Source organism: Oncorhynchus mykiss, chromosome 23 (assembly GCF_013265735.2).
Source record: "Oncorhynchus mykiss isolate Arlee chromosome 23, USDA_OmykA_1.1, whole genome shotgun sequence".
Classification (NCBI taxonomy): Eukaryota; Metazoa; Chordata; class Actinopteri; order Salmoniformes; family Salmonidae; genus Oncorhynchus; species Oncorhynchus mykiss.
Window position 1 is genome coordinate 52,743,300 of NC_048587.1, and position 144,179 is coordinate 52,887,478.

At 42.3% G+C, this 144,179-nt stretch overlaps 3 protein-coding genes and 1 non-coding gene across 4 annotated transcripts; 1 reads left to right on the forward strand and 3 right to left on the reverse strand.

Annotated features, from left to right (window-relative positions):
- Nucleotides 1–23,549: 23,549 nt before the first annotated feature.
- Nucleotides 23,550–23,620, reverse strand: trnag-ccc. The gene has a single exon. It is a non-coding gene; the product is annotated as a tRNA-Gly (tRNA).
- Nucleotides 23,621–23,790: 170 nt separating this feature from the next.
- On the forward strand, nt 23,791–30,193 carry LOC110502959 (histone-lysine N-methyltransferase PRDM9). The gene is made up of 7 exons (XM_021581306.2): nt 23,791–23,980; nt 24,330–24,434; nt 24,558–24,656; nt 24,900–25,171; nt 27,426–27,493; nt 27,590–27,780; nt 27,935–30,193. The coding sequence occupies exons 2-7, from the start codon at nt 24,341–24,343 to the stop codon at nt 29,545–29,547; spliced, it is 2,337 nt and encodes a 778-aa protein (XP_021436981.2). The 5' UTR covers nt 23,791–23,980; nt 24,330–24,340; the 3' UTR covers nt 29,548–30,193.
- Nucleotides 30,194–31,851: 1,658 nt separating this feature from the next.
- Nucleotides 31,852–72,707, reverse strand: LOC110503032 (neurabin-2). The gene is made up of 10 exons (XM_036960786.1): nt 70,531–72,707; nt 40,764–40,896; nt 39,175–39,295; nt 38,155–38,259; nt 36,494–36,626; nt 34,680–34,832; nt 33,958–34,011; nt 33,590–33,819; nt 33,265–33,358; nt 31,852–32,937 (listed from the first exon to the last, which is right to left on the reverse strand). The coding sequence occupies exons 1-10, from the start codon at nt 71,974–71,976 to the stop codon at nt 32,887–32,889; spliced, it is 2,520 nt and encodes an 839-aa protein (XP_036816681.1). The 5' UTR covers nt 71,977–72,707; the 3' UTR covers nt 31,852–32,886.
- Nucleotides 72,708–82,193: 9,486 nt separating this feature from the next.
- Nucleotides 82,194–117,355, reverse strand: LOC110503033 (collagen alpha-1(I) chain). Its single transcript, XM_036960785.1, has 49 exons — nt 117,121–117,355; nt 115,337–115,540; nt 114,676–114,707; nt 113,592–113,627; nt 110,846–110,941; nt 108,812–108,883; nt 108,126–108,170; nt 107,650–107,703; nt 107,283–107,336; nt 105,421–105,474; nt 104,303–104,356; nt 103,985–104,038; nt 103,854–103,898; nt 103,343–103,396; nt 102,921–102,965; nt 102,747–102,800; nt 102,022–102,120; nt 101,607–101,651; nt 98,459–98,557; nt 97,905–97,958; nt 97,472–97,579; nt 97,059–97,112; nt 96,339–96,437; nt 95,849–95,902; nt 95,522–95,620; nt 95,258–95,311; nt 94,977–95,030; nt 94,756–94,809; nt 94,580–94,633; nt 94,248–94,292; nt 93,701–93,799; nt 92,978–93,193; nt 92,425–92,478; nt 91,527–91,580; nt 91,291–91,398; nt 90,871–90,924; nt 90,683–90,736; nt 90,358–90,519; nt 89,362–89,469; nt 88,544–88,705; nt 88,001–88,108; nt 87,113–87,166; nt 86,896–87,003; nt 86,551–86,604; nt 85,566–85,673; nt 85,147–85,438; nt 84,642–84,832; nt 84,208–84,450; nt 82,194–83,462 (listed from the first exon to the last, which is right to left on the reverse strand). The coding sequence occupies exons 1-49, from the start codon at nt 117,200–117,202 to the stop codon at nt 83,316–83,318; spliced, it is 4,383 nt and encodes a 1,460-aa protein (XP_036816680.1). The 5' UTR covers nt 117,203–117,355; the 3' UTR covers nt 82,194–83,315.
- Nucleotides 117,356–144,179: the final 26,824 nt, after the last annotated feature.

Below are 144,179 nucleotides of genomic sequence, written 5' to 3' on the forward strand. Positions count from 1 at the left end.
GAGAGCCACATCAATTTACAGAAATACGCCTCATAAATGTTGATGAAAATTCAAGTGTTATACATGGACCTTTAGATACACTTCTCCTCAATGCAACCGCTGTGTCAGATTTCAAAAAAGCTTTGCGGAAAAAGCAAACCATGCAATAATCTGAGACGGTGCTCAGAGCCCAAACAAGCTAAAAAGATATCCGCCATATTGTGCAGTTAACATAAGTCAGAAATAACATTATAAATATTCACTTACCTTTGATGATCTTCATCAGAATGCACTCCCACTCATCCCAGTTCCACAATAATTGTTTTGTTCGATAATGTCCATCATTTATGTCCAAATAGCTCCTTTTGTTAGCACGTTTGGTAAACAAATCCAAACTCAAGGAATGCGTTCACTAGGAGCAGACGAAATGTCAAAAGGTTCCGTTACAGTCCGTAGAAACATGTCAAACGAAGTATAGAATCAATCTTTAGGATGTTTTTAACATTAATCTTCAATAATGTTCCAACCGGAGAATTCCTTTGACTGTAGAATTGCAATGGAACAGAGCTCACCCTCACGTGAACGAGCGTCACGAGCTCAAGGCATTCTGCCAGACCTCTGACTCATTCCCCTCTCATTCGCCCCCACTTCACAGTAGAAGCATCAAATAAGGTTCTAAAGACCGTTGACATCTAGTGGAAGCCTTAGGAAGCGCTACATGACCAATATCCCACTGTATCTTCAATAGGGAATGAGTTGAAAAAACCAACCTCAGATTTCAATTTTTTCTCGGGTTTTTGCCTGCCATATGAGTTCTGTTATACTCACAGGCATCATTCAAACAGTTTTAGAGTGTTTTCTATCCAAATATACTGATAATATGCATATATTATCAACTGGGACTGAGTAGCAGGCAGTTTACTCTGGGCACCTCTGGGCATCTTATTCATCCAAGCTACTCAATACTGCCCCCAGCCATAAGAAGTTAAATGGCATCAAAAATATGCATATCCTTGCTTCAGGTCTTGAGCTACAGGCAGTAAATTTGTGTATGTCATTTTAGGCGAACATTTAAAAAAAAAAAGGGGTTGGATCCTTAGTTAGAAAATTGTTATCGAAATCAAAATACTACTCATTTTACAGTACACACTGTAAAGCTTCACATGACACCAACTTTACTTTATAGAACCTACAGATGAAACATTATGGACTATTAAAGGAAAAGGTCACAAATATTCAAAAGGAAATTATTGATGTCTCATTTATGCTTTAACATAAGAATGTCAAGTATACGTCAACAATAGTTCCTCCAAAGGACCCTTCTATAGATTTAATTTAACTAAAATCCCCCAAATCCTGGTCTTGTTTTGCTCTATTTTTATAAGGAATAACCCAGTATTCTAATGATGCTCTGTCAGACGGTGTGGAATCACCCAGTAACCTAATGATGCTCTGTCTGATGATGAGGAATCACCCAGTAACCTAATGATGCTCTGTCTGATGATGAGGAATCACCCAGTAACCTAAGGATGCTCTGTCAAATGATGAGGAATCACCCAGTAACCTAATGATGCTCTGTCAAATGGTGAGGAATCACCCAATAGCCTAACTATGCTCTATCAGATGATGAGGAATCACCCAGTAACCTAATGATGCTCTGTCTGATGATGAGGAATCACCCAGTAACCTAAGGATGCTCTGTCAAATGATGAGGAATCACCCAGTAACCTAATGATGCTCTGTCAAATGGTGAGGAATCACCCAATAGCCTAACTATGCTCTATCAGATGGTGAGGAATCACCCAATAGCCTAACTATGCTCTGTCAGATGGAGTAAAGAAACATTATAAATCAGTCAAAAAAACGTTACTGTCAGTAAAATGTTTTGTCACGAACATTCAAAACTACAATTCCATGATTGGCATTTTTTCACTATTCAACAGTTGAATGGTTAAAATATATATATATTTTAAAAGAGATATAAGTGAAGTCATCCCCCAAAATCACTAACAAGACAAACAAAAACCCCTCATCATCTCTGTCATTTGGTGGCTAAATTACCCTTGTGTGAGGTTACAGCCAATAAGACTGACAAGTCCTGCTGTGACTGTCCTAATATGGACACCATAACTGTGTTCTCCTTGTCCCCTGTCTTAATACCGGTAACTGTTACCTCAGCCATCCTCACTATAGTCAAATAAATGCATCTCAGCATGGGCTCTTTCCACAATGATGTTAAGAAGTAAGCATTTCACGGTTGTATTCGGTGTATGTGACAAATACAATTTGATTTGAATAAATAGTAGAGTATTAAGAAACAGAGAGAGAAGGCCCACAAGCGTGGAGGAGCCATATTTATCCAGCCCTAGGCTTTCTGTCAAATCTGTAGAGAAAGTTGCAGGTCAGTCACAGTGAAAAGACAACCCATGCCCTGTCCCTAAGTCTCCTTCACTGTGGTGGTATCCATTTCATATCACTGAGGAGAAATTGGAAACACCTGATAATTAGTCAAACTATTCCAAAAAGTTAGTCTAGAGGTGGTAAAACTTTAAGAATGTCAGTAAAATACTTGCCGTTTACCGCAATCGTTGATTGATTCATTTTTTTGTCATCCAGCTTGGCACATTAAAATAACAGGCTACACACACTGAAACAATTACAGACATCATTTCTGCTCTGTAAACAGCTGAAGATGGGGGTGGAGGGATGGAGTGGTTGGAAGAATCAGGAAATGACGAGAGAAACTAGACCAGCCGTGTGTGACTACCTCAGCGGTGTAATACCACTCACTGATGAGAGTGATCGAGGACCATTTCTCAGAATCTAAAATGGATCAGGGGCTCTAAGAGCGGCTTATTGTGTCATTGTTGGCTTTGGGTTCTGTTTTAATCTATGCAGCTGTTTTATCCCCTGTGACTGACAGTGCTGTAGGCTTTCAACAGTCAGGAAACATGGCCATGTACACTGTATGTGGATTTTTAAGAAAAAACAGTCAAACGTTTAATCGGTCAACCATCCAATTGCAGGAGCTCTACCAATGGGGGAACATGAATTGACTGAGTCTGACGGTCACCTCAAACATCTGCTTCTGAAATGGGTCATCATTCTTTCCCGTCAATACTCCCTAGGACAACTACATGAGAAACACTACAGGTCTTATACATATGCTTTGGTTTTTTTTATACGGCACTTGTGTCAACATGATGTAAATCACAGACAGAGAGCTGTGAAATATCTGAGCCTGGTGACCCGTTGGGCCTCCAGAAACAGGATCTGAGCCTGCCTACCCGTTGGGCCTCCAGAAACCGGATCTGAGCTTGCCTACCCGTTGAGCCTCCAGAAACACGATCTGAGCCTGGCTACCTGTTGGGCCTCCAAAAACAGGATCTGAGCCTGGCTACCCGTTGGGCCTCCAGAAACACGATCTGAGCCTGCCTACCTTTTGGGCCTCCAGAAACAGGATCTGAGCCTGCCTACCTGTTGGGCCTCCAGAAACACGATCTGAGCCTGCCTACCTGTTGGGCCTCCAGAAACAGGATCTGAGCCTGCCTACCTGTTGGGCCTCCAGAAACAGGATCTGAGCCTGCCTACCTGTTGGGCCTCCAGAAACAGGATCTGAGCCTGCCTACCTTTTGGGCCCCCAGAAACAGGATCTGAGCCTGCCTACCTTTTGGGCCTCCAGAAACAGGATCTGAGCCTGCCTACCTTTTGGGCCTCCAGAAACAGGATCTGCATCTCAAATGGCACCCTGCTGCTGGTTACGTCTTAAAACGTCCAATCCACCTAACCTTGTGCCAAACAACAAACCAGGTTGTAGCTGTAGTTTTATTTCTAAATTATCACTAACCTCGAGCCTCAGACATGCCCACACACTCAGTCCCTTATACCAACAGGATCTCAGCCCCTGATACCACCAGGATCTCTGTCTGCAGCCCCTGATACCACCAGGATCTCAGCCCCTGATACCACCAGGATATCAGCCCCTGATACCACCAGGATCTATGTCTGTGGGGTCTAGGGTCTCTCTCTGTGGCAGGCCAGGTTATCTGTCTGTGGGGGGCTGGGGTCTCTGTCTGTGGAGGGCTGATACCACCAGGATATCAGCCCCTGATACCACCAGGATCTCAGCCCCTGATACCACCAGGATCTCAGCCCTGATACCACCAGGATCTCAGCCCTGATACCACCAGGATCTCTGTCTGCAGCCCCTGATACCACCAGGATCTCAACCCTGATACCACCAGGATCTCAGCCCCTCATACCACCAGGATCTATGTCTGTGGGGTCTAGTGTCTCTGTCTGTGGCAGGCCAGGTTATCTGTCTGTGGGGGGCTGGGGTCTCTGTCTGTGGTGGGCCGGGGTCACTGTCTGCGGAGTGTCAGGTTCTCTGTCTGTGGTGGGCCAGGGGCCGGGGTCTCTGTCTATGGTGGTTAGGGGCTTGGGCCGGGGTCTCTGTCTGTGGTGGGCTGGGGCCAGGGCTGGAGAGGAGAGGCAGAGCCTGATAAGACAGAAGACAGTACAGCCTGGCCTTGTGTCCTACACACTTACACGTTACACACTTATTTCTGAAGTTGCTCCCTAAATTGCACCCTATCCCTATATAGTGTGCTAATTTTAAGGGGATCATTAAAAAACGTACACTATATAGGGAATAGAGTGTCATTTGGGATGTAGGATATGTTTCTAGAGTGGGCATTCCACAGCAGACTCCTTTAAAAACTATGCACCATTTCTGCATTCCGTGTCTAAACATATGGAGTAAACAGTATTGCTTCACTCTTGTCTTTAGGGTAAGTGGATGAATCCTTGAGCTTGGGTTGCGCAGGGCAGCAGATAGCCTAATGATGGGAACCTAGTGAGTGAACTTCCATCGACCTGAAGTAGGAGCGTAGTAGTAACTGATTGTAGAAGACTTGGCAAAGACTCAACAGAGATCCAACCCCTAACTTTAAACTGAATTATGATATGTGTGATTGATGTGGCCCCTCCACTTGGCCCCCAAGAGGTCATCTGCTTCCCACTGTCTCGCATGTGAAGGAGTTTTACATCAATTGTCTCTAACCAAAGCATCTAGCCTTGTTTTGTTAATCTGACAAAAGCTGTTTGACTTCCAGCAGCATTTTAAAGTGTGAAAAGGTGCATAGCATTTGTTGCTTAATGTATAACAGGGCCTTTGAATATCTTTACACACCAGTACACAGAATATACAGTGCTAAGTAAGTAGATTAATTCAGTTAATGCTGCTTTCGCCTCCATAAAGGTTCTATTTTTTTCTGGCTATTACTCACCTTCTCTGATTCCTATTCAGAGTTAGCTACCATCATACAATCTTGTTCAACATTGAAAACATCAAACCTCTAATCCTTTGTCAGTTCCCCAGGCTGCAGCTCTGGGCCACTTGGTTAGTTTTGTTCTGCTCCTCTGGTGCTTGAAGAGCCTCTGTAGTGTTGTGTTACAATACATGTTTTGTTTCTGTTAGGGGCCAGGAAACCGAGTCAGAGGCTGCTTTCCCAAAACCTTTCCTGTGTGAATTGGCCACTTGTTTCAGGTTTCTGGTTGCACCCCCCCCAGCCGCCAAACCAACCGGTCCCAAATAGCGACATTTTATGCAGGTGACCTTTAACCTTCACCACCGTGTCCAAAATGGCACCCCTATTCCCCATATAGCGCACAATAATAACTATGTAGTGTAGTGTCAATGGAAATACGGTGCATTTTGGGACGCACCTCGTGTGGAATTATGACACTTAACACTGTCTGTCACCTGCAGATGTCTAGGGTGGCTTGGCTGTGACTGGGAGCTATTGAGACCACAGCTCAATCGCTGGGCTGGCAGGCCCTTTCTCAGTAGTGGCAGACATTAAAACACATTCACATTTCATGAAAATGTAACAGAAAATAACTATTTTAAATAGCTTGTAAAACATATGTTTTCTCAACTGTCAGCAGCATCTTGAAAGCATGAATAATGAATAAAAGCATGATTAATGAATCATGAATAATGATATTGTAATTCCCTTGCCGTTGCATTTGCGACTTTTTGTTTTGGTTACACTGGGATTGGAAATAATGTGTTTGTTTTTACGGTGTATCCACAGCCCTCAAAAGATTACAACTGGAGCATAGTATATAACAGAGTATATAACTTGGCACCAGATCTGTTTGTGCTGTTTGAAATGACAATGACCATAAGAGTTGGGTATGTAGCACAAACAGATCTGGGACCAGGATAAGCACGGTACAGAGTGGATGAAGAGTCATGCTGTCCTGTTCCTCTGTTTCAATACAAAACTCAAAGATAGACAGCAAACTCTGCTGAGTGGAGGTACTGTGTTTAAAGTAGACAGTAAGTTGACAGTGAAAACACGTGAAACTAATGACATGGTGCAGTGTTGTTCTGCTCCTGGTAAATCATTTATATCTGGTATGTATATTAAAGCTGCTTTGATATCAATTCTCCACACAGCCGTGAAGGCCATATGTGAAGCAAGGGCGCCATCTAGAGGTAAAACAGATGTGGTCTTGGAAAGTAGAAATATGCCATAAAGAGAGATATATATATATATATGAGAGAGAGAGAGAGAGAGAGTTTTGAGTTTTTATAAAACCTTTATTTTTTACTCAAGTGTTAACATAAATAATGACACACTGCCTTTTCAGAAATGAAATAAATGTAATTCCTAAACAAAAATAAATACATAACATATACATTCAACTTATTTCAGCAGCAAAAAATAATTTCCCCTCCTCTACAAAACAAAGCGCTCCTTCGTAGGCCCACTTCTCCTCAAATAATAGGAGATCTTTTACAGCTGAAAAGAACTCAAAATCTACTTTTATTCTTGCTTTCACTAAACCTTTAAAAACACATCTTACATCCTGCCCATATCCCGTTTCTATCTTATGTTTCCTACTCAGAAAAATTGACATCTTAGCTTGTCCCAAAATAAAATTTAACATTTGACATTTTCTTTTCTGTTGTTTACTATATTGAAACCCCAAAATAAAAACAGTGTTATTGAAAAACTCCCCTACAGCTTTAAACAAAGATTACAACATTTCCAATAGCGGTTTTATCCTCTCACACTCCATAAAACAGTGAAAAATGGTTTCTCTTATATTACAAAAAGGACATCCATCTCTAACATCTGAGTTAATAACAGATACAAAAGCATTAACTGCAATGATGCCATGTAAAACCCTCCATTGCATATCACCAGTACCCTTTTGTAACGGTGGTTTGTACAGTGCTCTCCATGCTGGCTTTACCTTGTCATCAATGCCCAATTCTACCCTCCATGGAGTATCTTTTCTATTTTTCAATTTATCTTTATTCAACACCTTGACACACCCCCTATACAATTCCTTCCCATTCACCTCATCCAAACCCACCTCCTCCAACCCTCTCAAATCCAGCAATAACACCTTTCTTTCTGACTCTGGGATATTTGGTGTAATCCCTAGTTTTGGAAATGAGACGTCTTCATCTTGCACCTTCTTCTTGTGGCTACTAAGCATATCCCATTCTTCCGCTGACAGAGCCTTCCTACAGCTCCCCAGCATTTGTCCGACAATCCTTTCCGACCTCATCCCCAAATGTTCTGCCACCCTTCTTCCATCCATTAAGGTGGGCCCAGCCATGGCCATTAACTGTCTTAAGGTGATGATTTTCCCCTTCACCAGAATCTTGGAGAAATGTGGAACAGCTGCAGTTGTACAGTCCAGTCTTGCCCCATACACCAGAGGTTCCTCCAACAGCCAATGCACTGACTCCGCTGAAGTTCTTCTGGACACCTTCATTATGCTCCACACTCTGAGAAGGCCTCTATAAAACGGAGGTACTCCCTCCCTAGAAATCTGGCTACTATCAACCAGAAATAAGGCCTTCTTTAAACCTAATCCTCCAACCCTCTGTAATATAAGACCTGCCACCCCTCTCCACACCACATTTTCCGGTCCATAAAGCAGCCTTTGAATAAACTGAAACCGGAAAGCAGCAGCCCTACTAGCAAGATGTACAAGACCTTGTCCCCCCTCCTCTTTTGACAAATACAAAACACTTTGTGGACCCCAGTGATATTTATCCCAAAAGAAATCCACAATAATTGCCTGTATCTTAGCCAGAAGGCCAGATGGTGGTTCTAAAACTGACAACCGATGCCACAGTGCAGAGGCAATCACATTGTTAACTATAATAGTGCGCCCTCTATATGACATACGAGATAGTAACCAACGCCATCTCCTCATCCTCCCTTCCACCATTTCAACCACCCCACTCCAATTTTTTTCCATAGTCCCTTCATCTCCTAGATACACTCCAAGATACTTAAAACCTCCCTTACACCATTCTAGCCCCCCTGGCAAAGCCATGATCCCTCCAGACCATTCTCCAATCTGTAAAGCACAACTCTTTTCCCAATTTACCTTTGCAGAGGATATTCCCCTAAAACGATCAACCATTAGAATCAAGCTATCCACCTCCGCTTGATTTTTCACTAGCACAACTACATCATCAGCATAGGCTGAAAGACGAATAGGAGGAATATCCTCTGAAAGGCACACCCCTGCAATGCGACTTCTAATGCTATTTAGTAGTGGCTCTATAGCAATAGCATATAACATCCCAGACATAGAACATCCCTGCCTAATACCTCTACACACTTTAAAAGGAGCACTCAAACCACCGTTAACTTTCAATACACTTTCAATGTCACCATATATCACCTTTATCATGGCAATAAAACCAGAGCTGAACCCAAACGCCTCAAACGTGTGCCATAAATATTGATGTTCAACTCGGTCAAATGCCTTTTCCTGATCAATTGAAATTAGACCAGCATCCAACCCAATAGCCCTAGAGACGTCCAAAAAATCACGAATCAGAGAAATGTTATCCCCTATCTGCCTGCCAGGAACACAGTAGGACTGATCCGTATGTATGATTTGCCCCATCACCTCCCTCAGCCTGTTGGACAAAGCCTTTGACAATATCTTATAATCAGTACACAATAAAGCCACCGGCCTCCAGTTCTTCACCTCCCTCGGGTCACCCTTTTTGGGCAGTAGGGTGAGGACAGCCCTTCTGCAGCTTATTGGTAGTAACCCTCCGGTTAAACTATCATTAGCTACTTCTAACCAATCCTCTCCCAACATAGCCCAAAAAGACTTAAAAAAGTCAACGGGAAGCCCATCAATGCCTGGTGCCCTTCCATTTTCCATGCCTTTTAATGCAGTGTATAAATCCTGCAAAGACAATGGTTGCTCAAGCTCAACCTGAGCTTCTGCAGGCACCTTTGGGAGCCCATCAAAGAACTGCTGTGTCACTGTTTTGTCCTCACACTTGTAGAGCTCAGCATATAACTCTACTGCCCTCTTTCTAATTTCACTAGGGCTAGTGAGCTCTTGTCCAACAGCTGATTTGAGACAATGAATAATTTTTCTTTGTCCATTCTTTTTCTCTAAACCAAAGAAAAATTTGGATGAGGCATCCATTTCAGATATGCCCTGAAATTTACTTCTCACCAGTGCCCCCTGTGCTCTGATACCCAGCAGATCTGCCAATGCAGCTTTTCTCCTCTTGAGGGCCTGAGTATGGCCTCGATCTCCTGTGGTCTCAACCAACGTCATGAGTTCCACTATTTCAATCTCTAGGGCTTTCATTGATCTGGTGATATCCTTGGTGACATTCCTCGTGTATTGATTACAAAATTGTTGAATCTGGATTTTCCCTATATCCCACCATTGTTGAAGGGATACAAAACTGGCCTTTTGAGACCTCCACCTCTCCCAAAAAATACTGAAACATTTCCTGAAGTGAGCATCACTCAATAAAGTTATATTAAAATGCCAATATGCGCTTTTAGGTTTTACATCGTTAATGAACACCACCTCTGTTATTAAACAATGATCAGAAAATCCCACTGGAGTTATCACACTTGATTTACAGACCTGAGATTGATGCTCAAAAACATAAAACCTATCTAACCTGGCCATAGAGATGATGTTCTCTCTCACATGCGCCCAGGTGTACTGCCTTGTTCCTTCATGTTGACTCCGCCAAATATCACACAGTTCATTTGTTACAATAAGGCGTTTTAAAAATGTCCTTGAGGCTATATGAGGTTCTTGGTGATTTCTATCTAAATCGCTAACTGTGCAGTTAAAATCCCCAGCAATAAACAAATAATCTTCTTTGTTACATTTCTCAATGGTATTTGATAATGTCTCTAAAAAACATACCCTCTCAACTGTCACCACTGGGGCATATACATTTATCAGACACATATTGATATTTTCATACCTTGCTCTAACTTTTAATAACCTCCCCTCAACTACCTCTTCAACCTCGTATGACAAAGGCAAAAACCCTTTTGAGAACAAGATAACCACACCCCCACTTTTTGAGTTTTTATGACTACACACCACTGTCCCCCCCCACTCCTGTTGCCACATAACTTCATTTTCCAAATTACTATGCGTTTCTTGCAGAAAAATTATGTCACTTCCCTTTCCCCTCATTAACTCATACACCATGGCTCTTTTTTTAACATCTCTTGCCCCATTTACGTTTAAAGAAGAGATCTTAAAACTGCTCATGGATAAGAAAAAAAAACAGAGGAAGATACAGCCACCACATCTCTTTACAGAGTTAAAACTGCAACTGAACTCTTTCATTTTCTTTAGAATTTACATCACTTATTACTCTCGTGACCACTTTCTTGAGTCTAGCAATTTCAGGGCTTTTCAAACCTCCCCCTGTAATTTTTGACATCAGAAACTTTGCTGATTCAATAAACAATTCACGTTCAGGGAAAAAAATCAGTTACATTGTAATCTTGCATATATTTCTTCCCTTTTGTCAACTTCAGAAATTGACGTATCTTCTCGATCCCATACCTCCCTTCCACCCCATCTATCTCACTATATTGTTGTGACGCGTCAGATGACTCACTCTCGCTATCCTCCCCAGAAGAAAACCCCATCTCTACAACCTGTTCATCTTCACCTGATTTATCCATCTCTACCTTTCTCTTAGAATTAGACCCTTCACCACCCCTTAAATTCTTCCTTTTACTCCTCGGTATTTTGAAAACATCCGCTTCCTTTTCCGTTATTTCAATCTCCTCTTGACCTTCAATTTCATTTTCCAGCACCACCTCAGCGACGGCAGTCGCAATCTCACCTACTGTTTCCCCTCCCTCTTTGTTCTGATCTACCATAATTGCCCCCGTATCCACAATGCCTTCCTCTCCTACTTTTCCAACCACATCTGCCCACCTTCTCTCTTCCCCTACACCTGTAGTATTTTCATCCCTTCGCTGTGGTACGTCAGTTGCACCCGCACTAAAGCTACTACCAGGCTCAGCGCGTTCATTCTCGGGACAATTACGCACCAAATGCCCCTCTCTTCCACATCCAAAACATTTCATTGATTCAGTAGATGCATAGAAGACATAATCAAATCCATCAATCTTAAAACTAAACGCTAAATTCAGTTCATCTCCTTCCTTTTTTAAAATCATATGCACTTGTCTCCTATGAGACACGACATGTTTCAACAACGGAGATTTGCATCCAAAAAGAACCTTCTTTATTGTAGATACGATTTGACCATGGCGAGATAACTCTCGCTCTAACACTTCATCTCTAACAAATGGTGGCACGTTAGAAAGCATAACTTTCTTCGCAGGATTCATAAGCGGAAATACCGGCGTCTGTGTCTCCCGCAACACAACACCCCTCTCAACTATCTTATTCACCTTTTCAATTGAATCTAAGAATATCACTACAGCGCTATTCATCCTTGAGGCTGATTTGATGCTATCATACCCAATGATAGCACCCACAGCCAAGCTACATTCTTCCACTGAACACCCAGCCGCAGCAGGAATTTTTACTCCATGCCTCCGACTAAGTTTTTCAAACTCTACATTTCCGCGAGTGGCCATTGCAACCAGCCCCACCCGCTGGTTGTGCCCTCGCGAAAAACCAACCTCAAAGATCCCACCACCCCTATACGTGCTTAGTGATAGTTAAACAATATACCCTTAAAACAACTAAACTAATCAATATATATATATATGTACATACCAAAACCCAATAGAGTGAAAAGAAATTCCATTCGCTCTCGCAAACACTCTGCTTGACGACTCACTCCCAGCATGCACTCTGACGAGAGAGAGAGAGAGAGAGAGAGAGCGAGAATATCAACAATTAAAGACTACCAAAACACATTGGATTCTCCAATTACATTGAATGAACTACAGGACAAAATACAAACCCTCCAACCCAAAAATTCCAATTGGGTATACTTAAACTCTTTAACATCATCCTCAGCTCTGGTATCTTCTCCAATATTTGGAAGGAAGGACTGATCACCCCAATTTGGAGACAAATTTGACCCTAATAACTATTGCGTCAACAGCAACTTTGGGAAAATCTTCTGCATTATCATTAACAGCAGACTCATACATTTACTCAGCGAAAACAATGTACTGAGCAAATGTCAAATTGGCTTTTTACCAAATTACCGTACGACAGACCACGTATTCACCCTGCAGACCCTAAATGACAAACAAACAAAACAAAGGCAAAGTATTCTCATGCTTTGTTGATTTAAAAAAATATTTTAACTCAATTTGGCATGAGGGTCTGCTATACAAATGGATGGAAAGTGGTGTTGGGGGAAAAATATAAAACATAATAAAATTCACGTACACAAACAACAAGCGTGTGGTTAAAATTGGCAAAGAAAACACACATTTCCTTCCACAGGGCCGGGAGGTGAGAAAGGGATGCAACCTAAGTCCCATCCTCTTCAACACATATATCAACCAATGGGCGAGAGCATTAGAACAGGCACCCAGCCTCACCCTACAAGAATCTTAAGTCAAATGTCTACTATTTGCTGATGATCTGGTGCTTCTGTCCAGTCATAGACTGTTCTCTCTACTGCCGCATGGCAAGCGGTACCAGAGTGCCAAGTCTAGGACAAAAAGGCTTCTCAAAAGTTTTTACCCCGAAACCATAAGACTCCTGAACAGGTAACCAAATGGTTACCCGGACTATTTGCATTGTGTGCCTCCCCCAACCCCTCTTTTACGCTGCTGCTACTCTCTGTTTTTCTTACATGCATAGTCACTTTAACAATTCATTACTGTACATACTACCTCAATTGGCCCGACCAACCAGTGCTCCCGCACATTGGCTAACCGGGCTATCTGCATTGTGTTCCACCACCCGCCAACCCCTCTTTTTACGCTCCTGCTACTCTCTGTTCATCATATATGCATAGTCACTTTAACGATACCTACATGTACATACTACCTCAATAAGCCTGACTAACAGGTGTCTGTGTATAGCCATGCTACTCTTTTTTCAAATGTTTTTTTCACACCATTGGTTAGAGCCTGTAAGTAAGCATTTCACTGTAAGGTCTACATCTTTTGTATTCGGCGCACGTGACAAATACACTTTGATTTGATTTGATTTGAAAGGAGGGCCTACAGCAGCACCTAGATCTTCTACACAGATTCTGTTAGACCTGGACCCTAACATTAAATCTCAGTAAGACAAAAATAATGGTGATCCAAAAAAGGCCCAGTTGCCAGGACCACTAATACAAATTCCATCTAGACACCATTGCACTAGAGCACACAAAAAAGATACAGTGGGGAGAACTATTTGAAGTATTTGATACACTGCCAATTTTGCAGGTTTCCTACTTACAAAGCATGTAGAGGTCTGTAATTTTTATCACATTGTATGATTTTTAAGTAATTCATTTGCATTTTATTGCATGACATAAGTATTGATCACCTACCAACCAGTAAGAATTCCAGCTCTCACAGACCTGTTAGTTTTTCTTTAAGAAGCCCTCCTGTTCTCCACTCATTACCTGTATTAACTGCACCTGTTTGAACTCGTTACCTGTATAAAAGACACCTATCCACACACTCAATCAAACAGACTCCAACCTCTCCACAATGGCCAAGACCAGAGAGTTGTAAGGACACCAGGGATAAAATTGTAGACCTGCACAAGGCTGGGATGGGCTACAGGACAATAGGCGAGCAACTTGGTGAGAAGGCAACAACTGTTGGCGCAATTATTAGAAAATGTGAAGAAGTTCAAGATGACGGTCAATCACCCTTGGTCTGGGGCTCCATGCAAGATCTCACCTCGTGGGGCATCAATGATCATGAGGAAGGTGAGGGATCAGCCCAGAACTTCATGGCAGGACCTGGTCAATGACCTGAAGAGAGCTGGGACCACAGTCTCAAAGAAAACCATTAGTAACACACTACGCCGTTTTTTTATTTTTATTTTTTTTTTATTTTACCTTTATTTAACTAGGCAAGTCAGTTAAGAACAAATTCTTATTTTCAATGACGGCCTAGGAACAGTGGGTTAACTGCCTGGTTCAGGGGCAGAACGACAGAACGACCTTGTCAGCTCGGGGGTTTGAACTTGCAACCTTCCAGTTACTAGTCCAACGCTCTAACCACTAGGCTACCCTGCCGCCCCGCCGTCATGGATTAAAATCCTGCAGCGCACGCAAGGTCCCCCTGCTCAATCCAGCACATGTCCAGGCCCATCTGAAGTTTGCCAATGACCATCTGCATGATCCAGCGGAGGAATGGGAGAAGGTCATGTGGTCTGATCACACAAAAATAGAGCTTTTTGGTCTAAACTCCACTCGCCGTGTTTGGAGGAAGAAGAACGATGAGTACAACCTCAAGAACACCATCCCAACCGTGAAGCATGGAGGTGGAAACATCATTCTTTGGGGATGCTTTTCTGCAAAGGGGACAGGACGACTGCACCGTATTGAGGGGAGGATGGATGGGGCCATGTATCGCGAGATCTTGGCCAACAACCTCCTTCCCTCAGTAAGAGCATTGAAGATGGGTCGTGGCTGGGTCTTCCAGCATGACAACGACCCGAAACACACAGCCAGGGCAACTAAGGAGTGGCTCCGTAAGAAGCATCTCAAGGTCCTGGAGTGGCTTAGCCAGTCTCCAGACCTGAACCCAATCGAAAATCTTTGGAGGGAGCTGAAAGTCCGTATTGCCCAGCTACAGCCCCGAAACCTGAAGGATCTGGAGAAGGTCTGTATGGAGAAGTGGGCCAAAATCCCTGCTGCAGTGTGTGCAAACCTGGTCAAGAACTACAGGAAACGTATGATCTCTGTAATTGCAAACAAATGTTTCTGTACCAAATATTAAGTCCTGCTTTTCTGATGTATCAAATACTTATGTCATGCAATAAAATGCAAATTAATTACTTGAAAATCATACAATGTGATTTTCTGGATTTTTGTTTTAGATTCCGCCTCTCACAGTTGAAGTGTACCTACGAAAAATTACAGATCTCTACATGCTTTGTAAGTAGGAAAACCTGCAAAATCGGCAGTGTATCAAATACTTGTTCTCCCCACTGTAAATACCTCTGGGATTAACATCAAAGCCACAGGTAACTTCCACAAAGCTGTTAAGTATCTGTGAGAAAAAGCAAGAAAGGCCTTCTATGCCATCAAAAGAAACTTCAAATGTGACATACCAATTAGGATCTTGCAAGAAATATTTGAATCAGTTAAAGAAACCATTGCTCTTTATGGTTGTGAGCTCTGGGGTCCGTTAACCAACCAAGAATTCACAAAATGGGACAAACAACCAAAACTATGAAGTAAAACATCAAATAATGCGTGCTGGACAGAATTAGGATGATAAATTCTACAACCACCTAAAAGGAAGCGATTCCCAAACATTCATAACAAAGCCTTCGCCTACAGAGAAATGAACATGGAGAAGAGCCCCCTAAGCAAGCTGGTCCTGGTGCTCTGTTCACAAACACCAACAGACCCCAAAGAGCCCCAGGAGAGCAACAAAATTAAACCCAACCAATTCATGAGAAAACAACATAATTACTTGACACATTGGAAAGAATTTATAAAAGAAGAGAGCAAACTACATGCTACAGTTGAAGTCGGAAGTTTACATACACTCAGGTTGGAGACATTAAAACTTGTTTTTCAACCACTCCACAAATGTTTTGTTAACTATAGTTTTGGCAAGTCCGTTAGGACATCTACTTTCTGCATGACACAAGTAATTTGTCCAACAATTGTTTACAGGCAAAATACTTCACTTATGTGATCATAATTCCAGTGGGTCAGAAGTTTACATACATTAAGTTGACTGTGCCTTTAAACAGCTTGGAAAATTCCAGAAAATTATGGCATGGCTTTAGAAGCTTCTGATAGGCTAATTGACATCATTTGAGTCAATTGGAGGTTTACCTGTGGATGAATTTCAAGACCAATTTCAAACTCAGTGCCTTTTTGCTTGACATCATGGGAAAAGCAAAAGATATCAGCCAAGACCTCAGATAAAATACGCATTCTGTCTCCTAGAGATTAATGTGCTTTGGTGCAAAAAGCGCAAATCAATCCCAGAACAACAGCAAAGGACCTTGTGAATATGCTGGAGGAAACTGGTACAAAAGTATTTATATCTGTAGCGCGGTGTGTAATTGGTGGCAGAGAAGTCAGGTGCAGGAGAGCAGAACTGGGTAATAACCAGAGATTTATTAAGCAAAACCAACTGCATACAGAACAACAAGATAAATGGGCACAAAAATAACCCGTTGTGCGCTCACAGGGAACGTGCACAAGCACTACAATAAACAATCCCACACAAAGACATGGGGGGAACAGAGGGTTAAATACACAACAAGTGAATGAGGGAATGGAAACCAGGTGTGTAGAAAAACAGGACAAAACAAATGGAAAATTAAAGTGGATCAACGATGGCTGTGTCACATCCTGACCATAGAGAGTCCTTATTTTCTATGGTGGAGTACGTCAGGGCGTGACTGTCCACCTGGCCGTGCTGCTGCTCCAGTTTCAACTGTTCTGCCTTATTATTATTCGACCATGCTGGTCATTTATGAACATTTGAACATCTTGGCCATGTTCTGTTATAATCTCCACCCGGCACAGCCAGAAGAGGACTGGCCACCCCACATATGCTCTCTCTAATTCTCTCTTTCTTTCTCTCTCTCGGAGGACCTGAGTCCTAGGACCATGCCCCGGGACTACCTGACATGATGACTCCTTGCTGTCCCCAGTCCACCTGACCGTGCTGCTGCTCCAGTTTCAACTGTTCTGCCTTATTATTATTCGACCATGCTGGTCATTTATGAACATTTGAACATCTTGGCCATGTTCTGTTATAATCTCCACCCGGCACAGCCAGAAGAGGACTGGCCACCCCACATAGCCTGGTTCCTCTCTAGGTTTCTTCCTAGGTTTTGGCCTTTCTAGGGAGTTTTTCCTAGCCACCGTGCTTCTACACCTGCATTGCTTGCAGTTTGGGGTTTTAGGCTGGGTTTCTGTACAGCACTTTGAGATATCAGCTGATGTACGAAGGGCTATATAAATACATTTGATTTGATTTGATTTGATTTGACTGAGGGGTTAGTCTAGTTTATTATTTCTATGTGGGTGTTCTAGTTTTCATGTTTCTATGTTGGTGATTTGTATGATTCCCAATTAGAGGCAGCTGGTAGTCTCTGTCTCTAATTGGGGATCATATTTAAGTAGTGTTTGTTCCCACCTGTGTTTGTGGGATATTGTATTTTTGAGTAGTTGTATGTCAGCACTCAATTGTCGTCACGTTTCGTTATTAGTTTATTGTTTTTGCTAAGTTTCACTATTAATAATTAAGTGGAACTCAACATTCGCTGCGCCTTGGTCCGTTTCTACAAACGATCTTGACAGCTAGAAGATCGGCGACACCAACCGCCGAGTGCCGCCCGAACAAGGAGAGGACCTGACTTCGGTGGAAGTCGTGACAAATTCCAGAGTAAAACGAGTCCTATATTGACATAAGCTGAAAGGCCACTCAGCAAGGAAGAAGTCATTGCTCCAAAACCGCCATAAAAAAAACAGACTACGGTTTGCAACTGCACATGGGGACAAAGATCATACTTTTTGGAGAAATGCCCTCTGGTCTGATGAGACAAAAATAGAACTGTTTGGACATAATGACCATCGTTATGTTTGGAGGAAAAGGGGGAGGCTTGCAAGCTGAAAAACACCATTCCAACCGTGATGCACGGGGGTGGCAACATCATGTTGTGGGGGTGCTTTGCTGCAGGAGGGACTGGTGCACTTCACAAAATAGATGGCATCATGACGAAGTAAAATTATGTGGCTATATTATGTGGCAACATCTTAATAAGACATCAGTTAGGAAGTTAAACCTTGGTTGCAAATGGGTCTTCCAAATGGACAATGACCCTAAGCATACTTCCAAATTTGTAGTAAAATGCCTTAAGGACAACAAAGTCCAGGTATTGGAGTGGCCACCACAAAGCCCTGCCCTCAATCCCATAAAAAATTGTGGGCAGAACTTAAAAAGCGTGTGCGAGCAAGGAGGCCTACAAACCTGACTCAGTTACACCAGCGCTGTCAGGAGGAATGGGCCAGAATTCACCCAACTTATTGTGGGAAGCTTGTGGAAGGCTACCTGAAACGTTTGACCCAAGTTAAACAATTTAAAGGCAATGCTACCAAATACTAATTGAGTATATGTAAACTTCTGACCCACTTCGAATGTGATGAAAGAAATAAAAGCTGAAATAACTGATTCTCTCTACCACTATTCTGACATTTCACATTCTTAAAATGAAGTGATGATCCTAACTGACCTAAGACAGGGATTAAAAGGATTAAATGTCAGGAATTGTGAAAAACTGAGTTTAAACGTATTTGGCTAAGGTGTATGTAAACTTCTGACATCGATTGTATTTGGCCCGAAACAGCTGAGTATACATTGGCAGAATACCTGACCACTGTGACTGACCCAAACTTAAGGACATCTTTGACTATGTACAGACTCAGTGAGCATAGCCTTGCTATTGAGAGGTGCCGGCGAAGGCAGACCTGGCTCTCAAGAGAAGACAGGCTATGTGCACACAGCCCACAAAATGAGGTGGAAACTGAGCTGCAATTCCTAACCTCCTGCCAAATATATGATCATGTTAGAGACACATATTTCCCTCAGATTACACAGCCCCAGAAAGAATTCTAAAAACAAAAAACTCCCATATCTATTGGGTGAAATCAAATCAAATCAAAGTGTATCTGTCACGTATGCCGAATACAACAGGTGTAGTAGACCTTATGCTTACATACAGTCTTTAACCAACAGTGAAATGTTTAAGTAAAAAAAAGTATTAGGTGAACAATAGTTAAGTAAATAAATAAAAACAAGAGCAAAACAGACAGTGAAAAGTAACAATAGCGAAGCTATATACAGTAGCGAGGCTATAATAGTTGCGAGGCTATGTACAAGCACCAGTTAGTCAGCCTGATTGAGGTAGTATTTACATGTAGGTATGGTTAAAGTGACTATGCCTATATGATAAACAGAGAATAGCAGTAGCGTAAAAGAGGGGTTGGCGGGTGGTGGTGGCAGGGCACAATGCAGATAGTCCGGGTAGCCAATGTGCGAGGGCACCGGTTAGTCGGGCTAATTGGGGTAGTATGTACATGAATGAATAGTGAATATGCATATATGATAAACAGAGAGTAGCAGCAACATAAAAATAGGGGTTGGGGGGGCACACAATGCAAATAGTCCAGGTAGCCATTTGATTACCTGTTCAGGAGCCTTATGGCTTCGGGGTAAAAACATTTTTAGATGCCTCCTGGTCCAAGACTTGGCGCTCCGGTACCGCTTGCCATGCGGTAGTAGGGAGAACAGCCTATGACTGGGGTGGCTGGGGTCTTTGACAATTTTTAGGGTCTTCCTCTGACACTGCCTGGTGTAGAGGTCCTGGATGGCAGGTAGCTTAGCCCCAGTGATGTACTGGGCCGTATGCACTACCCTGTGTAGTGCCTTGTTGTCGGAGGCCGAGCAGTTGCCGTACCAGGCAGTGATGCAACCAGTCGTGATGCTCTCGATTTTGCAGCTGTAGAACCTTTTGAGGATCTAAAGATTTGCCATGGGTCCCCAGATCCTCAAAAATGATTCTACCCCCAAGCCATAAGACTCCTGAACAATTAATAAAATGGCCATCTGAACTATTTGCATTGACACCCCCCACACCCCTTTGTTTTTACACAGCTGCTACTCACTGTTCATTATCTATGCATAGTCACTTTATCCCTCCCTACATGTACAAATTACCTCGACTAACCTGTACCCCCGCACATTGACTCGGTACCCGAAACCCCTGTACATAGCCTAATTATTGTTATTTTATTGTCTGTGTGTTTTTTTAAGGGCTTGTAAATAAGCATTTCACGGTTAAGTTTACACCTGTTGTATTCGTTGCATGTGACAAATCAAATTTGATGTTATTTGATACCCCGCAAGACATGCCACCAGAACAGACTATGGGAGGCGCACAGTACTACATAGAGCCATGACTACTTGGAACTCTATTTGACATCAGGTAACTGATGCAAGCAGTAGAATCAGATTTAAAAAACAGATGAAAATACACCTCATGGAACAGTGGGGACTGTGAAGCAACACAAACATTCACACTATACACACGCGTACACATAGATTTTTGTGTTGCAGGTCCGGGAAGGACTGCATGTTGCAGTTAAACAGCAAGGGATTATTGTAGACCTGCCCTGCTTTTCAGAATCGGAGAGTGAGAGAGTTTAGACACCTACCAATTTGCAGTAAATCATTCTAGATAAGAGTGTCTGCTGGAATGCATTACGCTGTTGCTATTGGTCAATCATTAAAGGTATAATCACAAACTTCAGGTTCTGCTGTTTTTAAAGAGGTGACTTAATCTCCGCCTTACCATAGTGTTTCAGGAAGGGTTCAAATTCATTCTGGACTGTCTTTCTCTGCAACTGGAACACAAACCGCTGCCACATGGGCATAATACTGTGTACAAGTAGATAGGAACACAAGCACCAAAGGATATCACTATTTGATAGGTTACATTTACATGAGGTTACAAATAACATGGAACTTGGGCAGTGAACTGATTTGCACTTGAACACCGTGTCCACGCCACTACTCAGCCTCATGGCATACAACAATACACTTGACATAGCTGCTGAAATGATATTTACAGTCATTTCACATACTGTTATCAGACATCAAAATAGCATATATATACTGGCAGCACAATATTCCTCCTCTTACTATAAAACTATTTAATCACTGGCAAGTTCTCTAAAGTATGTATTGTAAAACTAAAATTAAAATTTTCTATAAGATAAGTGATCAATGTGCATAAAAAACAGCTTGCTGTCAAATTGACAGAAAGCATTGCGAGCGATCAAGATGATTGTGCTGGGGTTGCAGGGTAGCCTAATGGTTAGAGCATTGGACTAGTAAGAGAGAGATGGCAGGAAGCTGTTTGTTTTGGGCCTTTTTCTAGTGTGTATTATGTACATATTTATTTAGTCACCATGAACATATGAACAACCTGCTTGGACTGGCTCACCATGGGAGTCACAACTGAGCTGGCCCTGGACCTAAGGTAAGGTGTCTCCTGGGTACATGCTCATTCAACACCACATACGCATCCTTCTCACATTAATGCACACATTAAACCAGGTGGTCAAGATAATATGTAGGGAATAGGGTGCCATTTGGGATGCACATCCAGACTTTACACTATAGGCCTTGTTACTGTATTAATTGCTAGCAGCGGGTGCTCCAACGTTACAAAACACTGTGGTTGCTGTTACTGACCTATCCAGCAGCAGCAAAACGTTGTACATTCCACAGTAGACATTCCGCTCTTCCATCTGCATGGTTGCAAACCCAGGGCTGGGATCCACCGCTACCCATGGAGCTGCATGGAGTTGGCAGCTATTGGCTGAAAAAAGGAGCGGACTGGAAATGGTGAACTTTGAAAAGTGCACAAAGATAAGACCAACCGAAATGTCATTTTAGGCGAACATTGAAAAAAATTGTCCGATCCTTAATCAAACGTGACATTCTTATCTTAACCATTCAGTAACACAGGTAACCACTGACCACTGCTTTTACAGGTTTACCTATGCCTATACTGATATTAATTCCTGATGGCAAAAAAAAACACACATAAGCATTTCCAACAGCAACACTCACAGAGCTTTGGATCATGGCATGTCTCCTGGCCTCCATCTATGGAGTCGATGTCAGCAAGGGCGTAAAGTACTGGGGTATCTGTACTTTACTATTTATATTTTTGACCATTTTTAGTTCACTACATTCCTAAAGAAAATAATGTACTTTTTACTCCATACATTTTCCCTGACACCCAAATGTACTCGTTTCCTTTTGAATGCTTAGTAGGACAGGAAAATGGTCTAATTCACACACTTATCAAGAGAACATCCCTGGTCATCTCTACTGCCTCTGATCTGGTGGACTCACTAAACACAAACGCTTAATTTGTAAATGATGTGCTCCTGGCTATCCATAGATAAAAAAATATATATATATTGTGTCGTTTGGTTTGCTTAACATAAGCTATTTGAAATTATTTATACTTTTTTTTTTATACTTAAGTATATTTTTGCAGTTACATTTACATTTATGTCTATATTTAAAACCAAATACTTCAAGACTTTTACTCAAGTAGTATTTTACTGCTTATATTAACTTTTATTCAAGTATGATATTTAGGTACTTTTTTCACCACTAGATGTCAGTCTCATTGTGCATGTTGACTGCCTCAAAGAAGCAGCTGGCCTGGATGAGAAGGTCCAGGTCCGGATGATCCTCCTGAGAGTTGAAAGAGTAGGTTGATTCTGGAATAGAGGTGTCAACCTCAGGATCCTCATTCTCCAGCACTGAAGATAAACCATAATAAACTCTAAAACAACATCAGTTTTTCAAATAATAATTCCATAACCTTTTATAGTTTTGCATGGAATATAATTTTACGGTGTGGGGGGTGGGGGTGCTCTAGATGGCACGGTAGAATGAACTTGAAAATGGAGACTGAAGTACTATCACTATTAGCATGGTAAAATCTAACACAGTGGATTCATGCACACATCAAACTGCAAAACTGCTCATTTACATTTCCCCTTGGCCTTCAAGCTCTATATATTACGGGGACACTTGTCTTTTCAAGTTACCAAGGATGAGAAGAGGCTCTGCATTGCATAGACAAAGAATTCCTAAAAGATAGTTGGATTTGTGGCCAGTGGTGGCTGCGACTGAACAGTCCCAAGTGTCAACCATCTCCATCGCAAGTTTGGTGTCAAGTGGTCATATCTTCTGGAACACTTGGCTTCTGTCATGACCTGGTATAGGTGACATCTTTCCAAATGTCTCTTGCAGTACTTTTTGGATAGTTTCGAGAATCTCGACACTATGGAACCGCACAGAATGTTGTTTCCAAATGGCTCCACTGCAAACTGTCTGGAACTTCAGTGTGTCTCTGTTGCTTGGTTGTTACCATGAGACACAAGCGACAGCTTCAGAGGTAAAATGTTGCCTACTTGGCTGCTGAAAAGGAAACGCGAAAACAGAGATTATTAATTTGTTAATCATGCTACAGCAGTTTAGTTTCAAGATAGCAAAAACTTGTGCGCCGCCCGGGAATCGAACCCGGGTCGAAAGAATGGGAATCTTCCATGATACCATTACACCAGCGGCGCAGTTAGGTATGAAGAATATTTTAGCTAATATAAAGAAGGTGTAAATCAGTTTAGACATTGTATGCATGTTTTAGAACGTATGAATAATACTCTGGTCATTAAAGCATCATCGATATTTAAACACATTTATAATAATTGTAAAAAGTCCACATTTAGAATCGATCGTTTGCAAGGTTTTCACTTCCGGTTCATGAAAAGGGCAACAGCCATAATCCGAACATTGTTACAAGCTACCCATGAACTTTTACCACAAAAGTCAAATCAGTTTTCCAAAAGTAACAAACACACTAGTACCTTAACGATAACTAAGATTATTACCAAGTAATTAGATACAGGTTTCAGGTGGATTCATTTGTACAGGTTTGTCCTAACATCATTGTAAACACAATATTATGATAAAAATGCTAGCTAGCAATGTGGAATTAGCATTAACTGGCTAGCTAGAAAATGCGAATTGCACATTGCTAGCTAGCATGTTTTTCTGTAGCTAGCTAGCTAACAACATTGTGTATTATGACATTCAGATATCGTTTGTTTTCGTTAGTAGCTAATGTTCATTGCACAGTTAAATTCATTCGTCAAATTGGTATAGAATCAGGACAAAATGGCTGTTGCCATAGTTTAACACACAGGGTGACGGTTTTGTCCGAATACATGGCTGTTGTGCTTGCTGACACTGCCATTTTGCTACCCTACTAACCGACTACAGGTCCTGCAGTCATGTCTGAAGAAGTGATCATCGTGGAGTGGGCAGAGACTGGTGCATCAGAAGAGGGATGTCAAGCCCAACTCATTACAGACAACGCCTCTGCAGGTGCGGTACTCTGGCTACAGTAGCCTAATTCAATCAGAGTTTCATATTCTGTTTGACATGTATTCCTATGTCAGGAATGTTTGTCATGTACTCCTGTTTCTCACTGGATCTGTGTTGTCACAGTGTTGCCCGACAGCCTGGTCCAGAATATATTGGTGAACACTGTGGTACAAGGCCAAGAGGAGGATCATGAACTACTAGATGACAACAGCAATGACCTCTGTGAGTGACAACAGATTCTGTGTACTCTGACTATCTTGAATTCAGAGGCTGTCAATGGTTTTTCCATGCATCTTTCAAATCATAGTTGCTTAGATCTACGGCTAGTAAATGTAAGGCCTTGTTATGTCCAGTTTAGTTTACCACATGATTGTGTCATCTTACTGGAGTGGGAGAGTCCAGCATGAAGGACAGACTTCTTTGGTTATCACACTGGTCTATCACTTTGTATTTTTATTTTTACAGATTGTGAGGAGTGTCATTCCTCCTACAAAGACCAGTGTGATATCCAAGGTAGTCTGTCCTTCATGCTGGACTCTCCCAGTCCAGTGGGCTTACCCCAGAGGGCCCTCCTCACCCTACCCCACGGGCTGGTGGTGGGCAGGTCCAGTATCCCTGGGGCAGGCCTGGGGGTTCTAAATCAAGGAGCAATTGTGGCCCCAGGAATGCACTTTGGCCCCTGTGAGGGGGAGGTGACCACCAGGGACAAAGCAGTAACAAGTGACTACTCCTGGGAGGTGAGTACTGATGGATGCTTTTTTCAAATTGTATTTATTTAAGCTTTATTTAACCAGGCAAGTCAGTTAAGAACAAATTCTTCTTTACAATGGTTGCCCACCAAAAGGCAAAAGGCCTCCTGCGGGGACAAGGGCTGGAATTAAAAACAAAATACAAATATAGGACAAAACACACATCCAGGACAAGAGAGACACCACAACACTACATGAAGGGTTGAGTCGTGCTTAAGAGGAACCCTTAGCCGTGTATATAGGCCAAATACCACACCCCCTCTTGCCTTATGGCTTAAGTATATTGAGTGAGTTAACTTCAACTGTGCCTCCAAATCTTTTGGAAAATCGGAGCGTATGTGCCTGCAATTCTACATCACAAACATTGTAATTGCGGCAGCTTCACCCGGGACATCCATCATCTCTCTGCCACAGCACTGTGAACCACAGCAGATTGAAGCTTGTGATTGGTTTAGTAAGGGACCAGGACCAAGGCGATTGGATGCGTTTGTAAAGAAATGCCCCTGTTATGATTATAGAGGACTGCAGACTGGACAGCCACGTTTATTCTACTCGCTGATCAAAGTCTATGAACTCAATTGTCAAATGAGCATTACGTCAACTTGAGTGGTGTTTTGTAAACATAAATGTCAAGAAATACATTTGGTTCACACCTGTCCCAGAATGCTCCCTTATAACAGCATGTGATAATAGGCTATAGCATACTAGTACTGATTTTAATATAGGGTTGGGTGGTATCCAAGGGATCCTGAGTGGCGCAGTAGTCTAAAGCACTGCAACGCAGTGCTAGAGGCGTCACTACAGACCCGGGTTCAATATTTGTTCTTAACTGACTTGCCTAGTTAAATAAAGGTAAAAAAAATTAAATAAATCCAGATTTTCATATCATCATACCGTCCTTGTCTCATGTAGGGATTTATGGTATGAGACAAAAAAAAGGGATATTGGGCATCTATTACCAGAATGCTACAAAATTAAATAGTAAAAGCACATTTCCATGGAGGCTGCTAGCTAAATATGCTAAAGAACGAAAACGAAAATAAACTAATTGCAAAGACAGGCAATACAGCTACTGAATGTTTGGTGAGTCTGGACATTTTGCAAGCAAAATGTGAACAAGAGACACTATGCAAATGAACAAAGTTTTGATGCATGCTGGTCTGAAGGAAGAACAGTACTGGCTCTGGAGCAGCATATGTACAAGCTGTGTCTGTGTTTAGTCTAGAGTTGCTAGGGCAACTGGCCTGCCTGCTCTGCTCGGAGAAGATGGTGGAGGAGCAAACCAGCCAAGAGCTGAGAGGAGAAGATGGGGGAGGAGCAAACAGGGCGAGAACTTAAGAGGAGAAAATAAATGCTAGGAAATCAAAAGATAACTCATCCAAAGGGCTTTGACTTCTCAAACATGGCAGATAGATAACACAATATGATGCCCCATCACCTTATTAATTCAGCCACTTACTTAGATAACTAGCCAGTTAAACTTAGGGGTTGCGTTAATGCACAATTATACATTTTTTTTTACAGAGGACAAAGATTCAATGCATAACAAATATCTTGCTGTGTTTTGTAAACGCAGATGTAAAATACTTCTATTGTAATTTCTCCTCAGCATCAGACTCATTTTGTGCTTAAGTTGCACTTCTCCACTCAGATGAGAGTTCATGACCATGCTCTGACTGATGTATATCTACTTTTTTCCCGTGCTTTTCGCAGTCTAGACAGCTTACATTTCTCTGATAAAATGCAAGATGAACTTTTAAGAAAAACATTAGAAAATGTAGCTTACAAAAATTTTTTCTATGATAAACATTAGAAATTTGATGGCCATGCATCGTTTTTGTCCCAAAAAAGACCTTGCTTTTTAATTGTATGCTCACTTAGTGTGTATGTAGGTGAATGCGGTGCCATTTGGGACACAACACTGTAGTTTGTGTAAAACCTAACCCATGTCATTCTGGAGCATTGTCTCTATGCTCTATCTGAGCATGGTCAGCTGACATTATGGGCGGCAGGGTAGCCTAGTGGTTAGAGCGTTGGACAAGGAACTGAAAGGTTCCAAGTTCAAATCCCCATGCGGACAAGTTGCAAATTTGTCATTTGCCCCTGAACAGTCAGCACTGTTCCTAGGCCGTCATTGAAAATAAGAATTTGTTCTTAACTGACTTGCCTACTGTAGTTAAAGGTAAAAACATAAAATAAAAAATGTGTCTGTATTCTTTATAAAGCGCTTGTCTATTTTCAGGTCTGGAACAGTAAGGGTGAATCTGAGTACATTGATTCTGCAAGAGACACTCATTCCAACTGGATGAGGTAACTTGTGTTGTAGAACGTACCTTATTTTACACTGCATCTGTCTGTCTGTTATGGAGTGCTTAGTCCCAGCGCACTCTCTCATCTCTCTCTCAGGTATGTTAACTGTGCTCGTAATGAAGAGGAGGGTAATCTCATAGCACTCCAGTACAGGGGGATTGTTTTCTTCCACTGCTGCCGCTCCATCCTCCCAGGAGATGAGCTCCTGTTTTGGCCTGGGGGGCGATTCATCGACAGGTTTAGGGACCCCTCTGACCAAATCTGGCTCCGAAAGAGCACCCCTTCAGGTACTTATCATCCCCAGTCTCTTTTCACAACCTTGCTCTGGCATTAGGCATCTAGAAGGTTCTGTGAGGGTGTATAAGAGATAATAATAATACATTTCTCCAATGCATTAGTTTAATAAGACCTAACCTTTTCTTCTTCTTTTCTCCGTTTTAGAGGTTAATACAAATGTATCGTCTCAGGTTTTCCTCTGCTGTCAGTGCCAGCTTTCTTTCACCACTGAGACCTACATCCAAAGACATCAAGAGCAATTACACCCTCTGGACCTATCACCTGCATCTGCACTGAGTGAGCTTGAAAATCACCTTTCTAAAAGTAACATGAACCCAGACCCTATGTCGTCCTCTGTCCGTAAGTTGAGCTACCGGTGCCCTCAGCGTCCTAAGAACTTTAAGAAGAAGGGCCACGTCCAGAGAACCATGCGAGCTGTCCACTCCAACGTCAGACCCTACTGCTGCCCCCTGTGCAGGAAGTGTTTCGCTCAGGGGTACGACCTGGAAAGTCACCAGCTACGAGATCATGGAAGGAAGAAGAAGCCTGGAGTGGTAGAGGTCAGAGGTAAGGAGGTCAGAGGTGAGAGTTCGCTCCTGCCTTCTGACAGCGCCTGGGAACCCGAGCCTCCGTCCAATGATCAACCTTCAGAGACCCAGACAGGGAGAGCTTCCTCACAGAGACTGAGGAACCTCAGGGTAAAGTCCACCAGGAACTCTAAAGCCAAAACTAAGGCAAACACACCAAAACAAAGAGAAACCAGTACCAAGAAGAGGTTCCATTCAGATGCCAATCCAGATGCTCTGGACATGGAGGGGGAGAGGAGAGAGGCTGTAGGAGAGGCACAGTACAGCTGCAGTGATTGTCAGAGAACCTTCGGCAACCCAGAGTCCCTTAAAGCCCATCAGTGTATCCGGGTCATGGTGGGGCCCCCGCTGTACTCTTGCTCTACATGCAGGGTTACCTTCAAACAGTACACCACCCTGAAGAAGCACAAGGTCAACAAGCACCCGAAGGAAAATATGCTTTATTGCTGCACCCACTGTGGGAGGTTCTTCAGTCAGGCTGCCGGTCTACAGCACCACCTGGATGCAGAAGTATGTAAGGACATCCAGCTGAGTTCTAAAGCTGTTCCTTGCTCCTACTGCCAGTTCTCCTTCACCGAGGAGAGGTACCTCCGGAAGCACGTTAAGAGACACCACCCTGATGAGCATGTCTCTCAGGCCACAGGCCTGGGCTCAGGGCTAATTCAGTCGGAGGAGAAGGCAGGAGAAGTCCACCTGTGCTTGCAGTGTGGACAGAGCTACGAGCACGTTCAAAGCTTCAAAGCTCACCGGTGTTTCCAGTCAGACGCAGCCAAACTGCACTTGTGCAATGACTGTGGGAAAGGTTTCTCTTGTTTCTACAGCCTTAAGCAGCATCAGCGGATTCACACGGGAGAGAAGCCATACCGCTGCTCTTACTGCGAGAAGTGTTTTAGCCACTCTGGACATCTGAATGTGCACGTGAGGATACACACAGGGGAGAAATCTTTCCTGTGTACTGAGTGTGGAGAGAGTTTCCGTCAGTCTGGGGATCTGAAGCGCCATGAGAGAAAACACACTGGGGTGAAACCATGTACCTGCCCTGAATGTGGGAAAAGCTTCAGTCGACCTCAGAGTCTGAAAGCTCACCTGATGCTGCACAACGGAGAGAGACAGTACAAGTGTGATCAGTGTGGGAAAAGCTTTTCACGAAATTATCACCTGACGAGACACCATGAAAAGACACACTCATAATTTGGTTGCACCACACATACATTATTGACTATTGTGTTTCTTTGAAAGCAATTGGTTAAGTTGATACATACCCATTGCAAAATTCACGGCTGAGAATACCAGGACATTTTACAACACTTCATGTAAAATAATGTGATTTTTGTTCATACTTTGGTTTTCTAAGAAAATAATGTGTTAAAGGCACTACAAGTCCCTACACCATGGCAACCCTGCCTCCCTACAAGCTAGGGGTATTGATCATGTTCTGGCCTCAATTAGCTATGTTTAGACTGTTGCGGTCCATTTTTGCTGTGTTCTAGTGTACTATAAAACAGATGGCTCTCCCATTCTTAATACCTAGCCCAGTCATATTCAAGGTTAGAACTACCTTTCTAGGGGTTCTGATAATTCTAGCCTAGATGCATTTTTGATAGCAGATCTACAGTATTTCACTTTTTAATGTGTATAGTATTGTTTACTAGGGATGTCCAATGAATTCTGTTACCACTCCCTCTTCTAATTAGGGTTGATTGGAAAAAGCTGTTCAAAATAGGACATTGTATTATTTCTTTGTCCTCCCTGACGAAGGCCATGCAGCCGAAAGGCGTCAGTTTTTAAACTGTTTCCATTGAACATGTCATACAAATAAAGGCTTTTTAATGAATTATATGAGGAGTGCCTTGGTCTTCCTTTCTTTTTGATGACCAATGTGTTTATTATTCATAATATGCCATTTCCAATTTAGAGTAAAATATATCTCTATTGTCCCTGGAGTATAATTCAGCTTGTGATCTGAAGATGAGGGAAATGTCAAATGGAAGAAGTAATAAAAAAATAACTGACTTCAGTATCACAGTTCACCATTTATTGCACAAAACAATGCAAAGCATGTGCCCTGTCCAAGCCTAAAATCTGATGAAAACACTCATGAGATACAGTATGTGTTCATTTGATAACATTATCTAACACTGTCTTCATGAAATCCCCCAGGTCTAGCCTCTCTGAAATTCATTCCTCCTTTCCATTCCTCCTTTAAATAAATAAAGGTTAAAAAAAAATGTAAAAATCAACACTTGTTTCTTTGCATTGCTTTTCTCCAATACCTCACATATGATGTTTACGGGAAGGAATGTTTCATCACCTTCAAAGTCCATGGTTGTGTTCACGATGGACAAGTTCAGTTATGCCTAGTCCCTCTGTTTCAGTCCATCAGTCACCAGTTCTTATGTCTGCCATTCAGTCGGTGTTGAACACATCTTTGATAACATTCACAATAAAAATTTAAAAAACATGTCATGTCCCTTTGTGGTACAGCACATATGGAGGATTCTCTCCTTTTTATAAGGAGTTATGGAAGTTGAGTTAGTTAAATAAGGTGTTATTACTGAAGGTTTAGTATACTCTTACTGAATCTCATCAGTAGCCATTACTGGGTAGCGGAGTTAACTAACAATACACATACTGTATGGCTGTGGCAGCAGTTGACTGCTTGAAGTGTCAAACTCCTGCAGAAGTTGGATTCCTGATGTAATTGTAGGAGATAGCCCACCTCTTCTTGCCCCTTTCATTCCAGTGAAGCACCAAACGTTCAATCAAGCTACACTACCGGTCAAAACATTTGGGGTGACTTAGAAATGTCCTTGTTTTTGAAAGAAAAGCTCAATGTTTTGTCCATTAAAATAACATCAAATTGATCAGAAATACAGTGTAGACATTGTTAATGTGGTAAATGACTGTTGTAGCTGGAAACGGCAGATGTTTTTATGGAATATTTACATAGGCGTACAGAGGCCCATTATCAGCAACCATCACTCCTGTGTTCCAATGGCATGTTGTGTTTGCTAGGCAGAGTTGCAAAGAAAAAGCCATACCTCAGACTGCCCAATAAAAATAAAAGATTAAGATGGGCAAAAGAACACAGACACTGGACAGAGGAACTCTGCCTAGAAGGCCAGCCTCCCGGAGTCACCTCTTCACTGTTGACGTTGAGACTGGTGTTTTGTGGGTACTATTTAATGAAGCTGCCAGTTGAGGACTTGTGAGGCGTCTGTTTCTCAAACTTGACACTAATGTACTTGTCCTCTTGATCAGTTGTGCACTGGGGCCTCCCACTCCTCTTTCTATTCTGGTTAGAGACAGTTGGTGCTGTTCTGTGAAGGGAGTAGTACTCAGTGTTGTACGAGATATTCCGTTTCTTGGCAATTTCTCGCATGGAATAGCCTTCATTTCTCAGAACAAGAATAGACTGACGAGTTTCAGAAGAAAGTTATTTGTTTCTGGACATTTTGAGCCTCTAATCGAACCCACAAATGCTGATGCTCCAGATACTCAACTAGTCTAAAGAAGGCAAGTTTTATTGCTTCTTTAATCAGAACAACAGTTTTCAGCTGTGCTAACATAATTGCAAAAGCGTTTTCTAATGATCAATTTGCCTTTTAAAATGATAAACCTGTATTAGCGAACACATTGTGCCATTTGAACACAGGAGTGATGGTTGCTGATAATGGACCCCTGTATATATGGACCCCTGAATATCTGTAGATATTCCATAAAAAAATCTGCCATTTCCAGCTACAATAGACATTTACAGCATTAACAATGTCTACACTATATTTCTGATCAATTTGATGTTATTTTAATGGACAAAAAATGTGCTTTTCTTTCAAAAACAAGGACATTTTTAAGTGAACCCAAACTTTTGAACGGTAGTGTATGTCTTCTCCAGTGTGGACATTTGACTAGTTACACATCTTCCTCAGTCACATAAGCACCAACTGTTGACTCCATTATGTTGTACTGTATATGTTAAATGTTATACATATATTAATAAAAATACAAAGCAAACTTTTGTTTCATAAACCACATACAGTATTACAGCTGTACAATGACAACCCAGAAAATGAAACGGCACTTACAAAATAGGCAAATAAATTTGATTTGTTTTGGCAATTGACATCAAAAGCCCGGTCTTCTAATTCACCCAAAAACACAATTTGTGATCAAATTGTAAAATACTGAACATTAGGAATGAAAAATTAGGAACAGCAACAATTAGAGCTCCATGGACGTTCTTGTCAGTATTTTGGAATATTAAGAAAATGGTTGATTAAACTGTCAGTCAAACCAGTAGTTATTGGCAATATTACCAGCTGGGAAATCTAAAAACAAAACGGGATTGAAAGAGTTGTTACATAAAGGGACTATATAAAGAAATACAAAGCCTGAGGGTACCTGTATTCGACCGCAAACCAGGCTAAAGTTTGAGACAAGAAATACCCTGGGTCCACTGCAAGTACAATACCACTATCCTCTATTCACTTCTGGCAATCCTTGAAGAGACTCTCTTAGAAAACAAGGCTTTTATAAAGGCTCAGATTTCAGTTCCTCAACCCTGCATTCCAGATCTGCTACCTGCAAACAAACACAGAAAGTTATGGTTACGTTTGTGTATTATAGATGATGGACTACCGGTACTAGAAACTTTAAATTGTTACCATAATACATTCAATCAAGTTTCTCAATCACAAAGTTGTCTGCAACTGCCAACATTCTGTGTAATCAATGGTCTCCCTGATGGCTGCACACAATGACATTTATAATATAATAATATATGCCATTTAACAAACAGTTTTATCCAAACTGACTTACAGTCATGCGTGCATTTATTTTTCATATTGGTGACCGCAGCGGGAATCAAACCCAGGAACCACACATCCAACCATCAGTCTCCACTATTACCTGTTCATGGAGCTGTCCTGACTCCTCCCTCAGTGATGCCTCGGCCCCGTCCTGAAGACAGCGCTGAGTCTCCTTCTTCAGGTACTCAATCTCCCTGGAGAAGAGCCATCACAGACACCAATCTTAAACCACTTGTATTTCCACTGTAATGAATGAGCTCTGAGAAAAGCCTTGGGGCTGAAACATTGGAAACATTGCCGCAGACTGAACAAGTTCTACTTTCTTTTCTATGAATCACTGTAATTAACAAAATGTTATATTGACCTGTTATGTACAACCTTACCACACTCTCAATGCATTGTGTGTGTGTGTGTCCCGGCCTTACTTCTGCTGGTACTCCTTGATGAGGCGCTTGGCCTTGCTGTACTTGCGCTCCAGAGCCTGGTACTGGGCCTGGGTCTCCTTCAGGTGCTCGTCCACAGCCTGACACAGACTCTGGGCCTCCATCCAGTAACCCTCCAGCTTCTCCATGCGCTCCTTGTTCTCCTGCAGGGTCTGCTCCAGCTGGGTCTTGTCCACACGCCAGCGCTGCTTGTCCTGCTTTGCATGGTTCAGCTGGGAGTGTGGAGAAGCACACACATGCACATGTACACAGACAGGCAGGGTATGAAAACTGTAAAGTCCACTGTATATCAACTTGCCAAATTTACAATGAAACATTAGGACATAATAAGAATGACATAATATAACAACCTTTCTTTTCAGCTGTTGGATCTCTGCCTGTGTTACAGCATGCTTTATGTGAAGCTGAGGAGAGAGAGAGAGAGAGAGAGAAAGAGAAAGAGAAAGAGAAAGAGAAAGAGAAAGAGAAAGAGAGAGAGAGAGAGAGAGAGAGAGGGAGAGAGAGAGAGAGAAAGAGAAAGAGAGAGAGAGAGAAAGACAGAGAGAGGTGGAGAGAGAGAGTGAGTGAGAGAGAGAGAGAGAAAGAGAGAGACAGAGAGACAGAGAGAGGTGGAGAGAGAGAGAGAGTGAGAGAGAGAAAGAGAAAGAGAAAGAGAGAGAGAGAGAGAAAGACAGAGAGACAGAGAGACAGAGAGAGAGAGAGAGAAAGATAAAGAGAGAGAGAGAGAGAGAGAGAGAGAGAGAGAAAGAGAAAGAGAAAGAGAGAGAGAGAGAGAGAGAGAGAAAGAGAAAGATAAAGAGAGAGAGAGAGAGAGAGAAAGAGAAAGAGAAAGAGAGAGAGAGAGAGAAAGACAGAGAGACAGAGAGACAGAGAGAGGTGGAGAGAGAGAGAGAGTGAGAGAGACAGAGAGAGAGAGAAAGAGAAAGAGAAAGAGAGAGAGAGAGAGAAAGACAGCGAGACAGAGAGACAGAGAGAGGTGGAGAGAGAGAGAGAGTGAGTGAGTAAGTAAGTAGTGCACTATATAAGGAATATAGTGACGCAGGCCTTTGTCTTTAACTTTGTCTTCTCTCACTTCCTGGTACTTATGGGCCAGCTTCTCAGGGTCCGTCTCCAGTGGAGAGATGTCCTCGTTCTCAGCCAGGTCAAACACCTCGATGGCAGAGGGATGTGTGGGGCTGACCTCCTCCTCATCATCCTCCTCCTCGTCAGTACCATATTCGCCACCCTGGGGGAAGAACGGACAGGTGAGCCTGAAGTCTCGATTGGGTCTGAGGTTTTCCACAATGCCTCCAGGTCTTAACTGAGACGGTCAAAGTGTCTGCATATTTGAAAAGGTTCAATTTAGTTCCATCTGTCCATCCATCCCACAGCATTTTTATAATCGCCTGTGACTGCTGCCTCTACAAGAGCTTCATAGTTGTTTCTCTATTGGTACGGAGACTGGCCACTAGATGGCATATAACATCAGTGAAGCGGGTCCCTAGATAGAGGGTGAGAACACACCAGAACTAAACCTCAGCCATTATGCTATCATTCTGCATGTCATTGTAATATGATGGAGAATATAAGAATGTCCTGCATCCTCATTGTGGTAGGTGATGACATTTACATTTGAGTCATTTAGCAGACACTCTTATCCAGAGAAACTTACAGTTAGTGATTCATCTTAAGATAGCTAGGTGAGACATCAACACATCCCAAGCGTATCAAGTACATTTTCCCTCAACAAAGTATTCATCAGCAAAGTCAGAGCTAGTAGGAAAAGACAACTGCCTTTGAGGGGGAAGTGGGCATCTGGGGAGCTGTGAAAGTTATTTAAGATACTCTTCAATAAGGTAAGGTGCCAGGACAGAGAACAGCTTGACTTTAGATGGGAAGCTGTTATTGGGGTACCAGGACAGAGAACAGCTTGACTTTAGGGGGAACCTGTTTCCACCATTGGGGTACCAGGACAGAGAACAGCTTGACTTTAGGGGGAACCTGTTTCCACCATTGGGATACCAGGACAGAGAACAGCTTGACTTTAGAGGGAACCTGGTTCCACCATTGGGGTACCAGGACAGAGAACAGCTTGACTTTAGGGTGAACCTGGTTCCACCATTGGGGTACCAGGACAGAGAACAGTTTGACTTTAGAGGGAACCTGGTTCCACCATTGGGGTACCAGGACAGAGAAGAGCTTGGACTGTGCTGATGACGTGAATCAATTGTGGGTTGGAAGTCCTATAAAATGTCTACCCCAACAACCCAGAGAGGAAGTGGCCAGAACATCATAAACAGATTCAAAAAGGAGTCCTAGGGGGACACCATTTAATTGATTATATTTGGCCTAGGCTCTCTGAACTGACCTGTTGGTGTGCATCACAAAGGGCACCCTATTGTCTATATAGTGTATTACTTTTGACTAGTCCATAGGAAGAATAGTATATTTTGGGAAGCAGACTTGTGTTTACACTGTCTGCAGGCTACACTGAACAGTAACAGCGTACCTATGGACACACGCCCATTCAGCTCACTCAATACAGGCACCGGCTTTGGGTCCATTCTGACAAAGATGCGATTGGCACATATCTTAATCCTAAAGCTGAGGGGAAAAGAGAACACACAAAGGCAACGATTGACCTAAAAAGCTTCATAGTCATTTGAAAAATTCAAATAGTGATCAGGCTTCTATTTCTGTCTCTAAACTGGCTGTGTTCAGGCTCGTGTTCTTTTGGGCACACAGTAGCAAAACCTTTTTCAACATAAAGAAAACATCTGTTTCCTTATTGGACTAGTCTTTCTGTCCATCTGTACTGTACCTCTTGGTTGCCCGTTCACCGGCTAATTTGGTTGTAGACCTACCTATGCTGGATGTAGACTGATTGTAGACTGGTTGGAGACTTACCTCTTGGTCCTCCATGTACTGGCTGTAGCGTTGTTCCATCACCTCTCTCTGCCAGCGCTCCTGTTCTAGGGTCTGTTGGATCAGCTGGGCCACCTCACTCTGTTCGCCCGGCTTCTCTCGACCAATCAGAAACCTGCATAGCATTACACAGCTTTTGAAAATGTCTTCCTATGTGGACTGCAATAAGAGGAACCTCTATGATATGGTTCCTTAGCAAGAGGTGAAATAATGATATAGCCTGTTTCAACATGTAGATTATTTTGACTCAATATATGTTCTGTTTTTCAGTGTAATACCCTCCTCAGCTATGTAAAAAGAATCTGAGCAGTGCAGTTCAGAATGAGTACCCATAGTCAGTCAGTTATCAAGACCACCATAACAGACGTACAATTCCCTCTACTAGCTATCATGTAATTAAATGCTAACCAACACAGTTCCCATCCTCAGCCATCCATCCATTCCTCTGGCTGACATTTGTATGAATAGGACTGACCGCCTGACCTCCTGCCTCAGCCCTTCCTTCCACGTCTACCCTGTTCTATAATTCATGAGCAATCTCTGAAGAGGACTCTGATCTTCGACAAGTCACACAACACAAACAATTACACACACACACACACACACACACACACACACACACACACACACACACACACACACACACACACACACACACACACACACACACACACACACACACACCAACAATTACCCCCATAGCTCCACTGACGACTAGTTCCTGAATAATGAATGAATGAGCCTATAGGACGACAAAGGAATGTTGGGGATTGGGGAACTCTGGTGCCCCATTCAGTCAGCCACAAATAGACCCCTCTGGCATTTCGGAATGATAATTGTGTTGATGCCTGCTGTGAGGATGATGGTGATGTTTTTATGCTCTGCTATGGTCCAAATGTAGAGTTTCAGCTTTGTCTGTGGTTCTGTTGCTATATCTATGAAGGGAAGTGTTAGCTCTTCATCATACTATCATCATGGCCCTATTTGGCTAATGATGAACACTCTGCGTGACCTGATCTATGCAGTATGTATGTGGGAGGATGTGATAACTGACTGACTATGGGTACTAGACTATGGGTACTAGATCGGTTGCTAGATCGAATGCCCGAGCTGACAAGGTAAAAATATGTTGTTCTGTCCCTGAACAAGGCAGTTAACCAACTGTTAACCAACTGTTAACTGCCGTCATTGTAAATAAAAACGTGTTCTTAACTGACTTGCCTAGTTAAATAAAGGTTAAAGAAAATGTTATTCTGAACTGCAGATTCTTACATAGCTGAAAAACATCTCTCTCAGAGCATATAATGAGTCATTTTGACAGTCTTTCTAGAGTCTAAAGCTGCTGCAAACTAAGATGAACATGTCTCCAGAAAACCTTAATGGTGTCTGACATCACGTTGTACAACACAAAGAAGAGATCAGACTTGATGGGCCCAACTTCATACAGGGCCAAGCAATTTAACCTGCCTGTCTGTATTCAAGTGTTTGAGAGTGACGTCCATCAAAGCAACTCTATTCTTTCTCAGTAGCTCATTGTTTTAAAATTGCTTTAAAAAGGTGCAGTAGTTGGGCCCTGGTCAAAAGTAGTGCACTATAAAGGGAATAGGGTCATTTGGGATGAATCCCTAAAAATGTATCCTCACTTGACGGTGCCTGTGGTGTTCCTGAGGACGGAGGCAGCGAAGGTCTGGGTAACCCCCACCAGACTGGTCCCATCCACCTCCACTATCAGGTCATTCACCTGGATCCTGGGTGGAAAAACACAAAGCAGCACAACAGCCTCAGTCAGGACTCGTATAACATGCTTACTTTTTCAGCCATCTTTTATTCAACTTTTATTTTATACAGGTTTGTCTCAGAAATCTATCTTGCAAGCGAGACATGCTCACACAAGGAACCATATCAAATCAGCTAGCTAGACATTATTAAATCATCATTAATCATTAAATTCAAGGACTAGCATTTCGCGCAATTACAAATTGGTTTAGACATGACAATTCTGCTGGCTGAGAAAAGAGATGAATATTATGGCCCCCATTTCCCTGGAAGAAGAGGTATTCATTTATCTCTTAAACCAGGGTTTACCAATCTTTCCTACATTGGCTCACCTGAGGGTGTTGAAGAAATGGGTTGGGGAGGGGGACTGAGGGGGTTGAAGAAATGGGTTGGGGAGGGGGACTGAGGGGGTTGAGGGAATGGGTCGGGGAGGGGGACTGAGGGGGTTGAGGGAATGGGTTAGGGAGGGGGACTGAGGGGGTTGAGGGAATGGGTTGGGGAGGAGGACTGAGGGGGTTGAGGGAATGGGTTGGGGAGGGGGACTGAGGGGGTTGAGGGAATGGGTTGGGGAGACTTTTTTTTCTTTATCTGTGTATGCATTATTTTTGTGTGTTTTTTGTTTTTGTGGCAGCCCACAGGTACAAGAAATACAGTTTGTGAATATATGAAATGCAAATATGATAACTGAATATATGGATATCACTGAATTAAAATTACTTTGAATGTTAAACATGTACCTGTAACCCCCTTCTGAATAAATGACGAACTAAATTAAATGTTGGTCACAAAAAAAAGATGATTAAATCATGCAGAACTTGTTCAGGTAAATCTGCCAGGAGTATAGAAGAACAAGCCGTAGATGGAGAGGCCACCATTTTGTGACATACCTGCCATCCCTGTGCGCTGCTCCTTTATCGGTGACCGTCTTGACAAAGATGCCCAGTTTCTCCAGGCCCATGTCTGCCCCCGCCCCCATCCCAATGATACTGATACCAAGCCCATCACCATCTGAAGACACAGTGGATATAGGAGAAATACTGTGAGAAGAAAATACAGTCATAGTTATCTTAATCCATGATGAAAATGAAATGCTGTTTTGTTTCATAATAGCTTTTCAAATCAATGTTTTCCTGTTACAGTCATTTTACCCTATGTTAACATCCTGTCAATGTGAAGATGGAGTGATTAAGAATTCCCATTTAGGAGGAGCGATAACTTGTGGGCAGATGGAGTGATTGAGAATTCCCTCTTGGAAGGAGGGATAACTGGAGGGAAGATGGAGTGATTGAGAATTCCCTCTTGGAAGGAGGGATAACTGGAGGGAAGATGGAGTGATTGAGAATTCCCTCTTGGAAGGAGGGATAACTGGAGGGAAGATGGAGTGATTGAGAATTCCCTCTTGGAAGGAGGGATAACTGGAGGGAAGATGGAGTGATTGAGAATTCCCTCTTGGGAGGAGGGATAACTGGAGGGAAGATGGAGTGATTGAGAATTCCCTCTTGGAAGGAGGGATAACTGGAGGGAAGATGGAGTGATTGAGAATTCCCTCTTGGAAGGAGGGATAACTGGAGGGAAGATGGAGTGATTGAGAATTCCCTCTTGGGAGGAGGGATAACTGGAGGGAAGATGGAGTGATGATGGAGAAATGATGGATGCGTGCTAATGGGGAATGATTGTATGATTTGTATCTCCATTCTCTTGAGACACTCTTCTTTAGAGTACTGTGAAATATAAGTATGGTGAAGAGGAGTTTTCTTAAATGGGCAATCTGGGAATTATCTTTTTTGTTCGAATCCCAGATTGCCACATTAAGGTTATGGGGATTACTGAATCCCAGATTGCCACATTAAGGTTATGGGGATAACTGAATCACAGATTGCCACATTAAGGTTATGGGGATAACTGAATCCCAGATGCCACATTAAGGTTATGGGGATAACTGAATCCCAGATGCCACATTAAGGTTATGGGGATGACTGAATCCCAGATGCCACATTAAGGTTATGGGGATAACTGAATCACAGATTGCCACATTAAGGTTATGGGGATAACTGAATCCCAGATGCCACATTAAGGTTATGGGGATGACTGAATCCCAGATGCCACATTAAGGTTATGGGGATGACTGAATCCCAGATGCCACATTAAGGTTATGGGGATTACTGAATCCCAGATTGCCACATTAAGGTTATGGGGATAACTGAATCACAGATTGCCACATTAAGGTTATGGGGATAACTGAATCCCAGATGCCACATTAAGGTTATGGGGATGACTGAATCCCAGATGCCACATTAAGGTTATGGGGATGACTGAATCCCAGATGCCACATTAAGGTTATGGGGATAACTTAATCCCAGATGCCACATTAAGGTTATGGGGATGACTGAATCCCAGATGCCACATTAAGGTTATGGGGATAACTGAATCCCAGATGCCACATTAAGGTTATAGGGGTAATTTGGCTTAGGTGTACCTTTCTCCAGCGCAACAGGGAACATATCGAGCCTCTCCACCCTCTTCTCCAGCTCGTACTCGGCAGATGCAGCCATGGGGTCGACGTCCTCGTTCCGACGGTCATAGTCCTCGTTGGGGTAGGTGGCAAACACCTGAGAGATGGACGAAATGAAATGAAGTTTATTACAAAACAGTTTATTCAGACTGATTAAACTTAGGCTAGGTGTCTGATTGATTGACTGATTGATTGACTGATTGAGAAGTAGTTATATGTTTATAATTCAGGATGTCCCTGTCCATGTGGGAAGAAGACCTTAGATCCAATATGTTCAGATGGGTGGGTGGAGGTGGGACAGAGGTGACAACATAGTGTTGTCTTTAGTGCATTACACTGACACGTCATTCACCTCTAATAATGAATACAAACCATTTCCATCACCAAATTTGCCTCAGTCAGAGCTTGCTTTAACTACCAAAGTGCTACTATATTTCAGTAACATGACTCAAATAAACCCCTGTATAAAACAAAGCACCTCTCATAGAATAGATAGTGGCCCATTTCAGAGCAGAGAGTCCCACATTGGCCCAGCTCCAACAGAATAGGTCCATCCCAAATGACACACTATTCCCTACTTAGTGCACTGCTTTTGACCAGAGCCCTATGGGTGGTACACTTTATAGGGAATGCAGCGCTATTTGGGACGTGGACCATGACAGTTTACATAAGCACCTTCAGCATGCTAATGCAGGCCTGGCCACTGCAGCTGCTACCCACACACAAGGAGAGATGGAGCTGCCAACATGGCTTAACTGTAAAAGCCTCCTCACCTTCTCAACCACAGCCACTCTCCTCTTTGGTCTTCCAGGGAGGGTTAATATCCCTCTTCCTCCATGTTAAACTGTCTTTATGATAATATCCCTCTTCCTCCATGTTAAACTGTCTATGATAATATCCCTCTTCCTCCATGTTAAACTGTCTTTATGTTAATATCCCTCTTCCTCCATGTTAAACTGTCTTTACGTTAATATCCCTCTCACTCCATGTTAAACTGTCTTTATGATAATATCCCTCTTCCTCCATGTTAAACTGTCTATGATAATATCCCTCTTCCTCCATGTTAAACTGTCTTTATGATAATATCCCTCTTCCTCCATGTTAAACTGTCTATGATAATATCCCTCTTCCTCCACGTTAAACTGTCTATGATAATATCCCTCTTCCTCCATGTTAAACTGTCTTTACGTTAATATCCCTCTTACTCCACGTTAAACTGTCTATGATAATATCCCTCTTCCTCCACGTTAAACTGTCTTTATGATAATATCCCTCTTCCTCCATGTTAAACTGTCTTTACGTTAATATCCCTCTTACTCCACGTTAAACTGTCTATGATAATATCCCTCTTCCTCCACGTTAAACTGTCTTTATGATAATATCCCTCTTCCTCCATGTTAAACTGTCTTTATGATAATATCCCTCTTCCTCCACGTTAAACTGTCTATGATAATATCCCTCTTCCTCCATGTTAAACTGTCTTTGTTAATATCCCTCTTCCTCCATGTTAAACTGTCTATGATAATATCCCTCTTCCTCCACGTTGAACTGTCTTTATGTTAATATCCCTCTTCCTCCACGTTAATCTGTCTTTACGTTAACATCCCTCTTCCTCCATGTTAAACTGTCTTTATGTTAATATCCCTCTTCCTCCACTTTAAACTGTCCTTATGATAATATCCCTCTTCCTCCATGTTAAACTGTCTATGATAATATCCCTCTTCCTCCACGTTAAACTGTCTTTATGTTAATATCCCTCTTCCTCCACGTTAATCTGTCTTTACGTTAACATCCCTCTTCCTCCATGTTAAACTGTCTTTATGTTAATATCCCTCTTCCTCCACTTTAAACTGTCCTTATGATAACATCCCTCTTCCTCCATGTTAAACTGTCTATGATAATATCCCTCCTCCACATTAAACTGTCTATGATAATATCCCTCTTCCTCCATGTTAAACTGTCTTTACGTTAATATCCCTCTTCCTCCATGTTAAACTGTCTATGATAATATCCCTCTTCCTCCATGTTAAACTGTCTATGATAATATCCCTCTTCCTCCATGTTAAACTGTCTTTACGTTAATATCCCTGTTCCTCCATGTTAAACTGTCTTTATGTTAATATCCCTCTTCCTCCATGTTAAACTGTCTTTACGTTAATATCCCTGTTCCTCCATGTTAAACTGTCTTTACGTTAATATCCCTCTTCCTCCATGTTAAACTGTCTTTATGATAATATCCCTCTTCCTCCATGTTAAACTGTCTTTATGATAATATCCCTCTTCCTCCACGTTAAACTGTCTTTATGTTAATATCCCTCTTCATCCACGTTAAACTGTCTTTATGTTAATATCCCTCTTCCTCCACGTTAATCTGTCTTTACGTTAATATCCCTCTTCCTCCATGTTAAACTGTCTTTATGTTAATATCCCTCTTCCACCACGTTAAACTGTCTTTACGTTAATATCCCTCTTCCTCCATGTTAAACTGTCTTTATGTTAATATCCCTCTTCCACCACGTTAATCTGTCTTTACGTTAATATCCCTCTTCCTCTATGTTAAACTGTCTTTATGTTAATATCCCTCTTCCACCACGTTAAACTGTCTTTACGTTAATATCCCTCTTCCTCTATGTTAAACTGTCTTTATGTTAATATCCCTCTTCCACCACGTTAAACTGTCTTTACGTTAATATCCCTCTTCCACCACGTTAATCTGTCTTTACGTTAATATCCCTCTTCCTCTATGTTAAACTGTCTTTATGTTAATATCCCTCTTCCACCACGTTAAACTGTCTTTATGTTAATATCCCTCTTCCACCATGTTAAACTGTCTTTACGTTAATATCCCTCTTCCACCACGTTAATCTGTCTTTACGTTAATATCCCTCTTCCTCTATGTTAAACTGTCTTTATGTTAATATCCCTCTTCCACCACGTTAAACTGTCTTTATGTTAATATCCCTCTTCCACCACGTTAAACTGTCTTTACGTTAATATCCCTCTTCCACCACGTTAAACTGTCTTTACGTTAATATCACTCTTCCTCCGTGTTAAACTGTCTATGATAATATCCATCTTCCTCCACGTTAAACTGTCTTTATGTTAATATCCCTCTTCCTCCAAGTTAAACTGTCTTTACGTTAATATCCCTCTTCCTCCATGTTAAACTGTCTATGATAATATCCCTCTTCCTCCACGTTAAACTGTCTTTATGTTAATATCCCTCTTCCTCCACGTTAATCTGTCTTTACGTTAACATCCCTCTTCCTCCATGTTAAACTGTCTTCATGATAATATCCCTCTTCCTCCATGTTAAACTGTCTTTATGTTAATATCCCTCTTCCTCCATGTTAAACTGTCTTTATGTTAATATCCCTCTTCCTCCATGTTAATCTGTCTTTACGTTAATATCCCTCTTCCTCCACGTTAAACTGTCTTTATGTTAATATCCCTCTTCCTCCATGTTAAACTCTCTTCATGATAATATCCCTCTTCCTCCACGTTAAAGTGTCTTTACGTTAATATCCCTCTTCCTCCATGTTAAACTGTCTTTACGTTAATATCCCTCTTCCTCCATGTTAAACTGTCTTTACGTTAATATCACTCTTCCTCCATGTTAAACTGTCTTTATGATAATATCCCTCTTCCTCCATGTTAAACTGTCTTCATGATAATATCCCTCTTCCTCCATGTTAAACTGTCTTTATGATAATATCCCTCTTCCTCCATGTTAAACTGTCTTTATGATAATATCCCTCTTCCTCCATGTTAAACTGTCTATGATAATATCCCTCTTCCTCCACGTTAAACTGTCTTTATGTTAATATCCCTCTTCCTCCATGTTAAACTGTCTTTATGTTAATATCCCTCTTCCTCCACGTTAATCTGTCTTTACTTTAACATCCCTCTTCCTCCATGTTAAACTGTCTTTATGTTAATATCCCTCTTCCTCCATGTTAAACTGTCTATGATAATATCCCTCTTCCTCCACGTTAAACTGTCTTTATGATAATATCCCTCTTCCTCCATGTTAAACTGTCTTTATGATAATATCCCTCTTCCTCCACGTTAAACTGTCTATGATAATATCCCTCTTCCTCCACGTTAAACTGTCTTTATGTTAATATCCCTCTTACACCACGTTAAACTGTTTTCAAGATAATATCCCTCTTCCTCCATGTTAAACTGTCTTTATGTTAATATCCCTCTTCCTCCATGTTAAACTGTCTTTACGTTAATATCCCTCTTCCTCCAAGTTAAACTGTCTATGATAATATCCCTCTTCCTCCACGTTAAACTGTCTATGATAATATCCCTCTTCCTCCATGTTAAACTGTCTTTATGTTAATATCCCTCTTCCTCCATGTTAAACTGTCTTTATGTTAATATCCCTCTTCCTCCACGTTAAACTGTCTTTACGTTAATAGCCATCTTCCTCCACGTTAATCTGTCCTTACGTTAATATCCCTCTTCCTCCACGTTAAACTGTCTTTATGTTAATATCCCTCTTCCTCCATGTTAAACTGTCTTTATGTTAATATCCCTCTTCCTCCACGTTAAACTGTCTTTACGTTAATAGCCATCTTCCTTCATGTTAAACTGTCTTTATGTTAATATCCCACTTCCTCCACGTTAAACTGTCTTCATGTTAATATCCCACTTCCTCCACGTTAAACTGTCTTTATGTTAATATCCCTCTTCCTCCATGTTAAACTGTCTTTATGTTAATATCCCTCTTCCTCCATGTTAAACTGTCTTTACGTTAATATCCCTCTTCCTCCATGTTAAACTTGTCTTTATGATAATATCCCTCTTCCTCCATGTTAAACTGTTTATGATAATATCCCTCTTCCTCCACGTTAAACTGTCTTCATGTTATTATCCCTCTTCCTCCATGTTAAACTGTCTTTATGTTAATATCCCTCTTCCTCCACGTTAAACTGTCTTCATGATAATATCCCTCTTCCTCCATGTTAAACTGTCTTTATGTTAATATCCCTCTCCCTCCATGTTAAACTGTCTTTATGTTAATATCCCTCTTCCTCCATTCTAAACTGTCTTTATGATAATATCCCTCTTCCTCCATGTTAAACTGTCTATGATAATATCCCTCTTCCTCCACGTTAAACTGTCTATGATAATATCCCTCTTCCTCCACGTTAAACTGTCTTTGTTAATATCCCTCTTCCTCCACGTTAAACTGTCTTTACGTTAATATCCCTCTTCCTCCACGTTAAACTGTCTTTACGTTAATATCCCTCTTCCTCCATGTTAAACTGTCTTTATGATAATATCCCTCTTCCTCCATGTTAAACTGTCTATGATAATATCCCTCCTCCACATTAAACTGTCTATGATAATATCCCTCTTCCTCCACGTTAAACTGTCTTTATGTTAATATCCCTCTTCTTCCACGTTAAACTGTCTTTATGATAATATACCTCTTCCTCCATGTTAAACTGTCTTTATGATAATATCCCTCTTCCTCCATGTTAAACTGTCTTTATGATAATATCCCTCTTCCTCCATGTTAAACTGTCTTTATGATAATATCCCTCTTCCTCCATGTTAAACTGTCTTTACGTTAATATCCCTCTTCCTCCATGTTAAACTGTATTTACGTTAATATCACTCTTCCTCCATGTTAAACTGTCTTTATGATAATATCCCTCTTCCTCCATGTTAAACTGTCTTCATGATAATATCCCTCTTCCTCCATGTTAAACTGTCTTTATGATAATATCCCTCTTCCTCCATGTTAAACTGTCTTTATGATAATATCCCTCTTCCTCCATGTTAAACTGTCTTTACGTTAATATCCCTCTTCCTCCATATTAACCTGTCTTTATGTTTGCGAACTTTTCTAATTTTCTTACTCTAGATCTGTTTGTGCCTCAGAGTAGTCAGTACGGACATACACAATAGCATCTCTTTGCTTGATCAGTGCTCTCTAAATCACATGGTCTCTGTCTCCGTAGCAACCGCACAGTGAAGTGCTTGTCAAATTTGACATTGCCCCTATGATTCAATCAACCTCCCCCTGAGAGAAGTAGATAAGAGTATTATCTGGGTTTTCATACATCATTGAATACTAGGAAGTTTGAGGTGAGGCACATTTCTTTGACTGGGTCAAACTGTACCTAGGTCTGTGCAGTTGGATCAAACATTTTCCAATAGAACACTAGGAAGAGAAGGCCTTGCATCAAAGCAGCCATCGTACAGTACACACTGTTGATGACACTTCCCATGGCCATATAAATGCCAGCTCAGAACTATACAGTCATACACACACACACACACACGGCCTAAACCTGTAAACCTCTGAATAGTGTAGACCAATGGCGTGGGTTTGGCATATGGTCTTAATGGGTTGTGTGATTTATGTTGCCTTTGTATTTAGGCGGATTAGGATAATATGGATTATAGGCAGACAAAAAATATGTTTTGCCTTCGTATGAATGGATGTAGCCTGGCATTAACACAGGGGTATTCAAATCTTACCCTACGAGGTACAGACTGGTCTTCTGTTCTACCTAATAATTAATTGCACCCAGCTGGTTTCCCAGGTCTAAATCCCTGATTAGAGGGGGAAAATAAAATAAACTAGTGGAACTGGCTTCGAGGTCCAGAGCTGAGTTTGAGGGCATTAGCACATCAACAGTTAAAACAACTGAAAGTGGTCATACAAATCTGTCTTACTCTCTGTTACTCTGTGTGTCCAAAATAGCACCCTATTCCCTATATAGTGCACAACCTTTAACCAGAGCCCAACACACACAAACACACTGACTGACGAGGCAAAAACACACACACTGACTGACGAGGCAAACACACACACACACACACACACAACTTTCTCCTCCAAAATCAAGAGATTTCCTTCTTCCTTATATGGATTATCCCACTAAGAGTCAGACTCACACTGATTATCTAACATGATGCCCTCATATCATCCCTGCCTCCCTCCATCTCCTTCCATTCATCCATCCTGCCCTCTCTCTCTTCCTACCTCCATTCAATCAACCAAGAAAAACTGTAGAAACTTACGGTTGACTAAGGGAGCCTGGGGCAGGGCTGAGGGAGGCTAGGAGAGGGAGGCTAGGAGAGGCTGGGGAAGCTGGGGCAGGGCTGAGGGAGGCTGGGGAAGCTGGGGCAGTGCTGGGGAGGATAGGGGAGGCTGGGGAAGCTGGGGCAGGGCTGGGGCAGGGCTGAGGGCGGCTAGAGGAGGCTGGAACTGGGGAGGCTGTGGCAGGGCTGGGACAGTGCTGAGGGAGGCTGGGGCAGGGCTGGGGGAGGCTGGCGCTGGGGAGGCTGGGAAGGCTGGATACATGCAGCACTGCACTCTCCTGCTGCTCCAGTTGTGACAGTTAGTAGGTCACAGTGGCTAACAGATGGCCAGGAACACCCATCCCTCTATCCCTGCCTCCCTCTCTGCCACCCGCTGACTGACTGGGATGCCCTACAAAAGCTCTGTGTAGCTAGTAGCTAAACAGGAAACCACGTATTCAAATTCCCCAGCAAGTGACAACCACCTTTTTTTTTTTACAATGTAGTTTGCCTATCGTGAGTTACTGACAAAAACACACTAATGACTAGGTTGGCACTATAGAGGTGTATAGAGGCATGCCTTCTGCTATTTTTTCCCAACAATTACCACAATGGCTCCTTGGTAGCGCCCCAAATCGCACCCTATTCCCTATGGGCCCTGGTCAAAAATAGAGAACTATCTAAGGGATAGGGTGGCATTTGCGACACAGCCCTTGGCTGGGAGGGATGTGGTTGGATAACAGTGTGGTCAAGTGGTTACATCCTCCCAGTAGAAAGCAGTTTGCCCTGTTCCTCCTCTTCTTGCTTTCCCAAAAAACAAATCTAAATTTGGCTAAAGTCAGAGTTCGGCTGGGTGGAGGTGGTGGTGACGAGTTCTACGGTTTCACACAAAAGGAGGTGTAGAGGTGGTGGTGATGGGTTCTATGGTTTCACACAACAGGAGGTGTGGAGGTGGTGGTGACTGGTGAGGTTCTACGGTTTCACACAACAGGAGGTGTAGAGGTGGTGGTGACTGGTGAGGTTCTATGGTTTCACACAACAGGAGGTGTGGAGGTGGTGGTGATGGGTGAGGTTCTATGGTTTCACACAACAGGAGGTGTGGAGGTGGTGGTGATGGGTGAGGTTCTATGGTTTCAAACAACAGGAGGTGTGGAGGTGGTGGTGACGGGTGAGGTTCTATGGTTTCACACAACAGGAGGTGTGGAGGTGCTGGTGATGGGTGAGGTTCTATGGTTTCACACAACAGGAGGTGTGGAGGTGGTGGTGATGGGTGAGGTTCTATGGTTTCACACAACAGGAGGTGTGGAGGTGGTGGTGATGGGTGAGGTTCTATGGTTTCACACAACAGGAGGTGTGGTGGTGATGGGTGAGGTTCTATGGTTTCACACAACAGGAGGTGTGGAGGTGGTGGTGATGGGTGAGGTTCTATGGTTTCACACAACAGGAGGTGTGGAGGTGGTGGTGATGGGTGAGGTTCTATGGTTTCACACAACAGGAGGTGTGGAGGTGGTAGTGACTGGTTCTATGGTTTCACACAACAGGAGGTGTGGAGGTGGTGGTGATGGGTGAGGTTCTATGGTTTCACACAACAGGAGGTGTGGAGGTGGTGGTGATGGGTGAGGTTCTATGGTTTCACACAACAGGAGGTGTGGAGGTGGTGGTGATGGGTGAGGTTCTATGGTTTCACACAACAGGAGGTGTGGAGGTGGTGGTGATGGGTGAGGTTCTATGGTTTCACACAACAGGAGGTGTGGAGGTGGTGGTGATGGGTGAGGTTCTATGGTTTCACACAACAGGAGGTGTGGAGGTGGTGGTGATGGGTGAGGTTCTATGGTTTCACACAACAGGAGGTGTGGAGGTGCTGGTGATGGGTGAGGTTCTATGGTTTCACACAACAGGAGGTGTGGAGGTGGTGGTGATGGGTGAGGTTCTATGGTTTCACACAACAGGAGGTGTGGAGGTGGTGGTGATGGGTGAGGTTCTATGGTTTCACACAACAGGAGGTGTGGTGGTGATGGGTGAGGTTCTATGGTTTCACCCAACAGGAGGTGTGGAGGTGGTGGTGATGGGTGAGGTTCTATGGTTTCACACAACAGGAGGTGTGGAGGTGCTGGTGATGGGTGAGGTTCTATGGTTTCACACAACAGGAGGTGTGGAGGTGCTGGTGATGGGTGAGGTTCTATGGTTTCACACAACAGGAGGTGTGGAGGTGGTGGTGATGGGTGAGGTTCTATGGTTTCACACAACAGGAGGTGTGGTGGTGATGGGTGAGGTTCTATGGTTTCACACAACAGGAGGTGTGGAGGTGGTGGTGATGGGTGAGGTTCTATGGTTTCACACAACAGGAGGTGTGGAGGTGGTGGTGATGGGTGAGGTTCTATGGTTTCACACAACAGGAGGTGTGGAGGTGGTAGTGACTGGTTCTATGGTTTCACACAACAGGAGGTGTGGAGGTGGTGGTGATGGGTGAGGTTCTATGGTTTCACACAACAGGAGGTGTGGAGGTGGTGGTGATGGGTGAGGTTCTATGGTTTCACACAACAGGAGGTGTGGAGGTGGTGGTGATGGGTGAGGTTCTATGGTTTCACACAACAGGAGGTGTGGAGGTGGTGGTGACGGGTTCTATGGTTTCACACAACAGGAGGTGTGGAGGTGGTGGTGACTGGTTCTATGGTTTCACACAACAGGAGGTGTGGAGGTGGTGGTGATGGGTGAGTTTCTATGGTTTCACACAACAGGAGGTGTGGAGGTGGTGGTGATGGGTGAGGTTCTATGGTTTCACACAACAGGAGGTGTGGAGGTGGTGGTGACTGGTTCTATGGTTTCACACAACAGGAGGTGTGCAGGTGGTGGTGACCGTTGAGGTTCTATGGTTTCACACCACATAAATAGCATGCTCCTCTCCACACAGTCTCTCCACAAGCTCTGCTGCTAACCTGTTAACATAACCACAGTGGCGTTTCACACACTTTTATAACACTCTCACTCTCTTCCTATTATATTTATTTTGTTCCATTTTTAAAAGTCTTCACTCTCTATACTATTTGCTCTCCCACATGGGAGAATCAACGGTCCTGACTTCCTGCTCCAGAGGTTCCTGCCCTTTGACCTTCTCCTCCAATGCGTTTTGAAAAGGAGGCGAGAGGTCACAAGGAATAAATGCAATGCAACGGAGATTCTCCCCATGTCAAATTGAAATGGCAAATTGGTAGTTGAAGAAAGCTCTGACTGAACTAGAATTATGGGGTGGAAAGTGGTACCCCATTGGTGAGATGGTGTAGAAAGTGGTACCCCATTGGTGAGATGGTGTAGAAAGTGGTACCCCATTGGTGAGATGGGGTGGAAAGTGGTACCCCATTGGTGAGATGGGGTGGAAAGTGAATCCCCATTGGTGAGGTGGTTGTCCCATTGCCATCTTCGCTCTAGACTGCCTGTTCTGAACAATCTGCTACTCTCAGTCTAAGAGCGTTTCATGTCATCTGTTGCAATTAACCCACTCTATGTGGGCTAAATTGGTTTTAGAGAGCTGGCGTGTGGCATAATGAAACTGCAGCAGCAACAAGCTTACCACAAAAACAGAGACTTAACGTCCCTCCGAAAATTACTCAGGCTGGCCTACCACCAACAAACACTCAATCTCCCACTAACTGTCTTGACGACAATTAAACCATAATCAAACTTCAACAACAAGCTCAGAATGTATAACAGAGACTTAATGTCCCTCCAGGAATTATGTAAACAGTCCCTCTGGGGATATAGACGTACCTACAACAAACCCTCAATGCCACTAAGTCTCCTGATGACAATTCAACCTTAATCAAGCCGCAGCAACAAGCTCAATGTAAAGAAGGGATACCTCCAACAAACACTCACAATCGGTAAGTGGAAGTTGCACCATATACAGTTGAAGTCGGAAGTTTACATACACTTTGGTTGGAGTCATTAAAACTTGTTGTTCAACATCTCCACAAATTTCTTGTTAACAAACTATAGCTTTGGCAAGTCGGTTAGGACATCTACTTTGTGCATGACACAAGTCATTTTTCCAGCAATTGTTTACAGACAGATTATTTCACTGTATCACAATTCTAGTGGGTCAGATGTTTAAATACACTAAGGTGACTGTGCCTTTAAACAACTTGGAAAACTCCGGAAAATGATGTCATGGCTTTAGAAGCTTCTGATAGGTCAACATCATTTGAGTCAAATGGAGGTGTACCTGTGGATGTATTTCAAGGCCTACCTTCAAACTCAGTGCCTCTTTGCTTGACATCATGGGAAAATCAAAAGAAAGCCTCAGAAATACAATTATAGACCTCCACAAGTCTAGATCATCCTTGGGAGCAATTTCCAAATGCCTGAAGGTACCACGTTCATCTGTACAAACAATAGTACATAAGCATAAACACCATGGGACCACATAGCCGTCATACCGCTCAGGAAGGAGACACGTTCTGTCTCCTAGAGACACGTACTTTGGTGTGAAAAGTGCAAATCAATCCCAGAACAGCAGCAAAGGACCTTGTGAAGATGCTGGAGGAAACAGATACTTTTGTATCTACAGTGCCTTGCGAAAGTATTCGGCCCCCTTGAACTTTGCGACCTTTTGCCACATTTCAGGCTTCAAACATAAAGATATAAAACTGTATTTTTTTGTGAAGAATCAACAACAAGTGGGACACAATCATGAAGTGGAACGACATTTATTGGATATTTCCAACTTTTTTAACAAATCAAAAACTGAAAAATTGGCCGTGCAAAATTATTCAGCCCCCTTAAGTTAATACTTTGTAGTGCCACCTGTTGCTGTGATTACAGCTGTAAGTCGCTTGGGGTATGTCTCTTATCAGTTTTGCACATCGAGAGACTGACATTTTTTCCCATTCCTCCTTGCAAAACAGCTCGAGCTCAGTGAGGTTGGATGTGAACAGCAGTTTTCAGTTCTTTCCACAGATTCTCGATTGGATTCAGGTCTGGACTTTGACTTGGCCATTCTAACACCTGGATATGTTTATTTTTGAACCATTCCATTGTAGATTTTGCTTTATGTTTTGGATCATTGTCTTGTTGGAAGACAAATCTCCGTCCCAGTCTCAGGTCTTTTGCAGACTCCATCAGGTTTTCTTCCAGAATGGTCCTGTATTTGGCTCCATCCATCTTCCCATCAATTTTAACCATCTTCCCTGTCCCTGCTGAAGAAAAGCAGGCCCAAACCATGATGCTGCCACCACCATGTTTGACAGTGGGGATGGTGTGTTCAGCTGTGTTGCTTTTACGCCAAACATAACGTTTTGCATTGTTGACAAAAAGTTCAATTTTGGCTTCATCTGACCAGAGCACCTTCTTCCACATGTTTGGTGTGTCTCCCAGGTGGCTTGTGGCAAACTTTAAACAACACTTTTTATGGATATCTTTAAGAAATGGCTTTCTTCTTGCCACTCTTCCATAAAGGCCAGATTTGTGCAATATACGACTGATTGTTGTCCTATGGACAGAGTCTCCCACCTCAGCTATAGATCTCTGCAGTTCATCCAGAGTGATCATGGGCCTCTTGGCTGCATCTCTGATCAGTCTTCTCCTTGTATGAGCTGAAAGTTTAGAGGGACGGCCAGGTCTTGGTAGATTTGCAGTGGTCTGATACTCCTTCCATTTCAATATTATTGCTTGCACAGTGCTCCTTGGGATGTTTAAAGCTTGGGAAATCTTTTTGTATCCAAATCCGGCTTTAAACTTCATCACAACAGTATCTCGGACCTGCCTGGTGTGTTCCTTGTTCTTCATGATGCTCTCTGCACTTTTAACGGACCTCTGAGACTATCACAGTGCAGGTGAATTTATACGGAGACTTGATTACACACAGGTGGATTGTATTTATCATAATTAGTAATTTAGGTCAACATTGGATCATTCAGAAATCCTCACTGAACTTCTGGAGAGAGTTTGCTGCACTGAAAGTAAAGGGGCTGAATAATTTTGCACGCCCAATTTTTCAGTTTTTGATTTGTTAAAAGAGTTTGAAATATCCAATAAATGTCGTTCCACTTCATGATTGTGTCCCACTTGTTGTTGATTCTTCACAAAAAAATACAGTTTTATATCTTTATGTTTGAAGCCTGAAATGTGGCAAAAGGTCGCAAAGTTCAAGGGGGCCGAATACTTTCGCAAGGCACTGTATATACACAGTAAAACGAGTCCTATATCGACATAACCTGAAAGGTGCTCAGCAAGGAAGAAGCCACTGCTCAAAAACCGCCATAAAAAAGCCAGACTACGGTTTGCAACTGCACATGTGGACAAAGATCATACTTTTTGGAGAAATGTCCTCTGGTCTGATGAAACAAAAATAGAAGTGTTTGACCATAATGGCCATCGTTATGTTTGGAGGAAAAAGGGGGAGACTTGCAAGCCGAAGATCACCATCCCAACCGTGAAGCACAGGGGTGGCAGCATCATGTTGTGGGGGTGCTTTACTGCAGGAGGGACTGGTGCACTTCACAAAAAAGATGGCATCATGAGGGAGGAAAATTATGTGGCTATATTGAAGCAACACATCAGTCAGGAAGTTAAAGCTTGGTCGCAAATGGGTCATCCAAATGGACAATAACCCCATGCATACTTCCGAAGGTGTGGCAAATAGGCTTAAGGACAACAAAGTCGAGGTATTGGAGTGGCCATAACAAAGTCCTGACCTCAATCCTATAGATTATTTGTGGGCAGAACTGAACAAGTGTGGGCGAGCAAGGAGGCCTACAAACCTGACTCAGTTACACCAGCTCTGTCAGGAGGAATGGGCCAAAATTCACCCAACTTATTGTGGGAAGCTTGTGGAAGGCTACTCGAAACATTTGACCGAAGATAAACAATTTAAATACTAATTGAGAGTATGTTAACTTCTGACCCACTGGGAAATCACTTTCTCTACAATTATTCTGACATTTCAAATTCTTAAAATAAAGTGATGGTCCTAACTGACCTAAGACAGGAAATCTTTACTACGATTAAAAGTCAGGAATTGCTAAATTTATTTTTTAAATGTATTTGGCTAAGGTGTATGTAAACTTCCGACTTCAACTGTAGATCTGCACACATTGAAAGGCCAAAAGTAATGGGTAGGAGTGAATTGGGACAGGACAACCACAAGGCTCCAGACTACAGTGTAATCAGGTTAGATTGACTGGTCTCAGGCCAAAGGGGGAGGTGGATAATTATTCCAAATCCTCTTAATGACAATGAATCCCAGTTCCAGAAGAGAGTCCTGTCTGGTCGTGCAGCCATGATGGATGGAGACAGAACCCTGGGATGCATGTAGCCCTACCAGTGGCGACCCGTCAATGAGCCCGACCTGTTTTAAACCACACCTTCATAACAAAATTAAAAAAAATTGGAATGTTATTTCGGCTTTAATACATGTCACATATCAGTTTGCAAACAATGTTAAAAAAAGTGAGTCAATAAAGCTGCATACAAACATGGTCTCTTTTTTGCTTTCTTAAGTAAGGCAGCTCCAAAATGCAGGTGTTTCAGCCGAGCTCAGTGCTTTTTGCGGTGGTGGGGCAGCCAGCAGAAAATACAGACTATAGGTGTTGATAATGTTCTCTAGCTGCACTGTGATTGGCTCAGTGTTCTGTCACTCATGTGGACACTACGTCAATGCAAAATATACAGGGAGAGCTCAAAAATTAGCATCTTGGGAGCTGCAATAGCTTTACATTAGACGTGCATATCCCAAAATCCTCTAGGTCATTGGCCACAGATACAATTATAATGGACTGATCATGTCAACATCAAACTTTCAAAGTCTTAGCTAGCAAGCTAGACAAGAAGTCATCATCATGAATCAAGTCGACAATCTACTGGCAAATCCTTTTCAATTCTTGTCATATGAAAATGAATTAGATATAAAACGTATCGGGGCTCCACGACCATTGGATATAAACATTAGACAACAAGTTGAAAATCGCAAATTCAACTAGGAGTGGTTTGGAAGGAATCGGTGGCTAACTGCAAGCGTTGCAAAGCCATCACTAGCCTGCTATTCAGTAGAGAGAGTGTGTGGTCCAAGTCTGGGTTTAAGGGTCTCTTTTCCAAGTTTAAAAGGATAAACATTCACATGCAACACCATGGGCCAGAAATGGTTGAATACATTGGCCGTGTTATCAACCAGCATGACATCTGCTGCATTCACAACAACTGGAAACTCTGAATTGGGAAATCTCAGATTTCAGTGAGTTCAAGTCAACTGGGATCTCGGAAAAAAACTAGCTCCGAATGGGGAAAATACATTTTGAATGGTCATCCAAATTGGAATTCCAAGTCGGGAACTGGGGACTCTTTTTATAGCTCCAACCTGAAGATCACTGACATCATGATTCAGTCTTGTTTTTTTCAGAGTTCCCAGTTGTCTTGAAAGCACCATAAATCCAGAGAATGCTGGACTTGATGACAGAGTTTCATGACAAAATTTGCCCACAAGAAAGAGTAAATATTCCCTGTCTTAGGTCAGTTAGGATCACCAGCTTATTTTAAGAATGTGAAAAGTCAGAATAATTGTAGAGAGAATGATTTATTTCAGCTTTTGTTTCTTTCATTATATTCCCAGTGGGTCAGAAGTTAACATACACTCAATTAGTATTTGGTAGCATAGCCTTTAAATTGTTTAATTTGGTTCAAACTTTTTGGGCAGCCTTCCACAAGTGTCCCACAATAAATTGGGTGAATTTTGGACCATTCCTCCTGACAGAGCTGGTGTAACTGATTCAGGTTTGTAGGCCTCCTTGCTCGCACATGCTTTTTCAGTTCTGCCCACAAATTTTCTATAGGATTCAGGTCAGGGCTTTGTTATGGCCACTCCAATACCTTAACTTTGTTGTCTTTAAGCCATTTCACCACAACTTTGGAAGTATCCCTGGGGTCTGTTTGAAGGTAGGCCTTGAAATAGATCCACATGTACACCTCCAATTGACTCAAATTATGTCAATTAGCCTATCAGAAGCTTCTAAAGCCATGACATAATTTTCAAAGCTGTTTAAAGGCAGAGTCAACTTAGTGTATGTAGACTTCTGACCCACTTCTGCCAAATCTATAGTTTGTTAACAAGAAATTTGTGGAGTGGTTGAAAAACAATTTTTAATGACTCCAACCTAAGTGTAAGTAAACTTCCGACTTCAACTGTATGTACAGTATACTTCAGCTCAGAAAGTAATACTGGGTGTATGTTGTGAAATAAGCTGTTAGTAGCCCATGTGCCTCACCCTAATCATTTGGTCCCTTTCCCCTACATACCATAGCCTACTGTTCTGGCTTGGTGGTGCACATGTCATCAGAAATGTCATCATCAAATATTGTAAGAGCTTTCATTCAAATCAAATCAAATGTATTTATATAGCCCTTCGTACATCAGCTAATATCTCAAAGTGCTGTACAGAAACCCAGCCTAAAACCCCAAACTGCAAGCAATGCAGGTGTAGAAGCACGGTGGCTAGGAAAAACTCCCTAGAAAGGCCAAAACCTAGGAAGAAACCTAGAGAGGAACCAGGCTATGTGGGGTGGCCAGTCCTCTTCTGGCTGTGCCGGGTGGAGATTATAACAGAACATGGCCAAGATGTTCAAATGTTCATAAATGACCAGCATGGTCGAATAATAATAAGGCAGAACAGTTGAAACTGGAGCAGCAGCACGGCCAGGTGGACTGGGGACAGCAAGGAGTCATCAGGTAGTCCTGAGGCATGGTCCTAGGGCTCAGGTCCTCCGAGAGAGAGAAAGAGAGAATTAGAGAGAGCACACTTAAATTCACACAGGACACTGAATAGGACAGGAGAAGTACTCCAGGTATAACAAACTGACCCTAGCTCCCCGACACAAACTACTGCAGCATAAATACTGGAGGCTGAGACAGGAGGGGTCAGGAGACACTGTGGCCCCATCCGAGGACACCCCCGGACAGGGCCAAACAGGAAGGATATAACCACTTTGCCAAAGCACAGCCACCACACCACTATTATTGTCTGCTTATCTTCATTCAGACTCAATCGAGGACACTCTTACTGACAGTTGTGGCTGCTTTGTGTGATGTACTGTTGTCTCTACCTGCTTGCCCTTCGTGCTGTTGTCTTTGCCCAATAATGTTTGTACCATGTTGTGTTGCTACCATGCTGTCTTGAGCACCGACCATCAAACCAACCATCCCTCCACTATCCATCCCTCCACTATCCATCCCTCCCTCTGTCCTACCACCCTTCCATCCTACCACCCTTCCATCCATTTATTTTACCTTTATTTAACTAGGCAAGTCAGTTAAGAACAAATTCTTAATTACACTGATGGCCTAGGAACAGTGGGTTAACTGCCTCGTTCTTGGGCAGGACAACAGATTCTTACCTTGTCAGCTCGGGGATTTGATCTCTAGCAACCTTTCGGCTACTGGCCCAACGCTCTACTACTATGCTCCCCTACTATCCCTCCCTCCTACCATGCCTCCCTCCATCCTACCATCCTTCCCTCCATCCTACCATCCCTCCACCATGCTATCCCTCCATCCAGCCATCCCTACCATCCCTCTACCCTACCATCCCTCCTGCCACCCCTCCATTCTGCTACCCCTCCATTATTCCACCCCTCCAATTATTCCACCCCTCCATTCTGCCATCCCTCCATCCTGTCATTCCTCCATTCTGCAAACCCTCCATCCTGCCACCCCTCCATCCTGTCATCCCTCCATTATTCCACCCCTACATTATTCCACCCCTCCATTATTCCACCCCTCCATTCTGCCAGCCATCCATCCTGCCATCCCTACATTATTCCACCCCTCCATCCTGTCATCCCTACATTATTCCACCCCTCCATTCTGCCACCCCTCCATCCTGTCATCCCTACATTATTCCACCCCTCCCATTATTCCACCCCTCCATTATTCCACCCATCCATCCTGCCATCCCTCCATTATTCCACCCCTCTATCCTGTCACCTCTCCATCCAGCCATCCCTATTCCAGCCAAGAAAGTGGATGCCTTTGTAATGGTAACGGTGAGGAGCAGAGCATGTGTTTTTGCAGGCAGGGCAGGCTTGGTCAGCACTGTGTCACATTGAGCTTAGCCAAGCCGAGGTGACCCTGGGTGGGCATTACCACAGCACGAGAACAAGGTCAGCCACAGAGCTGAATGACACTATGTGTGAGTCTGAAATGGCATAGGGAATAGGGTGCCATTTGAGACTCAACTCCATATGGGTAAGAAAGGACAACACAGGCATTGGAGAACTGTATGAAGAAGACCAAATGAGGATGTAGCCTACCTGTTGTGCTTACATAAACTATTCCTGCTGTACTATATTGGTATTGCACTTTGTCATGGGCTAAAGAAAGTTGTCAGAAAAGAGAAGTCATCGATTAGTGACTCATCCCCAGAAACCACTAGTGTGCAGCGTTACGTAACAAGGTCTTTAGATGCACTAATCTGAGGTAGTGCTCTTCACATATAGAAACCACACAGTGGCTGCATGCAGCAGGACTGTACTGTAGTGTGCATTGAGCTGTGTGACACAGCCAATAGAGGCATAGACAGTCTAATATGGTGCAGCCAATAGAGGCATAGACAGTCTAATATGGTGCAGCCCATAGAGGCATAGACAGTCTAATATGGTGCAGCCCATAGAAGCATAGACAGTCTAATATGGTGCAGCCAATAGAGGCATAGACAGTCTAATATGGTGCAGCCCATAGAGGCATAGACAGTCTAATATGGTGCAGCCCATAGAAGCATAGACAGTCTAATATGGTGCAGCCCATAGAGGCATAGACAGTCTAATATGGTGCAGCCCATAGAGGCATACAGTCTAATATGGTGCAGCCCATAGAGGCATAGACAGTCTAATATGGTGCAGCCAATAGAGGCATAGACAGTCTAATATGGTGCAGCCAATAGAGGCATAGACAGTCTAATATGGTGCAGCCTATAGAAGCATAGACAGTCTAATATGGTGCAGCCAATAGAGGCATAGACAGTCTAATATGGTGCAGCCAATAGAGGCATAGACAGTCTAATATGGTGCAGCCTATAAAAGCATAGACAGTCTAATATGGTGCAGCCTATAGAAGCATATACAGTCTAATATGGTGCAGCCCATAGAAGCATAGACAGTCTAATATGGTGCAGCCCATAGAGGCATAGACAGTCTCATATGGTGCAGCCAATAGAGGCATACAGTCTAATATGGTGCAGCCAATAGAGGCATATACAGTCTAATATGGTGCAGCCCATAGAGGCATAGACAGTCTAATATGGTGCAGCCCATAGAGGCATAGACAGTCTAATATGGTGCAGCCAAAAGAGGCATACAGTCTAAGTGTCTAAGATATGACTGGCCAATAGATCCACTGGAAACAGTGTGTTAGATATGACTGGCCAATAGATCCACTGGATACAGTGTGTTAGATATGACTGGCCAATAGATCCACTGGATACAGTGTGTTAGATATGACTGGCCAATAGATCCACTGGATACAGTGTGTTAGATATGACTGGCCAATAGTTCCACTGGATACAGTGTGTTAGATATGACTGGCCAATATATTCACTGGATACAGTGTGTTAGATATGACTGGCCAATATATTCACTGGATACAGTGTGTTAGATATGACTGGCCAATATATTCACTGGATACAGTGTGTTAGATATGACTGGCCAATATATCCACTGGATACAGTGTGTTAGATATGACTGGCCAATAGATCCACTGGATACAGTGTGTTAGATATGACTGGCCAATATATTCACTGGATACAGTGTGTTAGATATGACTGGCCAATATATTCACTGGATACAGTGTGTTAGATATGACTGGCCAATATATTCACGAGATACAGTGTGTTAGATATGACTGTCCAATATATTCACTGGATACAGTGTGTTAGATATGACTGGCCAATATATTCACTGGATACAGTGTGTTAGATATGACTGGCCAATATATTCACTGGATGCAATGTGTTACATATGACTGGCTAATAGATTCATGGTATGGACAGTTTTAGGATAGCTGGCCACATTGTGCTGCATTACATCACCCTGGCTTCCCTGGTGGTCCAAGTAAAGACCCTCCATTTTACTAATGCTGCAAATATACTACAATTTCTACCTGCTAAATGGGTTTTTAACACATTTCAATTTCTAGTCAACAAAGTCTACTGGGCTATAATTGCATCAAATACTATTTTTGTATTCGTTATTTGCTTGAATTGCAGAGAGCGTAAAAAAGTGATGTGTGTTCGTGACTGAAGCAGCACTGACTATGATTATTATGTGCTGTCACTGTGTAGGCTGCAGATATTCAGAGAGAGGGGACTGAGGAAGGATGGTCGAGGTGGGACGATAGTTGGAGGGGGCAAGCCAGGTGAATTCTGCCACTGGTTGACATAGTGGTACAAATTCAAATGAGATTATCTCAACAACAAAAAATCTCCCAATCAATATCAGGCTCAATAATTCAAAAGCATATTGTACCGGGAGAACAGGAGAGAACAGTTCTTAAATGCAGTGATGTATAAACAGGAAATATAGAGTATGTACAACCAAATAAATCAATCAATAAGAAATGAGGAGCTGGAGAGCAGCTTCCTGTGTTTAAAACAAGCAGACAGCCCAAAGGAGAGGCCTGTCTGGGGTGATCACAATGCTGCTATTTTTATCCACTTGTAAAAAACAAACAGGAGAATGGTGGCAGAGAGAGGGAGTGAGAGAAAGAAAGCAGGGTGTTAGAAACAGTGAACAAAGCAGGTAGTGTGAACTGAACTCTACCAGTGATGCTGCTTGTGCCAGTTTTAGAAGAGAAAAAAATATATACATTTAACACAGACCTCAACGGTTGTCACCACAACAACCCCTGTGTGTGGGCGTCTGGGTGAGTGGGAGAGCATGGTTACAATGAGGGGGAAATATTCACAAAAATGGCCAAGCATGAGCATTTCCTTTACCACAGAGAGACAGAAAGAGAGAGAATGGTACACAGAGATAGAGATTCACTGGAATCAACACAATTAGACCCAACCAAATCATGAGAAAAACAAAAAGATAACTGCTGGAATGTTATTCGGCCTCAAACCGAGAGTACACAGTGGCAGAATACCCAAACCTAAGGTACGCTTTGACTATGTTCAGACTCAGTGAGCATTGAGAGCATTGCTATTGAGAGAGAGGCCGCTTAAGGCAGACCTGGCTCTTAAGAGAAGACAGGTTATGTGCACACTGCCCATGAAATTATGTGGAATCTGAGCATCACTTCCTTACCTCCAGCCAAACGTATGACCATATCAGAGACACATACAGTACTTCCCTCAGATTGCACAAATACATTTTTGATAAACTCACATCTATTGGGTGAAATAACACAGTGTGCCATCACAGCAGCAAGATTTGTGACCTGTTGCCACAAGAAAACGGCAACAAGTGAAGAACAAACACCATTGTAAAGACAACGTATATTCATTTTCTTTTTTTTACTTCAACTATTTTCACATTGTTACAATAATGTGTAATGTTTACTCTTTAGTTCAGTGAGTGAGTGAGTGAGTGAGTAGACATGTGTGACCTAATAGTATCAAGTCAGGGCTTCTCTCTCTCCTTGTGAATTCTGGAGACCTCAGGGCAATGCAGTGAGACTGAGCTGGGATTGCAAAGAACAGGGCTAAATCCCAAATGGCCCCCATATTCCCTACACAGTGTGCTACTTTTGGACTATAGGCCCTGGTCAAAAGTAGTGCTCCCTATAGGGAATAGGTTACCATTTGGGACGCATGCCATGACAGAGCAGGGAGACTGAGATGGGGTAGCAGAGAATCGTACAATGCTTCTCAGATCCTTACACTTCCCAGTCAGTAGAGAGACACTGAATCAACTTCTCTCCTCCTTGCCTGGTTACGGCTTGGCTGTAACCTCCGTCTTATTATGCTGTCTCCAATAGCGTATGGTGTATGTCTATAATATATACGCATCTTTTTTTACTTGTATTTATTCGGAACCCAATTAAGACCAGGGTTTCATTCACAATGGTGCCCTGAGTACAAATATTTTCACAATCAATAAAACGAACATTCCAAATAAAACAAAAATAATGAAAAGAAAATACTAAAATTTCAACAAATAAACCACTATGATCAACAACTGCAATCCTCAATAAATTAATTTAACACCAAAGTCCTAAACTGCCCTAGCGGCACCAGGGAATCAAATTGCAAGGAATTTTGCAGGTTACTCCAACAATGGGGGCGCACTAACACTAAAGGAGAATTTACCTAAATTGGTGGAGACCAGAGGGACCTGAAGAGTTAACCAATCGTGAGAGCTCATTCTTTTTTACACTTTAACAACAAAGTTAGGGAAGTTGGGAGTTTGTGTAGTAAAGCTTTGAAAAACAAAAAGGGAGTAACGACATGATTTTAAGGACCAGCCAACATTTTGATACAGGATTTTTTTGTTTATTAATTTTTTGTTATTTATTTTGTTTACCTTTATTTAACTAGGCAAGTCAGTTAAGAACAAATTCTTATTTTACAATGACGGCCTACACTGGCCAAACCCCCCCCACCCCCTAACCCGGACGACGCTGGGCCAATTGTACCCCACCCTATGGGACTCCCGATCACGGCTGGTTGTGATACAGCCCGGGATCAAACCAGGGTCTGTAGTGACAACTCTAGCACTGAGATGCACCACTTGGGAGCCCCAAGGACGCAGTGTTGAGTATTAAAACGGTCATCTGTGTTAAAGCAAAGGGCGCTATGGTAGACAGCATCCAATGGTTTAAGAGCAGTGGCTTCTGCAATCTGGTAAACAGTGTCATCATAGTCAAGAACTGGCTGGAAAGTTGACTGTACAATCTGCTTCCTGCTATTTAGGGAGAGGCAAGATCTATTTAAAAAATAATAATAATCCCACTTCAGATTTCTATATATTATTGATAGGTTTACTGTGGATTCTGCTTACTGTGGATTCTGTTTACTGTAGATTCTGTTTACTTTGGCAGCACCATTTCACCTAATCAAATTCTGGGTAAATGCACTATCCCTTTCATACACATACCAAAATCCCACTAATTTATCATGCCTGCATTTTTATACCAAGGTTTTGGTATATCTGAAAGCGGTTGGAGGTTAAAAAAACAAAAAAAACATGGAAAAATAAAAGCCACCTAAAGACTGTCTTGATTCCTGCATTTTCACAGACCTTGTAACCAAAATACAGGTATCAGGTCTGTGTGAATGGTGGTCATCTTACCTATAGGTGTCAGGTCTGTGTGAATGGTCATCTTCTTCTCTATAGGTGTCAGGTCTGTGTGAATGGTCATCTTCTTCTCTATAGGTGTCAGGTCTGTGTGAATGGTCATCTTCTTCTCTACAGGTGTCAGGTCTGTGTGAATGGTCATCTTCTCTATAGGTGTCAGGTCTGTGTGAATGGTCATCTTCTTCTCTATAGGTGTCAGGTCTGTGTGAATGGTCATCTTCTTCTCTATAGGTGTTAGGTCTGTGTGAATGGTCATCTTCTTCTCTATAGGTATCAGGTCTGTGGGAATGGTCATCTTCTCTATAGGTGTCAGGTCTGTGTGAATGGTCATCTTCTTCTCTATAGGTGTCAGGTCTGTGTGAATGGTCATCTTCTCTATAGGTGTCAGGTCTGTGTGAATGGTCATCTTCTTCTCTATAGGTGTCAGGTCTGTGTGAATGGTCATCTTCTCTATAGGTGTCAGGTCTGTGTGAATGGTCATCTTCTTCTCTATAGGTGTCAGGTCTGTGTGAATGGTCATCTTCTCTATAGGTGTCAGGTCTGTGTGAATGGTCATCTTCTTCTCTATAGGTGTCAGGTCTGTGTGAATGGTCATCTTCTTCTCTATAGGTGTCAGGTCTGTGTGAATGGTCATCTTCTTCTCTATAGGTGTCAGGTCTGTGTGAATGGTCATCTTCTCTATAGGTGTCAGGTCTGTGTGAATGGTCATCTTCTTCTCTATAGGTATCAGGTCAGTGTGAATCATTCTCTGTTTTTTTGCAGGTAAATCATTAACACTTCCATTGTTTAACACCTCCCTATGTTGAACCGTAAACAGCCCCCATGGTTTAACAACACCCACCACCCCTCCAAATGTTCAAGTTACCCACTGATATGTAGAAACGGGTCTACCTGCACATAAGTGGTAACTATTTTTTTTTTAAGTTGGTCATGTAAAGATTGCCTTAGATTTTTTACAGGTAACATACCACACCTTCTGTCTGACATGAGTATAAATGTCATTGGTAAATAGAGGTAATCATGTCAGGTGTGAATGTTCTACCATATGCCTAGCTAACCAGATTGAATACAATGTTGATAGCCCATCAGTTGATAGCCCATCAGCAGGAAATGAAGCATGCTAATTCTGGATAATGGAGTCTACAGCCATATCAGGGCTACTTCTCTACCATGCTGAGAGAGAAATCCTTAATATGACTTCTCCTCATCTAGTGATGTACCGTGACTTACTTAAAGCACATGAGCATGAACCAACCACCAACCAGCCCATATAAACCAACCACTTATTCTTCTTTGGAGTTTAATGGCAGTTTGCAAAACATTTTTGTAGGTACATTACTGCCACCCATATACAGTGCCTTGCGAAAGTATTCGGCCCCCTTGAACTTTGCGACCTTTTGCCACATTTCAGGCTTCAAACATAAAGATATAAAACTGTATTTTTTTGTGAAGAATCAACAACAAGTGGGACACAATCATGAAGTGGAACGACATTTATTGGATATTTCAAACTTTTTTAACAAATCAAAAACTGAAAAATTGGGCGTGCAAAATTATTCAGCCCCCTTAAGTTAATACTTTGTAGCGCCAGTCAGAATATCCCGACACACAATGTGAGAAGCTACGCTAATTATTCTGCCTCTTTGTTCCTCCCTTACAATGATTTACAGAGTAGAGAGAGAGAAATAAATAGTAGAGAGACAGGGAGAGAGAGTAAAGAGAGAGAGTAGATAGTGAGGGAGAGAGAGTAAAGAGAGAGTATATAAAGAAATAGTAGAGAGAGAGGGAGAGAGAGAGAGTAAAGAGAGAGTAGATAGAGAAATAGTAGAGAGACAGGGAGAGAGAGTAAAGAGAGAGAGTAGAGAAATAGAGCGGGAGAGAGAATAAAGAGAGAGTAGATAAAGAAATAGTAGAGAGAGAGAGAGAGAGAGAAGATAGCGAGATAGAGATAGTAGAGGGAGAGAGAGCGTAAAGAGAGGAGAGGGATAGAGAGAGAGGGATAGAGAGAGAGAGAGAGAGAGAGAGAGAAGGGCCTGGGACCTGACAGTAAATCTCAATAAGACAAAATAATGGTGTTCCAAAAAAGGTTCAGTTGCCAGGACCACAAATACAAATTCGATCTAGTCACCTTTGCCCTAGAGCACACAAAAATCGATACATACCTCGGCCTAAACATCAGCGCCACAGGTAACTTCCACAAAGCAGTGAACGATCTGAGAGACAAGGCAAGAAGGGCCTTCTATGCAATCAAAAGGAACATAAAATTTGACTTACCAATTAGGATCTGGCTAAAAATACTTGAATTACTTATATAATCCCTTTATGGTTGTGAGGTCTGGGGTCCGCTCACCAACCAAGAATTCACAAAATGGGAAAAACTTTCAAATGAAACTCTGCATGAAGAATTCTTCAAAAATACGCTCTGTGTACAACATAAAACACAAAATAATGCATGCAGAGTAGAATTGGGATGATACCCGCTAATTATCAAAATCCAGAAGAGCTGTTAAATTCTACAACCACCTAAAAGGAAGCGAATCACAAACCATCCATATCAAAGCCTCACTTACAGAGAGATTAACTTGAAGAAGAGCCCCCTAAGCAAGCTGGTCCTGGGGCTCTGTTCACAAAAACAAACAGACCCCACAGAGCCCCAGAACAGCAACACAATTAGACCCAACAAAATTATGAGAAAACAAAAAGATAATTATTTCCAAAGTGTCAAATAATTAACAAAAAAAGAGAACTAGAATGATATTTGGCCCTTAACAGAGAGAACACAGTGGCAGAATACCTGACCACTGTGACTGACCCAAACTTAAGGAAAGCTTTGACTATGTACAGACTCACGTGAGAATTTCTATTAAGAGAGGCTGCCGTAGACAGACCTGACTCTCAAGAGAAGACAGGCTATGTGCACACTGCGCACAAAATGAGGTGCAAACTGAGCTGCACTTCCTAACCTCCTGCCCAATAGGGAAATAGGGGATACCTAGTCAGTTGTACAAATTAATGCCTTCAACTGAAATGTGTCTTCCGCATTTAACCCAACCCCTCTGAATCAGAGGTGTGGGGGGCTGCCTTAATCGACATCCACGTCTTCGGCGCCCGAGGAACAGTGGGTTAACTACTTTGCTCAGGCAGAACGACAGATTTTTACCTTGTCAACTCGGGATTCGATCCAGCAACCTTTCGGTTACTGGCCCAACGTTCTGACCACTAAATGTATGACCATATTAGAGACACAATTTTCCCTCAGATTACTTGGACCCAGAAATAATTCAAAATCAAATCCAATAATGATAAACTCTCATATCTACTGGATGAAATACCACAGTGTGCCATCACAGCAGCAAGTTGTGTGACCTGTTGCCACAAGAAAAGGGCAACCAGTGAAGAACAAACACCATTGTAAAAACAACCCATATTTATGTTTATTTATTTTGCCTTTTGTACTTGAACTACTTGCACATCGTTACAACACTGTATATAGACATAATTATTTTATTATTATTATTTTGGAACTTTTGAGTGTAATGTTTACTGGCAGAGGGAGGGGAGTGGGGAAATGACCAGGCATATAATAATCTATGGCTTGAAGGAAATCCGTGGTAGGGCCACACTACATAAGGACTGGTTGTAAAGATGGGAGACATATGAAATCTGTGGTAGGGCCACACTACATAAGGACTGGTTGTAAAGATGAAGACATATGAAATCTGTTGTAGGGCCACACTACATAAGGACTGGTTGTAAAGATGGAGACATATGAAATCTGTTGTAGGGCCACACTACATAAGGACTGGTTGTAAAGATGGGAGACATATGAAATCTGTTGTAGGGCCACACTACATAAGGACTGGTTGTAAAGATGGGAGACATATGAAATATGTGGAAGGGCCACACTACATAAGGACTGGTTGTAAAGATGGAGACATATAAAATCTGTGGTAGGGCCACACTACATAAGGACTGGTTGTAAAGATGGGAGACATATGAAATATGTGGTAGGGCCACACTACATAAGGACTGGTTGTAAAGATGGGAGACATATGAAATATGTGGTAGGGCCACACTACATAAGGACTGGTTGTAAAGATGGAGACATATGAAATCTGTTGTAGGGCCACACTACATAAGGACTGGTTGTAAAGATGGAGACATATGAAATATGTGGTAGGGCCACACTACATAAGGACTGGTTGTAAAGATGGGAGACATATGAAATATGTGGTAGGGCCACACTACATAAGGACTGGTTGTAAAGATGGAGACATATGAAATTTGTTGTAGGGCCACACTACATAAGGACTGGTTGTAAAGATGAGAGATATGAAATCTGTTGTAGGGCCACACTACATAAGGACTGGTTGTAAAGATGGAGACATATGACATATGTGGTAGGGCCACACTACATAAGGACTGGTTGTAAAGATGGAGACATATGAAATATGTTGTAGGGCCACACTACATAAGGACTGGTTGTAAAGATGGGAGACATATGAAATCCGTGGTAGGGCCACACTACATAAGGACTGGTTGTAAAGATGGAGACATATGAAATATGTGGTAGGGCCACACTACATAAGGACTGGTTGTAAAGATGGGAGACATATAAAATATGTGGTAGGGCCACACTACATAAGGACTGGTTGTAAAGATGGAGACATATGAAATATGTGGTAGGGCCACACTACATAAGGACTGGTTGTAAAGATGGAGACATATGAAATCTGTGGTAGGGCCACACTACATAAGGACTGGTTGTAAAGATGGAGACATATGAAATCTGTTGTAGGGCCACACTACATAAGGACTGGTTGTAAAGATGGGAGACATATGAAATCTGTTGTAGGGCCACACTACATAAGGACTGGTTGTAAAGATGGGAGACATATGAAATCCGTGGTAGGGCCACACTACATAAGGACTGGTTGTAAAGATAGAAACATATGAAATCTGTTGTAGGGCCACACTACATAAGGACTGGTTGTAAAGATGGGAGACATATGAAATCTGTGGTAGGGCCACACTACATAAGGACTGGTTGTAAAGATGGAGACATATGAAATATGTGGTAGGGCCACACTACATAAGGACTGGTTGTAAAGATGGAGACATATGAAATCTGTGGTAGGGCCACACTACATAAGGACTGGTTGTAAAGATGGGAGACATATGAAATCTGTGGTAGGGCCACACTACATAAGGACTGGTTGTAAAGATGGAGACATATGAAATATGTGGTAGGGCCACACTACATAAGGACTTGTTGTAAAGATGGGAGACATATGAAATCTGTGGTAGGGCCACACTACATAAGGACTGGTTGTAAAGATGGAGACATATGAAATATGTGGTAGGGCCACACTACATAAGGACTGGTTGTAAAGATGGAGACATATGAAATATGTGGTAGGGCCACACTACATAAGGACTGGTTGTAAAGATGGGAGACATATGAAATATGTGGTAGGGCCACACTACATAAGGACTGGTTGTAAAGATGGAGACATATGAAATCTGTGGTAGGGCCACACTACATAAGGACTGGTTGTAAAGATGGAGACATATGAAATATGTGGTAGGGCCACACTACATAAGGACTGGTTGTAAAGATGGAGACATATGAAATCTGTGGTAGGGCCACACTACATGAGGACTGGTTGTAAAGATGGAGACATATGAAATATGTGGTAGGGCCACACTACATAAGGACTGGTTGTAAAGATGGAGACATATGAAATCTGTGGTAGGGCCACACTACATGAGGACTGGTTGTAAAGATGGAGACATATGAAATCTGTGGTAGGGCCACACTACATAAGGACTGGTTGTAAAGATGGGAGACATATGAAATCTGTTGTAGGGCCACACTACATAAGGACTGGTTGTAAAGATAGAGACATATGAAATCTGTTGTAGGGCCACACTACATAAGGACTGGTTGTAAAGATGGGAGACATATGAAATCTGTTGTAGGGCCACACTACATAAGGACTGGTTGTAAAGATGGAGACATATGAAATCTGTGGTAGGGCCATACTACATAAGGACTGGTTGTAAAGATGGGAGACATATGAAGTACTAAATATAATTGAATACAGCGCAAAAGTTGTGTACTGTGTGTTTGTGTGTGTAAATGCATAGGTGTGTGTGTGAGTGTGTGCATGTGTGTGGGAGTGAGTGAGAGGTTGTGTATGTGTGTGTGTGTTTGTGTGTGTTTGTGTGCACACGTGCGTGTATGGATGTGTGCGAGTGAGTGGTTGTGTGCGTGTGTGGGTGCGTGTGTGTATGTATGTGTGTGTTTGGGGGGGGCCGTGTGTATGTGTGTATGTGTGTATGTATGTATGTATGTATGTGTGTGTGAGTGGGTGTTTATTCTACAATAAGGTGAGTGTGAACTCACCTTGATAGGCCCCGTGCTGAAGCAGATCTTCCGGCTGGGTGGAGGGTCCTCCTCTTCAGGCAGCCCAGGTTTCTCATGACAGCTGGACTCGGGCTCGTATGGCTCATCTTCATCCTCCTCCACTTCCTCATCCTGCTGGCTCCCTCCAGAGTCCTCCCCCACTGCGCTGTACATTCTGATAGCCACCTGTTCTCCCCCTGACTGATCCTCCTTTACAGTCCTCTCTTCCCCCTCCTCTGCTGTACCCCCCTGGCCAATTTCTCCATCTCCACCCTGCCTCCCCCTCTCACTGCTAGTGCCCTTGGGAGAGGTCTCCCTTACCTGGGCCTCTCTCTCTGTACTGTTCTCGCCATTCTCCAGAGAGAAGTGGTGGATGTCAGATTTAACTATGGTGCTGCTGGGCTCCAGGTCGCCAGAACGATCCTCAGACTGGCCCTCAATTTTGGCCTGGGACCCAGAGTCGGGCCCAGTCTTATCCCGGCCTTCTCTGGGCTCAGGGAGTGTGGGGCCACTGTGGCCTCCATTCTGCCCTCCGCTTTGGCCATCGGAGGTGGAGGAGGATGAGGCCCTGAGGCTTCTGGGAGGTCCATCCTGGTCCCTCTGGCTGCGGCACCAACCCCCTTCCTCCTCCTGGCTGGTTGGTGGGAGGGCAGAAGCCCGGTTCGCCCTCTTAGAGATGATTTTAGAGTTGAGCTGCACCCCCCGGGAGGGCAGCGGAGGTGTGGAGGAGAGGCGATGCAGGTTGTTGCGGAGCTCTGAGGCCCGTTCGAAGACAGCGCTGAGCTGGGAGACGGTGGGGGACACGGCTTCGGTGGTGTCCAGGCTGTCCAGGGACTCTGTGCTGCCATTGAACCGCGCCACCATGTCCAGCCTGCCATCCTGGATGCCCGAGCTCTGCTCTGTCTTCAGCAGGACCCGGTTGGTGGCAGCAGCCTGCTTCTCCCGCTCCAGCTGCTGGGCCGCCTTCTGTTGTTCCAAAATCTTCCGCGTCCCCTGCAACTTGGAGTAGCTGGGTGAAGAAGCTTGGAGAGCCTGCCCATTCTCCGCTTTGGCATTAGGGTCGAACCGGTTAACCCGCTCTGAAACAGTGGATCCCAGCTTCAGCAAGGCGCTGTGGTCCACATTCTCATTCAGGCTACCGGCTCTGGGGAGGGAGAGACGCACTCTCTCAGTAGTCTTCTCTGGGTCCTCCCCTCCCTCCAGGCAGGGAGATGTGCTCCCTGGGCCTTGCATCTGCTGAAACATGTTCTTGATACGGTGCACATTGGAGCCATAACTCCTGCGGCCACGGGGGCCTTCCTGCATATGATCGCCTTTTGCAGCATTGTCCTTGGCAGGCCTCAGCGCCTGCATCCCTGCCTCGTATGCGTTCCGGTGCGGGGATGGGCTCCTCAACGTCGAACCGGAGCCGGTGCTTTTGGAAGATGAGGAATCGGTCTTCATCATGTTCAGTCAAGCATCACAACCGCTGCTCAGCAACGACATATTTGCCTTTCCTTTCCTCGGTTGTCAGCACAAATTGATCCGTTCTCACTGACAGTCAATTATGTTGGGAGACGGTGAGCCTATGTGCCGTGCCGACTAGAATTGAATAGCAGAAGAGAATTTAAAAAACGACGGTATTGTTTTAGGCTGCGTGCATCCAGTGTTTTCCTATGGAAATTGAAAACGATACATTCGTCATTAAAACGCCAACCTGACCAAAAACCCGGATAAAATGCACTGGTTACAAAAACATCACTGCAGAAAACTGGAACAGTAACCTCGTGAACGCTGGATTTTCCACTGACGAAAGATTTATTCCGTTTAATCCCTTTTCACCAGCAGCAGCATCATTTTGATCTCTTTATTTTCTGAGCTGCTGATTTATGCCACTGTGTCCTCTTCGCTCGCGTAAAACGGTCCGTGCTATCCGGATTCCTTGGGACGTCCCACCTCTGGAATTACCCCGTTGACATTTTAAATGGTTAGGTAAGGGTTATGGTTAAATTATGGTTTAGGGTATGGACGTCTCAAGGATCCCGTATATCACTTACCCGTTTATCGCTGCTGGGGATCGGGCGCAACGGGGTCATAGCGCCGGTCGTTTTCGCAGGTTCTCTACGTATTAATTCCTACACCTGGAATATAAACCTAGTGATAATCAACATATTTGTGAGGCCTACTTCATACACACGTTTTATATCATTACAATTATGATATCAAGTAGACGAGCTAAATAAACAAATCGACTTTATTCTAAAAATTAGGGCACTTTAGGACTCTGAAGAAATCAAAACCCGAGTGCGTCAGATTACGGTGTCCATTTAATATCGTGGCATCCTGCAGCCACTACCTGTCTGGCCTACAAATTTGATAATACAATGTTATACAATGTTTTAGCAGTGAGAGACATTGTGACATTCTTGTGAGGGCGTAGGGTAGAATATTTCCTCAGCTTCACTATAAAACCCTACCATGTTGGTTTGTAGGCTCTTCAATTGTAGGCTGTCGCCTAGTCTGGTTCTGCATCTCATGCGCTCCATACCGTGTCCGTCCAATGCGTTCTCTAGCTACGAAGAAAGACTAAAAGAGCCATATCTCAGAATATGTAGGTAGATAAGGTTTAACATAAATCGGAAAAAAATATAACCATATAAAATCACAGTGATGGGGGCAGATATTTTGATCAAGAGAAACCTTTAGAAAATATGCACTTTTTCTCTAACACTATACATACAAATATGTAGTTTACAGTTATAAAGGAAGGTGAAATCTTAGTCGTTTTATAAATTGATTATAATATATTTACAAAAAATAGAAGTCATTTCAAGCCTTATTCATGCCGTTTAGTTGAATAGGAAAGACATCATGAGTACCTGAGTTTGGGTCCTAAAATATGACTACACCTCCGCTTGTTTACAACCGTTTCTTACAAGGTGAGATTTGAACCTTTCTTGGAGTATGCTTTGCTTGTGTTTCACATTATTTTGTTCCCATTAGATAATGACATGGTAAATAATTTGAGACATTTTGAAGTGACTTTTATTGTAAATAAGAATATATGTTTCTAAACACTAATACATTCATGTGGATGCTACCATGATTAGGGATAGTCCTGAATGAATCGTGAATAATGATGAGTGAGAAGGTTAGATGCACAAATGTCATACCCCTGCAAAAATGCTAACCTCCCGTTATTGTAATGTTGAGATGTAATCACAGCTCAAAACAAGATGGCAGACTGGACAGGCTGATTTATTTTAGTCAAGTTGATTTTTATTTACATTGATCACTTATCCTATATATATATATATATATATATATATATCAAATTATCATTCGTCTTTTACAATAGATATTTTAGAGAACTTACCAGTGATTAAATAGTTTTATAGTAAGAACAATAGTGCTGCCAGTATATATGCTGATGTCGGATAACAGCAGTTTGTGAATTGACTTTAAGTATAATTTCAGCAGCTATGTCAAGTGTATTGTTGTATGCCATGAGGCTGAGTAGTGGCGTGGACACGGTGTTCAAGTGCAAATCAGTTCACTGCCCAAGTTCCATGTTATTTGTAACCTCATGTAAATGTAACCTATCAAATAGTGATATCCTTTGGTGCTTGTGTTCCTATCTACTTGTACACAGTATTATGCCCATGTGGCAGCGGTTTGTGTTCCAGTTGCAGAGAGACAGTCCAGAATGAATTTGAACCCTTCCTGAAACACTATGGTAAGGCGGAGATTAAGTCACCTCTTTAAAAACAGCAGAACCTGAAGTTTGTGATTATACCTTTAATGATTGACCAATAGCAACAACGTAATGCATTCCCAATGAACAGATAAATGTTCATTGTAATTTCTTCAAATTTTTTCATTTAAAGCATCATTACATGCCACAAATGACATTCATGCAGCAGTCTGCAGTGATCATCATTTACATAACATTTGAATCATTTAGCAGACACTCGCATCTAGAACAACTTACAGCACATTGGTAGGTGTCTAAACTCTCTCACTCTCCCATTCTGAAAAGCAGGGTGGGTCTACAATGATCCCATGCTGTTTATGTGCAACATGCAGTCCTTCCCAGCTGGCTTCGTTTTACCCAGACACACTCCATGATAACGGCTTCCTCTACTGGCCCAGGGAGAGAGTATGATAGCAGTACACAGTATCGACTCATCAACTAGGGGCTCCATTTAGCACCTTATTCCCTACATAGTGCACTACTTTTGACCGTAGCCAAGCTGATGAATAGGGTGCCATTTGGGACACAGACACTGTCATGAGGATTTAATTTAAAACTTAACTCAGTTGAAATATGATTCTGCACTGAAACATATTTGAAGCATGAATTGCATAAAGGATATTTCTGGGCACAGTTTGGAGCCTGTAACGGTGTAAGGATAAGGGTCAAACATCTCTCCATTTCAGATCACAGTGACTAACAAACAGAGCTATGACACATTCAGAGGCAGACGGTTCATAATGATTGACCTTCCAGGTATTTGTATTTATTATGGATCCCCATTAGTTCCTGCCAGGGCAGCAGCTCCTCTTCCTGCAGCTACTCTTCCTGGGGTCCAGCAAAATGAAGGCAGTTATACAATTTTAAAAACATTACAATATATTCATAACAGATTTCACAAGTGTGTGCCTCCAGGCCCCTACAGCAGTACCACATAGCTACATCACAAAATCCATGTGTACGTGTGTGTATGCGCCTATGTTTGTGTTGCTTCACAGTTTTCGCTGTTCCATAAGGTGTAGTTTTATGTTTAAGAAAATATATCTGAGTCTACTGCTTGCATTAGTTTTCTTGATGTGGAATAGAGTTCCATGAGGTCATGGCTCTATGTAGTACTGTGCACCTCCCGTAGTCTGTTCTAGACTTGGGGACAGTGAAGACACCTCTGGTGGTATGTCTTGTAGGGTATGCATGGGTGTCTGAGCTGTGTGCTAGTTGTTTAAACAGACAGCTTGGTGTTAACATGTCAATACCTCTCACAAATACAAGTAGTGATGAAGTCACTCTCCTCCACTTTGAGCCAGGAGAGCTTGACATGCATATTGTTAATGGTTGCTGTGTACATCCAAGGGCCAACCGTGCTGCCCTGTTCTGAGCCAGTTGCAATTTTCCTAAGTCACTTTGTGGCACCTGACCACACGACTGAACAGTAGTCCAGGTGCGACTAAACTAGGGCCTGTAGGACCTGCCTTGTTGATAGTGCTGTTAAGGTAGAGCAGTGCTTTATGGACAGACTTCTCCCCATCTTAGCTACTACTGCATCAATATGTTTTGACCATGACAGTTTACAATCCAGGGTTACTCCAAGCAGTTTAGTCACCTTAACTTGCACAGTACTTATTACAATATTTAGTTGAGGTTTAGGGTTTTGTGAATCATTTCTCCCAAATGCAATGCTTTTAGTTTGTAAAATTTAGGACCAACTTATTCCTTGCCACCCATTCTGAAACTGCAGCTCTTTGAGTGTTGCCACCATTTCAATCGCTGTAGTTGCTGATGTGTATAGTGGAGTCATCCGCATACAGACACACTGGCTTTACTCAAAGCTAGTGGCATGTTGTTAGTAAAGATTAAAAGAGGCCTACACAGTTGGCTAGGGGAATTCCTGATTCTACCTGGATTATGTTGTAGAGGTTTCCATTAAATAACCTCTGTTCTGTTAGACAGGTAACTCTTTATCCACAACATAGCAGCCATAACACAATTTTCCAGCAGCAGACTATGACCGATAATGTCAAAAGCCGCACTGAAGTCTAACACAACAGACAAACATCTTTTTATCAATTTCGCTCAGCCAATCAGTCATTTGTGTAAGTGTTGTGCTTCTTGAATGTCCTTCCCTAGAAGCGTGCTGAAAGTCTCGTCAATTTGTTTACTGTAAATAGCATTGTAACTGGTCAAATTTTTTTTCTAAAACTACTAAGGGTTGGTAACAGGCTGATTTGTCGGCTATGAGCCAATAAAGGGGTTATTACTATTTAGGTAGCGGTATGAATTCGGTAATGGGAGAGTATTGCGTCTAAACCATGTAAATAGTGGCTGCATCGAAATTGGCACTACCTTTGACCAAGGTGCCAAATGGCACCCTATTCCCTTTATAGTGCACTGCTTTGGATCAGAGCCCTATGGGCTCCAGTCAAAAGTAAGGCATTGTAGTAGTGACATTTCAGATTCACTCAGTGACAGTAGTGAATATTTGTTTATTCCTCCCACTGGCCTTGATTTCAGAAAAAAGAAAGCCCTGCCAGGCTGAGACTCACTACAGTAGCTCGACCTGGTGGCCCAGCAGGGAGAAGTCTACTGTTACTACTAGTAGAGACTCACTACAGTAGCTCGACCTGGTGGCCCAGCAGGGAGAAGTCTACTGTTACTACTAGTAGAGACTCACTACAGTAGATCAACCTGGTGGCCCAGCAGGAATTTGTCTACTGTTACTACTAGTAGAGACTCACTACAGTAGATCAACCTGGTGGCCCAGCAGGGAGAAGTCTACTGTTACTACTAGTAGAGACTCACTACAGTAGATCAACCTGGTGGCCCAGCAGGAAGTAGTCTACTGTTACTACTAGTAGAGACTCAAAACAGTAGCTCAACCTGGCCCTAAACTGGTGGTCTGGGCTTTAGCCAACTCGTTTGTCAATTTTTTGCTACAGCACATATGGGACCCGGCTAGCGCAACTCCACATAGAACACATACTGCTTATGAGAGCGAGGGAGAGATCTGGCAAACAAACATTCTGGCTAAAAATTATTGAATCAGATATAGAACCCATTGCCCTTCATGTTTGTGAGGTCTGGGGTCCGCTCACCAACCAAGAATTTATAAAATAGGACAAACACCAAATTGAGACTCTGTACAACGTCAAACACCAAATAATGCGTGCAGAGCAGACTTAGCCAATACCCGCTAACTATCAAAATCCCAAAAAGAGTCGTTAAGTTCTACAACCAAATAAAAAAAAGTGATTCACAAACCTTCCATAACAAACCATCACTTACAGAGAGCTGAACTTGGAGAAGAGTCCTCTAAGCAAGCTGGTCCTGGTCAGTTCACAAACAAACAGACCCTACAGAGTCCCAGGGCAGCAACACAATTAGACCCAACCAAATCATGAGAAAACAAAAAGATAATTACTTGGAAAGAACAAAAAAAAACAGAGCAAACTAGAATGCTATTCAGCCCTAAATAATGAGTATACAGTGGCAGAATACCGGACCACTGTGACTGACCCAAACTTAAGGAAAGCTTTGACTATGTACAGACTCAGGTGAGCATAGCCTTGCTATTGAGAGAGGCCGCCGTAGGCGGACCTGGCTCTCAAGAGAAGATTGGTGGCAGTGTGCACATAGCCTAAGGTGGAAACTAAACTGCACTTCCTAACCTCCTGCCCAATGTATGACCAGACACGTTTCCCTCAGATTACACAGATCCACAAAGAATTAGAAAACAAACCCAATTTTGAAAAACTCCCATATCTACTGGGTGTGCCATCACACCATCACCAGTGCCATCACAGCAGCAACATGTGACCTGTTGCCACAAGAAAAAGAGCAAACAGTGAAGAACTACATTTTAAATACAACCCATGTTTATTTATTTTCTGTTTTTGCACATCGTTACAACACTATATACTGTAGACATATGACATGTTAACATGTGTTTCCCATGCCAATAAAGCCATTGAGAGAGAGAGAAATAAATAATAATATTCAACTTGGATTATGATATTTGGTCTATACCACCACCTAGTGGATCAACTTCAAAGTGTACCAGTAAATTCCAAGTTAAGTATGCAGTGCATTCAGACCCCCGGACTTTCACATTTTGCTACGTTACAGCCTTATTCTAAAATAGATTAAATATATTTTCCCTTATCTATACACAATAACCCATTATAACAAAGCAAAAACTTACACATTTATTTAAAATAAATACAACTGAAAATCATATTTACATAATTATTCAGACCCTTTACTCAGTACTTTGTTGAAACACCTTTGGCAGTGATTACAGGCTCGAGTCTTGTTGGGTATGGCGCTACAAGCTTGGCTCACCTGTATTTCCGGATTTTCTCCCATTCTCTGCAGATCCTCTCAAGCTCTGTCATGTTGGATGGGGAGGGTCGCTACACAGATATTTGCAGGTCTCTTCAGAGATGTTCGATTGGGTTCAAGTCCAGACTCTGGCTGGGCCACTCAAGGACATTCAGACTTGTCCTGAAGCAACTCCTGCGTTGTCTTGGCAGTGTGCTTAGGGTTGTTGTCCTGTTGGAAGGTGAACTGTCGCCCCAGTCTGAGGTCCTGAGCGCTCTTGAGCAGGTTTTCATCAAGGATCTCTGTACTTTGCACCATTCTTCCATTTAAGAATGATGTGGGCCACTGTGTTCTTGGGGACCTTCAATGCTGCAGAAATATGTTGGTACCCTTGCCCAACTCTGTGCCATGACACAATCCTGTCTCGGCGTCCTCGGACAATTCCTTCAATCTCATGGCTTGGTTTTTGTTCTGACATGCATTGTCAACTGTGGGACCTTATATAGACAGGTGTATGCCTTTCCAAATCATTTCAAATCAATTGAAATTACCACAGGTGGACTGCAATCAAGTTGTAGAAACATCTCAAGAATGATCAATGGAAACAGTATGCACCTGAGCTCAATTTCGAGTCTCATAGCAAATAGTTTGAATACTTATGTAAATAAGGTGTTTCTGTTTTTCATTTTATTATACATTGCAGACATTTCTAAAATACTGTTTTCGCTTTGCAATTATAGGGTTTTGTGTGTAGATTGATGAGGAAAACATTTAATTGAATCAATATTAGAATAAGGCTGTTAGTCTTCACTATTCTCTCTCACATGGTCACAGTGTCTGCGCATGTGAATGCGTTCGCTTCAGCGTGGTAGTCAGGGCACCAAACAGCTGAGCGGTTGATCCTTGAGCTCAACATTCTTATGAGGGAATTAATCCCCATTTTATGCACTTTTCTCTCTATTCGTATTCTGACGCAAGGAAACGATTAATAAGGTCATGCGAACCTGCCGGTTCCAAGAGGGAAAATCATCTACTTTACTTTTTCCTATAGAAATAACACAATTCTCCATGCACTGTCATTTACAACTTGTTTAGAGCTATTGATAAATGAGTAGGGAATTGTAAATATAAATTACAATTATTTTTTACATCTATTTTACCTTATAATCGCTGGAGACAAATATGAAACCAGTCATATGGCCACAAAACTGAAGCATATCAACATATCAACTTTCCCATCGTAAAGTTGATGAAATGCTGTGCCATTGTGTATGATTTAAATTGTACAGCCCTTTAACTTGCAGTGTTGGGCACTCTCGAGCGTCTTAATTATAAACTACCCCCACTTTCTCCGTTTCCTGTTTCTATCATGTTAAATATTAGCCACTATCATTATCGACTGTCAGTAGACTTAATGACCACACATACTCAACTACCAATTCACTGTTAGTTCCCGTCAGATGGTGTAGCCTACATTATCATTCCATTTAATTACATTGTATTGTTTACCTTCATTTGCATCCTCTGTAAACGCCGTCACGGCCATGTGGTTGTTGCTGAGGATCATTAGTAACACATTATCTTTTTTTTTAAATGACTGAATGTTATAAAGCAGAGTGGAGACCAAGTCTTACCGACCCGACGAATGGCGTACTACTTGGTTGTCATCACACAGTCCCATGGATAGTGCAGGCAATAGACCAGGGTATAGCCTACTATTGTACACTATTCTCCCATAATAATTATTTTACACTTATCTTCCAACATTAACATGGGTTAAAGAACTGAATGTGGAAATTTTCAGAATGAATCAAACCACCGTTTTTTTCCTTTGGTGTGTAAAGGCTCTCCAGGCCTGTTTTTTTAAATGATTCATAAATAATTTCCTAAACCTAATCATTGGTAGGCATATAGCCTACACGTAGTGGTAGAATTGTTCTTATATTATTTATTATATATATATATATATATATATATATATATATATATATATATATATATATATAAAGAAAAACATATATATATATATATATATATATATTTTTTTTTTTTTCTAAATAAAACCCCTAACTGACTCCATTATTGCTTTAATGGTAATCTCGATCACCAAATAGCCTGTGTAATAATTCTGTAATTACCATGCAATAACATTTGTCCAAAAATGTCTTATTAATCAGAGGAGCGCTGCCAATGACGTGCCTAGTACTTAACATACTACTATCAAATAGAAGCAATTTAGTAACACAATTTTTTTTAAAAGCACAACAAATAGACTACTAATTACAGGGTAACCACACAGAGGCATCATTGACTTTTATCCACTTCATCCACGCCGTCTTTAGGAAGACAAATCCTCTTTAAAAAGTAAAATAACAGGATAAAAACTCCGCGTGTCATCTGCGCTTCATTTTCAAAAGAAAAATACGGAAGATCTATAAAAAAGACATTGTAAATTTAGTAGAATCGCATCCACATAATCCTCACGTTTCAGCATGTCTTCTTTTTGTGACAGGATTTGTGGATGTGTAGCGCCAAACCTGGTTTGGAGGATATCCTTCTGGAATGGAACTGGCCGGAAACAAAAACACGTAGACTTGCAGTGGGTAGACCACAGACCCGTGTGAGGTAGATAGACTGTAGCCCTCACTGTAGCCTAGTCTAATTCAGAACTGTTCCACCGAATACCTCCAGGGTTCAGTACAAGGCTACATTAATAATTCTAGGATCCCAACAAAATGGTGACTTGGCTCAGAAGTCAACTCATATTTATTATTGCGCAATTACTGTGTCATTGGAAATTAGGAGCACTGGACATTTAGAAAATTATACGTTTTTTTCAACCAAACCAACTAGAAAGTTTGTACTATGTTTTGCGCTGCTACAATGTTGTGTTGTTGCCATGTTGTGTTGCTACCATGCTCTGTTTTTATGTGTTGCTGCCATGCTCTGTTTTTATGTGTTGCTGCCATGTTGTGTTGCTGCCATGCTCTGTTTTTATGTGTTGCTGCCATGCTCTGTTTTTATGTGTTGCTGCCATGTTGTGTTGCTGCCATGCTCTGTTTTTATGTGTTGCTGCCATGCTGTGTTGTTGTCTTATAGGTCTCTCTTTATGTAGTGTTGTGGTGTCTCTCTTGTCACCATGTGTGTTTTGTTCTATATTTTATTTTTTAATCCCAGCCCCCATCCCCGCAGGAGGCCTATTGCCTTTTGGTAGGCCATCATTGTAAATAAGAATGTGTTGCCTAGTTGAATAAATTTTAAATAAACATCACCTGTTATCCCAAATGCTCCTTACCAATGTGTTCTATGTCCTACAAGTCCCACTCATCAGGGTTTGAGTCAGTGGTAATAACTAGGGCTATGTTGGTTAATGCCTCAACATTATGTTCCCAAGAACAAGACCAACATGGGCTTATTTGAAGTTATGTTTTTGACTATAAGCCTACAAGATTAGATTTTAATGAAAGTTAAACTTTTACGTTATTTGGGAGATTATTTTATCAGTTGCCCAAAATAAACTATAAAATATAAAAAATGTATAATCAGCCACGGTCGCTGAATTGTCTGTCGGTTTGATGTGAGCTGAATGGAGAAAACCAAGGGGACATGTCAAACATTGTGTAGACCACTTCACATGCTTTATTCAGCATCCAAATAATTAAAAACATCTTGATTTATTATACACGTACAACATCAGTACAGATTCTCTTTTTTCAAAACCATGAAGGTGTGTCTGCTTCTCAGATTTTGTAAAACTCTTTTTCTTTTTTAGAAACCTAAAACGTTTTTCTTCAACAAACAAAACACAAACATCAGGAGGGTTTGAGTGGTGCTTTAGTGATGCAGTGATAGGGACAATCACAAGGGTAGCATAGAGGGTGGACACAAACATCAGCTGGGTAAATGAAATACAACTGAAAACAAAACCACTTCCCTAAATCCACACCAGACACCATTGGCATGCATTTTATCCACAGTAAAACATATTTCAGAACTGTTAATTAACCAACACTTGACAAAGAAAACAATTGTACTAGCCTGACAACAAGGAAGACAACGTGGTGATTTGTTAGCACCAAAGATCCGATGGTTGTTAGCTAATTATGACAGGAAAAGATTGTTCTAACAAAGACCAATAACTGGACCTCATCAGTTGATATTATAGCACCTTTGACATTTGTTTTCTATCCAATAATATTCCTGTAGTGTAAAATCGTCCCGAGGGTTTGTGAAACATTTTGGGTAACATGGAGTTCTTCTCTGAGGTAGCCATTAATGTATTCAAAATTAATGTGAATGTTCAGGTGTTTTTCTGTCATGAATTTAGAACAAGAAGACACTTCACTGTCGTTTTTAAGATGTATTTAATACCAGAAAATGGTACATAGCATTTGTTGCTTTCATTGTCCTTCCGCAGTGGTAAAAAACGGCAAAAAAGTCACCTGTATCTCATTGTGTTTCTCCATGGGGATTTTACACTTCATATTACACTTATTTTCTTGTTGCCAGTGGAAACAAAATATAATTTTTTAAGTTTCCTTGATTGTTGTAAGTTTCGGTTGAAGTAGCAGTCCCCCAAATGTATTTTCTTCAGAATAAAAAACATGCAAACGACGTCTTCAGCAGAGTAGTTTTAAGCTCGTGGACCAGTGGCAGCCGAATGAGTTTGTAGGTAATGCATAGAAAATAGAATTAGAGATGACTGCAAACAATTCCATGTCCATATTTCTTTTTGATTTTATACGAAGCAGACAGGGCCAACTTCGACGCCAAACTCCTGATCAGGTGCACCAACGTCCATAGGAGCGATGTCAATGATGGGCAGGCGAGATGTTTTTGATGTCTTGTAGTCGATGACTGTCTTGCCCCATGTGCCAGTATGTGACTGTGGAGAGAGAGTGAGAGAGAGAGAGAGAGAGAGAGAGAGCGAGCGAGAGCATAGGTCAGAATCAGAAACCAGTCCTAGTAAAGATGATTGATGACACACTAACCTCTATATAACCTCTGTTTATGTAGTTACTTCATTCATCTTTAGTTTCATACCATGGATTTCACACAATTTTAAATTCAAAATGAGGACAGTAGAAGAAGAGAATAAAGGAGAGTAGAAGAAGGGAATAGAGGAGAGTAGATGAAGAGAATAGAGGAGAATAGAAGAAGAGAATGGAGGAGAGTAGAAGAGAATAGAGGAGAGTAGAAGAAGAGAATAGAGGAGAGTAGAAGAAGATAATAGAGGAGAGTAGAAGAAGAGAATAGAGGAGAGTAGAAGAAGAGAATAGAGGAGAGAAGAAGAAGAGAATAGAGGATAGTAGATGAAGAGAATAGAGGAGAGTAGAAGAAGAGAATAGAGGAGAGTAGAAGAAGAGAATGGAGGAGAGTAGAAGAAGAGAATGGAGGAGAGTAGATGAAGAGAATGGAGGAGAGTAGAAGAGAATAGAGCAGAGTAGATGAAGAGAATAGAGGAGAGTAGAAGAAGAGAATGGAGGAGAGTAGAAGAGAGGTAGAAGACAGAAAACAGTAAAAGACGAGAGTAGAAGAGAGAATAGAATAACAGACAGCAGAAGGGAGTTGAAAGATAAGAGAAAAGAGTAGAGGACAGTACAAGTGGACAGTAGTAGTAGGTGTCTCACCGTGCAACCGTCCTCGCTGACAGTGTATGTGAAGCGGCTGTTGCCCTCAGCTCTGATCTCGATCTCGTTAGATCCCTGGAGCAGCAGGGCCTTCTTCAGGTTGCCCGTGCCCTTGTCCATGTAGGCCACGCTGTTCTTGCAGTGGTACGTGACATTCTGGGATGCCTCGTTGGACATCAGGCGCATGAAGGTCAGCTGGATGTTGACGTCCTCTGGGTTGGAGCCCTCGCTACCGTACTGGAACTGGAGAAGAGAGGGAGAGGAGGGGGGTTAGTATCATGAAGGCAGATTTGTAGTGAAGGCAGGTCACTAAAACTTGAGTCCAAGTCAAGACCCATGTCCCCAGTAATCCAAGTTTGAGTGTAAGTCTGAGTCGTTTCTACCCGAGCTCTGATTGTAGTCCTTGTCACATGGTTACGCTGAATGGTCCTTACCTGGAAGCCGTTGTCCATAGACTCTGAGAACCAGATGTGCTTCTTCTCCCTGATGTTCTTGCTGGTATACCAGTTCTTCATGGGGACAGTGTCCTGGGATGGGTAGATGCAGGTCTCTCCAGTCTCCATGTTGCAGAAGACCTGGACAGCATCCAGAGGAGAGCCCTGGTTGGGGTCCACCCAGTACTGGCCTGTGGGTTTAAGAGAGAACAGAATATAAGCCATCAAGGTGCTTCAGGTGACCATAGAGGTCCAATAAAGTAGAAGTTATTATATTGATAGAGTTATTAATGTAGGTTGCTAGCACTTTGATGTTTGCTTTTTAAATATTGAATAAATTAAATAATTCAATCATTCATTCATTGAACCAACCAATCAACCAACCAACCAATTAACCAACCAACCAACCAACCAACCAACCAACCAATCACTGATCACAACATGCCTACATACTATATAACCAGTGTTTGTCTGCGGCGTGCGCTGGACTGAGCCTGGACCTTACCGCTCTTCCACTCAGGGTGGCACATTCTGATGTCACGGCACATGCGGGCGGGGTTCTTCTGGGTTCCCTCAGGGCTGCGGATGTTCTCCACCTTCTGGCTGAGGCTCTTCAGGGTGGTGTCCACCTCCATGTCACGGCCGTTCATCATGTCAGGCTCGTCAGCACGGTAGTGGTATCCTCCTCCTCCTCGCATGGGGTCAGGTCCCTTCTCCTGGTTGTAGATCGGTGCGACATGGAAGCCGCCGCCAGCGGGACCTGGAGGTCCGGGCAGACCAGGAGAACCAGGAGCACCCTGGGTAGGGAAGAAGAAGACAGAAAGGGGTCAAATCTGGCATTGAAGGCCTGTGCTATGTGTGTTAGGATCTGTGTGTGTTCTTGTGCGTATGCATGGTACATGTGGAGGTCAGTGTGAGACTTACAGCAGGTCCCATCTCTCCGTTGCGACCACGGGGTCCGGGGGGTCCGATGGGTCCAGGCAGACCATTCATGCCATCTTTACCAGTGGAGCCAGAAGAACCATGGGGTCCCTGTAGGACACACAACAACAACTCCATTAGAAGTCATATACCTTGAACAGGGAAGTCACAGCGCTCACTCACCATTATTTAACTATTAACAACTTGACCTCTCAGCCTTCATCAATGGCCTTCATCAGAGGTCCTATTCCTTCCATTCCAGCGACAACATCACTAATAAATGACTAGATAGGATATCCTTGTGTAATCTGATGTGAGGAATCTTCTTGTTAAGGTTAAGAACACAACATCACATACAGGATCATTCTATGAACAATGTTATCCAACTGAAGACTGTTGTGGAGGGCAGGGCCAATGTTATCCAACTGAAGACTGTTGTGGAGGGCAGGGCCAATGTTATCCAACTGAAGACTGTTGTGGAGGGCAGGGCCAATGTTATCCAACTGAAGACTGTTGTGGAGGGCAGGGCCAATGTTATCCAACTGAAGACTGTTGTGGAGGGCAGGGCCAATGTTATCCAACTGAAGACTGTTGTGGAGGGCAGGGCCAATGTTATCCAACTGAAGACTGTTGTGGAGGGCAGGGACAATGTTATCCAACTGAAGACTGTTGTGGAGGGCAGGGACAATGTTATCCAACTGAAGACTGTTGTGGAGGGCAGGGCCAATGTTATCCAACTGAAGACTGTTGTGGAGGGCAGGGCCAATGTTATCCAACTGAAGACTGTTGTGGAGGGCAGGGCCAATGTTATCCAACTGAAGACTGTTGTGGAGGGCAGGGCCAATGTTATCCAACTGAAGACTGTTGTGGAGGGCAGGGCCAATGTTATCCAACTGAAGAGTGTTGTGGAGGGCAGGGCCAATGTGTAACTTATATTACATTATCAACCATGTTCTATTGATGAACTGGGAGTCAGAGTCATACTCACTCGGGGTCCAGAAGGTCCGTTAAGTCCAGCAGGCCCAGACTCTCCAGGGGATCCCTGGAACCAGATACATCACATTAATCACACATTATATCACATTAATCACACATTATATCACATTCATCACACATTATATCACATTAATCACACATTATATCACATTAATCACACATTATATATGTTAAAGCAAAGAGAACAACAGATCTTCCACCCAGACACAATGTGCATGCTTCCTTAATGCCACAAATCACTAAAAACAAGTTTTAAAAGGGCAGTAAATTATCGTAAAGAGAAGAAGCTAAATGTAACAGCATGAGTTGTATGATATTGGAAGGCTGGTATACTCACAGCGGGTCCAGGAAGTCCGGGCATGCCGCTCAAACCTCTGTGTCCCTTGTGGCCTCTCTCTCCACCCTCTCCAGCCTCTCCCTTATCTCCACGAGCACCAGCAGGGCCCTACAGACACAGGTCAAAGGTCAAACATGTACACAGCAAAGACAGTGGACATCCTTACAATACATTAGGTTGAGGAGTATGGATGACAAAATGCTGACAGAAAACTTACAAGACCCCCACGACCACCAGCAGGACCGTTAGGGCCAGCAGGACCAGCAGGACCCTGAGAGAGAGAGAGAGAGAGAGAGAGAGAGAGAGAGAGAGAGAGAGAGAGAGAGAGAATCAAGGATAATTATGTGTGTACATTGATGGAACTCAGGGTAACGTTGTGTCAGGGTAACATTGATATATCTCAGGGTATGTCAGGGTAACGTTGATATATCTCAGGGTATGTCAGTGTAACATTGATGTATCTCAGGGTATCATTGATGAATCTCGGGGTATGTCAGGGTAACGTTGATGAATCTCAGGGTAACATTGATGTATCTCAGGGTATGTCAGGGTAACATTGATGAATCTCAGGGTATGTCAGGGTAACATTGATGAATCTCAGGATATGTCAAGGTAACATTGACGAATCTCAGGGTATATCAAGGTGACATTGATGAATCTCAGGGTATGTCAAGGTAACATTAATGAATCTCAGGGTATGTCAGGGTAACATTGATGAATCTCAGGGTATGTCAGGGTGACACTGATGAATCTCAGGGTATGTCAGGGTAACATTGATGAATCTCAGGGTATGTCAGGGTGACATTGATGAATCTCAGGGTGTGTCAGGGTAACATTGATGAATCTCAGGGTATGTCAGGGTGACACTGATGAATCTCAGGGTATGTCAGGGTAACATTGATGAATCTCAGGGTATGTCAGGGTGACATTGATGAATCTCAGGGTATGTCAAGGTAACATTGATGAATCTCAGGGTTAATTCAGGGTAACATTGTAAGCTAGTCCAACAAATGTCCAAATCGTAAGAAAAATATTGTAAGGCCTTCGGCCTGAAAGTGACAGAGATACTATAGTCGACCCCTAAATTGATGAGAAGAGTACTTACAGACTCTCCACGGCTACCAGTCTTGCCAGAAGCACCAGATGGACCGGGGGCACCGGGAGGTCCAGGAGCACCAGGGGAACCAGCATTACCATTCTCACCACGGTCACCCTGCAATGAACACACACACACAGGAACAAAGAGCCATGAGGGTAACAGCACCAGTAACGGGGACAAGTGTTGGAGTTTCCTTCCTTACATTGTAAAGTGCTGGATAAGAGCACCCGAAAGAGCTCTACATAAACCAACAGTAAGTACATAAACCATTCAATAAGTCAAGCTGAAGTGTTACAGAATGCGCAATAGAAATATATAGTAATTCCCATTTGAGCTAATATGTGCAGCGTTTACCGTGAATGCTAAAGCGGGAATATTGCCTTTAAATTTCCATCACGCTGTAGCGTTGAACATCATCGATGCGGAATGAATAGAGCCCTGAGTGTGTAATTTCAAGACAATTAGGCTGTTTCTATTATCCAGCAGCAATGTTGTTTATAACAACAGTGTCATGGAAGAGTAAGACGTGGTTTGATAGTAGAGGCTTACCTTGGGACCGGGGGGTCCATCGCGACCGGCAACACCATCGTGACCAGTGGAACCCTCACGACCAGCCTCACCGGGTGCACCAGACAGGCCAGGGGGTCCCATGGGGCCAGGGGATCCACGCTCACCGACAGGGCCGCCAGGTCCCTGCTTACCAGGCTCCCCCTGAGAGAGGACAATGGACAGCTCAAGGGTTAAGACTCTTAAGATTTGGAAGTAGAGACAAAGAAAGCCATGAGATAACTTAAGAATGAAGGATCTGATTGGCTTTTTGTGTGAAAAATAATGAAGCTGATTTGAGTTGTGAGATAACACTTTTGATAGAAGTTAAAAGTTACATTTGGCAGACACTCTTATCCAGAGTGTCTTACAGGAGCAATTAGGTTGAAGTGCCTTGCTTTTGGTCCCCTGAGTGGCCCAGCGGTCTAAGGCACTGTATTACAGTCTGAGAGGCATCACTACAGCCCCTGGTTCATTCCCAGGCTGTGCCACAACCGGCCGTGATCGGGAGTCCCATGGGGAGGCGCACAATTGGCCCAGCATCGTCCGGGTTAGGGGAGGGTTTGGCCGGGGGGGTAGGCCGTCATTGTAATTAAGAATTTGTTCTTAACTGACTTGCCTAGTTAAATAAAAATGTAATTTAGAAAAGGACACATCAACAGATTTTTCACCTAGTCAGCTGATGGATTCAAAGTGACCTTTCGGTTACTGGCCCAACATTCTTAACCGCTAGGCTACCTGCCGCTCTTACATAGCTACTTGATGCCCTTAAATAGTAATATGTCGAGTAGGGTGGGGGTGCTGTTGATGGGAACACTCACAGCTTGTCCTGGAACTCCTGGGCTACCACTGGCTCCCCTTCCTCCTGGGCCTCCCACAATACCACGCTGTCCAGCAATACCTCCGGGTCCGGGGGTTCCTGGGGCTCCCTGGAGAAAGAGAACAGATCGAGGCAAAGATGACATATTCTTCAATGCAGCACGGAGAACCAGAACAAGCCTATATAAAGGGATTCATCCCCATGGTTTAAACTTTACTACATGCATAACGTTTATGTAGCATTACATATTTGGATGTATTATTTTATATATTTGTATTATTTCATTTTTATTATTTTGTTAAACATTCCATCTAATTCTTTAAATTATCTGTCTTTTTTCGTATTTGTTTCGTAATGCTGAGAAACATATAAACTTTTAATAATATAATTATAATATAACAGCCCTTCATCCCTTCATCCTTCAGCACTTCATGCTTCAGCACTTCATCCCTTCAGCCCTTTATCTCTTCAGCCCTTTATCCCTTCATCACTTTATCCCTTCAGCCCTTCATCCCTTCATCCCTTCATCCCTTTATCCCTTCAGCCCTTCATCCCTTCATCCCTTTATCCCTTCAGCCCTTCATCCCTTTATCCCTTCATCCCTTTATCCATTTATCCCTTCAGCCCTTCATCCCTTCAGCCCTGTATCCCTTCAGCCCTTCAGCCTTTCATCCATTCAGCACTTCATCCCTTCATCCTTTAGCATTTCAGCCCTTCAGCACTTCATCCTTCAGCACTTCATCCCTTCATCCTTCAGCACTTCATCCCTTCAGCACTTCATCCCTTCAGCACTTCATCCCTTCAGCCCTTCCCTTCAACCCTTCATCCTTGATGTGTTGCTCTGTTTACTACTTTGTTTATTGCTGTTGTTGTTGTTTATTTGTTTATTGTTGTTCTTAATTTGTTTATTATTGTTGTTTATATGTGTATTGTTGTTGTTTATTTGTTTATGAATGTTTTTGCTTATATGTTTATATGTTTATTGCTCTGTGCTTACCATTGGGCCATCATTACCCTTGGCTCCAGATGGTCCTGAGGGTCCTGGGGGTCCGGCGGCTCCAGCCTCACCGGGGCGACCAGCGTGACCAGTTTCACCACGTCCACCCCTCTGTCCTTCTTTACCAGAGGGGCCGGGGGGGCCTGGGGGTCCGGGGGCTCCCTGAAAACATTTAGGAGATGAGGGTAGTTTGTTTAGAGCAAATCTTTTAAGTATTACAGTATGTGAGTTAAAGATTTCTAACTTGAAAAGCCAAACTTGATATGTTTCAGTGTGGATGAATGATAGATTGGTGATAGATGAAGTGCTACAAAGGTGACCTTACACTTCCACCAGGAGGGCCAACTCTTCCACCAGGACCAGGCATACCAGAAGCACCCTACACACACACACACACACACACACAGAGGAATACAGAACAGCTTTCTTAAAAAAACATACTTTACATTTTTCTTCAGTTAAAATAAATGAAAACTAGTGTTGTTATGAATGATTTGAGTTTATAGTTCTTACAGGGGGCCCAGCGGCACCACGAGTTCCTTTAGTACCAGCATTACCAGCAGGACCCTGAGGACACAAACAGCAGTTAGGCCATAAAACATCTATAAAGGACACATGACAATATATACATGTCCTGAACACTGATGGTCACATCACCGAGTCAGTCCTCAACACCTTCTAATGGTGAGAGACAATTTCAATCGGTCACTGGATTACAGTAAAATAAGGATATACAAGGGTGGCCTGTTAGCCAAAAGTAACTTGTGCTATATATCTGCAAACTATTCCTGAATTGGTTGATTCAGGAACAAACAGCAAAAAGCAAACTGTATATTTCTTTCTTTCTTGGAGATTTGAGATTAGAGCTTGTAGTTCTAACAAATCTGTCGGTTCAGGAGTTAAAGCTGATAGGACAGCCTCAGACATCCATACCTGAGGTCCAGGAGCACCAACCGGTCCACCGGGCCCAGGAGCACCAGCATCACCTTTGGGGCCGTTGTTACCAGTCTCTCCCTTGTTGCCAGGCTGACCATCAGCACCCTGAAGCAAGGAGGGAGAAGAGGAAAGGACGGGTCAGGGCTGGGTTATAGGATTCCACCTGGAAACAGAACTGTGACCAGCTTCAGAGTGGTCTGGACTGGACCAGGCTGGGTGATGATGTTACTCACAGGGGGTCCAGCGAATCCAGCAGGTCCAGGGGCACCATGCTCACCGCGCTCACCCTGGAGGATTATGGGTAGAAAACACATAGGGTCAGAGGTTGGGAATGAAAAACTGATTCATAAACAAGCAGAATGTGCTTTGTTCAGTGTGATGAAGAGAAATAGCGGGCCATCAATGTGCTTTGTTCAGTGTGATGAAGAGAAATGGCGGGCCATCAATGTGCTTTGTTCAGTGTGATGAAGAGAAATGGCGGGCCATCAATATGTGCTTTGCTCAGTGTGATGAAGAGAAATGGCGGGCCATCAATATGTGCTTTGCTCAGTGTGATGAAGAGAAATGGCGGGCCATCAATATGTGCTTTGCTCAGTGTGATGAAGAGAAATGGCGGGCCATCAATGTGCTTTGTTCAGTGTGATGAAGAGAAATGGCGGGCCATCAATATGTGCTTTGTTCAGTGTGATGAAGAGAAATGGCGGGCCATCAATATGTGCTTTGCTCAGTGTGATGAAGAGAAATGGCGGACCATCAATGTGCTTTGTTCAGTGTGATGAAGAGAAATGGCGGGCCATCAATATGTGCTTTGCTCAGTGTGATGAAGAGAAATGGCGGGCCATCAATATGTGCTTTGCTCAATGTGATGAAGAGAAATGGCGGGCCATCAATATGTGCTATGTTCAGTGTGATGAAGAGAAATGGCGGGCCATCAATATGTGCTTTGCTCAGTGTGATGAAGAGAAATGGCGGGCCATCAATATGTGCTTTGCTCAATGTGATGAAGAGAAATGGCGGGCCATCAATGTGCTTTGTTCAGTGTGATGAAGAGAAATGGCGGGCCATCAATATGTGCATTACACCGCTGTCATAAGCAGGTGAACATGTAGTATGTCATTGGAAGTTACTCACAGGGGAACCGCGACCTCCAGCGGGACCAGGGGGGCCGCCAAGACCACCCTCACCCTAACACAGAGAGAAAAAGAGGAGGGAGAGGAGGGGAGAGGAGAGAGAGGAGGGGAAGGAGAGAGAGGAGGGGAGAGGAGGGAGAGGAGGGAGAACAGGGAGAACAGGGAGAGGAGAAAGAGGAGGGAGAGGAGGGGAGAACTATCTCATATTTGAATGAAGATTTACCAAAACAATCCTATACATCAAGGCTGTAGCTACACAGTAGTTGTTTCAACACATCAAGGCTGTAGCTACACAGTAGTTGTTTCAACACATCAAGGCTGTAGCTACACAGTAGTTGTTTCAACACATCAAGGCTGTAGCTACACAGTAGTTGTTACAACACATCAAGGCTGTAGCTACACAGTAGTTGTTTCAACACATCAAGGCTGTAGCTACACAGTAGTTGTTTCAACACATCAAGGCTGTAGCTACACAGTAGTTGTTTCAACACATGATATTTTACCGTTTACTGTGTAATCAAACTGTTTCAATCCAAACAGCTTTTTGCTCTTACCTTCTCTCCATGAGCACCAGTGGGTCCAGGGGGTCCAATGGGTCCAGTCATACCACGCATGCCGTCTTTTCCTGGGCCACCGTCGGCTCCCTTGGGGCCACCATCACCTCGTTCTCCCTTGGCACCGGAGTTGCCACCTGAGCCACGCTCTCCGGGCATTCCTTGCAGACCTGGGGCTCCCATACCGCCAGGGGCACCAGCAACTCCAGTCTCACCCTGGACAGAGATGGTAGACAGAGAAACATTAAACTAATAGAGATGGTAGACAGACACACATTAAACCTCCTATTGCATTGTACCAAAATATTATATTTACAAAAAGGAACAGAGATGGTAGACAGAGACACATTAAACCTCCTTTTGCTCTGTGCCAAAATAATATATTTACAAAAAGGAACAGAGATGGTAGACAGAGACACATTAAACCTCCTTTTGCTCTGTGCCAAAATAATATATTTACAAAAAGGAACAGAGATGGTAGACAGAGTAACATTAAACTAATAGAGATGGTAGACAGGCACACATTAAACCTCCTTTTGCTCTGTACCAAAATAATATATGTTCAAAAATATTTGTTGTGGTGCAAAAATAAATAAGAAAAGGACAAATGATATGGTTGTATAGGGCCTAAGGTAATTCTCAGTCCTAGGATCAACATAAGGACCAACTTAATTATTTAATCAATGATGTAATCTGTATCTGTGTTCTCCAGTGTTCTCTTACCCTAGCACCATCGTTACCAGGAGAACCATTAGGTCCACGGGGTCCAGAGGGGCCGACAGAGCCGATGCCACCACGCTCACCTGGGAAACCTCTGTCACCCTTGGGACATAGAAAAAAAGGGGAGGAGAGGAGTAGGAGAGGAGAAGGAGAAGATGAGGAGGAGAAGAGGGGAGGAGATAATGAGGAGAAGAGGGGAGGAGATGAGGAGAAGGGGAAGGAGAGGAGGAGGAGAAGGGGGAAGGAGATGAGGGGAGGAGAGGAGAAGGAGAAGAGGGGAGGAGATGAGGGAAGGAGAGGAGGAGGAGAAGAGGGGGGAGAGGAGGAGAAGAGGGGAGGAGATGAGGAGGAGAAGTGGGAAGGAGAGGAGGAGGAGAAGAGGGGGGAGAGGAGGAGAAGAGGGGAGGAGACGAGGAGGAGAAGAGGGGAGAGGAGTGGAGGAGAGGAGGAGGAGAAGAGGAGAAGATCTGTGAACATCATGTCTACTGAAGCAGGCAGCTTAGAGACAGATCCGGGGGTTCAGATCCATCTGCTGTGATGCTGTACTTACTCTGGATCCACTGGGGCCGGGACCTCCAACCTCACCAGGCACACCCTGTGGAGCAACAGAGGAGAGGGGAGCAATCAACCAACCAACCAACCAACCAACCAATCAATCAATCAATCAAATATATTTATAGCCCTTTTTACAGCAACATTTGCCACATAATTAAATGTATTGCTAGATAATGTCTGATTACACTTCAAACACTGCATTTGGGTAAAAACTTGCTTTCCAGCAACTTACAGGGGTCTAATTGTTCATCAATTCAACATGTCATGGAGGGCATAGCATTACATCTAGAACCTATAGGATCTCTGTGATGGGAAGGCACCACTTACCTGATCACCAGCCTTGCCAGGCTCACCAGTAGCTCCCTGAGTTCCAGGCAGACCCTATAGGGATGATGGGAGAGGTGTGGTTGAGATTTCAGGTCAACATGTAACATTATCAGTTACAATGTGAATATCTAGACAAGTAATGATAGCAGAGGTAAGAATTGTGGCTGGTAATCTACCTGGAATCCGTTAGGACCAGCGGGGCCGCCCTCTCCTTTCTCTCCTTGACCTCCCTGGAACACAACGGTGTTTGGGTGGCTCATGAATGAAATCATACAGTATGTGTCTCAATATTTCATTAAAAGGGACTGTACAGAATGCAGAATACAGAATTATGTACTGAAGATGTATGTGGCTAAATGTGCCATTCATTCTAAGAAGGAGATGTGTCAAAACTTACAGCAGGGCCTTGTGGTCCGGGAGCACCAGAGTCACCATCTTTGCCAGGGGCACCCTAGAAACAAGAAGATGCCATCTATTACAAATCCAAGAACACACACAATGATCTATTGACACAGACTTGAGATAAGTTGATTTAACATGGAAAATGACCTATTGACACAGACTTGAGATACGTTGATTTAACGTGGACAAGTCAACCAATGTTGATACAGCATACAGTATGTTACAGTTTGAATGATTGATCCTATCTGCTTCAGGTTTTAGTATAGCTTCACTTACAACACCCCCAACAGCTCCGGCTTCTCCTCTCTCACCGGGCTTGCCGCTGTCACCCTGTAGGGAAGAGACAGACGATGATTACTCTTACTGTACATTCATATTCTACTCAGTAAGAAACACACTGAATACCCTACCATTCATTTACATGTGTTCAGTATATGAACTAGACCGACTTGTGGAGTGGTGAAAATAATACATTTGTAGCCACCATTTAGGAATGAAATGAATGCTTTTGTTTCTTTTTTTGTATGTTTGTTTACTCACAGCAGGTCCTTTGGGCCCAGGGAATCCCATAACTCCAGGCTGACCTCTGGATCCAGAGGAGCCTGGGGGTCCGGCACGACCATCGTTTCCAGTGATACCCTACATGAGAGGAGGATCACACAGGCTATCAAAGGCTATGGTGCTCTCCTGACTGAACCAACACAATTATTGTTCTACTTTCTACTTTAGACCAAGGAACGTGGAGGTCAAAACATGTTAAATCCTCTCGATAATGTCCTCTTGCCAATATAGTTTATTATATACATAGTAATAATATAGTAATTAGGTATGCATTGAGTTTGTGGTGAATAGATCAGTAGTACTTACAGCAGGGCCAACTTTCCCATCGGGGCCAGGGCTGCCAGGGCTACCAGTCATACCCTACAGCAAGCAGGGAGAGAAGAGCACACATTAGATCAAACCAAACCAAAGTTTATTGGTCACGTACACATTTTAGAAAATGTTATAGCGGGTGTTATAGCAGATGTTATAGCGGGTGTTATAATGGGTGTTATAGAGAGTGTTATAGTGGGTGTTATAGCGGGTGTTATAGCAGATGTTATAGTGGGTGTTATAGCGGGTGCAGCTAAATGATAATGAACACAAATAATATTCAAAAACTAGAAACAGGAAGAGAGTAAGAAAGAGATAGTGAGAGAAAGAGAGAGAGAGTGAGAGAAAGACAGATAGAGAGTGAGAGAAAGACAGATAGAGAGTGAAAGAGAGAGAGTGAAAGAGAGAGAGAGAGAGTGAAAGCGAGAGAGAGAAAGAGAGAGAGAGCGAGAGAAAGAGAGAGATGTGAACAGGTGACACTCACCTTGGATCCAGGCATGCCAGGCTCCCCGGGGCGACCAGCCTCACCAGTGGCACCTTGGGCTCCCATTGGTCCATTGGCTCCACGCTCACCAGGGCCACCCTATCACATGGGAAGGTTAATTGGTGATGTCTGTGTCAAGTTTTGATAGGCAAGCATTATGGTCAGCTTCAGGGCTTAGAGATTAAATAGTGCTCTGTGAGGGTAACCAAGCCACCAAGACACATTCAGTGAGCATATTTAAAGCTACAATCGGCAGCTGTTACATCCATTTCTGGATTTATAAATTAATGATATATACCCATTGATTCTTGAAGAATATAACTTGAATATAACTTGCCTCAAGCGCTTAGTTCAACAGAATGCAAAATACTCCAATGTTTGTAAACAATGTAAATGTAAACAAACACTGTATAGCCTCACAACATTGTTAAAACTATGATTTAATATCATGGATAGTCAGCCCATGCATCCATGTCAATGAATTATAAAGTGGTTATATTTCTCCAGGCCCATCCCTCAGCTTTTTACCAAAACAAAGGTGGTGTGCCGGCTTTGTTGTTGTTTCAATTAAGGATCCTAGCTTCAAGGATAAGGATGTTTCTGTTATCGGCTGAATTTAACACCAGGCGTCATGTTTCTTCACATGGACTTTATAGTTTACTGTTCAACTATTACTGTCATTATTATTATTACTATTATTATATTGGACAATTGACTCACCTTGCCACCGGCAGCTCCATCAGAGCCGGGGAAACCACGCATACCAGGCATACCCTGTTGGAAGAAACAGGCCGACACACTGTATTACACAGTGGACCATGGCACAGGCACACCATATCACAAAGTCAAGGCTTGACTGACAATCAGTGTCCCCTGGGAATGAAAGGTATAATATGCACATGGTCTAGTATAGACTGGTGACTGAGGCTCTGATGGTTGGTTGATGCTTTTTCATATTCCAAAATCTATATGGTAATTTACTGGAATCATATGGAGATAACAAAACACAACTTTAAAACAAATCTGTCTGTGTAGGGACATAGTTCTTATGAGTAAGGGCACATCAGAGAAGGGGTATCTGACACGGAAGAAGGGGGCTGAGGGGTCGCGGGTGGGAGGGGGGGGTAACGTACACGCTCCCCAGGGGGTCCAGCACCACCAGCTCCACCAGGCTCACCACGGGCACCTCTCTTTCCCTCCTCCCCAGATGGGCCGGGGGGGCCGCCAGGACCAGAGGAGCCCTGGTTTGATAAAGAGGAGGAAAGGATGGCGGGGTCAGACATCAGACCTGTAGTAAAGTCAAACCTCTAACAATACCTTCAGAAGAAACAGGTGTCTATCCCTGGGTTAGAGACCTGTGGTCCGGTTTCCCAGACACAGATTAAGCATAATCCTGGACAAAAAACCTATGTCATTGGATTCTCCAGTGAGCATGCTTTTTGGTCCTCAACTGGGCTTCTTGCTTAATCTGTGTCCCGGAAATCAGCACTAAATGTTTTCAGACATGGTCAGCTGCTTGTTAAATAAATATTTCCATAGGTTATATATAAGGGCGGTCCAACTTACAGGCTCTCCCTTTACACCGGGCTCTCCCTTGGAGCCTTGGGCTCCTTGCTCACCCTGTAGGGAAAACAAACAAATCACATCAGCACTGGAGGTTGGTGGCACCTTAATTGGGGAGGAAGAGCTCATGGTAATGGCTGGAGAGGAATAGGTGGAATGCTATTAAATACATCAAATATGGTTTCCATGTGTTTGATGCCATTCCATTCGCTCCATTCCAGCCATTATTGTGAGCTGTCCTCCCCTCAGCAGCCTCCACTGCATATCAGGTAACACTCACCACTAATTCCTGGTCCATATTACACATCACAAACTAGAGTGTAGTGCTACAAACGTTTAATTGTTTTTATACATCCATAGATATGCATTAAATGACTGTGTTCTATTGAATTCTGTGTAGTATCAATTTACAAAGTATCAATTTACAAAGCAATGCTCACCACCACTGCTTGATCAAAACAGCCCAAGCACATCACAAAATGGACTAGTGCTGCAAACTTATTCATGAAATGCTATTTGATCAATTTACTAAAAAGTGACGTTACAGTGGTACTCACATGGTTACCCTTGGGGCCGGGGCTACCACCAGCTCCGGGAGGTCCAGCGGGGCCACGGGATCCTGGGAAACCAGGAGCACCAGAGATACCAACAGCACCCTATGGGATGGACAAGAGAACACACACGTTAACGCACCAACACCCACATTCTACAGTCTTAGTGGCTTTCCACATTCTACAGTCTTAGTGGCTTTCCACATTCTACAGTCTTAGTGGCTTTCCACATACTACAGTCTTAGTGGCTTTCCACATACTACAGTCTTAGTGGCTTTCCACATACTACAGTCTTAGTGGCTTTCCACATTCTACAGTCTTAGTGGCTTTCCACATACTACAGTCTTAGTGGCTTTCCACATTCTACAGTCTTAGTGGCTTTCCACATTCTACAGTCTTAGTGGCTTTCCACATACTACAGTCTTAGTGGCTTTCCACATTCTACAGTCTTAGTGGCTTTCCACATTCTACAGTCTTAGTGGCTTTCCACATACTACAGTCTTAGTGGCTTTCCACATTCTACAGTCTTAGTGGCTTTCCACATACTACAGTCTTAGTGGCTTTCCACATTCTACAGTCTTAGTGGCTTTCCACATACTACAGTCTTAGTGGCTTTCCACATACTACAGTCTTAGTGGCTTTCCACATACTACAGTCTTAGTGGCTTTCCACATATTACAGTCTTAGTGGCTTTCCACATTCTACAGTCTTAGTGGCTTTCCACATACTACAGTCTTAGTGGCTTTCCACATACTACAGTCTTAGTGGCTTTCCACATACTACAGTCTTAGTGGCTTTCCACATACTACAGTCTTAGTGGCTTTCCACATACTACAGTCTTAGTGGCTTTCCACATTCTACAGTCTTAGTGGCTTTCCACATTCTACAGTCTTAGTGGCTTTCCACATTCTACAGTCTTAGTGGCTTTCCACATACTACAGTCTTAGTGGCTTTCCACATACTACAGTCTTAGTGGCTTTCCACATACTACAGTCTTAGTGGCTTTCCACATTCTACAGTCTTAGTGGCTTTCCACATACTACAGTCTTAGTGGCTTTCCACATACTACAGTCTTAGTGGCTTTCCACATTCTACAGTCTTAGTGGCTTTCCACATACTACAGTCTTAGTGGCTTTCCACATTCTACAGTCTTAGTGGCTTTCCACATACTACAGTCTTAGTGGCTTTCCACATTCTACAGTCTTAATGGCTTTCCACATACTACAGTCTTAGTGGCTTTCCACATTCTACAGTCTTAGTGGCTTTCCACATACTACAGTCTTAATGGCTTTCCACATACTACAGTCTTAATGGCTTTCCACATACTACAGTCTTAGTGGCTTTCCACATTCTACAGTCTTAGTGGCTTTCCACATACTACAGTCTTAGTGGCTTTCCACATTCTACAGTCTTAATGGCTTTCCACATACTACAGTCTTAATGGCTTTCCACATACTACAGTCTTAGTGGCTTTCCACATACTACAGTCTTAGTGGCTTTCCACATACTACAGTCTTAATGGCTTTCCACATACTCCATTCTTAGTGGCTTCCCACATGCTACAGTCTTAAAACCTCTTTGGGATAGGGGGCAACATTGGGAAGTTTGGATGAAAAGCATGCCCAGAGTAAACTGCCTGTTACTCAGGCCCAGAAGCTAGAATATGCATATAATTAGTAGATGTGGATAGAAAACACTCCAAAGTTTCTAAAACTGTTAAAATAATGTATGTGAGTATAAAATAACTCATATGGCAGGCGAAAACCTGAGAAAAATCCTACAAGGAAGTGGGAATTCTGAGGTTTGTATTTTTTAAGTGAATGCCTATGGAATATCCAGTGTCCGTGGGGTCAGATTGCACTTCCTAAGGCTTCCAGTAGATGTCAACAGTCTTTAGAAGTAGTTTCAGGCTTCTATTGTGAAAGGGGAGAGAATAAGACCACTCAGAGTATGTGGCTCAGCTGAAAGCCATGAGTTGTTTATGGCGCGTGGCTGTGAGCGCGACGTTCGTTCCCTTTCCTTTCTAATGAAAACAGTATTGTCCGGTTGAAACATTATTGAATATTTATGATAAAACACCCTAAAGATTGATTAGAAACATTGTTTGACATGTTTCTACAAACTTTAATGGAACTTTTTTTACTTTTCGTCTGGATGTTGTGCCCGTGCTGTGTGCATAATGATTACTGAACTAAACGCACAAACAAAAAGGAGGTTTTTGGACATAAAGATGAACTTTATCGAACAAAAAAAACATTTATTGTGTAACATGGAGTCCTGGGAGTGCCACCAGATGAAGATCAAAGGTAAGTGATTCATTTTAACGTTATTTCTGACTTTTGTGGCACCTCTCCTTGGCTGGAAAATCTCTATATGTTTTTTGTGGCTAGGCGCTGTCCTAACATAATCGCATGGTGTGCTTTCGCCGTAAAGCCTTTTTGAAATCGGACACAGTGGCTGGATTAACAAGACGTTTATCTTTAAGCCTATGTATTACACTTGTATCTTTCATCAATGTTTATGATGAGTATATCTGTAATTTGATTTGGCTCTCTGCAATTTATCAGGATGTTTGTTTGAGACAATGCATTACTGAACATAACGCGCCAATTTAAATTGAGGTTTTTGGACATAAAGATTAACTTTATTGAACAAAACAAACATTTATTGTGTAACATGGAGTCCTGGGAGTACCACCAGATGAAGATCATCAAAGGTTAGGGATTAATTTTAACGCTATTTCTGACTTTTGTGACACCTCTCCTTGGCTGGAAAAAAATATTTTTGTGGCTAGGCGCTGTCCTAATATAATCGCATGGTGTGCTTTCTTCATAAAGCCTTTTTGAAATCGGAAACTGGGGTTGGATTAACAATAAGTTTATCTTTAAAATGGTGTACAATACTTGTATGTTTGAAGAATTTTAATTATGAGATTTATTTTGTTTGAATTTGGCACCCTGCAATTTCACTGGCTGTAGGCCAGGTGTTTTGCTAGCGGAACCCCCTTCCCAGAAAGGTTAATGACTTTACATAGAAGCATCTACTAAATGGAATTTATTATCATTAGTATAGTACGTGTAGTATTACCAGTGTTCATTTGAACATAATCAATCATAGATATTCAGATAGATGTATCCACAAGGCTCATACTTACAGTGGCACCCTTGCCTCCTGACTGGCCATCACTTCCGGGGGCACCCTGTTTGGTTACAGAAAAAGAGCGGGAAAGAGAGGCGGGGACATTATATTACAGTAAACTTCAGGGGTCAGAGGTTAAACGGTGCACTATGAGGGTGAACATAAGCATATACACATATATAAGGATAATGACCTATATAAGGATAATGACCTATAAGGATAATGACCTATATAAAGACAATGACCTATATAAAGATGAGGACCTATATAAAGATAATGATCTATATCAAGATAATGATCTATATCAAGATAAGGACCTATATAAAGATAATGATCTTTAAGCATATTTAAGATTAGGATTTACAAGCACAAGCAACCAGGACAAATAATAATATAAGCATTTAAGGGCAACCATGCACAACAGTACTCACAGAGGGTCCAGCAGCACCAGCAGGTCCAGGGTTACCGGGCTCTCCACGAGATCCTTGGGGTCCGTCTGAGCCACGGCCTCCCTGAGGACCGGTCTCACCCTAAAGGGGGCAGCAGAGAGGACATTAGGAGGGTGCTGGATGATCACATTCTTTGAAACTGATGTTATCATCTGTGTGTGTGTGTGTGAGGGGGAGGTTTTGTGTGTGTGTGTGTGTGTGTGTGTGTGTGTGTGTGTGTGTGTGTGTGTGTGTGTGTGTGTGTGCGTGTGAGTGTAGGAATATAATTAATCATTGTTAATTTTTATGTGTTATGTTTATATTATTTCTATTGAGAACAATTTCAGTTTTTCACTCTCACTGTTTCCTCTCTAATAGAGGTCTGTACATTACAGTAGTCTCTCACTATTTCCTCTCTAATAGAGGTCTGTACATTACAGTAGTCTACAGTAATGGGACAGGACGGAGATGTTCCACGAGGTCATCATATGCCATCTGCTGGCCACTACCTGTATCAGCTCAGGATCTCAATCTGTGTCCCAATTCTCTACCCTTCTGCCCTAAATCTGTACTTGTTCACTTCCCTTCATGGATTTAAGAGGAAAGGACTGGAGTAAGAAATATGGGTGAAACTGGCTCTATCCAATGCTATCCAATTGAGAGAACATTTGGAAGCAACATGTGGATTAGGTTTAGGGGTAGGGGTTTGGGTGGGGGCTATGACATACCTTAGCTCCAGCGCCTCCGGGGAATCCAGGGGAACCAGATGGGCCAGTGGGTCCCTGAAGAGATCAAATAAACATTATTTAGCTAACATAGTCAGGACTAACACATGGCACTGAGTGGTGTACTCTGACTTGCTACGACAGGTAGGATTAGTCACCAGTAATAAAGATACTTACAGGGGATCCAGCAGGACCAGAGTTACCATCATTACCACGGCCACCCTAGAGGAAGAGGGTATTGCACTGTTATGACAATTCTTTAACAAGTATTCCTGAAGCCAGAAATGGGCATGAACATCTGTAGGGGTACTGCAATACTTTATACTATATGACAACAAGTCACTGACTTTTCTGTGTCATTCTAGATAATGTTTGCGGTATTGCTGCTATTTAGTAAAAATACATGTTTTGTCATACCCGTGGTATATGGTCTGATATACCACAGCTGTCAGCCAAACAGCATTCAGGGCTCAAACCACCAAGTTTATAATTACATTCAATTAATAAATTAAATCAACCAACCAATCATCCAACCAACCAATCAACCAATCTATCAATCTCTCAAACGAACAGTAAAGGTTGTGCTGTGCAGTACTTACAGAAGGGCCAGCGGGTCCGGGGCGGCCTCTCTCACCTGGAAGACCACGAGCACCCTAGGAAGAGGAAGAGTGGAAGGGAGCAGAGGGAGGAAGAGAGGGAGGAAGAGAGGAAGGAAGGGAGGGAGGGAGGAAGAGAGTGAGGAAATAGAGGGAGGAGACAGAGGGAGGAAGAGAGGGAGGAAATAGAGGGAGGAAACAGAGGGAGGAAGAGAGGGAGGAAATAGAGGGAGGAAACAGAGGGAGGAAGAGAGGGAGGAAACAGAGGGAGGAAGAGAGGGATGAAGCAAAGGGGGGAAGGGAGGGAGGAAGCAGAGAGATGAAGAGAGGGAGGAAGAGAGGAAGGAAGCAGAGGGAGGAAGAGAGGGAGGAAGAGAAGGAGGAAGAGAGGGAGGAAGAGAGGCAGGAAGATAGGGAGGAAGCAGAAGGACGAAGAGAGGGAAAAATATATGTTTATTGAGACGAGAGCATTACTCAAATCAAAGTGTATTTGTCATATGCACAGGATACTCACCATAGCACCGGGGTTACCGCTGGATCCAGGGGCACCACCCTCTCCCTGTGGTCAGAGGAAACAGATGAGTTCTCCAGAACAGATAACGATAGACGTACATTATGATAGATATCATTAGATTGACCTCTAACCTTAGGGCCGGCTGGGCCACCGTCTCCCTTGGCACCATCCATTCCATTGAAACCCTGAGAAGGAAATCAAAGAGCATTTTTTAGGTTAGGTAACATTCTGTATGATTAGGAGTTTAATGTGGGAATGTAGTAGTGTCATGGCTGTCATATCATCGTGGGAGTAGGGTGAAGTTGCCCCTAGTCGCTGTTCTTGGATCAGTTATACATTTCCACTACCAATGGTTAGGGATAGGATTTGGGGAGCCAGCTGATCCTAGATCTGTTCCTAGGGGAAACTTCACACTGGAGCATCCTAATGTCACTCCTCCTATTACTCACTCTGTGTCCCTTGATGCCGGGGAGGCCAGGAGTTCCAGGGGTTCCACGAGCACCCTGTAGGGCAGAAAAATGAATGTTGTGAACTGGTCTTCATAACAGACATAAACCATACCGTTTTCATTCTTCATGTAATGTATGTCTTTCAGTGCTGAAACTAACTTGATTTGGATTAGTGGTTATTTACTTTAATGTACTTATACTAGAATGGTTCTAATTCAACTTTAAATCCCACCCTGTAGACACTCTACTTTAAATCCCACCCTGTAGATATTCTACTTTAAATCCCACCCTGTAGACACTCTACTTTAAATCCCACCCTGTAGATATTCTGCTTTAAATCCCATCCTGTAAATACCCTACTTTAAATCCCACCCTGTAGACACTCTACTTTAAATCCAACACTGTAGGTCCTCTACTTTAAATCCCACCCTGTAGATATTCTGCTTTAAATCTCACCCTGTAGATACTCTACTTTAAATCCCACCCTGTAGATACTCTACTTTAAATCCCACCTTGTAGATATTCTGCTTTAAATCTCACCCTGTAGATACTCTACTTTAAATCCCACCCTGTAGATATTCTACTTTAAATCCCACCCTGTAGATACTCTACTTTAAATCCCACCCTGTAGATATTCTGCTTTAAATCCCACCCTGTAGATATTCTACTTTAAATCCCACCCTGTAGATACTCTACTTTAAATCCCACCCTGTAGATATTCTGCTTTAAATCTCACCCTGTAGATACTCTACTTTAAATCCCACCCTGTAGATATTCTACTTTAAATCCCACCCTGTAGATATTCAACTTTAAATCCCACCCTGTAGATACTCTACTTTAAATCCCACCCTGTAGATATTCTACTTTAAATCCCACCCTGTAGATATTCTACTTTAAATCCCACACTGTAGACACTCTACATTAAATCTTGGGCTGATATTTGGGCTGCATCCCAAACAGCACCCTATTTACTATATAGTGCACTACTTTTGACCAGAGCCCTGTGGGCACTACATAGGGAAAAGGGAGCCATTTGGAATGCATACTTGGTATCAGAGCCAGGTCTGTTTGGATAGGAGCATCTGACCCTTGATCTATGGGGTTAGAAGGCCACTCACCTGAGGGCCGGCGGAACCACGCTCACCGGGGCGACCAGACCTGCCAGGCTCACCCTGCAGAGGAGAGAGGAGAGCGAGGTTGATGGAGAGACAGAGAGGTCCTGTCACTGTGAACAATGCTGTGGCAAACAGTGAGAATAACGTGGCATACAAAAATGCATAAAAAAGTGATGAAAAAATAGCAAATATCATGATTAAATTACATAGTACCAGTCAAAAGTTTGGACACAACTACTCATTCAGAGATTTTCTTTTTTTTAAAAATATTTTCTAGATTGTTGAATAATAGTGAATATATCACAACTATGAAATAACATATATGGAATCATGTAGTAACCAAAAAGTGTTAAACAAATCAAAATATATGTAATATTTTAGATAAAAAAATATGATGACAGCTTTTCACACTTTTGGCAATCTCTCAACCAGCTTCATGAGGTAGTCACCTGGAATGGATTTCAATTAACAGGTGTGCCTTGTTAAAAGTGAATTTGTGGAATTTCTTTCCTTCTTAAATGCGTTTGAGCCAATCAGTTATGTTGTGATAAGGTAGGGGTGGTATACAGAAGACAGCCCTATTTGGTAAAAGACCAAGTGCATATTATGGCAAGAACAGCTCAAATAAGCAAAGAGAAATGACAGTCCATCATTACTTTAAGACATGAAGGTCTGTCAATGCAGAACATTTTAAGAACTTTGAAAGTTTCTTCAAGTGCAGTCGCAAAAACCATCAAGCGCTGTGATGAAACTGGCTCTCATGAGGACCGTCACAGGAAAGGAAGACCCAGAGTCACTTGTTCATTAGAGTTACCAGCCTCAGAAATTGCAGCACAAATAAATGCTTCACAGAGTTCAAGAAACAGACATATCTCAACATCAACTGTTCAAAGAAGACTGCGTGAATCAGGCCTTCGTGGTCGAATTGCTGCAAAGAAACGACTACTAAAGGACACCAATAAGAAGAAGAGACTTGCTTAGTCCACGAAACATGAGCAATGGACATTAGACCGGTGGAAATAATTCTACAGCGATACACCATCCCATCTGGTTTGCGCTTAGTGAGATTATCATTTGTTTTTCAACAGGACAATGACCCAACACACCTACAGACTGTGCAAGGGCTATTTGACCAAGAAGGAGAGTGATGGAGTGCTGCATCAGATGACCTGGCCTCCACATTCACCCGACTTCAACCCAATTTGATTTGTTTAACACTTTTTTGCTTACTAGATGATTCCATATGTGTTATTTCATAGTTTTGATGTCTTCACTATAATTCCTACAATGTAGAAAATAGTACAAAATAAAGAAAAACCCTTGAATGAGTAGGTTTGTCCAAACTTTTGACTGGTACTGTATATATTATGAATACAGTATGTATGTAATTATGTAATCATACATGTCAATATGCAGTGGGGGGAAATATTATGGTGTAAGTTGCAAAGGAGGAAAACTAGAGGAAGTCTACATTAAATTCAGTTTACTGTCTTTACTAATGATCTTTGTTTCTGAGCTACAGATCTGACAAATGGAATGCGATAGAAGGAAAGTAGAGATCAGATCTGACTAATAGAATGAGATAGAAGGAAAGTAGAGATCAGATCTGACTAATAGAATGAGATAGAAGGAAAGTCGAGATCAGATCTGACTAATAGAATGAGATAGAAGGAAAGTAGAGATCAGATCTGACAAATGGAATGTGATAGAAGGAAAGTAGAGATCAGATCTGACTAATAGAATGAGATAGAAGGAAAGTAGAGATCAGATCTGACTAATAGAATGAGATAGAAGGAAAGTGGATATCATATCTGACAAATTGAATGAGATAGAAGGAAAGTTGAGATCATGAAAACACAACTTACATTATCTCCGTTCTTGCCTGGGGGGCCCATTGGACCACGTTGACCCATTGGACCCTACAGGGGGGGAAAAAAGCATGAAGGGAGGTGTGTGTGTGTGTGTTGCTTTGTGTCAAAAGTTACTGGGGTATAGTATACATTCATTATGACTGTTATAGATCACAAATGACAGGGCTCACTGAAATATAATATACACACAAGTGTGAATAGTCAGTGTGTGTGTGTGTGTGTGTGTGGCGGGGGGGGGGGGGGGGGGCGTGGGCGTGGGAGGTGGCTACTACAACATGGTCATAGACAGGAAGTGATGCGTTCAGAATGTGTGTCAATTGTTATTGATGGGCACAGGAAGTTGCAATGTTTGTATACTCACAGCACCGCCAGGCTCACCGGGCTCGCCAGGGGGACCATGATGACCGGGGGGACCCTGGACATGAACACAGATCAGACCATATGACACAGGGTATATAACCAATAAGACTTATTATTATAACAAATTATGGGACATTTTCCGGAAAGAAATTCATCCTAATCCTGTATGTACTAAAAGGCTTTTTCAAAGGAGATTCTCCATTGTGCTTTTTAGTCCCACACTAGACTTAATCTCCGTCCGGGAAAGCGGCCCTATAAGACGTACTGTTTTAAGACATAAATATACTACATTGTATACTGTAGAAATGTATGCAGAGTCTCTAAAACAAACTATAGACATGTTATGGTCAGAGGGAACATGAGAATGTAGCTGCTATAATAAACACAGATGCAAATGTTTATTTGTTAAAAAAAAAATAGATGAGTGAGGTTGGTGTTGTTGACAACACATCAAATGACTAATGAGAGGATACTTACAGTGTTTCCTGGTGGGCCAGCGAGACCACGGGGACCCATTGGCCCCTGTTGGAAACACAACAACCAATGAATCAATGAATCCATTTGCAGCAGTACTTTTCCTCCTTTGATTGAGATAAAATGATTCTGTGAGATATTGTTATCTAAAGGATAAAATAGCTGATGATTGTGAGCGACCACTACCAGAGGACTACTGCAAACCTGAAAGCATCGCACTGTTTAAGCACTAGCTTAGTATAAACTCTACTGTGTCGACAGGATCCATGATCTTCTTCAGAAACACCAATACTAATCTGGTCTGCCTGGGGTCTGGCTATGTGATTGCGTAACTCTGACTAATAATTTTGTAGATGTTTGGTAATAGACAATGGTTGGCCATTGGTGAAGACAGTTTTGCATTGCAGCAGTCCACATTATCTCTGTTTCATATAGTTAACATCACTGTTTTGATACTGTCTCTTCAGGGTTCCTGAAGGGTTCCTGAAGGGGTTTGTCTCAGCGAGGACCATTTTGGAAAAAATGTGTTTTAATTACTCCTTGTATGTGCTATCCTCTGGGAATACAATGTCCATGTATATATTGCTGTATATGTTTTTACGCAAATAAATTAAATTACATTTATCCTGGAAATGTGGCTTCACTCTCCACACTAAACAGCACAGAGGAAGAAAAAAAGCAGTTTGTACCATTGGTCCCTGTTGGGCCTGGCCACCACTGGATTTCTCGTCATAACCGTGGTGCATCTGAGGAGAGAAGTTCTGGAGGAAAGGAAAGAAACGATAAATTTGTTTCTGTTAATAACACTGTCCGTAAGTCACATTTATAATTGGTTATAATTGTTAATAACACTGTCCGTAAGTCACATTTATAATTGGTTATAATTGTTAATAACACTGTCCGTAAGTCACATTTATAATTGGTTATAATTGTTAATAACACTGTCCGTAAGTCACATTTATAATTGGTTATAATTGTTAATAACACTGTCCGTAAGTCACATTTATAATTGGTTATAATTGTTAATAACACTGTCCGTAAGTCACATTTATAATTGGTTATAATTGTTATTAACACTGTCTGTAAGTCGTGTTTATAACTGCTATAACTGTTAATAACACTATCTGTACTGTAAATCATGTTTATAATAGATTAGAACTGTTAATAACACTGTCTGTAATTCAAACTCCAAAATGGTACCCAATTCCCTACAAATTACACTACTTTTGACCAGGGTTCTGGTCAAAAGTAGTGCACTATATAGGGAACAGGGTGCCATTTGGGACATAGATTTAGTCATATAGGGTGAAATAACAGCTTGCTACATCAAAAAATTCATTAGGAAATGGGGCAAGTATCTACTAGTTTCATTATTAACGAGGAGGAACCTTTTCTATCTACTATCATTACAGATTTGTGTGCCTCTCTGTTTTCTCTTTCTAGTCCAGGGCTCTCCAAACCTGTTCGTGGAGAGCTACCATACAGTAGGTTCTCACGCTAACCCTGTTCGTGGAGAGCTACCATACATTAGGTTCTCACTCTAACCCTGTTCGTGGAGAGCTACCATACAGTAGGTTCTCACGCTAACCCTGTTCGTGGAGAGCTACCATACAGTAGGTTTTCACTCCAACCCTGTTCCTGGATAACTACCATCCTGTAGGTTTTCAATCTAACCCTGATTCTGGAGAACGACCCTCTTGTAGGTTCTCACTCCAACCCTGTTCTTGGAGAGCTACCATCCTGTAGGTTTTCACTTCAACCCTGTTCTTGGAGAGCTACCCTCCTGTAGGTTTTCACTACAACCCTGTTCTTGGAGAGCTACCCTCCTGTAGGTTTTCACTACAACCCTGTTCTTGGAGAGCTACCCTCCTGTAGGTTTTCACTACAACCCTGTTCTTGGAGAGCTACCGTCCTGTAGGTTTTCACTACAACCCTGTTCTTGGAGAGCTACCCTCCTGTAGGTTTTCACTACAACTCTGTTCTTGGAGAGCTACCCTCCTGTAGGTTTTCACTCCAACGCTGTTCATGGAGAGCTACCGTCCTGTAGGGTTTCACTCCAACTCTAATCTAGCACACCTGATTCTAATAATTAGCTTGTCGATAAGATTAATCAGGTTGGTTTCAACAGGGGTTGGAGCGAAAACCTATAGGAGGGTAGCTCTAACTCCTCTCCTCCATAACCCTGCCTTAGATCAGAGAACCAGGGAGCTGTCCATTCACCACTGGTGCTGAAGGGAGCAGGGAGCTACTATAAACTCACCACTGGTGCTGAAGGGAGCAGGGAGCTACCGTAAACTCACCACTGGTGTTGAAGGGAGCAGGGAGCTACTGTAAACTCACCACTGGCCCTGAAAGGAGCAGGGAGCTACTGTAAACTCACCACTGGCCCTGAAGGGAGCAGGGAGCTACTGTAAACTCACCACTGGCGCTGAAGGGAGCAGGGAACTACTGTAAACTCGCCACTGGTGCTGAAGGGAGCAGGAAGCTACTGAAAACTTACCACTGTTGCTGAAGGGAGCAGGGGGCTACTGTAAACTCACCACTGGTGCTGAAGGGAGCAGGGGGCTACTGTAAACTCACTGCTCTCTAACTCACATATCGGTTGATATTTCCTCTCAGGTAAAAAGCATGGATGTAAATAACTCTGGTTCAAGACTGGTAGTAATTGGACAATATCCACAGGAAATAGTCAGTGGATATTGTCTTGTCATGAGGTTACTTACTCCACCGCCAAGGCCAGGAGGTCCAGGGGGGCCCGGGGGGCCGGGAAGGCCAGGCTGGCCGTCCATGCCATCGTTACCGGGAACACCCTCAGGACCCTGAAGAGATGGACAGACAGATACACAGACAGCTAATCAGTAACAGAGACAGATATATTGACAGACAGCTACTCAGTAACAGCTCAGCCTTCAACAACCCATGGCTGAGTTACTTAGATAAATACAGTTCTGTGACAAATTCAGGCCTATCTTCTAATGCACTTCATAAAATAAATTATATTAGAATTGGTATAATTGGTATAGACCTAAAAGTGGTGGTTGAAGTGGTGAAGTAGTAAATGCTGTAAAAAGAAATTCTGGAATTGTTGATTTTTTTCTTAAAAATGTTTAAAATCATTCACACCAGTTGGTTTGCAAGTGCTGGTGGAGCCACTCAAAGAGTAGAGGCTGCAGTATGGGCTGCAAACCTATAATGAACAACGATCCATACATTTGACCTGTGTCAACGTTCAAACAACGTTCAAACAAAGGTCAATAGGTCATTATGTTTCATATTTGAAAAATCTATATCTGTCAATAGAAACTAATGTCAACCTTTACTTTTATAGACTAAGTTGTAAGTTAAACAGTTACAATAACATTGTACTGTAAAAACTCTACTGCAAATTAGCTTTGCTGTGTTTAATAGGTGTGTTCAATATGTGTGTTTCATAGGTATGTTCTATAGGTGTGTTCAATAGGTGTGTTCAATAGGTGTGTTTCATAGGTATGTTCTATAGGTGTGTTCAATAGGTGTGTTCAATTGGTGTGTTCAATAGGTGTGTTCAATAGGTGTGTTTCATAGGTATGTTCTATAGGTGTGTTCAATAGGTGTGTTCTATAGGTGTGTTCAATAGGTGTGTTCAATAGGTGTGTTTCATAGGAATGTTCTATAGGTGTGTTCAATAGGTGTGTTCAATAGGTATGTTCAATAGGTGTGTTCAATAGGTGTGTTCAATATGTGTGTTTCATAGGTATGTTCTATAGGTGTGTTCAATAGGTGTGTTCAATAGGTGTGTTCTATAGGTGTGTTCAATAGGTGTGTTCAATAGGTGTGTTCAATAGGTATGTTCTATAGGTGTGTTCAATATATGTGTTTCATAGGTATGTTCAATAGGTGTGTTCAATAGGTGTGTTCAATAGGTGTGTTCTATAGGTGTGTTCAATAGGTGTGCTCAATAGGTGTGTTCAATAGGTATGTTCTATAGGTGTGTTCAATATGTGTGTTTCATAGGTATGTTCAATAGGTGTGTTCAATAGGTGTGTTCAATATGTGTGTTTCAAAGGTATGTTCTATAGGTGTGTTCTATAGGTGTGTTCAATAGGTGTGTTCAATAAGTGTGTTCTATAGGTGTGTTCAATAGGTGTGTTCAATAGGTGTGTTCCATAGGTATGTTCTATAGGTGTGTTCAATAGGTGTGTTCAATAGGTGTGTTCAATAGGTGTGTTCAATATGTGTGTTTCATAGGTATGTTCTATAGGTATGTTCTATAGGTATGTTCAAAAGGTGTGTTCAATAGGTGTGTTCAATAGGTGTGTTCAATAGGTGTGTTCAATAGGTGTGTTCTATAGGTGTGTTCAATAGGTGTGTTCAATAGGTGTGTTCAATAGGTATGTTCTATAGGTGTGTTCAATATGTGTGTTTCATAGGTATGTTCTATAGGGGTGTTCAATAGGTGTGTTCAATATGTGTGTTTCATAGGTATGTTCTATAGGTGTGTTCTATAGGTGTGTTCAATAGGTGTGTTCAATAGGTGTGTTCTATAGGTGTGTTCAATAGGTGTGTTCAATAGGTGTGTTCCATAGGTATGTTCTATAGGTGTGTTCAATAGGTGTGTTCAATAGGTGTGTTCAATAGGTGTGTTCAATAGGTGTGTTCAATATGTGTGTTTCATAGGTATGTTCTATAGGTATGTTCTATAGGCGTGTTCAATAGGTATGTTCTATAGGTATGTTCAATAGGTGTGTTCAATAGGTGTGTTCAATAGGTGTGTTCAATAGGTGTGTTCAATAGGTGTGTTTCATAGGTATGTTCTATAGGTGTGTTCAATAGGTGTGTTCCATAGGTATGTTCTATAGGTGTGTTCAATAGGTGTGTTCAATAGGTGTGTTTCATAGGTATGTTCTATAGGTGTGTTCAATAGGCGTGTTCAATAGGTGTGTTCAATAGGTGTGTTTCATAGGTATGTTCTATAGGTGTGTTCAATAGGTGTGTTCAATAGGTGTGTTCAATAGGTGTGTTTCATAGGTGTGTTCAATAGGTGTGTTCAATAGGTGTGTTCCATAGGTGTGTTGCATAGGTATGTTCTATAGGTGTGTTCAATAGGTGTGTTCATTAGGTGTATTCAATAGGTGTGTAAACTCAGAACCTAATTTCATTGTCTAGTTACTCCATTTGATTCAGTACTGAACAGAAGCAGCAGATAAGCCAAAGACCGTCTCCTGCTCCTCACCTTCCAAAATGTCCACCTGTGTTTACAATCCTTTACAGTTCAAATCCCAACTTCCACTTCAAGCACCACTTGCCATGATTCGTCAGAAGAATCAATGACACTAATCCACCGTGCCAGAATATGTTTTTCCTTAGGCCTCCCATGGAACATCTAAACCATAGGACATGTAGCAAGCTATACAATTTACTTACAGAAAATAAACAACTTCAAGTTGAACTTAAGTTAAACTTATGTCCTAAGTTGAACTTGAAACTTACATCATCACCCTTGGGGCCAACTCCTCCCTCTGGTCCCTATGGGAGAACAACAAGAGGAAGAGAATCAGTTGTGCTACAGTGCTCCTTTCACTGCACTCCAATGAGAGAGGTGTAGTCCTACTGAGGCACCAATGAGAGAGGTGTAGTCCTACTGAGGCACCAAATGAGAGAGGTGTAATCCTACTGAGGCACCAATGAGAGAGGTGTAGTCCTACTGAGGCACCAAATGAGAGAGGTGTAGTCCTACTGAGGCACCAATGAGAGAGGTGTAGTCCTACTGAGGCACCAATGAGAGAGGTGTAGTCCTACTGAAGCACCAATGAGAGAGGTGTAGTCCTACTGAGGCACCAATGAGAGAGGTGTAGTCCTACTGAGGCACCAACGAGAGAGGTGTAGTCCTACTGAGGCACCAACGAGAGAGGTGTAGTCCTACTGAAGCACCAACGAGAGAGGTGTAGTCCTACTGAGGCACCAATGAGAGAGGTGTAGTCCTACTGAGGCACCAATGAGAGAGGTGTAGTCCTACTGAAGCACCAATGAGAGAGGTGTAGTCCTACTGAGGCACCAATGAGAGAGGTGTAGTCCTACTGAAGCACCAACGAGAGAGGTGTAGTCCTACTGAGGTAGCAGTATACTTAGCACAAATAAAGGCATTGAACGTTTGTTTGGTGGAGCGTCAAATGGTAAGCCTAGAGCACATTCGAAAGATATCACAGTTTGAATGAACTAAAATGAATAGCATACACCACATATTTCAACAAATATTACCCATAATGAACATAATGGGCTCATTTATGATGCCTGTAATCAGGCCAGAACTGTCATTATTCAATAATATGATAACAGTCATGTACCAATGTAGGCTGCAGAGGGAAGGATGGCTCATTATAATGGCTGGAACAGAGCTAATGGAATGGCATCAAACCATGTGTTTTATATATTTGATACCATTCCACTGATTCCGCTCCAGCCTTTACCACTAAGCCCGTCCTCCCCAATTAAGGTGCAACCAACCTCCCGTGTCATGCACTAATACATTTTCACCGACATAAATCAATCTTGGGAGTAAAATGTGCATAATTACCTCTGTCTCAGACACTACTGGCCCCTGGGGACCTATGAAATCAATTGAGAGGAAAATATAATATTATTATTACCCCTTATAAACTCATATCAAACATGAACTGTGTCATAGTACTATCCTGTAAAACAATGTTTCTCAATGTACAATAATACTGTGTTGATAATGAATGCATGATGGCTGGATCCCATACAGGAATGTGAAGGCATCACAGGCTTAATCCTGATTAGGCCTATGCATGAGGAGATGTGAGTGTAAAATTTGGATGATTTGCTTCTCATCAATAAGGTATCCACAGTCCATTCTAAGTAATGGCCAGCCCAGTCTGGGCAGTGTAGCCTAAGGGCTGCTCAGTTCCTTTTCGGGTTTGTCCCCCTCTGTCTATAACTGGAAACATTGCAGCCAACTGGTGCCACTAGGCGGCGCCAGAACACTACCACAAAGCACAGGTGGGCAGCAGGTAGCCTGGTGGTTAGAGCATTGGGCCAGTAACCGAAAGGTTGCCAGATCGAATCCCTTAGCTGACAAGGTAAAAATCTGTCATTCTGCCCCTGAACAAGGCAGTTAACCCACTGTACTTAGGCTGTCATTGTAAATAAGAATTTGTTCTTAACTGACTTGATTAGTTAAAAAAATAAATATAAGGTCATCAAAGGCAGGCTACCCTCTGTCTCGGAGTCATCGGGGCAGATAGGACAGCATTCGCCGTCGGGGATGATAGGGTCGGCGCAGTCGGTTGTGTCCTCACAAATCACTTCGTCGCACATAACGGTTCCGCTGTCGCAGACGCAGATCTGGCAGGGTTCAGGTTTCCATACATCCTTATCGTTGTACTGTTGGCCGTCCAACGAGCAGCTGCCGAATCCACCTGGGATGATGGAGTTTTGGAGATGCAAGGTAAGTCACATGGCAAATAAATAAACCAGAAGTGACAAATCAGAAGTGACATAATTTAAAAAGAAGGCCTCCTACTTCTAACGTGTAGGCATAACCCAAACCTCTTTGAATAAAAATGTGACAATGCAGGAAAAACTAGAAAAGAGCAAACCAGTCATGACTGTGAAACTGAAGTCCTACCACAGGTACTGTAGACCTAATGTAGGATCCTAGGAGGCCACTCTCAATGAATCGACATAGGCCTAATATTGGCAAGGCCTAGAACTACCAAGATCCCAAAGGCTCAAGGCCCAACTTGAGAATCCTTTAGATATGCATTAGATGTAGGCCTATTTAGAGAATTTTAAAGAAAAAGTAGGCTACTACCCTACAACTCCCTACTACAGAAATAAATGAACTGAATGTCCTATTGTGTTGCACTGGTTGTTACCTTTGCAGTAGACCAGCATTGGCCAAAGGCCATGGGGGTGTCTAATATGGGAGTTGTAACGTGGTTGGTGAAAATGGGGGAGCCGCCCCCTCGAAACATAAAATGTTTCCAAATGCAATGAAATGCTTTGTGGCATGCATAATTACCAAGGCCTATGTTTGAACTTTGAACTACAAGCGATGCTATAGCCAATATCAGACAGGCCTGTAGGCTCTCTGATTGGGGTTCCGGTGGGTCCCTATACTTGTAATTGTTAATATCTACCACATAGTGGCGCTCCCAGCCTGTACAATGACAATATCTACAGAGCCACATGCCCCTCCCTATATCCAATCAGATAAATTGATGTCTAGACAATTCCATTGAAGACATCATAGTTAAACTATTTTCACTTAATTTGACTCCCTGGTTTAAAGTTATTCCAAAACAAGCAATGGAAACTTCTTATTGCAAATTCCATTTGTGTTTGTTAAATAGGTTACAAACTTCCATTTATACTAGTAGGCCAATGGAGAATAAGGCGTGGCTTTCCTATTGTCTAATCTTTCAGGAGCTTTTTCCAGTCCAGGCATAATTCGTTGTTCGTAATATAATTCCTAGATTTTGGTGATAGGCCTCAAATGCAAATCAACTTTTGTTCTGAGCTTTTTTTCAGAAAAATATTTCCTCATTGCTTATTTGTATTTAATTTACATCAGCAATATATATTTTTTCAAGTGGTTTGTAAATGTTTAGTTAATTCCAAATCCATCTGAACATCATGTCATCATTGCGCATCCAAGCTTTAGCAGCAACTAGAATTTCCCTTGCCCGAGGACATGGAATAGCTTGTGAACAGCGATGGCAGGGGCGCGCTAAACATGTGTCTGCACGCCAGAGAAACGCTCAGCCATGGAAGCAGAACAATATAAAATCCTTGTTCAATGCATCGAGCTTCGGAGCTCCAAAAGCAATGGTATAAGCTTTTGCTGACAATTTAACCCCATGTTTCGCACAGGGTAGCTAAGCATAATTTGTAACATCCCAAACACAAAAGAAAGGTGCGCAGCATCCTTTTACGCGCTATCCAATTCTTCATGCGAGCGTCCCTGTCCCATAATCTCATATAAAGTGATACTTACTATCGTCCTCTCCTTGACCTCTCGCCAATAGTACTGTTGCGCTCAGCAACAGCGCTAACCGAATATCCACAAAGCTGAACATGTCTAAATATTAGACATGTAGACTCTTTGCGGCAAGGGGAATCCTGGTTTTACTCCTCAGACTCCAATCATAAAACGTAGAGTCCGGTTCTTTGTTACTCCAATCCAGACCCTGACAGAACCACCCTACTGCCCAAACAAATGAGTAAACTGGGCTTTTATATGCCACACTTTTGGGGAGGTCCTGGGAGCAGAAGATAACTTGTACATGTTCAAGTGAAAGGAGTCCCTCCTTCACAGTTCAGGGGGGAAGGGCGGCATTTAAAACATGACAAACAAGTTCACATTTCGGTTAAAACGTGGACATTCAAACACCGGGGCTGTCATCTTCCGACTCTATGGATATTTTTGGCTTATTCAAACGAACTATTTTCAACCCTACTTAAATCTTGATAGTAGCCTATTCAACTTGAGGCAACTTGTCAGGAACGTTTTTAAATCAACATTTTGGAACATGCAATCAAGTGTTTCATTATTTCAATTGCGTTAAGTAAGCTAAGTATTTTATTTTATGTGGAATAGTAACAGCTGGGTTTAGGTTGTGCAATTTCAGATGATGTTGTTGCATGTGGATGTTTTCCAGCAGACACCTTCGTGTCATGGAATATCAGAATGCAAGGATCTGAATAATTATCTGATCCTGACAGACCATGAAAATTGCTTCAGAAATTAAGCTTTGATTGACGTTTACACACAATTTTACACACACATGTTAACTGTTTACACATAGAGATGCAACTTAAGGCTGGCCAATGGAGCCTACAGTTGATACATTTCTTACGGGGTCTCGTGTCGTTTTATTGATTGATAGCAATGATAGCCATAATGTTTTCATTATTGGGTCCTACAGATGGATGCTATCACAATAGTTTGGAAATGAATCACCCTTGACAATAATTGGAAACGTGGCATGGAGTGGCCCACTTAAGAATGAAGACGACATAACATTGTGCTAAGATAGTCTTGATGTAATGAGCTCTGAACAGATATGTGCCATGAGTTTATAGTTGTTGAGATGATTTTGAAATTCATGTATTACTTGTATAGGCTACACTCTCATTCACGTTTTTACTTGACAACAACATCCAAACAAAACTTCAATTAAAATGGTATACCTACAATGTGCATCCAACATTCTGTTTTTATTGATTTTGTTCATTGTGATTTTGTTTCAGTCATCACAGTGTTTGGTTGACCCACCTTTCATAAAGACAATTGAATGGTGCATACAATCCTGCACAATAATAACTTCTGGCATTAAATTCATTGTAATTACATGACATGCATAATGCAGCTTTTCCAAATCTGGGTTGCCCCTCCCATGTGTAGATGATGCTGGAGAGGAAAATGTGGCAGTATTACAAAACACTCTCATTGCACTCTCAGTGAGAGGACACGTTGCAGCTTCTATTAACGTAGCCATATCTGACATCCTTCCTTCTCCAATTAGTTTTTTTTCTACTGTATGCCACTGAGGCAATCAACCTAGAAACATGTATTTGACTTTCTAATTACAATGAGTGAAAATAATCAGAGGCAACAATTACACGTTTTGCAGCGTTGTTATTTCAACGTTTAAAATGTTAATTACAGTATCTCCAGCATCACTAAGAGAGGAAGTCACATTTGTATTTTTAAATGACCTACTGTTTAAAAACGAAAGAGGACCCAATGACTTAGGACACTGCAATATTTTTCCTTGAAAATTAATGTACACACTCTCATACTGGACATCACAAATAACAATCAACACTTCTAAACATCGTCTGAAATGTGTTGAGCTGTGCTATTACTTAAATTATGTCACCTAATCTTTCATTAACTAGGCTTATTTGATATACAGTATCTGCAATATATATATATATATATATATATATATATATATATATATATATATATAGTGGGTGTTATAAATACAGTACTAGTCAAAAGTTTGGACATACCTACTCATTGAAGGGTTTTTCTTTATTTGACCATTTTCTACATTGTAGAATAATAGTGAAGACATCAACACTATGAAATTACACATATGGAATCATGTAGGAACCAAAAAAAGTGTTAATAAACAAATCAAAATATATTTTATATTTGAGATTCTTCAAAGTAGCCACCCTTTGCCTCGATGACAGCTTTGCACACTCTGGGAATTCCCTCAACCAGCTTCATGAGGTAGTCACCTGGAATGCATTTCAATTAACAGGTGTGCCTTGTTAAAAGTTAATTTGTGGATTTTCTTTCCTTCTTAATGCATTTGAGCAAATGAATTGTGTTGTGACAAGATAGAGGTGATATACAGAAGATAGCACTATTTGGTAAAAGAGCAAGTCCATATTATGGCAAGAACAGCTCGAATAAGCAAAGTGAAATGACAGTTCATCATTACTTTAAGACATGAAGGTCAGTCAATTTGGAAAATGTCAAGAACTTTGAAAGTTTCTTCAAGTGCAGTCGCAAAAACCATCAAGTGAAATGATGAAACTGGCTCTCAAGAGGACCACCACAAAAAAAGGAAGACCCAGAGTTACCTCTTCTGCAGAGGATAAGTTCATGGATCCAACCGCAGTGTCTTTGTGAGATGCAGAGTAGATGACAGGATGATCAACGCATGTGTGGTTCCCCCCATGAAGCATGGAGGAGGTGTGATGGTGTGGGAGTGCTTTGCTGGTGACAATGTTGATGATTTACTTCGAATTCAAGGCACACTTAACCAGCATGGCTACCACAGCCTTCTGCAGTGATATGTAATCCCATCTGGTTTGCAATTAATGGGCCAATCATTTGTTTTTAAACAGGAAAATGACTCAAAACACATCTCCAGGCTGTGTAAGGGCTATTTGATCAAGAAGAAAAGTGATGGTGCTGCATCAGATGACCTGGCCTCCACAATCACTTGACAACCTGACCGAATTGAGAAGGTGTGGGATGAGTTAGACTGCAGAGTGAAGGAAAAGCATCCAACAAGTGCTCAGCATATGTGGGAACTCCTTCAAGACTGTTGGAAAAGCATTCCTCATGAAGCTGGTTGAGAGAATGCCAAGAGTGTGCAAAGCTGTCATCAAGGCAAACGGTGGCTACTTTGAAGAACAAATGTCATAGTTTTGATGTCTTCACTATTATTCTACAATCTAGAAAACATAAAATATTAAGAAAATCTAATGAGTGAGTAGTTGTGTCCAAACTTTTGATATGTATATATATATATATATATATATATATATATATATATATATATATATACAGTTGAAGTCAGAAGTTTACATACACCTTAGCCAAATACATTTAAACTGAGTTTTTCACAATTTCTGATATTTAATCCTACTACAAATACTCTGTTTTACATCACTTAAGATCTCCACTTTATTTTAAGAATGTGAAATGTCAGAATAATAGTAGAGATAATTATTTATTTGAGCTTTTATTTCTTTCATCACATTCCCAGTTGGTCAGAAGTTTACATACACTCAATTAGTATTTGGTAGCATTGCCTTTAAATTGTTTAACTTGGGTCAAACGTTTCAGGTAGCTTTCCACAAGCTTCCAATAGTAAGTTTGGTGAATTTTGGCCCATTCCTCCTGACAGAGCTGGTGTAACTGAGTCAGGTTTGTAGGCCTCCTTGATCGCACACGCTTTTTCAGTTCTGCCCACAAATGTTCTATAGGATTGAGGTCAGGGCTTTGTGATGGCCACTCCAATACCTTGACTGTTGTCCTTAAGCCATTTTGCCACAACTTTGGAAATATGCTTGGGGTCATTGTCCATATGGAAGACCCATTTGCAACCAGGCTTTAACTTTAACTTTAACTGATGTCTTGAGATGTTGCTTAAATATATCCACGTAATTTTCCTACCTCATGATGCCATCTATTTTGTGAAGTGCATCAGTCCCTCCTGCAGCACCTCACAAATGATGTTTCCACATCCGTGCTTCATGGTTAGGATGATGTTCTTCGGCTTGCAAGCCTCACCCTTTTTCCTCCAAAACATAACGATGGTCATTATGGCCAAACAGTTCTAATTTTGTTTTGTCAGACCAGAGGACATTTCTCCAAAAAGTACAATCTTGGTCCCCATGTCTAGTTGAAACCCTAGTCTGGCTTTTTTTTGGCGGATTTGGAGCAGTGGCTTCTTCCTTGCTGAGCGACCGTTCAGGTTATGTCGATATAGGACTTGTTTTACTGTGGATATAGATACTTTTGTACCTGTTTCCTCCAGCATCTTCACAAGGTCCTTTGCTGTTGTTCTGGGATTGATTTGCACTTTTTGCACCAAAGTACATTCATCACTAGGAGACAGAACTAGTCTCCTACCTGAGCAGTATGACGGCTGCATGGTCCCATGGTGTTTATAGTTATGTACTATTGTTTTTACAGATGAAGGTGGTACCTTCAGGCATATGGAAATTGCTCCCAAGGATGAACCAGACTCCTGGAGGTCTTGGCTGATTTCTTTTGATTTTCCCATTATGTCAAGCAAAGGCACTGAGTTTGAAGGTAGGCCTTGAAATACATCCACATGTACACCTCCAATTGACTCAAATTATGTCAATTAGCCTAACAGAAGCTTCTAAAGCCATGACATCATATTCTGGAATTTTCTATGCGGCCTAAAGGCACAGTCAATTTAGTGTATGTAAACTTCTGACCCACTGGACTTGTGATACAGTGAATTATAAGTTAAATAATATTTCTGTAAACAATTGTTGGAAAAATGACTTGTGTCATGCACAAAGTAGATGTCCTAACCGACTTGCCAAAACTATAGTTTGTTACCAAAAAATTTGTAGAGTTTTTGAAAACGAGTTTTAATGACTCCAACCTAAGTGTATGTAAACTTCCGACTCAACTGTATATATACAGTGCCTTGCGAAAGTATTCGGCACCCTTGAACTTTGCGACCTTTTGCCACATTTCAGGCTTCAAACATAAAGATATGAAACTGTATGTTTTGTGAAGAATCAACAACAAGTGGGACACAATCATGAAGTAGAACGACATTCATTGGATATTTCAAACTTTTTTAACAAATCAAAAACTGAAAAATTGGGCGTGCAAAATTATTCAGCCCCTTTACTTTCAGTGCAGCAAACTCTCTCCAGAAGTTCAGTGAGGATCTCTGAATGATCCAATGTTGACCTAAATGACTAATGATGATAAATACAATCCACCTGTGTGTAATCAAGTCTCCGTATAAATGCACCTGCACTGTGATAGTCTCAGAGGTCCGTTAAAAGCGCAGAGAGCATCATGAAGAACAAGGAACACACCAGGCAGGTCCGAGATACTGTTGTGAAGAAGTTTAAAGCCGGATTTGGATACAAAAAGATTTCCCAAGCTTTAAACATCCCAAGGAGCACTGTGCAAGCGATAATATTGAAATGGAAGGAGTATCAGACCACTGCAAATCTACCAAGACCTGGCCGTCCCTCTAAACTTTCAGCTCATACAAGGAGAAGACTGATCAGAGATGCAGCCAAGAGGCCCATGATCACTCTGGATGAACTGCAGAGATCTACAGCTGAGGTGGGAGACTCTGTCCATAGGACAACAATCAGTCGTATATTGCACAAATCTGGCCTTTATGGAAGAGTGGCAAGAAGAAAGCCATTTCTTAAAGATATCCATAAAAAGTGTTGTTTAAAGTTTGCCACAAGTCACCTGGGAGACACACCAAACATGTGGAAGAAGGTGCTCTGGTCAGATGAAACCAAAATTGAACTTTTTGGCAACAATGCAAAACGTTATGTTTGGCGTAAAAGCAACACAGCTGAACACACCATCCCCACTGTCAAACATGGTGGTGGCAGCATCATGGTTTGGGCCTGCTTTTCTTCAGCAGGGACAGGGAAGATGGTTAAAATTGATGGGAAGATGGATGGAGCCAAATACAGGACCATTCTGGAAGAAAACCTGATGGAGTCTGCAAAAGACCTGAGACTGGGACGGAGATTTGTCTTCCAACAAGACAATGATCCAAAACATAAAGCAAAATCTACAATGGAATGTTCAAAAATAAACATATCCAGGTGTTAGAATGGCCAAGTCAAAGTCCAGACCTGAATCCAATCGAGAATCTGTGGAAAGAACTGAAAACTGCTGTTCACAAATGCTCTCCATCCAACCTCACTGAGCTCGAGCTGTTTTGCAAGGAGGAATGGGAAAAAAATTCAGTCTCTCGATGTGCAAAACTGATAGAGACATACCCCAAGCGACTTACAGCTGTAATCGCAGCAAAAGGTGGCGCTACAAAGTATTAACTTAAGGGGGCTGAATAATTTTGCACACCCAATTTTTCAGTTTTTGATTTGTTAAAAAAGTTTGAAATGTCGTTCCACTTCATGATTGTGTCCCACTTGTTGTTGATTCTTCACAAAAAATACAGTTTTATATCTTTATGTTTGAAGCCTGAAATGTGGCAAAAGGTCGCAAAGTTCAAGGGGGCCGAATACTTTTGCAAGGCACTGTATATACTGTATATATGCTACTGGGTGTTAGATATACAGTGCCTTCGGAAAGTATTCAGACCCCTTGTCTTTTTCCACATTTTGTTACGTTACAGCCTTATTCTAAAATAGATTAAATAAAAAAAACTTCTCAGCAATCTACACACAATACTTCATAACTACAGGGAGGAGGTGAGGGCCCTCGGAGTGTGGTGTCAGGAAAATAACCTCACACTCAACGTCAACAAAACTAAGGAGATGATTGTGCTGTTCAGGAAACAGCAGAGGGAACACCCCCCTATCCACATCGATGGAACAGTAGTGGAGAGGGTAGTAACTTTTAAGTTCCTCGGCGTACACATCACAGACAAACTGAATTGGTCCACCCACACAGACAGCATCGTGAAGAAGGCGCAGCAGCGCCTCTTCAACCTCAGGAGGCTGAAGAAATTCGGCTTGTCACCAAAAGCACTAACAAACTTCTACAGATGCACAATCGAGAGCATCCTGTCGGGCTGTATCACCGCCTGGTACGGCAACTGCTCCGCCCACAACCGTAAGGCTCTCCAGAGGGTAGTGAGGTCTGCACAACGCATCACCGGGGGCAAACTACCTGCCCTCCAGGACACCTACACCACCCGATGTCACAGGAAGGCCATAAAGATCATCAAGGACAACATCCACCCGAGCCACTGCCTGTTCACCCCGCTATCATCCAGAAGGCGAGGTCAGTACAGGTGCATCAAAGCTGGGACCGAGAGACTGAACAACAGCTTCTATCTCAAGGCCATCAGACTGTTAAACAGCCACCACTAACATTGAGTGGCTGCTGCCAACACACTGACTCAACTCCAGCCACTTTAATAATGGGAATTGATGGGAAATGATGTAAAATATATCACTAGCCACTTTAAACAATGCTACCTAATATAATGTTTACATACCCTACATTATTCATCTCATATGTATATGTATATACTGTACTCTATATCATCTACAGCATCTTTATGTAATACATGTATCACTAGCCACTTTAACTATGCCACTTTGTTTACATACTCATCTCATATGTATATACTGTACTCAATACCATCTACTGTATCTTGCCTATGCCGCTCTGTACCATCACTCATTCATATATCTTTATGTACATATTCTTTATCCCCTTACACTTGTGTCTATAAGGTAGTAGTTTTGGAATTGTTAGCTAGATTACTTGTTGGTTATTACTGCATTGTCGGAACTAGAAGCACAAGCATTTCGCTACACTCGCATTAACATCTGCTAACCATGTGTATGTGACAAATAAAATTTGATTTGATTTGATTTGAACTATAAAGCAAAAACAGGGTTTTAGAAATGTTTGCAAATGTATTAAAAATAAAAAACAGAAATAGCTTATTTACAAACATAAGTATTCAGACCCTTTGCTATGAGACTCGAAATTGAGCTCAGGTGCGTCCTCTTTTCATTGATCATCCTTGAGATGTTTCTATAACTTGATTGGAGTCCACCTATGGTAAATTCAATTGATTGGATATGATTTGGTAAGGCACACACCTGGATATGATTTGGTAAGGCACACACCTGGATATGATTTGGTAAGGCACACACCTGGATATGATTTGGTAAGGCACACACCTGGATATGATTTGGTAAGGTCCCACAGTTGACAGTGTATGTCAGAGCAAAAACTAAGCCATGAGGTCGAAGGAATTGACTGTAGAGCTCCGATACAGGATTGTGTCGAGGCACAGATCTGGGGAAGGGTACCAAACAATTTCTGCAGAATTAAAGGTCCCCAAGAACACAGTAGCCTCATCATTCTTAAATGGAAGAAGTTTGGAACCACCAAGACTCCTCCTGGAGCTGGCCGCCCAGCCAAACTGAGCAATCGGGGGAGAAGGGCCTTGGTCAACGAGGTGACCAAGAACCAGATGGTCACTCTGACAGAGCTCTAGAGTTCCTCTGTGGAGATGGGAGAACCTTCCAGAAGACAAATCATCTCTGCAGCACTCCACCAATCAGGCCTTTGTGGTAGAGTGGCCAGACGGAAGCCACTCCTCAGTAAAAGGCACATGACAGCCTGCTTGGAGTTTTCCAAAAGGCACCTAATGGACTCTCAGACCATGAGGAACAAGATTTTCTGGAGAAACTACACAAATACAGGTGAGCCAAGCTTGTAGCGTCATACCCAAGAAGACTCGAGGCTGTAAACGCTTCCAAACATGCTTCAACAAAGTACTGAGTAAAGGGTCTGAATACTTACATAAATGAGATATTTCAGTTTTTTATAAAATCCTGTTTTTGCTTTGTTATTATGAGGTATTGTATGTAGATTGATGAGGGGAAAAAACATTTAATCAATTTTATAATTAATCTGTAACCTAACAAAATGTGGAAAAAGTCAAGGGATCTGAATACTTTCGGAAGGCACTGTATATATACTTCTGTGTGTTAAATATGCTGAGTGGTATATATATATATATCTATATAATGGTTGTTATATATATATATATATAAATATATATTTTGCTGGGTGTTATATATATATATATATATAAAATGTGTGGTGAATCTATATGCTGAGTGTTATATATATATCTATATAATGGTTGTTATAAATACTTGAAATAAATAATGAAATACTTGTTTTATGTTATGTTTACAACAGCCCTTTTGCAGTTGACCCACACTAGAAAACAACTCAGTAAAATGTCTGAAATCAACATTTGTCCAAAAAAATATATATATAACACTCAGCATGTTGTTATATATATATATATATATATATATATATATATATATATATATGCTGGGTGTTATATACAGTACCAGTCAAAAGTTTGGACAGACCTACTCGTTGAAGGGTTTTCCTTTATTTGTACTATTTTCACATTGTAGAATAATAGTAAAGACATCAACACTATAAAATAACACATATGGAATCATGTAGTAATCAAACAAGTGTTATTATCTTAAAATATATTTTACATTTAATATTTTTTAAAGCAGCCACCCTTTGCCTTGATGACAGCTTTCCACACTCTTGGCATTCTCTCAACCAGCTTCACCTGGAATGCTTTTCAAACAGTCTTGAAGGAGTTCCCACATATGATGAGCACTTGTTCGCTGCTTTTCCTTCACTCTGCGGTCCAAATCATCCCAAAGGAGGCCAGGTCATTTGATGCAGCGTTCCAACACTCTCCCTCTTGGTCAAATAGCATTACACAGCCTGGAGGTGTGTTGGGTCATTGTCCTGCTGAAAAACAAATGATAGTCCCACTAAGTGCAAACCAGTTGGGATGGCGTATCGCTGCAGAATGCTGTTGTAGCCATGCTGGTTAAGTGTGCCTTAAATTCTAAATAAATCACAGACAGTGTCACCAGCAAAGCACCATCACACCTCCTCCTCCATTCTTCATGGTTTGAACCACACATGTGGAGATCATCCGTTCACCTATTCTGTGTCTCACAAAGGCACGGCGGTTAGAACCAAAAATCTGAAATTTGGACTCATCAGACCAACGGACAGATTTCCACCGGTCTAATGTCTATTGCTCGTGTTTCTTGACCCAAGGAAGTCTCTTCTTATTATTGGTGTCCTTTAGTAGCGGTTTCTTTGTAGCAATTCGACCATGAAGGCCTGATTCACGCAGTCTCCTCTTAACAGTTGATGTTGAGATGTGTCTGTTACTTGAACTCTGTGAAGCATTTATTTGGGCTGCAATGTCTGAGGCTGGTAACTCTAATGAACTTATCCTCTGCAGCAGAGGTAACTCTGTGTCTTCCTTTCTTGTGGCGGTCCTCATGAGAGCTAGTTTCATCATAGCGCTTGATGATTGTTGCGACTGCACTCGAAGAAACTTTAAAAGTTCCTGAAATGTTCCGTATTGGCTGACCTTCATGTCTTAAAGTAATGATGGACTGTCGTTTCTCTTTGCTTATTTGAGCTGTTGTTGCCATAATATGGACTTGCTCTTTTACCAAATAAGGCTATCTTCTGTATACCACCCCTAACTTGTCACAACACAACTGATTGGCTCAAACGCATTAAGGAGGAAACAAATTCCACAAATGTACCTTTAAAAAGGCACACCTGTTAATTGAAATCCATTCCAGGTGACTACCTCATGAAGCTGGTTGAGAGAATGCCAAGAGTGTGCAAAGCTGTCATCAAGGCGGCTACTTTGAAGAATTGTTTAACACCTTTTTGGTTACTACATGATTCCATATGTGTTGTTTCATAGTTTTGATGTCTTCACTATTATTCTACAATGTAGAAAATAGTTTTTTTTTAAGAAACCCCCTTTAATGAGTAGGTGTGTCCAAACTTTTTATTGGTACTGTATATGTTGGGTGTTACATATGATGCTAGGTGTTATATATATATATATATATCTATTCTGGGTATTATATATATTTATATGCTCTTAGGTGTCATATATATTTACACGTGTGCTGGGTATTATTGAGGCTCGTTGGTGAAGAAAGTAATATTTTTGCTGTGTCCTTATATTATTTTGAATAATCTTTATACGCGGTGCATGACACATAACTTAACTTCAATCCATAACTAACTGTAAGCCGCTCTGGATACAAGCATCTGCTAAATGACTCAAATGCAAATAAATAAAGTAAATCTACATGACAATTCACTCCGCCAGGCCTACTGTAGAAAACCGTTGTTTACGTTGAACACATAATAACCCATGAAGATGGTTCATGGTGCCCTAAGGCAGGGGCTTCAAGCCACAACACAAGAACACTCACTTCCCAAATCTCCTTTGATAAGAGAGAAGGGGTTAGGGATAATGTGTGTGTGTGTCCATTCAGAATGTAGTATTCCATGTAAAATAAACATAACAACATTTAAAAATGCAGACACACATTTTTTGCCTTCTTTCTTTCCAGTCATTTGTGTCTGCCCTGTAATCATGTGTGTCTATTGAAAATAGGGATATGCAGTTACTGCAGTGCTACGGTCAATATCTTTGAGTAGAAATCAGGCTTGTTCAAACTGCTCAATGTCTGCCTCAACTACCAAATTACATTTGAAGAGAAATGTTTATTAGTTGGACAGTGATATCAAGCAGCTGTTGTTAGTTTAAATCACTTACTAAGTTTGTCATTTTAATACCAGAGGAATAGGCGAGATCTTGCTTTCAGTTGGAACATAAGTTAATGGAATGAGAACACTTAGTTTAAAACACTTAATCAGAACGTCAAGGTTTTATCAGAAGCTAGATAAAGGCATCTGTCATTCAAATGAATAAGGGACATTTTTTGGAGTGACAGTGGAATCAACCAATAACATTTTCACTTAATGGGTGGGACCGTTCTTACAAAAACGTATGGAATCTTCTGCCTTTTTGAAGGCCAACAGGTCACTGACCAATAGCGAGCTGTAGTTTTTCCGACTGTCTAGCTAGCTAGCTTTTGTTGTTGGCTAGTTTGCAGCGGCTGCAGCAGGTGTTATCAAAGAGGATGTTGTTGCTAATTTGTTAGCTTCTCCCTTTTCAAGAATAACTTTCAACAAGAAGTTGTTTCAAATGATCATCATCTGATGAGTGGAACTGTGTTTTTTATTGCAGCGCGCTTGCTGTTGTTAGCCATCTCTTTGAAAATAACTTGTGTGTGTGAAACATTGTTGCATTTAAAGTAGAACTGACAGCATTTTAGCAACATTAAATATTCTTGAAATCTGTTCATATACACCCCCAGGAGGCGACCACTTAGATATGGTCATTTTCATGTTTTCATAAATTCTTAGAATGTTTGGGAATTACGTATACTAAGGCATTTATACTAAGGCATAATACTAAGTAATTTGTGGAATAATAATAATTTGTGGAATAATAAGAATACTAAGGCATTTGTGGACATTCTATTGCAATATAGAGTGGGAAAGCGTCCGTGAGTTTGGACAATTAATAGATACAACTGAATAAAAATATCTGGGACAGGAGTCTACACAGACCGGTGCGCTATAGCCAATCAGAGCTACAGTAGGCCTTTATACAAACAAGCCATTTGCCACATGGGCCTGCCATCATTCACTTTGAACTTTGGAGGAATTTAGATCATTAGAACGCATTCACCAAAAGCCACAAAATACACCTGAATGGATTTCTGCAAATATGTAAACACCACGGGAGTCCTCTTACATTTGGGTACTTTGCAGTCTTATTGATCAAAACCATGAAAAGGTACACTCTCTCTCCCTCAGTTATGCACATGAACAACAACAATATCAACAACTAATGCCAGATCAAGGTAAGCTAAAATCTAATGAAGGACATTAGATAAACCATCTCAAAATGTTTCAGCTAGTTGGCCATCAAAATTGCACTGATAAACTATGGGGAATTGTGGCCTCCACATCCTTCTGAAGCTTGCCTGCCAATACATGCTTGTCCCAACCAAGCACCCAAGCTAACTGGCTAAAGTTGGCTAGCTTGCTAGCTAGCTCCTTCCAAACATAAATGAGAGAACATCTCACTCTGACCATTGTACTCGCTGTAGCAGAGCTGGTTAGGCTGTTTACATGTTATCTAGAGCGTTCTTGACTAACTATGACTTTTTTTGTCTACGTTTACTGACACCGGTCATATTCAGCGGGTGTTACACATTCGGAAATTAATCAGTTGATCTGAATTTGCAAATGCAAGAGATATGCTATCTGAATAACAGTCGTTCAAGTTCATGCTAGCTAACCGAATGACACCTGCATCTCTATCTGTGTATAGCCACTGAAAAACGATATGAGGGGAAAAAGTCAGTCACTCACCCACTCCTCCAATGGCATGACATCCTCCTAGCAGCTAGCTAGCTATCTATCTAACTTTATGCTCCATGTTTTTAGCTTGCTAAATTAGATAAGCTAGCCTATTAGCCACATTATGATTGACTTGTGATCATTGCCATTGCTAGTTTATTTGTATTGACATTCCCAGCCATAGTTACATTCATTAATTTTTGTCCAGAATATTGAGTAATTGAAACTGAAACAGTGCGTAAAGAATGGAGGCAGCAAACAATTTAGCAGGCCAGGTGTGATTTATAACCTGATGGCAATATTTTTGGGACTACCAAGAAATGTGTTGGTGAATTATATGAATCATGCATTGAACTGCATCCCACTATTCTGCCAACAATGCCTTAGTGTACATCATGGACTGTTGAGTCAAATTGAACCTATTTTTAGAACCTCTTATAAAGTTTTTTTTTTTAGCATAAACTGGGAATTTGATATTTTTGACTGATGTTATGATTGTCTGTTTGTTTCATATCTGCAAAGTAGTTCAAATGCCATCAGTTACACATTATATATATTTTAATAAAAAATACAAATAATTTCACCTTTATTTAATTTAACCAGGTAGGCCAGTTGAGAACAAGATCTCATTTACAACTGCGACCTGGCCAGGATAAAGAAAAGCAGTGCGACACGAACAACAACACAGAGTTACACATGAAATAAACAAGCGTACAGTCAATAACACAATAGAAAAAATATATTTAAGTCTATATACAGTGTTTGCAAATGGCGTGAGGAGGTAAGGCAATAAATAGTCCATAGTAGCGAAGTAATTACAATTTGTCAAATGAACACTGGAGTGATAGATGTGCAAATGATGATGTGCAAGTAGAAATACTGGTGTGCAAAAGAGCATAAAAGTAAATAAAAAACAATATGGGGATGAGGTAGGTAGATTAGATGGGCTATTTACAGATGGGCTATGTACAGCTGCAGCGATCGTTTAGCTGCTCAGATAGCTGATGTTTAAAGTTAGTGAGGGAAATATAAGTCTCCAACTTCAGCAATTTTTGCAATTCATTCCAGTCATTGGCAGCAGAGAACTGGAAGGAAAGGCGGCCAAAGGAGGTGTTTGCTTTGGGGATGACCAGTGAGATATACCTGCTGGAGCGTGTGCTATGGGTGGGCGTTGTTATCGTGACCAGTGAGCTGAGATAAGGCGGAGCTTTACCTAGCAAAGACACATAGATGACCTGGAGCCAGTGGGTCTGGCGGTGAATATGTAGCGAGGGCCAGCCACCTGGGGGCGGCCCATCAGGAAGTCCAGGATCCAGTTGCAGAGGGAGGTGTTTAGTCCCAGGATCTTTAGCTTAGTGGTGAGCTTTGTAGGCCACTATGGTGTTGTACGCTGAGCTGTAGTCATTGAACAGCATTCTCACATAGGTGTTCATTTTCTCCAGGTGGGAAAGGGCAGTGTGAAGTGCGATTGAGATTGCGTCACCTGTGGATTTGTAGGGGCGGTATGCGAATTGGAGCTTGAATAGGTTTTCCGGGATGATGGTGTTGATGTGAGCCATGACCAGCCTTTCAAAGCACTTCATGGCTACCGACGTGAGTGCTATGGGGTGGTAATCATTTAGGCAGGTTACCTTCGCTTTTTTGGGCACGGGGACTATAGTTGTCTGCTTGAAACATGTAGGTATTACAGACTCAGTCAGGGAGAGGTTGAAAATGTCAGTGAAGACACTTGCCAGTTGGTCCGCGCATGCTTTGAGTACACGTCCTGGTAATCCGTCTGGCCCGAGGCATTGTGAATGTTGACCTGTCTAAAGGTCTTGTTCACATCGGCTACGTAGAGCGTGATCACATAGTCTTGCGGAGCAGCTGGTGCTCTCATGCATGCTTCAGTGTTGCTTGTCTTGAAGCGAGCATTAAAGGCATTTTTTGCTCGTCTGGTAGGCTCGCATCACTGGGCAGCTCGCGGCTAGGTTTTTATTTGTAGTTAGTAATAGTTTGCAATCCCTGCCACATCTGACGAGTGTCAGAGCCGATGTAGTAGGATTCAATCCCAGTCCTATATTGACACTTTGCATGTTTGATGGTTCGTCTGAGGGCATAGCCAGATTTCTTATAAGCATCCTGTTGGTGTCCCGCTCATTGAAAGCGGCAGCTCTAGCTTTTAGCTCGGCGAGGGAGAGCTTTGTATGCGTCTCTGTGTTTGGAGTAAAGGTGGTCTAGAGTTTTCTTTCCTCTGGTTGCACATGTGACATGTTGGTAGAAATGATGTAAAATGAACATAGGTTTTCCTGCAAGTAAGTCCCCAGCCACTAGGAGCCATATGTCCCCAGCCACTAGGAGTGCCCTTCTTGATGAGCATTTTCTTGTTTGCTTGTGGCCTTATACAGCTTGTTGAGTGCAGTCTTAGTGCCAGCATTGGTTTGTGGTGGTCAATAGACGGCTACAAATAATATAGATGAGAACTCTCGTTGAATAGCGTGGTCTACAGCTTATCATAAGGTACTCTACCTCAAGTGAGCAATACCACAATACCGCAATACCTACTGTCACATGCACTCTTTAAATAGCTCAGTGTCTGGGAAGAGCTAGGTGTGTTTGGATTTTTGGGCTCAAATTGAGTGAGGGTATCCCATTCCCTTTGTTAAAGAAAAGGGAAAAAGGGATACCTATTGTCAGCTTTATATTTATATTTGAAAATAAATACGTAAAAAGTATCCAGATCATATAAAGCGTTCTATAACAATGCTTAACTCCGTGATGCTTTATGGTAGAAACAAGCTTAAAAATGCCAGAGAAAGACGTGATGCATATGAGAGCAGAATATATCAGATGTCCATCAAGCAGCCATTTTGTGATCGTGCTTTTTCCTCATGGTAGTCACTTGCGTTCCATTGCTCATGTAGACAAGAAGGAATACTCCGGTTGGAACTTTATTGAAGCTATATGTTAAAAACGTCCTAATGATTGATTCTGTACTTAGTTTGAAATGTTTCTTCAACCGGTAATATCACTTTTTGAAGTTTTTGTCCGATATAACACTGACCAGAAATAGCGTTTGGATATGTATACTAAACGCGCTAACAAAAGAAGGTATTTGGACATAAATAACGGACATTTTCGAACAAAATAAAAATGTATTGTGGACCTGTGATTCCTGGAGTGCTTTCTGATGTAGACCATCAAAGGTAAGGGAATATTTATCATGTAATTTCTTGTTTATGTTGATGCCATCTTTGCGGCTGTGGTGTTTTTACATTTTGAGCGCCTTCTCAGATTATTGCATGCGTTTCTTTTTCCGTAAAGTTTTTTGGAAATCTGACACAGCGGTTGCATTAAGGAGAGGTATATCTATAATTCCATGTGTATAACTTGTATTATCATCTACATGTATGATGAGTATTTCTGTTGAATGATGTGGCTATGCAAAATCACTTGATATTTTTGGAACTAGTGAATCTAACACGCCAATGTAAACTTTTTTATATAAATATGAACGTTATCAAACAAAACATGCATGTATTGTCTAACATGAAGTCCTATGAGTGTCATCTGATGAAGATAATTCAAGGTTAGTGATTCATTTTATCTTTATTTCTGTTTTTTGTGAATGCTATATTTTGCAGGAAAATGGCTGTGCTTATTGTGGTTTGGTGGAGACCTAACATAATCGTTTGTAGTGCTTTCGCTGAAAAGCCTATTTGAAATCGGACACTTTGATGGGATTAACAACGAGAATAGCTTTAAAATGATATAAGACACGTTTGTTTTAGGAATTGTAATTATGAGATTTCTGTGGTTTGAATTTGGCGCCCTCTATTTTCACTGGTAGTTGTCATATCGATCCCGGTATCGGGATTGCAGCCATAACAGGTTAAACCCAGGCAGCTTTTAGGGAGGCACTTCTGTTTTAGGGTTATGCAATGGACGAGTAACCAGCAGTTGAAGCTTACATTTTTCTTCTCCAGTAGAGCGTCTCTGTCTGGGTGGAAAGGTAACTTTTGAAAGTACCATGCTTAGAATTACAAGGATGCCTAAGATTTAAATATTTGCAAACAAGACACTCTGGTTGGATGTTGGAGAAATATGGTACGAATGCCTATTTCTCTGTCCATTCTTTGCTGAATCTTCTATTTTCATCATCCTCCTTTCTTTTGAGACTTTTTCAGCCCAACATTTTCTTTTGATTACAAGATGTTTTTCCCCAATCAACGCACACAAGAAAAACAAAAATAAAAAATATAATAGAGACATTGGTGATTTTATCAATGTACTCATATTGACATTGAACTGATTATATAGCCTGCTAACGAGATGTGTTAAAAATTGTGTTTAATTTGCAGTGTAGGCCTAAGAATTGGGCTGCTATTATGTTCTGTTCCTCCAACTTTAAGGTGAGAAAAAAATTGGTCCATGGCCAAACCTATTGCTGACCCCTGCTATACATGGTTTAGCAGGGATAGGAGGGGGGTGGCAGAGATTTGTCTCGCCTAGGGCGACAGAACGTCCAGGGCCCATTGGGTTGTACAAAAAGTGAACTCTCCTACATGAGTGTGCTGGTATTACCATTGTTGTCTTTTCAAAATCACCAACCTGTCACACAGTGACAGCCTATAGGTTCACCACTGTACTAACCTGTCACACACTGAAGGCCTATAGGTTCACCACTGTACTAACCTGCTACATACTGAAGGCCTATAGGTTTACCACTGTACTAACCTGTCACACACTGAAGACCTATAGGTTCACCACTGAAGACCTATAGGTTCACCACTGTACTAACCTGTCACCCTGAAGACCTATAGGTTCACCACTGTACTAACCTGTCACACAGTGAAGGCCTATAGGTTCACCACTGTACTAACCTGTCACACACTGAAGACCCATAGGTTCACCACTGTACTAACCTGTCACACACTGAAGGCCTATAGGTTCACCACTGTACTAACCTGTTACATACTGAAGGCCTGTAGGTTCACCACTGTACTAACCTGTCACACACTGAAGACCTATAGGTGCACCAATGTACTAACCTGTCACACATTGAAGACCTATAGGTTCACCACTGTACTAACCTGTCACACACTGAAGACCTATAGGTTTACCACTGTACTAACCTGTCACACACTGAAGACCTATAGGTTTACCACTGAAGACCTATAGGTTTACCACTGTACTAACCTGTCACACACTGAAGACCTATAGTTTTACCACTGAAGACCTATAGGTTTACCACTGTACTAACCTGTCACATACTGAAGACCTATAGGTTCTCCACTGTACTAACCTGTCACATACTGAAGACCTATAGGTTCTCCACTGTACTAACCTGTCACACACTGAAGGTAGGTTCACCACTGTACTAACCTGTCACACACTGAATACCTATAGGTGCACCACTGTACTAACCTGTCACACACTGAAGACCCATAGGTTCACCACTGTACTAACCTGTTACATACTGAAGGCCTGTAGGTTCACCACTGTACTAACCTGTCACACACTGAAGACCTATAGGTTTACCACTGTACTAACCTGTCACACACTGAAGACCTATAGGTTTACCACTGTACTAACCTGTCACACACTGAAGACCTATAGGTTTACCACTGTACTAACCTGTCACACACTGAAGACCTATAGGTTTACCACTGTACTAACCTGTCACACACTGAAGACCTATAGGTTTACCACTGTACTAACCTGTCACACACTGAAGACCTATAGGTTTACCACTGTACTAACCTGTCACACACTGAAGACCTATAGGTTTACCACTGTACTAACCTGTCACACACTGAAGACCTATAGGTTCACCACTGTACTAACCTGTTACATACTGAAGGCCTGTAGGTTTACCACTGTACTAACCTGTCACACACTGAAGACCTATAGGTGCACCAATGTACTAACCTGTCACACATTGAAGACCTATAGGTTCACCACTGTACTAACCTGTCACACACTGAAGACCTATAGGTTTACCACTGTACTAACCTGTCACACACTGAAGACCTATAGGTTTACCACTGAAGACCTATAGGTTTACCACTGTACTAACCTGTCACACACTGAAGACCTATAGTTTTACCACTGAAGACCTATAGGTTTACCACTGTACTAACCTGTCACATACTGAAGACCTATAGGTTCTCCACTGTACTAACCTGTCACATACTGAAGACCTATAGGTTCTCCACTGTACTAACCTGTCACACACTGAAGGTAGGTTCACCACTGTACTAACCTGTCACACACTGAATACCTATAGGTGCACCACTGTACTAACCTGTCACACACTGAAGACCCATAGGTTCACCACTGTACTAACCTGTCACACACTGAAGGCCTATAGGTTCACCACTGTACTAACCTGTTACATACTGAAGGCCTGTAGGTTCACCACTGTACTAACCTGTCACACACTGAAGACCTATAGGTTTACCACTGTACTAACCTGTCACACACTGAAGACCTATAGGTTTACCACTGTACTAACCTGTCACACACTGAAGACCTATAGGTTTACCACTGTACTAACCTGTCACACACTGAAGACCTATAGGTTTACCACTGTACTAACCTGTCACACACTGAAGACCTATAGGTTTACCACTGTACTAACCTGTCACACACTGAAGACCTATAGGTTTACCACTGTACTAACCTGTCACACACTGAAGACCTATAGTTTTACCACTGAAGACCTATAGGTTTACCACTGTACTAACCTGTCACATACTGAAGACCTATAGGTTCTCCACTGTACTAACCTGTCACACACTGAAGGTAGGTTCACCACTGTACTAACCTGTCACACACTGAATACCTATAGGTGCACCAATGTACTAACCTGTCACACATTGAAGGCCTATAGGTTTACCACTGTACTAACCTGTCACACATTGAAGGCCTATAGGTTTACCACTGTACTAACCTGTCACACACTGAAGACCTATAGGTTCACCACTGTACTAACCTGTCACACACTGAAGACCTATAGGTTCACCACTGTACTAACCTGTCACACACTGAAGGCCTATAGGTTCACCACTGTACTAACCTGTCACACACTGAAGGTAGGTTCACCACAGTACTAACCTGCCACACACTGAAGACCTATAGGTGCACCAATGTACTAACCTGTCACACATTGAAGGCCTATAGGTTCACCACTGTACTAACCTGTCACACACTGAAGACCTATAGGTTCACCACTGAAGACCTATAGGTTTACCACTGTACTAACCTGTCACACACTGAAGACCTATAGGTTCACCACTGTACTAACCTGTCACCCTGAAGACCTATAGGTTCACCACTGTACTAACCTGTCACCCTGAAGACCTATAGGTTCACCACTGTACTAACCTGTCACACACTGAAGGCCTATAGGTTCACCACTGTACTAACCTGTCCCACACTGAAGACCTATAGGTTCACCACTGTACTAACCTGTCACACACTGAAGGTAGGTTCACCACTGTACTAACCTGTCACACACTGAAGACCTATAGGTGCACCAATGTACTAACCTGTCACACATTGAAGGCCTATAGGTTCACCACTGTACTAACCTGTCACACACTGAAGACCTATAGGTTCACCACTGTGTAAACATGGCTATAATACATGTTAAGGCTGTTAATATACTGTATTTTTGTTTCAAGAAAGGAGTGTATACAAGCAGTTTTATTCGCTGACTGAATGGAAGTTGATAATTATGAGTTTTTTACTCCGCTCGTCTTGGCTGGTCTCATGAAGAAATTACGAGTCCTCACTGTCTGAGACCGAGTCAAGACCGAGTACAAATATATCTGAGACAAGACCGAGACACTCAAGAACACTAAAAGACGCTAAAACAAAGCCATTCTAGCGGAAAGAGGAGGAAGCCCGGCAGAACTGAGTTTTAAGCAGAGCTTGTGATTGTTGGTGTTTTTGTTGGACTGAAAATACCGTAATCTATATTTTTGTGGGCTGAGTGTCAGAGTTCAGACTGGTGGCTAGTGTGGAAACAGACTGAGTGAGAGTGTGGAGTTTCAGCAGTCTGCTGGGAAAACCTTTTTCTCAATGGTAAAATAACTGCCACACAAACTGCTAGGATTTAAAATAAAAGTCTATATTAGGAAGACATCTTTATGACTGTCTTATGGTAATGTTGTAATTCACATATGAAGAAAGCCTTCACATCTTCAAGAAGGTGGAACTTTTGAATTAGATTACAATAAAAGCCTGACAATAGGATTTGGGAGGACATCTTTATGACTGTCTTATGATAATGTTGTCAACAGTGGAGAATTATAGCCTCCACATCCTAGGGAGGCAGGTAGCCTAGTGGTTAGAGCGTTGGGCCACTAACTGTAAGGTTGCTAGATTGAATCCCCGAGCTGACAATGTAAAAATCTGTTGTTCTGCCCATGACTAAGGCAGTTAACCCACTGTTCCTAGGCTGCCATTGTAAATAAGAATTGGTTCTTAACCGACTTGCCTAGTTAAACATCAAATCTTTAAGAAAGAAAGAGCAGGAATACCCTTCTTCTGAATTTGATGCCCCAGAATCCTCTGGGAAGAAAGAAGAAATCCCATCATTGCCCCACGAAAGTCATAACTGAAGTGTAACAATGAGTGAGAAGGCATTATGCCACAGCTGCTACAGTGAGTGAGAAAGCATTATGCCACAGCTGCTACAGTGAGTGAGAAGGCATTATGCCACAGCTGCTACAGTGAGTGAGAAGGCATTATGCCACAGCTGCTACAGTGAGTGAGAAGGCATTATGCCACAGCTGCTACAGTGAGTGAGAAGGCATTATGCCACAGCTGCTACAGTGAGTGAGAAGGCATTATGCCACAGCTGCTACAGTGAGTGAGAAGGCATTATGCCACAGCTGCTACAGTGAGAGAGGTGTTGTGCCACAGCTGCTACAGTGAGAGAGGTGTTATACCACAGTTGCTACATCGAGAGAGAGGGTGTTTTGCCACAGCTGCTACAGTGAGAGAGAGGTGTTATGCCACAGCTGCTACAGTGAGAGAGGTGTTGTGCCACAGCTGCTACAGTGAGAGAGGTGTTATACCACAGTTGCTACAGCGAGAGAGAGGGTGTTTTGCCACAGCTGCTACAGTGAGAGAGAGGTGTTATGCCACAGCTGCTACAGTGAGAGAGGTGTTATGCCACAGCTTCTACAGTTAGAGTGAAGGTGTTATGCCACAGCTGCTACAGTGAGACAGAAGATGTTATGCCACAGCTGCTACAGTGAGAGAGAAGGTGTTATGCCACAGCTGCTACAGTGAGAGAGAAGGTGTTATCCCACAGCTGCTACAGTTAGAGAGAAGGTGTTATGCCACAGCTGCTACATTGAGAGAGAAGGTGTTATGCCACAGCTGCTACAGTGATAGAGAAGGTGTTATGCCACAGCTGCTACAGTGAGAGAGAAGGTGTTATGCCACAGCTGCTACAGTGAGAGAGAAGGTGTTATGCCACAGCTGCTACAGTGAGAGAGAAGGTGTTATGCCACAGCTGCTACAGTTAGAGAGAAGGTGTTATGCCACAGCTGCTACATTGAGAGAGAAGGTGTTATGCCACAGCTGCTACAGTGATAGAGAAGGTGTTATGCCACAGCTGCTACAGTGAGAGAGAAGGTGTTATGCCACAGCTGCTACAGTTAGAGAGAAGGTGTTATGCCACAGCTGCTACATTGAGAGAGAAGGTGTTATGCCACAGCTGCTACATTGAGAGAGAAGGTGTTATGCCACAGCTGCTACAGTGAGAGAGAAGGTGTTATGCCACAGCTGCTACAGTGAGAGAGAAGGTGTTATGCCACAGCTGCTACAGTTAGAGAGAAGGTGTTATGCCACAGCTGCTACAGCGAGAGAGGTGTTATGCCACAGCTGCTACAATGAGAGAAGGTGTTGTGCCTTAGCTGCTACAGTCGGATCTGACATGACTTATAGTTTCCACATAAAATCCAAACCCAACCCCCAGTGAATACAGTAGGTTGACAATGGTGGCCTAAACACTATTGGCAAAACACTTCTCCCTTTTGATATAAGGCAATAGAAAAGAAGCCAGAACTACATTGTAGTAAAATTATGTTTTCAAAGAAGCACCTGGAAGAGTTTTAGTAACATGAAGCTAATATGGAATTAAAGCCTAAAGCCTATTAAGAATTGGAGCATTGTAGCAGGTAGAGTTTTAAAGGTAATATATATATATTTTTAATGAGCATTCCTCTCCAAGCGTCTGAGCTATACACTTGCAGAAAGCAGCGTCTGGCTCCGTCCACGTGTTTCTACTTGTAAGGGTTGGAGCTTATAGTAGATTTACTACAAATGTTTTTTTATTTTTTATATAACCCTTATTTTACCAGGTAAGTTGACTGAGAACACCTTCTCATTTACAGCAACGACCTGGGGAATAGTTACAGGGGAGATGGGGGGATTACCAAAATTATTCTTGTAATGCCAAAATCTGATGGATACTATGAATCATTGTAAGGACAAGGTTTTACTTATAACCCTGAGAGGATCATTTATAGCTAGAGGCACAGAAGAGTCACCAGACATATCAACTGACAGACAAAGTATTAATAATGGAATAACGATTACTACCTAATGACATTATTCCATTGTCCAAATTATGATTTTGGATTGAACGTATTATTGGAGCCCAAGTTTCGGGTAAAGCTGGTTCCATGCAGATATTTTATGTCCTCCAAAGTTAAGGCAGTCATCTTTTGTGATCCCAACCGTTCTTGACAAATTGTAGGTTAGGATGGGCAAATTGTATTTGGGATATGATTACCTGAAATTTTACCATTTAAATGTTCATGTCTGTTATTGTGTAAAAATAAAAGGTAATTCCGTAATACAATGCCTTTCAAAAGTATTCAGACCCCTTGGATTTTCTGAATACCCCTCAGACACCTTACATTTTATTGTGTTACAAAGTGGGACTCAAAATGATTGAATTGTCATTTGTCAACAATCTAGACAAAATACTCCGTCATGTCAAAGTGGAAAACAATTTCTTACAAAAATGGTATTCATCTTTAAAGAATGTAACACAAATATAGTCATTGCATAAGTATTCAGCTCCCTAAGTAAATAACCTTTTTTGGCAAGACAGATATTCCAAAGGTGGCAATCTGGCAATCTTTACCAAGGATCACCTTCAGTGCTCAGTTGTCTCCACCATGTCACGCCCTGACCTTAGAGATCCTTATTATTCTCTATGTTTGGTTAGGTCAGGGTGTGACTCAGGTGGGAAATTCTATATCTTCTGTCTCTTTGTTTTTGGCCGAGTGTGGTTCCCAATCAGAGGCAGCTGTCTATCGTTGTCTCTGATTGGGGATCATAATTAGGCAGCCCTTTTTCCTACCATTAGGTTGTGGGATCTTGTTTTCTGTTTAGTTTCTGTAGCCTGACAGAACTGTGTGCTTTCGTTTTTTGGCTTTGTTATTTTGTTTGGTGTAATCAATAAAGTTACGATGTATGCCTACCACCCTGTGCCTTGGTCTCCTTCTACCAACGAGAGCTGTTACACACCAAGTCTGTCCCCAAACAATTTGATTTGCTGGTTTTAATCATTAAACTTTCAAATAGCTCTTTGTTGACAGTTGTTGGGTGCTATCATCCTCCATCAGCACCGGCCTGTACCCTACCTGCCCTAAGCTCTCTCCTGGCCCCTTACACTAAAACTGAATTGGTCCTGCTTGGTGACCAAAATTGGGACATGCTTAAACCACCTGACCAAGTCCTAAAGCAATGGGATTCTCTAACTCTTTCGCAGATTATTACCAATCCCACAAGGTATGACTCCAAACACCCAGAAAAGGCTACACTCCTCGAAGTTATCCTCACAAATAATCCTGATAGGTATCAGTCTGGTGTTTTCTGTAATGACCTTAGTGATCACTGTTTTACAGCCTGTGTTCGTAATGGCTGCTCAGTGAAACGACCTGTCCTGATTTGTCATAGACGCTTGCTGAAAAACTTTACTGAGCAAGCCTTCCTTCACGAACTGGCCTCTGTAAAATGGTATAGAATCAGCTTGATCCTCTCCGTCGAAGACGCTTGGACCTTCTTTTTTGATATTTTCAGTGGTATTGTTAATAAACAAACACACCCCCATAAAGAAAATGAGAATTAAAAACAGGTTCAGCCCCTGGTTCGACCGTGATCATGCACAGTTACTCCACCTCAAGATTTGCATTCGGCGAAATGCTCGGCACACGCATACTCAGGCTGACTAGTTATTGATCAAGCAAATGAGAAATAATTGCACTCAGGCTATCCGGAAGGCCAAAGTTAGTTACTTTAAGGAGCAGTTCTCTCACTGTGGATCTAACCCCAAGAAGTTCTGGAAAACAGTTAAAGACCTGGAGAATAAATCCTCCTCCTCACAGCTGCCCATGTCCCTTAATGTTGATGATTTGGTTGTTACTGACAAGAAGCACATGGCTGAGCTAAAGGAGCTCCTTAATCTTGACCCTAAAAAAACATCTGGGTCAGATGGTTTAGACCCTTTCTTCTTTAAGGTTGCTGCCCCTATCATCGCCAAGCCTATCTCCAACCTTTTTAACCTGTCTCTCCTTTCTGGGGAGGATACCATTGCTTGGAAGGCAGTCACGGTTCGTCCTTTATTTAAAGGGGGAGATCAAGCTGATCCTAGCTGTTATAGGCCTATTTTTATTTTTTCTTGTTTATCAAAAGTGTTGAAAAAACTTGTCAATAATCAACTGACTTGTTTTCTTGATGTCCAACAAGCCAGTACGGAGCTACCCCTCAGTTCCGAGCTGCCCCTCTGTCCCCAGCTGCCCCTCTGTCCCAAGCTGCCCCTCTGTCCAGAGCTGCCCCTCTGTCCAGAGCTGCCACCTCTGTCCCGAGCTGCCCCTCAGTCCAGTGGGGTCATGTAGAAGGGTCGCTGTGGTTAGGAGGCCACGGAGGCGGACAATGAGGCGGACTAAGACTATGGTGAAGTGGGGGCTACGTCCAGCACCAGAGCCGCCACCGCGGACAGATGCCCACCCAGACCCTCCCCAATAAGTTCAGGTTTTGCGGCAGGAGTCCGCAACTTGGGGGGGGGGGGGGGGGGGGAGTACTGTCACACCCTGACCATAGTTTGCTTTGTATGTTTCTATGTTTTGTTTGGTCAGGGTGTGATCTGAGTGGGCATTCTATGTTGGATGTCTAGTTTGTCTGTTTCTGTGTTTGGGCCTGATATGGTTCTCAATCAGAGGCAGGTGTTAGTCATTGTCTCTGATTGGGAACCATATTTAGGTAGCCTGTTTTGTGTTGGGTTTTGGTGGGTGGTTGTTTCCTGTCTTTGTGTTTGTTGCACATTTATTGTTTTGTATTATGTTCATGTTGAGTTTTCCTATTAAAAAACATTAACTATAACCACGCTGCATTTTGGTCCGTCTCTCCTTCCCAGGAGGAAAGCAGTTACACACCAATGCTCCTTATAGGACAGATCACTGCACTCTATACTCCTCTGTAAACTGGTAATCTCTGTATACCAGTCGCAAGACCCATTGGTTGATGCTTATTTATTAAACCCTCTTCAGCCTCACTCCCCACTATCTGAGATACTGCAGCCCTCATCCTCCACATACAACACCCGTTCTGCCAGTCACATTCTGTTAAAGGTTACCAAAGCACACACATCCCTGGGTCACTCCTCATTTCAGTTCGCTGCAGCTAGCGACTGGAATGAGCTGCAACAAACACTCTCAATCTCTTCATTCAAAGACTCAATCATGGACACT

Coding starts and splice junctions, on each gene's coding strand:
- LOC110502959 (XM_021581306.2), top strand. CDS start 24,341: ATGTCTGAAGAAGTGATCATCGTGGAGTGGGCAGAGACTGGTGCATCA. Junction 24,435..24,557: donor TACAGACAACGCCTCTGCAG/GTGCGGTACTCT, acceptor GTGTTGTCACAG/TGTTGCCCGACAGCCTGGTC. Junction 24,657..24,899: donor TGACAACAGCAATGACCTCT/GTGAGTGACAAC, acceptor TTATTTTTACAG/ATTGTGAGGAGTGTCATTCC.
- LOC110503032 (XM_036960786.1), bottom strand. CDS start 71,976: ATGATGAAGACCGATTCCTCATCTTCCAAAAGCACCGGCTCCGGTTCG. Junction 34,833..36,493: donor AGTACATGGAGGACCAAGAG/GTAAGTCTCCAA, acceptor TTCTTCCCCCAG/GGTGGCGAATATGGTACTGA. Junction 33,359..33,589: donor ATCAAGGAGTACCAGCAGAA/GTAAGGCCGGGA, acceptor GCTCTTCTCCAG/GGAGATTGAGTACCTGAAGA.
- LOC110503033 (XM_036960785.1), bottom strand. CDS start 117,202: ATGTTCAGCTTTGTGGATATTCGGTTAGCGCTGTTGCTGAGCGCAACA. Junction 95,903..96,338: donor CTGGCATGCCTGGATCCAAG/GTGAGTGTCACC, acceptor TGCTTGCTGTAG/GGTATGACTGGTAGCCCTGG. Junction 93,194..93,700: donor CTGGTAACGATGGTGCTAGG/GTAAGAGAACAC, acceptor ATCTCTGTCCAG/GGTGAGACTGGAGTTGCTGG.